This window comes from Mixophyes fleayi, chromosome 2 (assembly GCF_038048845.1).
Source record: "Mixophyes fleayi isolate aMixFle1 chromosome 2, aMixFle1.hap1, whole genome shotgun sequence".
Classification (NCBI taxonomy): Eukaryota; Metazoa; Chordata; class Amphibia; order Anura; family Limnodynastidae; genus Mixophyes; species Mixophyes fleayi.
In genome coordinates this window covers 189,537,769-189,655,836 of record NC_134403.1, presented here as the reverse complement: position 1 = coordinate 189,655,836, position 118,068 = coordinate 189,537,769, and the positions used below count along the sequence as shown (strand labels likewise).

General features: G+C 42.5%; 2 protein-coding genes across 4 annotated transcripts; both read left to right on the top strand.

Annotated features, from left to right (window-relative positions):
• The first annotated feature begins 48,004 nt into the window (after positions 1-48,004).
• On the top strand, positions 48,005-73,207 carry LOC142140272 (uncharacterized). 3 transcript variants are annotated; one of them, XM_075198089.1, is made up of 10 exons: positions 48,005-48,111; positions 51,918-51,979; positions 53,852-53,915; positions 55,630-55,807; positions 56,455-56,517; positions 57,764-57,835; positions 57,915-57,971; positions 69,649-69,708; positions 70,507-70,559; positions 72,581-73,207. In XM_075198089.1, exons 2-10 carry the CDS (start codon positions 51,946-51,948, stop codon positions 72,666-72,668), a joined length of 669 nt encoding a protein of 222 aa, XP_075054190.1. In that variant the 5' UTR covers positions 48,005-48,111; positions 51,918-51,945; the 3' UTR covers positions 72,669-73,207. The 3 variants fall into 3 exon arrangements, with proteins under 3 accessions (XP_075054190.1, XP_075054188.1, XP_075054189.1); XM_075198087.1 differs by having other exon boundaries at positions 48,006-48,111; positions 70,504-70,559; XM_075198088.1 differs by lacking the exon at positions 48,005-48,111 and adding an exon at positions 48,498-48,877 and having other exon boundaries at positions 70,504-70,559.
• An 11,329-nt stretch (positions 73,208-84,536) lies between these two features.
• On the top strand, positions 84,537-108,692 carry UNC45B (unc-45 myosin chaperone B). Its single transcript, XM_075195155.1, has 20 exons — positions 84,537-84,624; positions 86,821-86,982; positions 89,833-89,869; positions 91,187-91,362; positions 92,397-92,486; positions 93,767-93,934; positions 94,160-94,325; positions 95,687-95,857; positions 97,380-97,551; positions 98,067-98,367; positions 100,102-100,196; positions 101,370-101,511; positions 101,614-101,754; positions 102,100-102,227; positions 102,671-102,737; positions 103,533-103,646; positions 104,380-104,495; positions 105,799-105,916; positions 106,734-106,892; positions 107,138-108,692. The coding sequence occupies exons 1-20, from the start codon at positions 84,613-84,615 to the stop codon at positions 107,396-107,398; spliced, it is 2,796 nt and encodes a 931-aa protein (XP_075051256.1). The 5' UTR covers positions 84,537-84,612; the 3' UTR covers positions 107,399-108,692.
• The last annotated feature ends 9,376 nt before the right edge of the window (positions 108,693-118,068 follow it).

Sequence of the window (118,068 nt, the reverse complement as noted above, 5' to 3'; positions counted from 1 at the left end):
AAGATCTTCAGCTTTGATCCATGAACGCTCTTCAGGACCAAAGCCCTTCCAATGAACGAGGAAACGGAGGACTCCTCGCGAAATTTTTGCATCCAATACCTCAGTAATCTCGAAATCCTCCTCCTGATGAACTTGAACTGGCTGCGGTGCTGAGGGAGGAGTCGAGAAACGGTTGATGATGAGAGGTTTGAGCAAGGACACATGGAAGGCATTGGAAATCCGAAGATTCTTAGGAAGAAGAAGTTTAACACATACTGGATTGATAACTTGAATGATCCTATATGGACCAATAAAACGAGGGGCGAATTTCATAGATGGAACCTTCAAACGAATATTTTTGGTAGATAACCAGACACGATCTCCAATTTTTAGTGGTGGAATAGCCCGCCTCTTCTTATCTGCGAAAGACTTATATTTATTAGATGTCTTCTTTAAACAGGTTTTGACCTGAGACCAGATATTTTTGAAGGTTTGACAAGCAGTCTCCACAGCAGGAACTTGGGTGGGCGGGAGGGCAGGAAATTCCGGAAAAGACGGATGGTGACCGTAGACCACAAAGAATGGAGTTTTGGATGATGACTCATGGTACATGTTGTTATGGGCGAATTCAGCCCAAGGGAGCAATTCTACCCAGTTGTCTTGGTTGGCTGAAGAGAACATCCTAATAAAAGTCTCAAGATCTTGATTGACTCGTTCCGTTTGTCCGTTAGATTGCGGATGGTAAGACGATGAGAGTGCTAATCGTATGCCCAAGGTTTTACAAAGGGCCCGCCAGAATCTGGAAACGAATTGTACTCCTCTATCCGACACAATCTCAGACGGACATCCATGGATGCGGAAGATTTCTTTAATGAAATGTTCAGCCAGAGTAGACGAGGAAGGTAAACCGGACAGAGGGACGAAATGGGCCATCTTCGAAAATCTGTCTACCACTACCCAAATAGTATTGTGATTCTTACTTGGTGGCAAATCAGTAACGAAATCCATACTAATATGGGTCCAAGGCTTGGACGGAATGGGTAGTGGTCGCAGCAACCCTGCTGGAGTTCTGCGGGAGGATTTGAACTGAGAACATAAATCACAGGAAGCAATAAACTCTTTGACGTCTCTCCTCATTGAAGGCCACCAGTAACTACGAGAGAGAATCTCAAAGGTCTTGTGTTCACCGGCGTGTCCAGAAAAACGAGAGGCATGGAACCACGAAAGGATTTTCCTCCTCAGAGTAGGAGGCACAAGGGTCTTCCCAAATGGTAGCATTTTGGTGGATGAAGCAGCCAGAGAAATACATTTGGGGTCTAGAATAGCATGGTTGGGAACCTCTTCTACATCAGAGGACGTCACAAAAGCTCGAGATAGAGCGTCAGCTTTCTTGTTCTTAGCGGCTGGTTTGAAGGTTATAATTAATTCAAAACGGGAAAAGAAAAGATACCATCTTGCTTGACGAGGGTTCAAGCATTGAGCAGATTGCAAATATGACAAGTTCTTATGATCCGTGAAGATCGTCACCGGATGGCGAGCTCCTTCCAACAAGTATCTCCATTCCTCTAATGCAGCTTTGATGGCCAGCAACTCCTTGTCCCCGATAGTATAATTTTTCTCTGCGGGCAGAAGACCCCGAGAGTAGAAGGCACAAGGATGTAATTTTTGTTGCTCCGAGCGTTGGGAGAGAATAGCTCCTAAGCCCACATTAGAGGCATCTACTTCTAGGAAGAAGGGGAGTGTCACATCAGGCTGTCGCAGAATGGGAGCAGATGAGAAGGCCTCTTTGAGGATTTGAAAGGCTTGGAGAGCCTCAGATGACCATTGCTTAGTATTAGCCCCTTTCCGAGTTAGGGCCACAATGGGAGATGCAATGGATGAAAAGTCTTGAATGAAGCGTCTATAGTAATTGGCAAAACCTAAAAAACGCTGGATGGCACGAAGAGTAGTTGGCTGAGGCCAATGTAGTACAGCATTTACTTTGTCTGGATCCATCTTCAGGCCAACTCCGGAAACTATATACCCCAAGAATGGAATCTGGGGTAACTCGAATGAACATTTTTCCAATTTACAGAACAACGAGTTTTTCCGTAGTCTGGAGAGGACCTCTGCCACATGTTGGTGATGAGAAGGCAGGTCCTGTGAGAAGATCAATATGTCGTCTAGGTAGACAACGACACATACATATAATAAGTCCCGAAAGATCTCATTGATGAAACCCTGGAAAACAGCGGGGGCATTACACAGCCCGAAGGGCATTACTAAATATTCGTAATGCCCATCTCTGGTGTTAAACGCGGTCTTCCATTCGTCACCGGAACGGATTCTAATTAAATTGTAAGCACCACGAAGATCCAACTTAGTAAATATCCGAGCTCCCTTGATGCGATCAAATAGCTCAGTGATCAGCGGAATGGGATACCGATTCTTGATAGTAATGGCGTTGAGTCCACGAAAATCTATACAAGGGCGTAATGATCCATCCTTCTTTTTGACGAAGAAGAACCCAGCTCCAGCGGGAGAGGTGGAAGGTCGAATGAACCCACGCTGGAGATTCTCCTGTATGTACTCAGATGTGGCTTGAGTTTCAGGTAACGAGAGAGGATAGACCCGACCCCTGGGAGGAGTCTTGCCAGGTAGAAGGTCGATCGGACAATCCCAAGAACGATGAGGAGGAAGACGTTCAGACTGAGCTTTATCAAACACATCGGCAAATGAAGCATACTGAGGAGGGAGTCCCGGGGAGGAAGATGAGATGGAAGATCGCTGTACTTTAAGAGGAATAACTTGAGAGAGACAACGATGGTGACATTCAGACCCCCAAGACGTAACTTGAGGGGTGCGCCAGTCAATCTGGGGAGAGTGACACTGAAGCCATGGAAGGCCTAAGACAATCGGACTTGTCGTAACTGGAAGAATTAAAAACGAAATTTCTTCATGGTGTAGTACACCAATCTGAAGGGTTACTGGAGACGTACTCTGGGTGATGAGACCATTGATGAGGCGTGATCCATCTATAGCCGTCACAGTAATGGGTGTTTTTAAAGTGATCACTGGTAGGGACCATTGATTCACTAGTGATTTAGAAATGAAATTTCCTGCTGCTCCGGAATCAATCAATGCCTGTGACTCAAAGGATTTGGTAGCAAAGGAAATCGTAACATCAAAAGCGCAGACTTTAGATTTCATAGACAATGGAGAGGACTCCAGGGACCCTAACTTCACCTCTCCAGAACTAGTTAGGGCCTGGCATTTCCCGATCTCTTAGGGCAAGAGCTGAGCATATGCGTGGAATCAGCACAATAGATACAGAGTCTATTCTTTACTCTTCGTTTCCTTTCCTCTGAAGATAATTTGGAACGTCCTATCTCCATGGGAATCACAGAGGATGGAGCTGGACGAAATTGAGGGTTTAAACGAAGAGGTGCTTTGACAGCTGTTGTTTTCTCAGACTCTCTCTCACGAAATCTCATATCTACACGATGGCAAAGAGAGATCAAATCTTCTAGTGACGAAGGAAGCTCTTGGGTAGTCAGTGCATCTTTAATTTTATCGGAGAGCCCCTGCCAGAAGGCGGCAACTAATGCTTCAGTGTTCCACTGAAGTTCAGAGGCTAAGATCCTAAATTGAATGACATACTGTCCTACTGTATGGGAGCCTTGTCGCAAACGAAGAATGCTGGAAGCAGCGGAGGTCACACGACCTGGTTCATCGAACACACTTCGGAACGTGGAAATGAATTTGGCACTATCTTGTAGAATTGGATCGTTTCTTTCCCACAGGGGGGAGGCCCAAGCCAGGGCTTGTCCCGAAAACAATGAGATAAGATAGGCCACTCTGGAACGATGGGTAGAAAAATTTTGAGGTTGGAGTTCAAAATGGACTGAACATTGGTTAAGGAAACCTCTACAAGTTTTGGGGTCCCCGTCATATTTTGACGGAGTAGGCAGGTGAAGCGTAGGAGCTGTAGACACCTGGGATGGCACTGGGGAAACGGAGGAAAGCACAGGAGCTTCAATATTAGCTGTAACAGTCTGTCCAGATGTTCCTTGGGAGGTTAATGATTGGTAACATTGAAGTAACAGCTGTTGGCGAGCATCCTGTTGCTCCACACGGCTGACCAGATGCTGCAGCATCTCTTTAGCGGTAGGTTCCGTATCTGGGTCTGTCATGGCCTGATCTTACTGTCACGGGCACTAGGAGTCTTTACCCAGGGATCACCAGGTGATAGGCTTACCAGAGCAGTATAGGTGGTAATATGGTACTCTGGTAGCAGGGTGATCACGGAACAGGAAATAGCAGATGATGAGATGCTCAGGAAAGTCTATGACTAGCAGCACTGGCAATATGGAGGTAGTAATACACGAGGAACTGTATGGACAAAGGACACGTGAAGGTAGTCAGTGGTCTGCGGTAGCAAGTTGTACCACTGCTATAGTGAGGAGGAATGTCCAACAGAAACGAGGAGGTGATGAGAGTCAGCGGTCTGCGGATAGCAAGTTGTACCGCTGTCTGAGTGAAGGAATGGAATCCAAGTGGAGGTATCCGGGGAGTCAGTGGTCTGCGTTAGCAAGTTGTACCACTGCTATGTGAGAGGATACTGGAGCAGGTGAAACTGGAAACAGGGGTCAGTGGTCTGCCACTAGCAAGTTGTACCACTGAATATATATGTGAGGAGGTGCACGGGGAGAGACTGCAACACAATATATACACGGGCACCTTGACTTTGATCCACAGTAATATGCACAATATAAATGTATAAATGACTGAACAACACTGCCAATATAGAAAGTCTCTTGAAGTAATCCAGCATGAGATAACACAGTCAATGATGGCAATAGACTCAGCGGATAGTACACTCCAGAGGAGAACCAACACAGTCCAGCAAGGTATGCAATACACAGCACAGTCAATGGGAAGTATGCATACCGTGGTTCAGGAGAAGGCAGTCAGACAGAAGTGCAGAGATACCTGAACGGCAGGAGGCCGGCAGGATGCAAAGTCCCTGGATGGGTGAAGCGGTGGTCTAGCAGGTGCAGCGCACAGGTAGGTAGACCAGCAGGGAACCCAGGAAGGCGTGGAGAGCGGATCAGCAGTAGATGGATGCGTAGCGCTGAGAAGTAACAGCAGCGGGTCTCTGCGGGAACACGGAGGTGGCCAATAGCAACCAGCAGGTGCAGTAACGATGGGACACCAGAGCAGAGTTGAACTGGAACAGTTGATCACGGAGAGTAGCGGGTAGCAATAGTGGCAGCAGACTCAAGGAAACACGGGAGAGTTGACAAGGACTGAAGACTGAAGCGCACAGAGGCAGCGGATAGGAATCAGCTAAACAGTCACAATGAAACACAGACGGGTTGCAGGTTGAAGACTGTAGTGCACGGAGGCAGCGGATAGGAATCAGCTAGCAGTCACGATGATGAAACACAGACGAGTTGCAGGTTGAAGACTGTAGTGCACGGAGGCAGCGGATAGGAATCAGCCAAACAGTCACGATGATGAAACACAGACGAGTTGCAGGTTGAAGCCTGTAGTGCACGGAGGCAGCGGATAGGAATCAGCCAAACAGTCACGATGATGAAACACAGACGAGTTGCAGGTTGAAGCCTGTAGTGCACGGAGGCAGCGGATAGGAATCAGCTGGCAGTCACAATCATGAACAGGTGAGTGGATGTGGATGAAGGACTGTAGTGCACGGAGGCAGCGGATAGGCATCAGCTAACAGTCCCAATGATACATGGTAGAGTTGAAGTGATTAGAAGACTGTAGTGCACGGAGGCAGCGGATAGGAATCAGCTCACAGTCACGATGATACAGTAGATGGTAGAAGTGGTATGGGAACCACAGTAGTAGAAGTGGTTTGGAAACCACAGAGGTAGAAGTGGTTTGGAAACCACAGGAATCAGCTGGGCTGAATAAACGAGGAAACACAGGAACACCTTCAGAGACTCATGGGGAATGAGACTCCAAGATCAGGCCATGTGGTGATGACCACAGGTGCTTAATATAGGGAGGTTGCCTGATCTGCCAATTAAGTTAAAGGAACATACACTGGAGGTATAGAAAGGGCTGCGCATGCGCAGTCCCTCAGGATGGAGGACGGCCACGGTTCCTAAATGTCCGGGAAGAAGCACTCACAGTCCGGTGAGTGACACAAATTTAATCAAAATATTCCTAAATTGCGCCCCCCCCCCTTCAGCATTGCGCCCTGGGCGGTCGCCCCGGTCACACAGCACTAGTTCACACTTGCCAACTCTCTCTGAATGTCAGGGAGACTCCCTGAAATAGGGGTAATCTCCCTCACTCCCTGAAGAGTCTGGCATTCTCCCTGATGCTGAGCCAGTACAAGACGTGGTTGGCTTCACCATCTGTGGCATGATGACACTGTTCAGAAATTGTGTCCTATGTCCCTGTATTGATGCCTATGGAGGTGGCCATTTTCATGAAGAACAAGATTCAATCAATGACTCAGAGGTAAGACAACATGACTTCAGTAATGGAGACAGAAATGTAAAAGACTCTTCAGTCTCTAGAGATTCATTAGCTGCTTTTCTTTAACGCATAGTTGCCTACTCTCCTGCAATGTCCAAGAGACTCCCGCATTTCTGGGAGACCATATTTCATCATCTTTACCTATCACTGCAAGTTCCGTTCCTTTCCGGACAAGCACCGATACAGAAATCGCTGTGGGTCTGGGGACTTCTTTATCATCTTCCTTATTTATTCCAGTGGCCACGAGTCATATATCAGTCTTGACACCATCTACTCAGTGTCTCACCGGACTCCCTCCTGCACTTCCTACTCTACGGCCTCGATAACTCTATTCCTGGGTTCTCCACAGCCAGTACACATCTCACAACCCTTTGTTTGTCTGCAGCCAAGTCTGTCCCTACCACTAGGGGCAACAGTGAACACCAGACTTTCGGAGCAGACTGCGGGTTTTGCTGAACTGGCTGGAGGGGTTCCTAACATGCTCCGTCCAGTACACAGATCTCTGGCCTGTCCCTACTCAGTGTATTACCTTCTGTACCTGTGCGCTGTTGTGTGAACATAAACTTGTACTACACTGAGTGTAAGACCTGGGGGCATCCGAGTACCTGTGAGCATAACGAGTCTCTATGGGAAAGGCGGCTGCTATAGGTGAAGACCTCTTCTGCTAAAGTTCTACAAGCCACACTGGTAGCCATAACGCTTACGTTCTTTTGGGACTTAATATTGCACATAAATATGTGCTTCTCCTGCAATTTGTTATTTCTGTCTACATACGGCAAGTAACGTATAGTTAGAGTGTAGTCAGATTCAAATGGAAGCGTTTCATGAGATCGTCTTGTATTGAATATGGGCATACGTGCTTGCAAGCTACGTGTGGTTTGCTATGAACAAGCCATAACTTCAACACAGATGTCAATTTCAGCTGTTCTATAATGAAAATGGAGGCACCACTGGAATGTGTGAAGGGTTTTGTACATAAGACAGGGGCGCACGCAGGACCCGAGAGAGCTGCGCATGCGCAGCAGCTTAGTTTCGGCAGCACTGTACTATACAGCAGCCGCGGCGCTGTCAAAGAAGCATCCGCGGCGGTGACGCTTCTTTGACAGAGCCGCGGCTGCTGTATAGTACAGTGCCGCTATGTGGGGCACTTCTTTAGCGGAGGGGTTTGTGGATACCCAGAAACCCCCCATGCATGTGCCCCTGTAAGATAAAATGAAGATCGAATGTGACTCCTGTACAACAGAATTTGTGCTAACTGCCATTCGCCACCAGATTCAGTTGAGCACATTACTTTTCTGAATGGGTTTCTCCAATTGCTGTTACAATGAAAAAAAGGAGGTATTTGTCTGTGTATGGAATTAATAGAGCCTAGCACAGCGGTTGTGATTAACAGCCATCCACCTCCACATGTGGAAGATATGGTAACTGAACTTAGAGGGGCAACACTATTTTCTATACTAGATCTGCAGGAGCTACCCCTGTATTTATTTCGCACAGTGGACTGTTTCGTTACAAACATGTGCCGTACAGACAGGCTTCTGCACTTAGATGATGTATTTCAGCAGATGATGTCTTTTATTGTCATTAACCAGGCTGGAGTACACTGCTATCTGGACAATGTGATTATTTTTGGAAACACTCCTGAAGCCTACAATGCACATCTCAATGCAGTACTACAAGGTACCGACAGTGCAGGGCCGAAAGTGAACTTTTCTAAATATCACTTCATACTAGAGATGGGCGGGTCCGGTTCTCCGAGAACCGAACCCACCCGAACTTTGGGTATCCGAGTACCGAGCTGAGCAGCTCGGTACTCTCCCGCCCATTCCGAATCCAAATCGAGGCCGAACGTCATTGTGACGTCGTCGGATCTCGGGGCTCGGTTCTCGCGATACTTCAACTTTATAAATACACGCCTCCACAGCAATCCATCGCCATTTGACAGAGGGAGAGAGCAGGGTGTAGTCATAGGCTAATTAGAGCAGGGACAGAGAATACAATATTGTTCTTGCAATTGCTCTAACCAAAATCGCTAGTGCAGAGAGGAGGATAGAGGTTTATTATTTTTTCTTCATATTTGGCACTCCCCAGCGCTTTTGGGGTGTCCCCCATAATTGTGCATAAATATTTCTGGCTGTCAAAAGTCATATCTGTCAGCAGTATCTACTAAATAATTTTTAGCACTCCTCAGTGCTTTTGGGGTGTCCTCCCTAATTGTGCATTAATATTTCTGGCTGTCAAAAGTCATATCTGTCAGCAGTATCTACTAAATAATTTTTAGCACTCCTCAGTGCTTTTGGGGTGTCCTCCCTAATTGTGCATTAATATTTCTGGCTGTCAAAAGTCATAACTGTCAGCAGTATCTACTAAATAATTTTTAGCACTCCTCAGTGCTTTTGGGGTGTCCTCCCTAATTGTGCATTAATATTTCTGGCTGTCAAAAGTCATATCTGTCAGCAGTATCTACTAAATAATTTTTAGCACTCCTCAGTGCTTTTGGGGTGTCCTCCCTAATTGTGCATTAATATTTCTGGCTGTCAAAAGTCATATCTGTCAGCAGTATCTACTAAATAATTTTTAGCACTCCTCATTGCTTTTGGGGTGTCCTCCCTAATTGTGCATTAATATTTCTGGCTGTCAAAAGTCATATCTGTCAGCAGTATCTACTAAATAATTTTTAGCACTCCTCAGTGCTTTTGGGGTGTCCTCCCTAATTGTGCATTAATATTTCTGGCTGTCAAAAGTCATATCTGTCAGCAGTATCTACTAAATAATTTTTAGCACTCCTCAGTGCTTTTGGGGTGTCCTCCCTAATTGTGCATTAATATTTCTGGCTGTCAAAAGTCATAACTGTCAGCAGTATCTACTAAATAATTTTTAGCACTCCTCAGTGCTTTTGGGGTGTCCTCCATAATTGTGCATTAATATTTCTGGCTGTCAAAAGTCATATCTGTCAGCAGTATCTACTAAATAATTTTTAGCACTCCTCAGTGCTTTTGGGGTGTCCTCCCTAATTGTGCATTAATATTTCTGGCTGTCAAAAGTCATAACTGTCAGCAGTATCTACTAAATAATTTTTAGCACTCCTTAGTGCTTTTGGGGTGTCCTCCTTAATTGTGCATTAATATTTCTGGCTGTCAAAAGTCATATCTGTCAGCAGTATCTACTAAATAATTTTTAGCACTCCTCAGTGCTTTTGGGGTGTCCTCCCTAATTGTGCATTAATATTTCTGGCTGTCAAAAGTCATATCTGTCAGCAGTATCTACGAAATAATTTTTAGCACTCCTCAGTGCTTTTGGGGTGTCCTCCCTAATTGTGCATTAATATTTCTGTCTGTCAAAAGTCATAACTGTCAGCAGTATCTACTAAATAATTTTTAGCACTCCTCAGTGCTTTTGGGGTGTCCTCCCTAATTGTGCATTAATATTTCTGGCTGTCAAAAGTCATATCTGTCAGCAGTATCTACTAAATAATTTTTAGCACTCCTCAGTGCTTTTGGGGTGTCCTCCCTAATTGTGCATTAATATTTCTGGCTGTCAAAAGTCATAACTGTCAGCAGTATCTACTAAATAATTTTTAGCACTCCTCAGTGCTTTTGGGGTGTCCTCCTTAATTGTGCATTAATATTTCTGGCTGTCAAAAGTCATATCTGTCAGCAGCATCTACTAAATAATTTTTAGCACTCCCCAGTGGTTTGCGCTCAGAATGGATTCAAAGCAGTCCACATATGATCTGAATGAGCAACCAGGTTCTGTCACCAGTCCTGATGTTAGTGTTCCCAGTACGTCATCTGGCCAAGGCGATGTCAAACAACAGAGTGTTTTCAAATTAGTGCAAAAAACAAAAACCAAAAAAAAATTTACTGTTTTGAAGCGAAAAAGAAGTGTAACTGAGCAAAAGTTAAGTGACGATAAAAAAAAAATTGCAAGCATGCCATTCTACACACGCAGTGGCAAAGAGAGAATGAGGCCTTCACCTTTGGCTATTAGTGGCAGATCCCAAAAAGTTACCCAGCCTACAATTGGTGCACAACTACTGTTACGCGTCAAAGCCGAGCTGCAAGATAACAGTGAGGCATTACAGGAGAATATTTGCTCTGATTCACAAATGACAACAATCCCTGTGGAGAGTCCATCCAACAGTGGGATGTCTAATCGTGAGCATTCTGCTGATGTGTGCCTTAATAGCCCGAGTGTAGCCGGTGATACCCAAATTGAGGATGCCACTTTGGAATTAGAAGAGGATGAGGGGGAGATTTGTGTAGGCGACGAGGGCGCTAATGATGATGTTGTTGATGATTATGATGCAGACAGATACCAAATTGCCTTTCTCAATTTCTATTTATATTCTAGATTATATAACGGCTGAATAGTTTTCTATTTTACTCCTAGTGGAGAGAGGATCTGATGCAGACAGATACCAAACTGCCTTTGTCCATTTCAATTTATATTGTACAGTATATAACGGCTGAATTTATTAGTATTTTATACAAGTGGAGGGGGGCCTAGAGAGACAGAAACCAAACTGACTTTCTCCATGTCAATTAATATTGTACAGTCTATAACGGCTGGATTTTTTTGTATTTTATACAAGTGGAGGGGGGCCTAGAGAGACAGAAACCAAACTGTCTTTCTCCATGTCAATTAATATTGTACAGTCTATAATGGCTGAATTTTTTGGTATTTTATACAAGTGGAGGGGGGCCTAGAGAGACAGAAACCAAACTGTCTTTCTCCATGTCAATTAATATTGTACAGTCTATAATGGCTGAATTTTTTGGTATTTTATACAAGTGGAGGGGGTCCTTGAGAGACAGAAACCAAACTGGCTTTTTCCATTTCTTTACATATTTAACTATAAGTGTAGGGTGTAATACATTCAAAGACGATGGCTGCATTGCCAATATGCATAGATGGAGAGGAAGACAATCTGTTTTGTGTGTAGAATAGGCCTACCAACGAAGAATTAAACTGTTTTTTTGGATGATTTATTACCTCAACAATTAGATTACTTGTCTCTAAAACAGTTGGAGCACTAAATTGGGTTAATTTAGGCCCAAAAACATGGATTTTCCAAAAAAATAGCAAAACAAAACCAAACAAAACCAAAACCAAAACACGCAATGGCAGTTTTGCAAAACCAAAACCAAAACCAAAACACGACGGTAATCCAGATCCAAAACCGAATCCAAAACCAAAACACGGGGGTCAGTGACCATCTCTACCTTATACACACAATGTTGTCATTACTCCTAGGTTTGAAGGGAGCCTTCTCTCATTTGTTGTTTTCAGATCTCTCTATGTGTGTTTGGGATTTAGATCTGGGGGTAAATGTATTAATCTCCGGATTCTTGAACTCCCGCGAGTTCGGCGTCTTCAGCGCTTAAATTTAAAGCGGCGCTGCCTTGTAAAGGGAAGTTTCCCTTTAAAAGGCAGAGCCGCTTTAAATTTAAGCGCTGAAGACGCCGAACTCGCAGGAGTTCAAGAATCCGGAGATTAATACATTTACCCCCTGGACTCATTTCTGGCCACTTCAGAACAGACCAGAACAGTTTTCTCTTTCCAGGGAGGTTGACTACAGTGCCATGGGCCTTAAACGTCCTCATCATATTATAAATAAAGGAAACAGTGACATCAAAGTGTCTGAAAATTGATTTGTAACCTTGAGATTGTCCATGCTTGGCTACAATCTTCTGTCTGACCTCCTCAGACAGTTCTCTGGCTTTCTTTTTCTCTATGTCAATTGCAGGAGTACACACAGTGACACAAAACAGGAGAATGAGTCCTCCTCTCTTTTCAAGCTAGTTTAATGAGTGATTTTTATATTGCAGACACCTGCTACTCACCAGAAGTGAGTTTGATTCCAAAGTGAAGGAGAAACATCTGCTTCAAATTTAATTATTTCTAACTTCTAAAAGGAGACAATAGTTTTGTCCGGGCCCTTTAAGGATTTCTTTATGGAATAAGCTATGACTTATTACATTTTTCTTAATTTTCTTATACATACTTTACTTATTCTATGGCAAACCAAAGAAATGCATATGTGGATACCAAAATATTTTTTAATTTCAACAATTTTCTAGAAAAAACGGTGCATTATTAGGAAAAACCGCAAGGGTCCCAATATTTTTGACCACAACTGTATATATAGGACTAAACCTTTTGCACTAAACAGGAACTCCATGTAAATGTTTTCTTTCTGTAATAATAATAATCCGTTCACAATCTGCAGAAAGTCACTTCCAGCAACATTTGATGTCCTCTGTGTAATGCTCCGGTCCTACAGATAGTACCTGTCTTGTTACCTGCATTCCATTCATCTGGAAACTGCCATGTCCCAGCATCAGACATTCTCCAGTTCATTCATTCAGCTATATTCAGATCTGTGCAGGTGCAAGCCTATTGCACTTCAGGACCTACTCCCTCTTTTTCATTGGCTAAGCACTTCTGGAGCACTATTTAAACCTCCTGGATTCACCTGTCTGATGCCTGTTCTTCAAGCTCACTTTCTGCAGCCTGTGGTTCTGGTGCCTGTTCGCCTTGTAGTTTGCCTGTGTTCCAGTCTGCTCTCAGTTTGTGGTCTGTGCTAAATCATCGCTGTTCCAGTACCTCTATTACCATCTCCAGTGTACTCTATTGTGACAGCTCCAGTTCTCTCATCACTACCGTTCAGAGCTGCTATTTCATCTGTGACTCATCAGCTGTTACTACGAGTTACATCCACCACTCCAGTCAGCCTTCAGCCTCTGGCTGTGTTGAACATTTGCTGCTCCAGTACTTCCATTACCATCTCCAGAGTACTTCATACTGACAGCCTCTGTCCTCTTGTTGTATACCACAGAGCACCTATTCTCCAAGTGACTCAATGGCTGCTGACCATCAGCCTATATTATTGTTGTGCCTGTATTTATACCACTCATCTGTGGACTACATCATCTCCATCCACCTCACCTGGCTCCCCCACATTGTTCTGCTGTACACTCACTCACGGGACCATGACCTGCAGACTTGGTGCAGCTAAGACCATACCTCCTTGCGGGGGTTCCTGGTGAAAACCACCTGCCTGTTAGACTCTGCGCCCGTGGGTGGGCTTAGCCATGTTCAGCAGAGCCTAGGGATCAATTTCTTGTAAGCCAACCGTGACACTCTGTTTAAGGGATCGGACTCTTGATCATGACACTACTGTAGATGGAGGATGGTGTCGAAGTCAGCAAATTGGATAAAGTCATTTCAATTAAAGTCGAGCAAACTTGGTTGTCTTTGTCTGAAAAGATGCGTACGGTACGCTACGACGTACAAGGGCACGCTACGGCGTGAAAGGGCGTACGCATCCACTACATGTGGCAGCAACAGTAATTGGTCTTTTACCATACATTCGCACAAACATGCATACTTATAAAATAGTACACATTAATGGTAGTTGCAACACATAGTTAGTTATGTTGAAATATAGTAGTATTTATGTTATATTAGAGTTACATGCATATTAGTGAAATACACGGAACAGGTTGAAGGAATCATATCATGAGTGGTATCATAATAAACCTCTTTACATATCCTACTGTTTGGTTCACTCTGCGAGGGAATCGCAGAGTGCATACACAAGTTATGAATGATAGGGAATTATGAACTACTTAAGACTAAGGAATCTTGGTGGGAAGAGCAGAGCATACCCCCTGGAGAGGTGACCCCCTCCTTTGGATTCCTTAGGATGAACTAGCCAATGATTGACAACCCCTTGGACCTTCCTGAGACCCGGACCAATAGATGCAAGCTATACCATCTTCATTGTGTTACTGTATTTTTGTGTGTATATAAGCAGCAGCTTCACATCTAGTGTTCAGACATCTTGTCCCCAGACTTCAGGATTGAATTTTGCACACTGGATCCAGAGCGCCTGCAATAAGTAACGGCTGTATTTATTATCACTTCGCTTGAGCATATTATTCTACTATTTGCGAATAAATCTTTGTGCGTTGGAAACACAAATCGAGGTTCCACAATCGTTATTGGTTAGCGACAATACGCACATAACAATTTGGGGGCTCGTGAGCTTTGGAGGTTTCGTTGCCGATGATACGCAAGACCAACGGATTTCGGTTCCGCAACAAAGGGTGGAGACGCGTCATATACGGGTAAGAACGCAATGTGTTCAAAACCTGAATTTTACTCTGTGTTGTGAAACCGAATGTCCGTTTTGCATTATCTAGGGCACTCTAACTAGAACCTAGGGACAAAAGAGAAACTGTTTCTTTTTTCTGTCATTGTGCGTTTTAACTGTATTGCATTGCTTAGCGTAAGTGTATTTCCTGCTGTGCGTACGCGAACTTCCGGTAGATTTGCCACGTGGTTAAACAATCATCTTGATAGTTATTATAAATGCATAATATAATTACTTGTGAAAGCCTCTGAGATATTATTACTGTTGTTGGGAACTTTTGATTTTCTGCGCAGAAGAGGTGTATAGTGTGTGATTTTGTAACGTAGATACAATGTTTATTATTCATTGTGCTCAGTTGCTGTCTGACGAGGCGGAGTGCCCAACTGAAGGACGGTATACAGGGCAGGTATACCGAATGCGAAAACCGGGTTTTCGCAAAAGCGCTACCAATAGATCGCAAGGTTTGCTAATAATTAGTATTGGTAGGCAGTGCGATCTAACCGCACCGTTAGTGCGAATTGGTGAAGCAGCTAGGAGGAATTATATTGGAAAGGCTGGTTGATTGTATCGACTTTGTTCTCCCAGTTATAATAAACTCAACATATTTTGTGGTTTAGCCAGGGTATCGAGGAGCTGATAGCCCTTGGGTCCCACAGTGATATTTCTTAGTTAGGGATTCTTGTTCAGAACAAGAGAAAGCGAGTGAACGCGCCTAAAGGAAATACGTTCTTCACCGAGCATTAGAGATCTCTAGCGGTGATTGTAGCAACAGGTTTGAAATTGTTGGCCGGAAGGAACAGAGCATTGCGGTGTGTCTGTGTTCCGTGTAGAGTGGTGTTGTTCAACATGGGTGCTAAGCATACGCTAGAGATGGTCAGTGTACTGCCTAAGGAAGGTCCTATTGGTTCAACGAGGTTTCTCATGTGTAAAAAATATGGTGCGTATTGCGACACGTGGGTCAAGATGACCAAAGATTGTGATAGGCCTTTCCCAACAATAGGAAGTTTTAATGCAGAGGTACTAAATGCTGTAAAGGATAAAGTATGGTTGATCAAGTCAACGAAAAAGAGAAATAGACATAATGATTGTTTAAAATTGTGGAAAATGGAAGGTAACACGTGGCAGAGCAGCGAATGCAAAGCGGAAGTAGGCGTGGCTAAAAGCGCGCGCACAAAGGACGTGGCCGTTGAGAAGCGTGGCGAACCCACCTTATGTGGCGGGAGCGGTAAGTACAGCCGGTATTAAAACTGAAAAAAGAAAAATTGCTAAGTTGTATCCTGTTTTAAGCCAGTTTAAAACAAGTGTATCAGAAGATGAAGATGAACCCACTGTGATTTCGGCCATTGCCCATGCTGTTAGTGTACTAGAGGCACAGCGCAAGTATGAGAAAATGGCTGAGATAGGTGAGAGTGGCGTGATCACTAGGAGTGAAAGCGTTCTAAATCTTGAACCAGCAAATCCTGTAGTGTCCCCTGAAGTCAGTGAACCAGAGGGTGCGTACCAAGTCCGCACAATATCAGTTCCCAATGGGAAACCGGATAAGGATGGTGTAGTTCCTTTAAGAAATGTTACAATGCATTGTCCCTGGACTAGATCAGAATTACGTTCCATTATGACTGAATTCCCAGATCCTAGAAAAGAGTTAGCTAAATGTCAGAAATTTGTTAAAGACTTAGGAAATGCCCACGAATCAACCAATAAGGATTGGCGTGTAGTGTTGAGGGCGTGTCTTCCTCCCAATACTAACATACAAAAATTTATTGAAGATTGTTTGTTGGAGGAAGATGACACCTTGACTGATGAGATTAACCAAAAGAATATAGAACAAATTGTCAAACACTTAGCCATCTATTTTCCAGTAGTAGTAAATTGGAGTAAGATTTTCACCATTAAACAAATTGATAGTGAAATAGTAGCAGATTACTTCATTAGAGCTATAGCAGCGATAACACGGTTTACTGGGATATCCAACATAGGGGAGGACCCACATCGTAGTGAAGTAGCTGTAGGAGTATTAATGGATGGCCTTAGAGAAAATTTAAAAACCAGAGTACAAACCACATTACCTAATTGGAGAGGCATCGCAGTAGATTCTCTCAGGGAGTCTGCTGTGGAGCATGACAAAAACCTTTTTAGGAAGAAGGAAGAGAAAAGTGATAGGTTAATGACGGTAAGTATACAGGCTCTAGAGGGGATGCATACACGACCACCAGCATACAACCCATATAACAAGAAACCTAAAGTGATCAGGTGTTTCAACTGTAAAGAGGAAGGACATTACATGAGAGATTGTAAAAAAGGAAAGACTCAATACACAGAGTGGTGGGTCACATAGATATCCTCCAAGGAGGGATTCACATAGACTAGAAGACTCACATCTACCCGCGCTTATTACAGCAGCAAATTTTGTGCGGGAAATCAATAGTCAGCGCTAGGGTCAGGTCATACCTGTAGTCTACAGCCAGTGAGGTTAACTGAGAGTCAGAGAGAAGAACCAACAATGATAGTTGACATAGCTGGTAGGAAACAAACTTTTCTTGTAGATACAGGGGCGGCCCGATCTGTGATAACCTCTCCTTTCAATCTACAGGTGACCAGTAAAACTATTCCAGCTATGGGGGTAACGGGAAAAGTGTTACATTATCCTCTAACTAAACCCGCTGAAGTTACTATCGGGCCTCTGCATACTAAGCATTCGTTTCTCTTGGCTGCAGCGGCTCCTACTAACTTGCTAGGGAGAGACTTGCTATGTAAAATGGGATGTGTCATATACTGTACTTCAGATGGTGTGTTCCTAGATATACCCGAGAAGGTCGCACATGAGGTACAGGATATATTGGACACTCCTCAAAAGTTAATGTTACACTCTACTGTTATAGAACAAAGTCCATCTCAAGTAAAGGGGATGTTGCTGGAAATACCAGGTTCACTATGGACCAGAGATGGACAGGACACTGGACTGATGGCAAACGTAGCCCCTGTCATGGTCAATCTAAAAAGTGGTAGGATAGCTCCAAAAATCCCACAGTATCCATTAAAACCGGAGGTGGAACTAGGGGTATATCCTGTTATTGAGAGGCTGTTACAACAAGGGATTTTAATTCGTACAGCCAGTACAGCAAATAGTCCCATTTTCCCTGTGAAGAAGAATGGGGGGAGGGGCTATAGATTAGTCCAGGACTTAAGGGGAATTAACAAAGTTGTTGAGAGCCAATTCCCCGTAGTGCCGAATCCAGCTGTCATCCTCATGCAGATTCCACCGTCTGCCAGTCATTTTACTGTCATTGATCTATGTTCTGCTTTCTTCTCAGTCCCTCTTCACCCTGACTGCCAATACCTTTTTGCATTCTCCTACAGGGGAGTGCAATACACATGGACCAGACTACCCCAGGGGTTCATTGACAGCCCCAAGCCTTACATGACTGTTTGCAATCCTTTCAACCCCACAATGGGTCTGTTCTAATTCAATATGTGGACGATTTGTTGTTGTGCTCTGATTCTTTTATGTCATGTTTACATGATACTAAATTGTTGTTGCTTCATCTTTCCCAAACAGGGCACAAGGTGGCAAAGGATAAATTACAGCCATGTCAGACTAAGGTCAAATACTTAGGACACTGCCTCACTAAGGGGCTAAGACACCTGACAACCGACAGAATTGAGGCCATACAACACATGACTCTGCCGCAGAGCCAGAAGCAGATTCGTACTTTCCTAGGGATGTGTGGATACTGTAGATCCTGGATCCCAGGTTTTTCTATTCTGGCATTACCATTGCAGGAGCTAGTCTCTTCCTCAAAACCAGAACGTGTTGTACACACAGAAGAGTCAGAGCAAGCATTCTTTAATCTTAAAGATAGTCTGACTAGAACACCTGCTTTGGGAATACCTGATTATGAAAAGCCTTTTGAGCTATTCTGTACAGAAGCTGATGGTTGTGCAGCAGGTGTCCTCGCACAGAAACATGGAGACGCTAGCAGACCAGTAGCATACTACAGTGCACAATTAGACAATGTGGCAAGATCACTCCCAACATGTCTCAGAAGTGTAGCAGCTACGGCTCTTCTGGTAAGTAAGAGCGAGGACGTAGTATTAGGACATAATTCAACTATCTATACACCCCATGCTGTATCAGCTCTGTTAAATTCAGCCCAAACCAGACATGTTTCTTCAGCTAGATTCACAAAGTGGGAACTAGCCTTGATGGCACCCTCAAACATCACCATCAAATGATGTAGCACCTTAAATCCAGCTACATACCTTCCGTATGTGTCTCTAGAGACACAAAGGGTGGGAGGTGAGGAGACCCTGGTTGATGATGAGTTAGGCAAAAATACTGACACGCATGATTGTATGGAACACCTGAATCAGACCTTTACTGCAAGGCCCGACATACGTGACACCCCTTTAGAAAATGTAGATTTTACGTTTTATACAGACGGAAGTTGTCATAGACAGACAGAGACGGGAGAGCTATGTACTGGTTACGCTGTTGTAGACGATCGGGATGTGGTAGAAGCTGAACCCCTTGGCCCACCTCACTCAGCCCAGGTGGCGGAAATAGTAGCACTAAGGAGAGCGTGTGAATTGGCAGAGGGCAAATCAGCCAATATATATACTGACTCTAGGTACGCCTTCGGGGTAGTGCACGATTTTGGGGCCCTTTGGCGTCTTAGAAACTTTACGACAGCAGCAGGTACACCAGTGGCACACTCACAACACATAAAAGGACTTCTGACAGCGATACAGTTACCCAGAACAGTAGCCATCATAAAGTGCAAAGCCCATACCTTTGAAGAAGACCCAGTGTCATTGGGCAACAACAGGGCAGACGAAGCTGCTAAATGGGCAGCAGGGCAACCTATAACTGTATCGACCGAGACTATGATGGTTTTTCAGACATTAGACATGCAGAAATTAATTGAAATGCAAGATTTGTGTTCCCTGCAGGAAAAGGCGGTCTGGAAGGCGAAGGGATGTGGTCAAGAGTCCTCAGGACTCTGGAGGGATGGACAAGGTAAGCCTGTAGCTCCCCGAACATACTATCCAAGCCTGGCTGAAGCAGCACACGGCCTGACTCACCTGGGTAAAGAAGGTATGTGCAAACTGGTGAGAGCATACTGGTGTGCTCCTGGATTTTCCTCTCAGGCTGGTAAGAAGGCAATGTCATGTCTTACTTGTTTGAGGAAAAATGTTGGGAAAACTATTCCAACTGAGCCATCCCACATCCCTCCTACACATAATCATCCCCACTTACCACCACACATAGTCCTTAAAACGCCATTTTTAATACCCACATTGCATCACAATACATAACTAGAGGCCATCACACAACATACTGCCTCTTATTTCTGCTCTAGCCATATAAGAGCTCTTTAAAACCCCCCATTCACATATAGCCACACCCCTCACAGGAGGTACCTAACCCCAACAATATACAGTGCCAATAGGGCCGACAACAGGGCTTATAGACGTACACCGGCAAAAGAGCTATAAACCACTAAAAGCCCTATAAGTATATTGAAAGGTACCAGCCCAATCTGTGTTCTCCACACACAATCTCCAACCCCCCCACATCCTCCCCCATCTCTCTCTCCCCCCCCCTCTCTCTCTTCTTCTCTCTCCCCCTCCCTCTTCTCTACCCACAGGTTGCGCCACGGCAAAACCAAAAAGAGAAACAAAGAGATCGGCAAACGGAACATCCGAGGAATCCGTAACGACAGCACCAATCCCTAATAAACCCCTCACAAGCGCAGACGTCCAAGGTAAGCTCACCAACGAGAGCCCCCCCCCACCCGATTAATATCCCTCCTACAGACGGACCTTTTCAGGTAATACAAATTGACTATATCCAATTACCACCGTGCAGGAATTTAAAGTATGTGTTAGTTTGTATTGATATGTTTTCCGGTTGGGTAGAAGCATATCCGGTGTTATGTGCCTAATGTCGCTAACCAATAACGATTGTCGAACCTCGATTTGTGTTTCCAAAGCACAAAGATTTATTCGCAATAAGTGGAATAATATGCTCAAGCGAAGTAATAGTAAATACAGCCGTTACTTATCGCAGGCGCTCTGGATCCAGTGCAGTCATTCAATCCTGAAGTCTGGGGACAAGATGTCTGCCCTCTGGATCACAAGCTGCTGCTTATATACACAATCAAATACAGTAATACAATGAAGATGGTATAGCTTGCATCTATTGGTCCGGGTCTCAGGAATGTCCAAGGGGTCGTCAATCATTGGCTGCTTCATCCTAAGGAATCCAAAGGAGGGGGCCATCTCTGCAGGGGGTATGCTCTGCTCTTCCTGCCCGGATTCCTTAGTCTTAAGTAGTTCATAATTCCCTATCATTCATAACGTGCGTATGCACTCTGCGATTCCCTTGCAGAGTGAACCAAACAGTAGGATATGTAATAAGGTTCATTATGATACCACTCATGATGTTATTCCTTTAACCCATTCCGTGTATTTCACTAATATGCATGTAACTCTGATATAACATATAAATACTACTATATTTCGACATAACTGACTATGTGTTGCAATTACCATTAATGTGTACTATTTTATAAGTATGCGTGTTTGTGCGAATGTATGGTAAAAGACCGATTACTGTTGCTGCCACGTGTAGTGGATGCGTACGCCCTTTCACGCCGTAGCGTGCCCTTGTACGTCATAGCGTACCGTACGCATCTTTTCAGACAAAGACAACCAAGTTTGCTAGACTTTAATTGAAATTACTTTATCCAATTTGCTGACTTCGACAGTTCCACCCTTTGATAGTGTAATAAACTATCACCCAATCACCGTTTCAAGTTCAGGATTATACAATACTTCTTCACAGACCATGATCTCAGTATCTGGTACCACCCTTTCAGTCTCTTTCTCAGTGTTACTCCCATGAGACCGTTTTCCACACTTCAACACAGTAGGAACACATTTGACAACTAAACCAATTGCTAAGATGACACCCAGTATAAGGAGAAGGAGCTTACCTACACTTGCAATCATTTCCTGTACCCACTCCCCCAGACCGGAGAACCATTTTGCTGGGTTCAACCATGAAAACCAACCCGCCACCTTTTCCCCGACCTCATATAACGAAGAATTATGGCTCTTTCGAAATTCCCATTTCAGCTGCAAAATTTCATCCATCTTCCGGTCTATAACCTCTTTAGGGTCTTCAGTATTATTAGTAATGTACGTGCAACATTTGACACCGAACTGGGTGGCCAGTGTTACACAGTACCCACCAGTAATAGAGGTGAGATAATTTAGTACCAGTCTATGTTGCACCAACTCCTTTTTGTACGCTTGTAGCTCCCTTCCAGTATACCTTAAAGTGTCATCATACATCTCGGTGATATTATCTATTAATTTAGCTAGGTCTTGGATATATTTAAAGTTTAATGTTCCCCGAGCAGTCCTGGTGAGATCTAGAGCAACCATAACTTGGAAACCAGCAGTTTCACTAATCAATTTTGTAGCTATGGGTTCCTCACCAGGAATCATATTTCTCTTGCCACGGTGTTCATACTCTGTGTGTATGTATGGTGGTGATGTAGTCTTGTGAATATCTACCATTTTTTCATGAGTAATAGTCATGATTTCAGGAACCAGTTTAGCTAGGAAACACAAGCCCTTGGAACTCGGAGTCACCCAGGAATAAGCTTTCCTTCCACAAACAAAATACACATCATCAGGGAGAACATAAGGAACAGTATGCCCATGAATTATATCACACAGAGTTTTGATAAAACTACCCATGCCTAGTGTCTCCATCTGCTCTAGACACGTGTCGGCATTAATGATATTTTCACATTTATCTGTAGAGACTTTTCCAATAGATACCTTCTTATGTTTGGTTATACGCCCTAACTTGTGACTTCCATCAACATTCCTGCCTAGTAGTGACCTTGTGAGTCTCTCTCTAAAAGGAGTGTGGCGAGCCATTATCTGATCTGATAGGTCAGCCTCCCAATTCTCCAGGCGCTTTGCATGAGATATGTTTAGGCACAGCAAAGATCTGCCTATGGAGTATTGTCGAAGCGTCAGACTAGGGGACCTAGTGTTATTGTACCTCCCTTCTATGGGCCTCCCACCCCTCAATTTGAGTACTTCGGATATGTTTAGAGGGAATGGCACTAGTCCTATGTTATGCTGCCCTTGAGGCACGTGAGAGCACACCCAACACTCGATTTGGTTTAGCACCTTACCCACCAGGGAGTGATAATCCTCCAAAGGATGCCCGCCTATATTCAGAGTACTGGGGGACTGGCATCGTTGGATGCATCTCTCTTCAACTAGGGAGTTGCAGAACTTGCAGATACAATACTCATCAGACAATAGCCCCTCACACTGCCTCCGAGTTCCTGAGCTAGCAGACCTTTTCATAACCCCTGGACCAAGTTTGATAATGGGCTGCTCAGGATATCCTATTAACTTTTCTTCGGCCTCCATTTCATCCGTATCACTCCCAGAACTCTCCTCCGTCCTCCATCCTCCTTCACAAAAATAGAATGTCCTAGAAAAAGTAAAAACAAGGAAAATCCTGGAACAAAAGAAAAACAAAAACTGCCACTCCATCGCTGGAAAGATAGTTCTGAGGCAACGTCTCTGGTTCAGGTGTCTCAACTGCAGGCTTTAGGTCTCCCGGAACAGGCTCACAAGTGACAGCTCTATGTCGTCGGTCTGAGTCTTGTCTTGCACTTTCCCTGGATTATGGACTCTCCTGCAGTGGGTGGAATGGACCCAAGTGTCTCTCTCTGCAACCTTCAGTGATGTAGTACTGGTCAGCAGCACTTGGTATGGGCCTTCCCAACGGTCTGTTAAACAACCTGAACGTAAGAAATTGCGGATCATAACATAGTCTCCAGGTTCAACATCATGACAGTTCGTCTCTGGCATACCAGGTGACAGCATTTTTAGTTTTTGTTGTTGTTGTTTCAGCTGTCTACTCATTCTTATAAGATATTGTACAGTCACTTCATTATTACACTTTAAGTCGTCTTGTGGACTCACGATCAAATGAGGTTGTCGTCCGAACAGTATCTCAAAGGGGGACAGATTAAGAGGAGGTCTAGGAGTGGTTCGAATGCTGTGGAGGACCAACGGCAAAGCCTCAGGCCATGCCAACCCAGTTTCAGCCATTATCTTACCTAGTTTGTTCTTGATAGTACCGTTTACTCTCTCCACCTTACCACTGGCTTGTGGTCGGTAAGGGGTGTGAAGTCTGCTACTGATTCCCATGAGTTTACACATATTTTGGAAGATATCACCAGTAAAATGGGTACCCCTATCACTTTCAATGATTCTAGGGATACCGAACCTACACACAAAGTCTTGTACAATTTTCTTTGCAGTGAACACAGCAGTATTAGTGGCTGCCGGATATGCTTCTACCCAACCGGAAAACACATCAATACACACTAACACATACTTTAGATTCCTGCACGGTGGTAATTGGATATAGTCAATTTGTATTACCTGAAAAGGTCCGTCTGTAGGAGGGATGTGGGATGGCTCAGTTGGAATAGTTTTCCCAACATTTTTCCTCAAACAAGTAAGACATGACATTTCTTACCAGCTTGAGAGGAAAATCCGGGAGCACACCAGTATGCTCTCACCAGTTTGCACATACCTTCTTTACCCAGGTGAGTCAGGCCGTGTGCTGCTTCAGCCAGGCTTGGATAGTATGTTCGGGGAGCTACAGGCTACCTTGTCCATCCCTCCAGAGTCCTGAGGACTCTTGACCACATCCCTTCGCCTTCCAGACCGCCTTCTCCTGCAGGGAACACAAATCTTGCATTTCAATTAATTTCTGCGTGTCTAATGTCTGAAAAACCATCATAGTCTCGGTCGATACAGTCATAGGTTGCCCTGCTGCCCATTTAGCAGCTTCGTCTGCCCTGTTGTTGCCCAATGACACTGGGTCTTCTTCAAAGATATGGGCTTTGCACTTTATGACGGCTACTGTTCTGGGTAACTGTATCGCTGTCAGAAGTCCTTTTATGTGTTGTGAGTGTGCTACTGGTGTACCTGCTGCTGTCGTAAAGTTTCTAAGACGCCAAAGGGCCCCAAAATCGTGCACTACCCCGAAGGCGTACCTAGAGTCAGTATATATATTGGCTGATTTACCCTCTGCCAATTCACAAGCTCTCCTTAGTGCTACTAGTTCCGCCACCTGGGCTGAGTGAGGTGGACCAAGGGGTTCAGCTTCTACCACATCCTGATCGTCTACAACAGCGTAACCAGTACATAGCTCTCCTGTCTCTGTCTGTCTATGGCAACTTCCATCTGTATAAAACGTAAAATCTACTTTTTCTAAGGGGGTGTCACGTATGTCGGGCCTTGCAGTAAAGGTCTGATTCAGGTGTTCCATACAGTCATGCGTGTCAGTATTCTTGCCTAACTCATCATCAACCAGGGTCTCCTCACCTCCCACCCTTTGTGTCTCTTGAGACACATACGGAAGGTATGTAGCTGGATTTAAGGTGTTACATCGTTTGATGGTGATGTTTGAGAGTGCCATCAGGGCTAGTTCCCATTTTGTGAACCTAGCTGAAGAAACATGTCTGGTTTGGGCTGAATTTAACAGAGCTGATACAGCATGGGGTGTATAGATGGTTGAATTATGACCTAATACTACATCTTCGCTCTTACTTACTAAAAGGGCCGTTGCTGCTACACTTCTGAGACATGTTGGGAGTGACCTTGCCACATTGTCTAATTGTGCACTGTAGTATGCTACCGGTCTGCTAGCGTCACCATGTTTCTGTGCGAGGACACCTGCTGCACAGCCATCAGCTTCTGTACAAAATAGCTCAAAAGGCTTTTCATAATCAGGTATTCCCAATGCAGGTGCTCTTGTCAGACTATCTTTAAGGTTAAAGAACGCTTGCTCTGACTCTTCTGTGTGTACAACACGCTCTGGTTTTGAAGAAGAGACTAGCTCCTGCAATGGTAATGCTAGAATAGAAAAACCTGGGATCCAGGACCTACAGTATCCACACATCCCCAAGAAAGTACGAATCTGCTTCTGGCTCTGCGGCAGGGTCATGTGTTGTATGGCCTCAATTCTGTCGCTTGTCAGGTGTCTTAGCCCCTTAGTGAGGCAGTGTCCTAAGTATTTGACCTTAGTCTGACATGGCTGTAATTTATCCTTTGCCACCTTGTGCCCTGTTTGTGAAAGATGAAGCAACAACAATTTAGTATCATGCAAACATGACATAAAAGAATCAGAGCACAACAACAAATCGTCCACATATTGAATTAGAACAGACCCATTGTGGGGTTGAAAGGATTGCAAACAGTCATGTAAGGCTTTGGAGAAAATACTGGGGCTGTCAATGAACCCCTGGGGTAGTCTGGTCCATGTGTATTGCACTCCCCTGTAGGAGAATGCAAAAAGGTATTGGCAGTCAGGGTGAAGAGGGACTGAAAAGAAAGCAGAACATAGATCAATGACAGTAAAATGACTGGCAGACGGTGGAATCTGCATGAGGATGACAGCTGGATTCGGCACTACGGGGAATTGGCTCTCAACAACTTTGTTAATTCCCCTTAAGTCCTGGACTAATCTATAGCCCCTCCCCCCACTCTTCTTCACAGGGAAAATGGGACTATTTGCTGTACTGGCTGTACGAATTAAAATCCCTTGTTGTAACAGCCTCTCAATAACAGGATATACCCCTAGTTCCACCTCCGGTTTTAATGGATACTGTGGGATTTTTGGAGCTATCCTACCACTTTTTAGATTGACCATGACAGGGGCTACGTTTGCCATCAGTCCAGTGTCCTGTCCATCTCTGGTCCATAGGGAACCTGGTATTCCCAGCAACATCCCCTTTACTTGAGATGGACTTTGTTCTATAACAGTAGAGTGTAACATTAACCTTTGAGGGGTGTCCAATATATCCTGTACCTCATGTGCGACCTTCTCCGGCATATCTAAGAACACACCATCAGAAGTACAGTATATGACACATCCCATTTTACATAACAAGTCTCCCCCTAGCAAGTTAGTAGGAGCCGCTGCAGCCAAGAGAAATGAATGCTTAGTATGCAGAGGCCCGATAGTAACTTCGGCGGGTTTAGTTAGAGGATAATGTAACACTTTTCCCGTTACCCCCATAGCTGGAATAGTTTTACTGGTCACCTGTAGGTTGAAAGGAGAGGTTATCACAGATCGGGCCGCCCCTGTATCTACAAGAAAAGTTTGTTTCCTACCAGCTATGTCAACTATCATTGTTGGTTCTTCACTCTGACTCTCAGTTAACCTCACTGGCTGTAGACTACAGGTATGACCTGACCCCTACCGCTGACTATTGATTTCCCGCGCAGCATTTGCTGCCGTAATATGCGCGGGTAGATGTGAGTCTTCTAGTCTATGTGAATCCCTCCTTGGAGGATATCTATATGACCCACCTTTCTGTGTATTGAGTCTTTCCTTTTTACACTCTCTAGCGTAATGTCCTTCCTCGTTACAGTTGAAACACCTGATCACTTTAGGTTTCCTGTTATATGGGTTGTATGCTGGTGGTCGTGTATGCACCCCTTCTAGAGCCTGTATACTTACCGTCATTAACCTATCACTTTTCTCTTCCCTTTTTCTAAAAAGGTTCTTGTCATGCTCCACAGCAGACTCCCTAAGAGAGTCTACCGTGACGCCTCTCCAATTAGGTAATGTGGTTTGTACTCTCGTCTTTAAATTTTCTCTAAGGCCATCCATCAGTACCCCTACAGCTACCTCTCTGTGATGTGGATCCTCACTTATGTTGGATATCCCAGTGAATCATGCGATCGCTGTTATAGCTCTAGCAAAGTAATCTGAGGCAGTTTCACTATCCTTTTGTTTAATGGTGAAAATCTTACTCCAATTTACTACTACTGGAAAACAGATGGCTAAGTGTTTGACAATTTGTTCTATATTCCGTTGGTTAATCTCATCAGTCAAGGTGTCATCTTCCTCCAACAAACAATCTTCAATAAATTTTTGTATGTTAGTATTGGGAGGAAGACACGCCCTCAACACTACCCGCCAATCCTTACTGGTTGGTTCGTGAGCATTTCCTAAGTCTTTAACAAATTTCTGACATTTAGCTAACTCTTTTCTAGGATCTGGGAATTCAGTCATAATGGAACGTAATTCTGATCTAGTCCAGGGACAATGCATTGTAACATTTCTTAAAGGGACTACACCATCCTTATCCGGTTTCCCATTGGGAACTGATATTGTGCGGACCGGGAACGCACCCTCTGGTATACTGACTTCAGGAGACACTACAGGATTTACTGGTCCTAGATTTGGAACGCTTTCACTCCTAGTGATCACGCTACTCTCACCTATCTCAGCCATTTTCTCATACTTGCGCTGAGCCTCTAGTACACTAACGGCATGGGCAATGGCCGAAATCACAGTGGGTTCATCTTCACTTTCAGATACACTTGATTTAAACTGGTTTAAAACAGGATACAACTTAGCAATTTTTCTATTTTCAGTTTTAACAACGGCTGTACTTACCCCTCCCGCCACATAAGGTGGCGGGGGCGCGCTTGCGCTGAGTTCGCCACGCTTCGCAACGGTTACATCCGCCTTGCGCGCGCTTTTCGTCACGCCTACTTCCGGTTTGCATTCGCTGCTCTGCCACGTGTTACTTTCCATTTGCCACAATTTTAAACAATCATTATGTTTATTCCTCACTTTCGTTGAGGTAATCAACCATACTTTATCTTTTACGGTATTTAGTACCTCTGCATTAAAACTTCCTATTGTTGGGAAAGGCCTATCACAAGTTTTGGTCATCTTGACCCACGTGTCACAATACACAGTTGCGTATGCACCATATTTCTTACACATGAGAAATTTCGCTGAACCAATAGGGCCTTCCTTAGGCAGTACACTGACCATCTCTAGCGTATGCTTAGCACCCATGTTGAACAATATACCTTCTACCCGGAACACAGACACACCGCAATGCTCTGTTCCTTCCGGCCAAATGTGAAATACAGACACACCGCAATGCTCTGTTCTTTCCACCTAATAATTTCAACTCTGTTGCTATACTCACCGCTAGAGATCTATAATGCTCGGTGAACGTATTTCCTTTAGCCGCGTTCACTCGCTTTTCTCGCCCCTGGCGAGGATCCCTAATACAGAAATATCACTGTGGGCCCCAAGGGCTATCAGCTCCTCGATACCTTGGCTCAACCACAAAAATCTGCTGAGTTTATTATCGCTGGGAGCGCAAGTTAATACAATCAACCTGCCTTTAAAGTATAATTCCTCCTAGCTGCTTCACCAATTCGCACTAACGGTGCGATCGGATCGCACTGCCTACCAATACTAATTATTAGCAAACCTTGCGATCTATTGGTAGCGCTTTGCGAAAACCCGGTTTTTGCATTCGGTATACCTGCCCTGTATACCGTCCTTCAGTTGGGCAATCCGCCTCGTCAGACAGCAACTGAGCACAATCCACAATAAAACAGTGTATCTACGTTACAACATCACACACTATACACCTTTTCTGCGCAGAAAATCAAAAGTTCCCAACAGTAATAATATCTCAGAGGCTTTCACAAGTAATTATACTATACATGTACAATAACTATCAAAACGATTGTTTAACCACGTGGCAAGTCTACCGGAAGTTCGCGTGCGCACAGCAGGAAATACACATACGCTAAGCAATGCAATACAGTTAAAACGCACAATGACAGAAAAAAGAAACAGTTTTCTCTTTTGTCCCTAAGTTCTAGTTAGCGTGCCCTAGATAATGCAAAACGGACATTCGGTTTCGCAACACAGAGTAAAATTCAGGTTTTGAACACCATGCGTTCTTACCCGTTTATGACGCGTCTCCACCCTTTGTTGAGGAACCGAAATCCGTTGGTCTTGCGTATCATCGGCAACGAAACCTCCAAAGCTCGCGAGCCCCCAAATTGTTATGTGCGTAATGTCGCTAACCAATAAAGATTGTCGAACCTCGATATGTGTTTCCAAAGCACAAAGATTTATTCGCAATAAGTGGAATAATATGCTCAAGCGAAGTAATAGTAAATACAGCCGTTACTTATCGCAGGCGCTCTGGATCCAGTGCAGTCATTCAATCCTGAAGTCTGGGGACAAGATGTCTGCCCTCTGGATCACAAGCTGCTGCTTATATACACAATCAAATACAGTAATACAATGAAGATGGTATAGCTTGCATCTATTGGTCCGGGTCTCAGGAATGTCCAAGGGGTCGTCAATCATTGGCTGGTTCATCCTAAGGAATCCAAAGGAGGGGGTCATCTCTGCAGGGGGTATGCTCTGCTCTTCCTGCCCGGATTCCTTAGTCTTAAGTAGTTCATAATTCCCTATCATTCATAACTTGCGTATGCACTCTGCGATTCCCTCGCAGAGTGAACCAAACAGTAGGATATGTAATAAGGTTCATTATGATACCACTCATGATGTTATTCCTTTAACCCATTCCGTGTATTTCACTAATATGCATGTAACTCTGATATAACATATAAATACTACTATATTTCGACATAACTGACTATGTGTTGCAATTACCATTAATGTGTACTATTTTATAAGTATGCGTGTTTGTGCGAATGTATGGTAAAAGACCGATTACTGTTGCTGCCACGTGTAGTGGATGCGTACGCCCTTTCACGCCGTAGCGTGCCCTTGTACGTCATAGCGTACCGTACGCATCTTTTCAGACAAAGACAACCAAGTTTGCTAGACTTTAATTGAAATTACTTTATCCAATTTGCTGACTTCGACACCGGCAGCCACTAATACTGCTGTGTTCACTGCAAAGAAAATTGTACAAGACTTTGTGTGTAGGTTCGGTATCCCTAGAATCCTTGAAAGTGATAAGGGTACCCATTTTACTGGTGATATCTTCCAAAATATGTGTAAATTCATGGGAATCGGTAGCAGACTTCACACCCCTTACCGACCACAAGCCAGTGGTAAGGTGGAGAGAGTAAACGGTACTGTAAAGAACAAGCTTGGTAAGATAATGGCTGAAACTGGGTTGGCATGGCCTGAGGCTTTGCCATTGGTCCTCCATAGCATTCGAACCACTCCTAGACCTCCTCTTAATCTGTCCCCCTTTGAGAAACTGTTCGGACGACAGCCTCATTTGATCGTGAGTCCACAAGACGACTTGAAGTGACTGTACAATATCTTATAAGAATGAGTAGACATCTAAAACAACAACAACAACAAAAACTAAAAATGTAGTCACCTGGTATGCCAGAAACGAACTGTCATGATGTTGAACCTGGAGACTATGTTATGATCCGCAATTTCTTACGTTCAGGTTGTTTAACAGACCGTTGGGAAGGCCTGTACCAAGTGCTGCTGACCAGTACTACATCACTGAAGGTTGCAGAGAGAGACACTTGGGTCCATTCCACCCACTGCAGGAGAGTCCATAATCCGGAGAAAGTGCAAGATAAAGCTAAGACCAACGACATAGATCTGTCACTCGTGAGTCTGTTCCGGGAGACCTAAAGCCTGCAGTCGAGACGCCTGAACCAGAGACGTTGCCCCAGAACTATCTTTCCAGCGATGGAGTGGCAGTTTTTGTTTTTCTTTTGTTCCAGGATTTTCCTTGTTTTTATTTTTTTTAGGACATTCTATTTTTGTGAAGGAGGATGGAGGACGGAGCAGAGTTCTGGGAGTGATACGGATGAAATGGAGGCAGAAGAAAAGTTATTAGGATACTCAGAGCAGCCCATTATCAAACTTGGTCCGGGGGTTATGAAAAGGTCTGCTAACTCAGGAACTCGGAGGCAGTGTGAGGGGCTATTGTCTGATGAGTATTGTATCTGCAAGTTCTGCGACTCCCTAGTTGAAGAGAGATGCATCCAACGATGCCAGTCCCCCAGTACTCTGAATATAGGCGGGCATCCTTTGGAGGATTATCACTCCCTGGTGGGTAAGGTGCTAAACCAAACCGAGTGTTGGGTGTGCTCTCACGTGCCGCAAGGGCAGCATAATATAGGACTAGTGCCATTCCCTCTAAACATATCTGAAGTACTCAAATTGAGGGGTGGGAGGCCTATAGACGGGAGGTACAATAACACTAGGTCCCCTAGTCTGACGCTTCGACAATACTCCAGAGGCAGATCTTTGCTGTGCCTAAATATATCTCATGCAAAGCGCCTGGAGAATTGGGGGGCTGACCTATCAGATCAGACAATGGCTCGCCACACTCATTTTAGAGGGAGACTCACAAGGTCACTACTAGGCAGAAATGTTGATGGAAGTCACAAATTAGGGCGTATAACCAAACATAAGAAGGTATCCATTGGAAAAGTCTCTGCAGATAAATGTAAAAATGTCATTAATGCCGACACGTGTCTAGAGAAAATGGAGACACTAGGCATGGGTAGTTTTATCAAAACTCTGTGTGATATAATTCATGGGCATACTGTTCCTTATGTTCTCCCTGATGATGTGTATTTTGTTTGTGGGAGGAAAGCTTATTCCTGGGTGACTCCGAGTTCCAAAGGCTTGTGTTTCTTAGCTAAACTGGTTCCTGAAATCATGACTATTACTCATGAAGAAATGGTTGGTATTCACAAGACTACATCACCACCATACATACACACACAGTATGAACACCGTGGCAAGAGAAATATGATTCCTGGTGAGGAACCCATAGCTACAAAATTGATTAGTGAAACTGCTGGTTTTCAAGATATGGTTGCTCTAGACCTCACCAGGACCGCTCGGGGAACATTAAACTTTAAATATATCCAAGACCTAGCTAAATTAATAGATATCAGCGAGATGTATGATGACACTTTAAGGTATACTGGAAGGGAGCTACAAGCGTACAAGAAGGAGTTGGTGCAACATAGACTGGTACTAAATTATCTCACCTCTATTACTGGTGGGTACTGTGTGACACTGGCCACCCAGTTCGGTGTCAAATGTTGCACGTACATCACTAATAATACGGACGACCCTAAAGAGGTTATAGACCGGAAGATGGATGAAATTTTGCAGCTGAAATGGGAATTTCGAAAGAGCCATAATTCTTCGTTATATGAGGTCGGGGAAAAGGTGGCGGGTTGGTTCTCGTGGTTGAACCCTGTGAAAGGGTTCTCCGGTCTGGGGGAGTGGGTACAGGAAATGGTTGCTAGTGTAGGTAAGCTCCTTCTCCTTATACTGGGTGTAATCTTAGCAATTGGTTTAGTTGTCAAATGTGTTCCTACTGTGTTGAAGTGTGGAAAATGGTCTCATAGGAGTAACACTGAGAAAGAGACTGAAAGGGTGGTACCAGATACCGAGAAGTATTGTATAATCCTGAACTTGAAACGGTGATTGGGTGATAGTTTATTACATTATCAAAGGGTGGAGCTGTCGAAGTCAGCAAATTGGATAAATTCATTTCAATTAAAGTCGAGCAAACTTGGTTGTCTTTGAAAAGATGCGTACGGTACGCTACGACGTACAAGGGCACGCTACGGCGTGAAAGGGCGTACGCATCCACTACACGTGGCAGCAACAGTAATTGGTCTTTTACCATACATTCGCACAAACACGCATACTTATAAAATAGTACACATTAATGGTAGTTGCAACACATAGTCAGTTATGTCGAAATATAGTAGTGTTTATGTGTTATAATATAAGTTATATGCACATTAGTGAAATATATGGAACAGGTTGAAGGAATCATATCATGTGTGGTATCATAATAAACCTCTTAACATTTGCTACTGTTTGGTTCACGCTGCGAAGGAATCGCAGAGTGCATACACAAGTTATGAATGATAGGGAATTATGAACTACTTAAGACTAAGGAATCTTGGCGGGAAGAGCAGAGCATACCCCCTGGAGAGGTGACCCCCTCCTTTGGATTCCTTAGGATGAACTAGCCAATGATTGACATCCCTTTGGACCTTCCTGAGACCTGGACCAATAGATGCAAGCTATACCATCTTCATTGTGTTACTGTATTTTTGTGTGTATATAAGCAGCAGCTTCACATCTAGTGTTCAGACATCTTGTCCCCAGACTTCAGGATTGAATTTTGCACACTGGATCCAGAGCGCCTGCAATAAGTAACGGCTGTATTTATTATCACTTCGCTTGAGCATATTATTCTACTATTTGCGAATAAATCTTTGTGAGTTGGAAACACAAATCGAGGTTCGACAATCGTTATTGGTTAGCGACAATATGCACATAACAATGGTCATGTGACTTTTTAATTATTTTTTTTATGATATGTTGAATATAAAATGCAATAAAATAGTCATTAAACATTGAAATGTTTGTGAAAATTAATTTGGCTAAATGCTGTGTTTGAGTTACTACATATCGGGTGTGGGATGCAAATTTTAGCCCAGGGAACGAGACTCCACTCAACAGTATCTTAGGAACATTGTAAAGGGAAAAAAAAATGCAGGTAGTCCTGTGACCGGCCAAGGGGGGGACAGAGGGCCCTCTGTCCCCCAGCCCAGCCAGCCTCTGATAATGTACATTTCTAGGGGAATATTAAAAAAAAGAAAATCAGAAATCAGTTTCTTACTAAGACGGCAAAAGTTTTAAACTTTATAAACATCTAGTCGCTATGTCCACCTTCGCCATCCACGTTAATGATATTGTTTTATCTTTCTTATTACACTTTTGTTTGTTTGTTACTACAATGCAGATTTACTGCAAACATCACATGGTATGAATCAGAGATAATAAAAAGTCATGTAAATGTGTACACAGGTGTTATCTCATATTAACTCAAATCCTTGTAAAATAATGATTCACTACCATCCAGTTATGTAGACACAATGCTGTTGAAATCCAGGAATCATAAATGGTATAACTTCCAAGTATGTTGGGACAATTTATTTCTCATCAAGAGAGTAGTTGCAATTGAAATAACTTACAACAGTTTTTAAAATAAATGTTATTTCTTTAATAGAATAGCATAGATCTAACACCAGGGGGTAAATGTATCAAGCTGGGAGTTTCTGCGGTTTTGAAAAGTGAAGATGTTGCCTATAGAAACCAATCAGATTTTAGCTGTCATTTTGTAGAATGTACTAAATAAATGCTAACTAGAATCTGATTGATTGCTATAGGCAACATTTCCACTTTTCAAACTCCCCGGAAACTCGCAGCTGGATGTATTTACACGCAGCAGTCCTTTGCTTTTGATATGCTAACGGGGTGTACCTGCTTACTGATAGATACTCTCCAGTTGAGTGTCCTCAGTATCGATTTTCAAGTAAAGTCACTGTTGGTTGCTAAGGGGGAACTCAGTTCTCCGCCATGTGCCACGTAGTGCTTTCAGAATGCACTATTAACAGTGCTATCTTCATAAAATGTATAACTTCTAATATAACTGGCTAATAGAAGAAACGGATTGAATAATCTGAAGAACAATATATAGTTCCCCCTACTGTGTAAATAAGTAGATGGAGGACACACTGCCCAGCTTTCATAATTATATTATTAATACTTTGATTATAATAGGTGTTGTGTGCAGTGGTCCATTCATTGGGAATACAATGAAAAACAATGATTTTAACTTGTGCTGGCTTGACTGACTCTGTTGCTAACTCACATTTTGCTGCACTTTTTCCATTGCTGTTGTTAAAATATATATTGGAGAGGTCAGTCTGCAATCAGAAGTAGCTAGATAGTGCTTGTGTTAGTCCTATGTACTTTGTTTACACATTGTTTATAAGGTGTTTAAGGTAGCCCCTAGAGATGTATATATATATCCTTTTTATCTTGGTCTGAGTTTATTGGTTTGTGGGTGACAAACCCAATTTCCATTTCAGGCTGCTACCTTTCAGGAGCGCTCCACGGTTACACTATCTTTGTTCTTCCTAGAAAAGTTTAGTTTTGGCCCTGCGCTTGTCGATACCTTGTAGTACAAGTGTACATGTGTCTGGTCCAGGTCTACCTCAGACACAATTATGTACTTACTGTCCTGGGTCAAGGTTTATTTCACTGAACCATTGATTTTTAGTCAGGTAGGGAATAGATGGTGACACCTGAAGAATATTGAGTTCTGCTCCTTTGCTGGACTGAGATATAATAACAAGGGTGAAGTGCAGGGACAGTCAGGGCCAGATTAAGGGAATGGAGGCCCCTGGGCTAAGGGGGCCTCCATTCGCTCGTGAGGTTTCCCCCCCCCCCGTGATCGGAGCTTATTGCGGGTACCCCCCATGATCGAAGCTGCCCGCGCCCCCGCCCCCCCCCCCCTCCCGGCACTTACCTCCTTCTCCGGCGCGCTGTGCTCTCTTTACTGAGGAGATCTCGTGAGAGTGAGACTCACGAGATCTCCTCAGTAAGGAGACTACATCGCGCCGGAGAAGGACTGCAGGGAAAGTGCTCAGCAACACTGATCGCGCCGGGGGTGCCCCCGCCCCCGACCGATCAATACTGCTGCTGGCCACTTTCAAGGGCCCCTAGATGCCATAGGCCCCTGGGCTGTAGCCCTGTTAGCCCTATGGTTAATCCGGCCCTGGGGACAGTCAGCTAGGGGAAAGAGACTGAGTTATATTGGTGAGAGGCTGCGTAAATTGCTTTTGTACTATCTACTGCATGTGAAAAGGTCCATATATCTGCATGGAGATGAACATGTGCTATCAAAGTCACTACATGTCATGTACAGGGGAGAGAGGATGTAGCAAAAGTATAAAGTATAAGCCGACTTTATTGTGGAGTAAGGACAGTCTACAGGAACCAAGGACTAGATTTACTAAACTGCGGGTTTGTAAAAGTGGAGATGTTGCCTATAGCAACCAATCAGAGTCTAGCTTTAATTTATTTAGTGCATTCTTCAAAATAACAACTAGAATCTGATTGGTTGCTATAGGCAACATCTCCACTTTTCAAACCCGCAGTTTAGTAAATATGCCCCCAAGTGTTGTCTGAGGAGAGAGACATAATGAGGAGCTTAAGGGGACTGGAACAGTGCAGGAGGAGCATCTCTCTCTCTCTCTCTCTCTCTCTCTCAATAGATACTAAACAGTGTTTTTCATAAATTATAAGTGAAAGACATCTAATTTTGATATAAAACTTACAAAATTCCTTTACAAGCTTGTGCCCATTAATAAACGTGCCAGTGTGGCGTCTAAAGGCTGCCTGGTGTGGTAATATTTTATTTGTGTGTCTGTGGCCTTAAGTAAGGGAGCAGCAGATTCCTTAGTCTCCTTCTGGTGTTGCTTATTCCAACAACATTACCCCATGAAGAACCTACTGAACCCTGACTAAGGTGAAGGCACTGCGCAAGAAGATATCAAGGTAAAGGTTAATATTATATGAAAAAGCACACATCTGTACACACTCCCATGACAGAAAAAGGGGGTATTATATGTACATTGACTACATGCATACACCCATTCCCTTGTCCATTCTGCTCTTGAAATCATAAGCTGTAGTAAGTGTCCTTTGCGTTCAAAGATGAATTGGATGTTGCTGCGTTTACTGACATATGGTCTGGTTCTGGGCATGGGCAGAGCGATTTTACACGAAAAACAGAATGTACCTGCGCTTACGTTCCATAATGAATCAGGCCCCATATATCTAATAGCCTCATATTTAAATTAAAAAGCCCCAGTTTGACAGCTATATCCAGGGGCCCCTTAAAATTTTGAAAGACAACCTGATATATTAATATTGGATATTATAACAAAATAAATGGGAAAAATGTCAAGGCTTGCTGTTGTCATGTATGGGTAAATGACCTCATGAAAACATTAAAAAAAAGCGTTGAAAGACCAGGATTCACAAATGCAACCAGGGGTCTTTGAGCACATGACCTCACGGTTAACATGTGTATTGTGTGTCTACAAGCATAATACTGATGGTCTGCCTCAACACCAGACATCAACTTTGACCATACTCATTGCGTCTAAATGAAGAGATCCAGTAGACCAGATCCTAACCAGCGCAGTTGGCCAGTAGGCGGGGCCTGATGAAGCATTTGGCATCATTGTATAGAGGCGGGTGAGGCGTGATGATGCAAAAGTAGCCAAAGTAAAAAGCAAAATGAAACCTGTAAGAACACATAGAAGTAGCTGCTATATTATATGGAAGTAGTATGCTATATTGTAAGTGTTTGGCTAGGCAATCAAAGTGAGTACTCCACAGAAATTCTGGTTTCACTGTAATCTGCTTTATGTGTAAACTGCAAGGTGACAATGGTGTTAGAAAATCCAAGGCCATGGTGTGTTTGTTTGCAAATAGAATGGTATGAAAAAACCTTTTGCAAATTAAACTGTGCAGTTCTCTTTATACATGAATGACAAGTCACTGTCCAGTTATCAGTGCAATCATGATCTACTCCTATACTTTTAATGCAATTTACTCTTTAAACTAACCTTGGTTTAATACAATAAGGTAAAAACAAATTAAGGACTAAATGCCTTCTGGCCTGTGACCTTAAGGTTAGTTGAAATGTCTGATTTATTGCAGCACAGCATACAAGAAAATACACACAGGGTCTGATTCATGTAAGTACGTATCTGATGATTTTGAGCGTATCATGTGCAAAATCACCCTGCGTATGCCCAGAACCATCAGATACAGTGGTGAATGCAGGCTCTTTCCATGTGCTGATGAGCGCAAGGGACAGTTGCTACTGTCTGCTACATTGAGGAGTGACCTGGGTGGGGAGGGGGCATTCTGCCATAGTCAATGTACAGTAGGGGCATGCCAAATTCAAGTGCACGCAGCCACGGCCGTAGCAAGCTCTACGGCCATTAGAGTAACTTGATTTTCTGCTGTATTTCTTGCTCCAGCTCTGGGGCTAGTCTAAATTGCAGGATTATTTGCCGCCCGACCCGCCGGCTCTATACAGTGTAAAAGATAGATTTTAAAAAAAAAGTGTGGTGTCCCCCCCTCCTAATGTTATTAACCCTAGTGCTGCCAGCCTATTGCTGGTTGCCGCAAATTCGGAGGAAAAAAAGCATGGTGTTCCCCCCGATTTTATGAACTCCAGCACAAGGCAAACTAGTCTGGGTTGTTGACACTATAGCAGGGGGTTCCCCTGCCATAATGACAAACCAACCCCAGGATGTTCAGCACCAGGTTGGATTCCTTATGAAGTGGATCCTGCAAAAAATTGTGCAGTTCCCCCCTACAGGGACACCCATCCCCGTGCTGAAACCACAAGGGCTCTTCCCACACCCCTGGGGGGTGGGTGTGGGGTAATAAAATATGTAAAAATAGTGAAAACACCATTTTACTTTATGGAACTACAAGTCCCAGCCAGCCTGGGCTGCCATTAACAGTCTAGGCATAGTGGTGCTTATAGAACTACAAGCACCAGCATACCCATGGTGCTTTACCCACAAAGTAAAATTAAAAAAAAAACCACAAATCATTAAAACCACATTAGTCTAGTAAAAATAATAAAACCCCTAAAATAAGTCACCTTGTTAAAACCAAGTAATCTGGATTAAAAGTTTACAAGATTGGATCGATTACAGATGAAGGCATCAATTGGTGGACATTTGGACATCAGGGGGTAAATGTATTATAGTGCAATTTTTTCAACTCGCCGGAAATCGGCGACTTGGCAGCTAAAATTTAAAGCGGCGATGGCTTGTAAAGGCAAGTTTGCCTTTACAAGCCATCGCCGCTTTAAATTTTTTCTATATTAATTGTAAATTCAGACACTGACCTGTGTTGCTTAAATTTCTCAAAAAGTGGTTGAAGACATTGTCTTGTATTAGACATATACAGAAGTAGATCATCAGCAAAGGACGTGAGTTTAATGGTGGTATTGCCAACTCATATGCCTTGAAAAGTATGCCAGTTTTGAAGGGATCAATAGCTAAATTAAAAAGTAATGGTGATAAAGGGCACCCCTCTCTATTTTCTCTGGACCTATAAACTGGGCTGCTTTTCTTAATCTTAATAATGAGCTCTGTACAGGGATAATGTTCAAAGACCCTACGCAGAACCGACCAGGAATCTTTATCAAAGGCCTTCTCCGCGTCGAAACTCAGAGCAATGTTCTGTGTGTTTTTTATATTAAAAGATGATATCACAGCAGCAACAGCTGTTCGTATACCTTTAACTGCATGTCTACCATGGGTAAAGCCCAAATGATATTCTGTTAATAAAGAGGACATAATAGATTACAATAATCGATTTGACATGATTTTAGCTAAAAGCTACAAATCCTGATCGAGTAATGTACAAGAAGAAACAGATTCTGGATCTTTATCTGGCTTGGGTAGCAAAATAGAATATGCTTCATTAAAGGTAGGCACTGGGGTCCGATGTTTGTGAATTCATCGGAAAAGTTTAGTGAGAACTTTAGTGATATCTAATTTAAGTGATAACATACATTCTTGGGGTCATATTCAATTGGCCGCCTTATGGGCATATTCAATTAGCTTTTGGATTCGCGGTAACGCGCCGGAACAGCCGCGAAACGTAATACACGGTACCGCAATAACGTGGATTTTCGTTCGCAGCCCATAGGGTTGCGAACGAAAATCCGCGTTAATGCGGTACCGTAATACCCGCAAGAACGCGCACTTTTCGCGGCAACGCGCGTTACCGCGAATCAAAAAGCTAATTGAATATGCCCCTTACTGTCTAAAATAACGCGGCCTGTGCACTATTACCGTTACTAATAATAAAAATAATGCCCATAATTACCATTAGTACGGTAATTTCAATGCCGGCTTTTTGCTTGCGGCTCCATATGAGGGGATGAGATATGAGGGGATGAGATATGAGGGGATGAGATATGAGGGGATGAGATATGTGGGGATGAGATATGAGTGGATAAGATATGAGAGGATGAGATATGAGGGGATGCGATATGTGGGGATGAGATATGAGTGGATACGATATGAGAGGATGAGATATGAGAGGATGAGATATGAGGGGATGAGATATGTGAGCATAAGATATGAGAGGATGAGATATGAGGGGATGCGATATGTGGGGATGAGATATGAGAGGATGAGATATGAGGTGATGAGATATGTGGGGATGAGATATGAGTGGATAAGATATGAGGGGATGAGATATGAGGGGATGAGATATGTGGGGATGAGATATGAGTGGATGAGATATGAGAGGATGAGATATGAGGGGATGAGATATGAGGGGATGAGATATGAGGGGATGAGATATGTGAGGATGAGATATGAGGGAATGAGATATAAGGGGATGAGATATGAGGGGATGAGATATAAGGGGATGAGATATGTGGGGATGAGATATAAGGGGATGAGATATGTGGGGATAAGATATGTGGGGATAAGATATGTGGGCATGAGATATGTGGGGATGAGATATAATGGAATGAGATATGTGAGGATGAGATATGTGGGGATGAGATATGAGGGGATGAGATATGTGGGGATGAGATATGAGGGGATGAGATATGTGGGGATGAGATATGAGGGAATGAGATATGAGGGGATGAGATATGAGGGGATGAGATATGTGGGGATGAGATATGAGTGGATAAGATATGAGAGGATGAGATATGAGGGGATGAGATATGAGTGGATACGATATGAGAGGATGAGATATGAGAGGATGAGATATGAGGGGATGAGATATGTGAGCATAAGATATGAGAGGATGAGATATGAGGGGATGCGATATGTGGGGATGAGATATGAGAGGATGAGATATGAGGTGATGAGATATGTGGGGATGAGATATGAGTGGATAAGATATGAGGGGATGAGATATGAGGGGATGAGATATGAGGGGATGAGATATGTGGGGTTGAGATATGAGTGGATGAGATATGAGAGGATGAGATATGAGGGGATGAGATATGAGGGGATGAGATATGTGAGGATGAGATATGAGGGAATGAGATATAAGGGGATGAGATATGAGGGGATGAGATATAAGGGGATGAGATATGTGGGGATGAGATATAAGGGGATGAGATATGTGGGGATAAGATATGTGGGGATAAGATATGTGGGCATGAGATATGTGGGGATGAGATATAATGGAATGAGATATGCGAGGATGAGATATGTGGGGATGAGATATAGGGATGAGATATGTGGGGATAAGATATGGGGGGATGAGATAGCAGATGATGAGAGGTGAGGCAAATTAGAAGTCATAATCCTATCCCATTCAAAAAAAGTGGTAAAGTAAATGAGTATCTAAAGTTCAAACAGGAGAATTCGGCCCAGCCCTGAGAATTCTCTTTTTTGGGGGCAAAACATTGTAAAAGGGAAACCACGCTGGAGCCTGAACTCTGAAAATAACAATAAAAATAGTACGGAAAAAAACCATAAAATCTTAGGGCCTGAGTCATTAAGGAGAGCAAAGCATAAATGTGAGGACAGATTTATAGATGGGGTAGAGCATGTTCTAGATCAGGGTTGTCCAACCCGCGGCCCGCAGGCCGCATGCGGCCCAGCACGCCTGAAAATGTGGCCCAGAAGGAGTTTTGGTTGTGGCAAGGGGGCAGCACTGTTAATGGAAAAAAAAAATCCTGCAAAAAAAAGAAAAGAAAAGAAAATACTTACCTTGCGGTCACGTCAGCTGGTACTCCGGCTCCCTCCCTTGTCTCCGCCTCCGTGCGGTGCTCGCAGTGAATGTCGGGCATGATGTCATCACGCCCAACATCCATTGCGGAGCGCAGCACAGAGGAGACACCCGCACGAGAAGAACAATCAGCAGCAGAGAATTGGAGAAAAGAAGAGAAGAGGACAGGAGAACAAGCCGATTTAAAGGTAAGTTAAGGGGGATTTTTTTTATTATTTCAAGGGACGCTGACAAGTGAATAAAAGTCACCTGGTCCTGGAGCATCATGGACCTTATCTCCCTGCTACATACTTCTACTTGTAATACTAATGGGGCATTATATATTATTCTCTTTGGCCCATTAGAAGTTGTTATCCCTTAACTAACATAGTGGTGTAATTATCAAAACAGGTCACAATTTGGGGTCACAGTGGTGTATATGTCAGGTACCGCAGGCCTTGTCAGGGCACCCTGATATACAATGCCTGCCTTAAATGCACTTTATTGATATTTCATCGAAACAATACAAAAAGTGAATATAGTATAATAACTAGAGAGGATTTTTCGAACAGTGCGATTGAAAGGTAAGTATAGGGGGATTTGAAAAAAAAGTGATTATATATATATATATATATATATATATATATATATGTGTACTATGTTTTCTATGGTTTTTTGGATGATCAGCTATCGTTATTGTTAGTGTATCTTATGTACGGCCCAAACCAACTCGTCGTCTTCCAATGTGGCCCAGGGAAGCTAAAAGGTTGGACACCCCTGTTCTAGATCAACTATAAATTTCAGAGTAAAAATAAAGTTCTCAAGTATTTGTGCGCTACATGAAAAAACAGCCAGTATTTTACTTATGTGCAAAATAATAAACTAATTTGCACCCTTTGCATTGTAACATGGTTTGCCCCGAAGAATATTTACTCCCAGTTTTGTCTTACTTTCCCTCTTTAGCCTTACTTAGGCCCATAAACACAAGCATCACTATAAAAAGATTAAATCCACTTAAAATCATAAAACATAGTATGTAGATGAATGAAAAATAAAAATATATTATTATCGGATATTCTAACAAAAGAAATGTGAAAAATGTCAAGACTTGCTGTTGCCATGTATGTGTAAATGACCTCTTGAATACATAAAAAAAGTGTTGTAAGACCAGGATTCACAAATGCAATCAGGGGTCTTTGAGAACATGTCCTCACGGTTAACATGTGTATTGTGCCTGCCTCATCATCAGATATCAACTTTGACTATACTCATTGTGTCTAAATTGAAATGATCAAGTAGACCAGATAATAATCAGCGCAGTTGGCCACACACACACACACACACACACACACACACACACACACACACGTACAGTGCTCATCACCCAACCAAGTTTACCAAAATATCTAATTTCATTGAATTTTTACCCATACTTGCCTACTCTCCTGGAATATCCAGGGCCCAGGGGTCCTCCCAACCCCCCTTTCCCAGAGAATTTGCTATCATGCCAGAACCTGCTTTTCTTTTTTGTAAAGTAGACGGGATCTTGTAGAAGCGATTGGCATCATTGTATAGCGGAGGTTGAGGCGTGATGATGCATAATGCATGATCACGGTCTGCCCCCTGAACATACTTGTCCCAGCGACTCGGGGGAAGTTGGCAAGTATGTTTTTATCAGGTTTACTTTGTTCCCATACATTAGCCAAAGTAAACGTAAAATGGAACATAATAGAGCACATAGAAGTAGCTTCTATAAATATTATAAGTGTTTGGCTAGGCAATCAAAATAAGTACTCCACAGAAATTCTGGTTTCACTGCAATCTGCTTTATATGTAAACTGCTTTACATGTAAACTGCAAAATAACAATGGTGTTATAAAATCAAGCCATGGTTGAAGATTAATTTAATTAATTTAATTGACGTGTGTTTGTTTGCAAATAGAATGGACACCCCTTTGCAATTCAAACTATGCAGATAAATTCAAACATGAAGGAAAAGTCACTATCCAGTTATCAGTGCAATCATGATCTACTCCTGTAGTTTTAATGCAATTTACTCTTTAAACTAACCTTGGTTTAATACAATAGGGTATCAATAAATTAAGGACTAAATGTTATCTGGCCTGTGACCCTAAGGTTAGTTGAAACATCTGATTTATTGTAGTATATTTCACCCAAGCACAGCATGCTAGAAAATACACACTGGCTCCATAGTTGCCAATTCCGCTTATAAAAAGCGGAATCAAGCTAGTTTTATTTTCAAGTTGCGTGGGGTTTTTTTGCTAGTCGCGGGTTGTGGGTTTTTGGGCTTTACAAGAACACGTGTGTCAAGCTCAAGTCTCTCGAGCCCTTGCTTATCTTCTCTCTTTGTTTTTGTTGTTATTTGTTTTCTGTTTTCTTTGTTGGACTTTTTGATTGGTGGACGTCGTGCTGTACATTTCGGGCGGGATTGGTGCTTGAAGTCTACCAATGAAGCAGCGCTTTGCTGGTGGATGGGTAGAGTTATAGGAGGTTAGAGTGAGGGGCACACTCAGTTGGTAGAGAAACACACATTCCAGCCAGGCAACAGGAGAAGTCAGGGACCCATCACAGCTTCAACAAACCACCAGTGATTCTGACTGTGAAACCACTACAGGCCTCAGGACACTAGACTCCAGGAGAAGCTCTTCCCACACAGTCCAGCGCTGCACACTGACCTTGCAAAGCGGTGTCAGGCCACCCTCTCTCCTCTTCTCTGCAGGGTCCACGCTTTATTGACGGTATAGAGCTTCAGGGAAGGTAAGTGTCCAAGCCACCTTGGAGAGTGGGTATATGAGATAACCTTCACACCTAAACCCCTTTACCCGCCACTGTAGGCCCGAAGGGGCATGTGCTGGTATTACAGCATAATAGCTGAGAGTGGATGCTAGTGTGTGTTTAATTGCTCATTATTTCTCATTGTCCTCCTAACACGCAGGCCTAGACTGTGCCCTATAAACAAGTCTATGAACAGTCCCCAGGTGCGGGCACAGAGAAGATGGTTATATTACTGGCAGCTACTTGTGCTCATGTGCTAGACAGATATTACATTTTTATTGTATGTCAGTTTATGTCTGCTTACCTCAGATATCCAGTCCTTTGTAATGACGTTGAAACTCATAGGGAGCTTAAATATGTGGTAAAACAAATGGTGATGATGATAATGATGTGCTGCAACCCATAATAACAACCAATCAGAAGTATGAAGCTGAGTTGCTTGTTAGTTTCTTATTGACCGTCCTGCAGACTGACTCAGGAACAAGACACCATTTAGTTAAAAAACAAACAAAAAACATTCATATTACTCAACATTATTGGTAGGGTAGTGTTTCTGTGGACCCCAATGAGTAACTTGAGCTATGTGTACTATGGGATTTGTCATCTGGATTACTTTGGATTTGGAGTCTTCCAGACAAGGAGGTTTTAATCATCTTTATCATACAAAAAATTATCTTGAGTATATTTGAAACTTCTAGTAAACTTTAAAAGCCAATGTGTGCTGAGTAATATCATTATAGAGACATTGAAGACAGATTGTAGAAATCTTTATATGTATTTATTTAATAATGAACAATAAACTTGGTGGTTTTCACTAAAATAACACCCCTGTACCCTGTAAATTGGGCGTTTTAGGATTGATTTGGCTTGTTTTCCACTTAGCGGTTGCCCTGACTGGCTCCCACAGTCACAGCCGTCAGCGCACACACTGCCCAGTAGTGCTATAAAAGCTTCTAACTCCTGCAGGAATTAGGCAGTTTGTTTCAAATTATATATGCTGTGAAGAATAAAAAAAATGAAGCCAATCTGACCCAATGTAGCCAACAGGGAAAAGCTATTTTTGCTGTATAACACAGCATGTAATCATCATCATCATCAGCTATTTATATAGCGCCACTAATTCTGCAACGCTGTACAGAGAAATCATTCACATCAGTCCCTGCCCCATTGGAACAGGGACCCCCCACTGCTCCAAAACATACTAGTAGGTTAATTGGCAGCTAACAAATTGACCCTAGTCTGTGTGTGTCTTTGTGTCTGTGTGTGTGTTAGGGAATTTAGACTGTAAGCCCCAATGGGGCAGAGACTGATGTGAGTGAGTTCTCTGTACAGCGCTGCAGAATTAGTGGCGCTATATAAATAAATGATGATGATGATTGGAGCTTACAGTCTAAATTCCCTAACATACATACACACATAGACAGAGAAAGAGAGAGAGACTAGGGTCAATTTTGATACCAGCCAATTAACCTATCAGTGTGTTTTTTGAGTGTGGGAGGAAACCGGAGCACCTGGAGGAAACCCACGCAAACACAGGGAGAACATACAAACTCCACACAGATAAGGCCATGTCGGGAATTGAACTCATGACCCCAGTGCTGTGAGGCAGAACTGCTAACCACTGAGTCACCGTGCTGCCACAATGTAATATCTTCTTTCATTGCATAAGGAAGGTGGCAAGTGTGGGAGGGAGGGCTCCGTAGTTCCACCTCCTGCCACGATGCAAAGCATTGCACAGTGTGGGAGGGGCTTAATGGCGTACTTTGCGTCAAGAATTCTAGAGCAAGTATGCATTATTCACTCCTCTTCAATGGCATAAATCATATGTTTATATATATAGCATTGAGTAATTCACTTTTGTCAAACACTTTTAAAATAATACTATTACTTGTGCTTTATGTTTTAAGTTTAACATTACCCTTTAAACTATAATTATTTTTAACGGCATATGTAAAAAAAATGTTTTGGCTTGGGTGGTAAACATGTAGGTAAAATTTTTATTAACGTTTGTTAAACTCCTTTTCTATTGCTGTAAACAAGACCTTTTATGCGTGTGTGTGTTTACAATTTTGTAATGAGAGCATTGTATTGCTTAAATATTCATCTACAACTGGGGTGTCCAGACCTTTGAAACATGTAATCTATTTTTTGAACAGTCTGTGTATGTTGATCTACCAACTCCTGTATTGGGCCTACAGCCCCAAATCATTCCTGATATAATCCATTTATTGCAGAGAAATACACTCATATTGCAAACTACGTAGTGTAGAGAAATACCTCCCCTCCCATCCCACATTGCAAACCACATGTACTAGAGAAATTCTCCCACACATTGCAAGACCAGATTGATCAGATAGCCTCAACTGCTAACTACCTTGCACAGAGACCCCCCCACTTGTCAGACACATGTCATACAGAGACCCCTTCACCCGCAAGTCGCATGCATTCTTCTGGTGCTTCCACTTGCTCCTTCAATTTTCAATTTTCTGGAGTCATTCAGAACTGAGTGAGTTCGGTCCCGTTTGACCCTGGAAGACACTGGGGGAGACGTGTCATTATTGGGATCATGCGGGCCTACGGGAGCTTAGTGCTTACAGGTCCTGATGATTGCAATGTAGTTCAGTGACAGCAGAGGTGATGGAAAGTGTGGCCATCACCTATACTTTCCAGAGAAACATTAGTATTGATACATCAACACTGATGACTCCCTCCACGCAAATATTAGATCATGATGAATTGTTTTTGTTCCACTGAGCTACAATAACTTTCCTTCCTTTTAATTGACTTTTAGAAATGACAGTAGACAGGGTTAATGCCTTCTTTCACATCTGAAATAGATAATATTAGTAAAAGTGTGTTCAATAATAGCTGTTTTTAACCAACAAGGATCAAAGTCTGCAAAAACTGTGTACCTCTGGTTAAAGTGTTCCTCACAGCTGTAAGCATTCAAGGTGATTTAAGACAAAGGGTAAAGATCACAATGGGTCTTAGCAGAAAAACTATTGGGCAGCAAAGCAATTAATAGTCCAGTGATTTGTATTTAATTGGTCAGTTACTGATAAGGAAATGTAGCATATTTGCTAACTCCAAAACTACTGGAAATAGTTGTAGCATCTCATCTACTACTCTAAATTGTTTATTCTCCACCAACTGGTACTAACTACATTCAAGAGAGGTGATGTATGATTATAAACATGCTTTCAGTAGTTATTTGCACATTCTACATTTTGTTTGCAATTGTGCAATTAATATAGCACTGTAGTACTTTCTACCATCAGTTGTTTTGAAGCAAAGAAAATATTTTAAAAAAGCAGTACATATATATTTATTTTTCTCTCCATAGATTGCAGGAAAAGGTGTGGGCTGTTAACCCTTAAAAGTTGTAATTTACTAACACTGCATTTACTTGTGCTGGACAGCAAACACTAATTGGGGATCCTTGCACCTTTTTGAGTTGAGCAATGTTAGATAATAACCACCCTGCAAGCTTTTGTGAAGCAAATACTATTCATGAATAGTAGATGCAGAGGGGAGTGTTTAACACTGACCATTTAGCCCATGAAAAGCAATGAGACACCAAAAACATCTAGTCAGTAGATGCATGCAAATAGTTTCCTGCCACATTAGTCTGATTTTAAATGACCGTTTACTTCTGGGACATACATGTAGTATTAAGTCTTTTGGAACATTGTTAGCTTTGAAAATTTGTGTCCATGCTGTGTTTTTTTTGTTTGTTTGTTTTACAATGTAGTGGGACATTTCTTTGCTTGTTACTTATGGGACATCCATTCTGTAGCTGGGCTGTGGATAGGGAGTGGGGGCAGGTCTCACACCCCTTATATTTACATGTTAATCAACCTGGTTTTGTAGGTTAACTGATAACAATCACATTTCAGGTTTAGATGTGTGTAGGAGACAGTTGCTGAGTCTGCTGAGCTATTGTAAGTAACAAATATATCAAATGCATATAGTAGTTTTGTAATGCTATATACATTGACTCTGCTGAGTCCTGACCACTCTGAACTAAGTTATTGCCTGACCAGATAAAGATATATCAAGGAGAATAGTTGTAAATGTTTCCTGTATTTTGGGACAGCCGGCTCCCTATGGAAAGGGGATCAGCTTGGAAGCATTACATGTGAATTTAATCCATTGTATAAATTGTGTTGGTGTTTTACCTGATTTTGCTTCCTGTTTAATTTTGGTATTTTTTATTATAGTTCATGTTGGAGGTCAATGAAGAGGCTAATTTGTGACCACACACATTTTATGACTTTTGATATATTCTAGTAAAACAACCATAATTTTTTTTTTAGGTAATAACTATAGTCTATGTTTTTAGAGGTATAAAAGCACATGCTTTGATTATTTTCAAGCAATCAAAGTATGTCTTTACAAATATGTCCTTAAATGTTTTCCTATATTTCTCACATGTGTTTTCATACCCAATATGTATAACCTTCTCTAGTTTATGGAAAGTTATACGGACTAGAAATGTGTTTTTGTTTTAATTGTTTTTTATTATTTAATTTTTTTATTTTTTTTTAAAACCTTTTATTCATATTTTTATTTTCTATTTATTTTTATTAGAATGTTCTTAAGTTGGTTAAAATATACCCTGGGTTACACTACAAGGGAGTTTACAAGCCAGCTGTAATTAGATTTGAAACACAACTTTTTTTTAACTACACTTTATCTGGGTCTACTTAGACTCATCTACAGGGGGGAGGGAGTGGGGGAGGATACAGTATGTGGACACACTGTATGCTTGCTGTATACTCTTGCTGTTCTTTTTCCTTAAGTTGTGTCCCAGTGGGTGGCGGCACATAGCAACATGCAGCTGCCATTCCCAAGCACTGGAAAAACATGGCAGATTTCAAGTCTATTTCTGCCTGCCACACAAAGGGTGTAGGCAATTATTAACAGTTACTGTGATGGCATAGGTCTGCTATTATGTATTTGTGTGTGTATATATAAATAAACCATAATCTGTACAAAACAAAAGGGTATCCTACCTGCAGACTTACAATAGTAAATATAAGGCAGGGTTTTTAATGACTACTGATAAATTAAGATATTAGATTTCTTAGTTATTTTTTTCTTCAGTTATTATGCCTATAAACGAAGAACTTTGATAAGCCAGTGCCTGATTTAGAGTCGGATGCAATTTACACTGAAATCGTAGGTTTAAATTGCATCCCGTAATTTACACAGGGCTTGATTTAGAGTCGGATGCAAGTCCTTCTGATCAGTGCAAAAAGCACTTTTGGCCAAAGATCCGTCTCAGTTTGCATTTTGACTGAGGCGGATCTCCCCGTTTCACCTCTCTGTGCTTAGAGAGGTGGAACGGGGAAGGTAGTGGGCAAGCCCAGCATTGTAAAAGCGTGTTCACGCTCTTTACATGTCATTCTGAGTTGAAAGCAACCGCAGATCGGTCTCTTGGAGACTTATCTTTTGCGGGTGTTTTCAGCTGGTGCAAGAGACCTTGATGTATTAAAAATCAAAGTAATTTGTGGCGGAATTAGTGGCGCTATATAAGTAGCTGATTATGATGATATTTGTATTATCAGTAAATGTTTCAGCTTCACTGGTTGAGTTTATCTTGCACATTCATGAAACTCAACCATGGGCTAGCTGGCAAATTTTAGCCCGAGGGGTTGTTAGGTGGGTCTGAGGGTCTGGGTGAGACTCTGCTCAGCAGTCTATTAGGAAAAAATGCAGGTAGCCAAATGACCCAGGCCAAGGAAGCCCGCTATTGGTCCGGCCCACTATATCAAGCTGCCAAGCTTTAGTTCATTAATGGTACTCCTAGCACCACCAGCTAAGGTATTTATGATAAAGGAAGGGGGTTCAGTTTTAGTGTGGAATTTTATCAACATGTTTTTGTTTCAGTATCTGTAGATTTTGAGGCATTTTAAGAAATTAATGCTTGGGTCCCATTCCCCCACCCCCATATGTATACCATCCACCATTTTTGAAAGAAGAATCTGGACAGTGTGCTTACTGCCACTTCATGAAAAAAGGCTGTTGTCATGCTACGTTGGTCATGACCACGTCACGTTAGGGGTGTGACCAGCACTGGGTCGCTCTCAGAACAGTTCCAGTTCCCTAGAAACACCCCTTCAGCGCAGTAACAAGGGAACACTCTAGGCCAGTGTTGGCTAACCTGTGACACTCCAGGTGTTGTGAAACTACAAGTCCCAGCATACCCTTCCAGCAATAAGCTGCTATATATTAGCAAAGCATGCTGGAACTTGTAGTTTCACAACACCTGGAGGGTCACAGGTTAGCCAACACTACTCTAGGCCTTCTTCCCACAACATTAAGTCAGTAGCACACATGTTTAAAAATAGCCCCCTCCCCCAATTAGTCCCACCATTAAATTGTTAGACTCTCACATTTATTACAGAGAACCCACATTCACATTGCATTGCATTATAAGACCCTACGCTATATTAATAGCTCCAAGTCTAATTAAAAGAGCCCCCATATTATACTATTAGCCCTCACCAACTGCTACGTTACATGAATAGCCCTTCACATTCAGGGGTGGGCCGCATCACAATATACGTGATACGGCCACCTCCGCGCACAGGTGGCCGCATCACATGACAAGCGATGGGGCCGCGTCATCAATGATGCGGGCGCATTGCGTGTCACATGATGCGGCCGACTGTGCGCCCCCCCCGGGCTGAAATCTGCCAGCCCGCGCCTGCTCACATTACATTGTCAAAACAATAAATACATTTGAGAACATGATCAAATATCACAAAGTGTCTGGCTGTGCTGGCCACCTAATAAACTCCATGGAAGGTGTGGCTCTACTTTCTGGGGGCATGACTATTGACTTTGAATTGCTAAGCCACCCCCATTTCTACTACTTAAAAAGTGTTTTTAAAAAATAACTTGAACATTCTAATAACATCAGGTAATGTCTCTGTTTGACTTTAGTGTATTTACTGTTTTGCTTGTTTGTTACAGAACTTTGGTTCCTGCCATCCGGTTCACCATGTCTGTAGATGTCACCGACTGTACACCAACCGGTAAGCGCTTTTATGATTAGTATGTATAGTTCAGTCGGATCCGTGGACAATTTAGCTACACATGTGCAGGGTAGAATTTGACACAGAATTTGACACGGTAATGTCACAGTAATGCTGACCTTTTCTGGGGTTTTGTTTTTTTTAATAGATGAACTTTCAAAAGTGCCAAATGTTGTTATCGGTGGATCAGGGTTACATTCTGGATCAGATCAATAGTTGAAAATGAGTAGAGATGGGCCAAACACTGTGCATTGTCAGACTAATTTAGCCAGAAACTATGGCATGTCCAGGTGCATAATGTATGTGGGAAATATAGTCAAGACTTGCATTCACCGTAGATGTCCATGGCATACTGTATATACAGTTTAAGGGCCCCAGATCATATTTTTCCACCACTGCCATGTTGCTCCTAACCTCAGGAATACCCAAGTCCTCAACAAATGCCCATAATTTACCCTCACTGCTTTCAACACCTTGTCAAGTCAAGCAGTGCAAGCAAGTTGTAAATGCTGGGTAATAGTTGTGTGTCTCTAGTATTCATGGTGTCCATCTCTAGGTCACATTTCTATTTGGTGACCTGGTGATCAGGATTTTTCCAGCAATTCCATTCCATGCTGGATATTGACTGGTTCGTTTCCATCATGGATATGGAATCCTAGTCCATATACACTAAGTGGCCACTTTATTAGGTACACCTGTTCTGTAATCTAAACATCTATGGAACCAATTATGTGGCAGCAACTCAAAGCATGCAGGGATGGTTTAGAGGTTCTGTCTTTTGTTCAGACCAAACCCCAGAATGGGGAACAAATGTGATATAAGTGACTTTGACCATGGAATGATTGTTGGTACTAGATGGGGTGGTTTGAGTATCTCAAAAACTGATGACCTCCTGACTAGTCCAAACGGGAAGGTATCTTAAATATGTTACAACAGTGGTATGCAACAGAGCACTCGCCATGTCTAACCTTGAAGTGGATGTGCTACAGCAGTAGAAGACCATACTGGATTCCACTTCTTCCAGCTAAGAACCACGAACAGAGGCTACAGTGGACACAAGCTCATCAAAACTGCACAGTTGAAGATTGGAAAAGAGTTCCCTGGTCTGACTAAACTCTTTCTGCTGCAACATGGCATGGTCAGAGTTTGGCATAAACAGCATGAATTCATTAATCCATCCTGTCTTGTGTAAGGTGGTGTAATGGTGTGGGGAATGGCTTCTTGGCAAACATTAGGCCCCTTAATACCAACTGAGCTTTGTTTAAATGCCACAGTCCACTCGAGTATTGTTGCTGACCATGTACCTCCCTTTATGGCTACAGTATACCCATCTGTTAATGGCTACGGCAAGCAGGATGTCGCAGAGCACACGTCCTCTTAAGCTGGTTCAATGAACATGACAATGAGTTCAGTGTACTCCAATAACCTCCACAGTCGTCAGATCTCAATCCAATAGAGTATCTTAGGATGTAGTGGAATGGGAGATTCCCAGCATTAGTGTAGCTGATAGCATCATGGACTTGCTGCAGATTGATCATGTCAACACGGACCAGAATCTTTAATGAATGTTTGCAGCACCTTGTTGAATGTGCATACTATATTTTGATAAAATATAAACTGGAAATATTACCTTACTATGCTTTATTTCCTGTGTAATATTCTGTGTGGAGGCATAGGGTTTATTCTTTTCTGTGCTAAGGTGAAATTAATTATCTACAGACTACAACAAAACTAAATATTTATTGATATTTGAAGATAGAAGGCCTCTATGATTATTGTATTTTTCAGAGTAATGTCCATTAAACAGTGATGCATTTTACTTCTGTTTAAATAGAGTTGTCATTTTCTATATCACCTTTTGTTTCATCACAGTGTATTTCTACATTGGAACAAACGACAGTGACGAGGAAGATGAAGGCTTTGGAAATGACTGCGAGTGAGTATTATAGTGTGTGTGTGTGGGGTATATCTACTAAACCAGGGGTAGGCAACCTGCGGCTCTCCAGGTGTTGTGAAACTACAAATCCCAGCATGCCTTGCCACCTATCTGCTGGTTATCTACTGGCAAAGCATGCTGGGACTTGTAGTTTCACAACACCTGGAGAGCCGCAGGTTGCCTACCCCTGTACTAAACTATAGTTTTGAAAAAGTGGAGATGTTGCCTATAGCAACCTATCAGATTTTAGCTGTCATTTATTTAGTACATTCTACAAAATGACAGCTAGAATCCGATTGGTTGCTATAGCCAACATCTCCACTTAATATACCCCCTATTGTTTAATAATCATCTTTAGTCATTCTGGTAGATGGCAATCTTAATAATAGACATGTTAATTCACTATATTTATATTTGTCCTTGGGAAAAGTAATACATATACAGTTGTGTTACACATGATTTTAAAAATTATATAAATTTGTCTCTTCACTGTTGCGTTGTCCCTCGTCCAAGTAGCAACATATTACTCTGCATATTTATTCTCTCCGAGGCTCCACCAGTGCAGACATGGCCATCCCATGTAGTGTGTGGTTATGTCCCATTGGGATCGAGCCATGCCTTTCCATTTGGCCTCCCCTAAAACATTCCTAACCCCTCTATAGTAACACATTCCCCCACATGTAAGGACACATTCGCTATATGGGTAGTGGAAGGAGCATCCGCCTGCCCTAGCAGGTGAAAATAAGGTGCAAAGAGTCACTGCAGGTTTGGAGAGACCAGGCCATGGGTAGGAAGAACCGTCGGGAGAAGGCCAGAGCCAAGAGCTTGGCTGCAGGATTACGGTGAAAGGCATTCTTCAGTATAGACCATGAGCAGGTGGGATAAGTGCCATTATGTCATACTGCACTATATCTGATCACTTCGACCACTGCCAACCACCCTTTCCAATAAAATAATGTGGGTGTTTTGTTTTTTGGTTTTTTTTGTTTGTCTGTTTTTTTCACCTTCAAAAGTACTGCTACCTCTAGCCTGATCTATAGCTTTTTAATTATGAGTGTGGGGACAGGCTGCCCTAATTAAATTTAGCACTGATGTGTGTTTGAAGCTTTGTTTTAAATTGCGCAAAGTGCATGTAGACATGCTTTTCTCAGTTGGAGTGAAACTGGAAAGCACAAACCGTGTCTATCAAAAATAGGTGGAACACCCCCCCAATCTCTGCCAACTCAGAGATGGTGCGAAAATCAAGTCCTTATGAACCTCATGAAAAAATATGTTGTCTATGAAATCTTGTTTATGTACCATTCCACAAAACGAAGCACATGAGTTTCCACCCATCAAATACCACCATCTTGCTCCAAGAACCTATGCACTTTGGTAGAAAGCTATCTGAAGCAAGGCACAGAACAGAAATATTGTGTACTTTGTAAATGTGTTGCCAAAATCAAAGCAAATGAGGAGTTTCAAGGTAAAAAAGAATTTACATTTAAGTAAAAGAAAAAAAGCCAAAAAAAAAACAAAGGCATTATTACTATTTTTTATACTTTTTAATATGTTCAGTTACTATTAATTACTTGAGTTTCTTGATTTCCGTTCACATTCTTTGATACCCATTTACTTTGAACCAAGCTATGAATCATGGTCAGATTCAATGTTTCCAGTTGTGATCTTTGTTTGCTTAGATTTAGTGTTTTCTTATTTTTTTTTTTACTGCCAGGTCCTTTTCTGCATCGTGCATCCCTCTATTCACCCAGGTTTGGAATGATATAAGCACTTGGGAGAAGGAGAACAATCCACCTCTTGAAACTGCAATTAAAATATTAAGAATCCTGCAAGGACTGAAAATGACTCCACGTGAACATAAACAAAACATTGCTTCCTACAATGGTCATTTGGTAAGTGAGTATATTCATTATGCACCTGACCAAGATGTTTGAGGCAACAATTTTGTTATGGCACAAAATATTGTTCAACTGAGGACATTTCTGTCACAAGATAGGTGAAAGCATTGCCTTAGTTGGCAAGGGGAGGACTTTACAACATTTGTTGTCATCATGGGCCCGCCCCTGCTGCTCAGTGATGCAACTCTCATTATTGCACAACAGGAAGCAGGTCCATGATAAGATGATTCACCTAAAAGCCCCATCCTCCTGCAAAGGAAGTGACAGTGTCCGAGAGGATTGACAACTCTCCCGAAGTCCAGAAGAACTCTCCAGAATTCAGGAGTCTCTTTGATATTCCAGGAGAATAGGCAATTATGATCTAATAGTGACTGCAGTAGGAGCTACTATTCGATCCATATCAGCATGGCTCTATTAGTAATTCCTTGCATGGGACAGCTGACTCTGCTATCCATTGCAAGATCTCAGGCCTGTCTATCAGGAGGAAAGTCAGTCTGAAAATCAGGACTGATGTGGGTATGCAGATGTGACATTTAAAAATTTCAACTTGAGGGAAAGGGTTAAGTATTGTCTGTTTGCAAGTTTCTCAATACTTCAACTATTTACATTACTCTCAATATTTTTTGTCTTTCCAATTTCAGAATAGAAGGGTTGCTACGGTCTCAGCAGCAATGCAAGAATACAAAGAGCTTTTATGTGCAAAGGTAAATCCAAAACCAAAATGATGTAAAAGTTTAGAAAATGTATTTAATTGTTGATGACCGATTAATCTAGTCTCGCTTACTGCGGATGGCTCTGCTTTTGGAAACTACCCCTGTAAAAACGCGCTGTACAACTAGTTGTGGTATTGTGGGTCCAAATGAAAATGTACTTGCTAAAGAATAATATAATCAAGTCCATCCCAGTGGCCAAATGGACAACTCCTTTCATTGTATTCAACTTGTACAGTATTAATAAAGAACACTGTAAAAACTCATTATAGGCTAAAGGAGAGAGGCTAAAAATAAACTTCCTGTATCAAACATATTTATCTTCTACATAAGTGGTCGGAAAGAGGTTAACCTCCCATAATCTGCTGATATGAGCTGAGTTTTGCAAGCACCAACACTTCCACCTCATGTAGACATGCATATCTTGCTGTTCTCCAGTCTACTGGCTGCACTGATTGAGTGCTCTGATCCAGAAAGGCACCAGACTTGTATCCTCTGCCCAGTATGTTGTGGCTGCTGTCCTTGTAAAATGGTATTGGTCAATTGAGCCAATGGCTGGTTTAGGGGACGAAGTGTGCGCCTCGAAAGGACATCTGGACCGCCTTTACTGGAAGTGTCATTATCCATACAGTAACAATGGTTATTTATTATAAGCTTATTACGAGAGGTGGAACAATAACCATACGGCCTAGTGCCTAGGGAACTCTGTGCTTTCCTGCACATAGTCGTCAACATGAGAGCTAAGTATTAACACATAAGCGCTGGCGACAGCTTTCACACAACAAATCTGTGTCCATGTGCTAAGAACTTGCACTGTCTTTAATGTGCAGATAAACAAAGTTGCCTATTGTAATAAATGTGGCTGTCACAGGCTGGTGTTGTGAAAAGGGCATATAGCCCATTCATTATGTTACTTTGGAGCCCCTTTATTCCTAGATCCATTACTGCTTATTATGCAAGTAGTTGTTTTTCTTATCTGGTATTTGCCTTCTCTGCAATCCTGCTTACTAAAATGCTGAAAAATAAACTCTAAATATCACGCTTTATTAAATTAATGTTTTTTTTTTCCTGGGCAGGGAAATTGTGTTGGTGATGATTTATTTGGTATTTTACTGGATGCACATGTTGCATTAGCTGTCAGCTGTCTTTCAATATGCCATATTTTACAATGCTATTTATATTCTTTGGACCATGCTGTAAATTAATGTTCCATAACATTCTCTTACTGCTGTTATTAAAGGTATTTTCTATTCTTGAGGAAAAAGGAGCCCATGACCTCTCTGAGCTAAAGGATGAAATACGGAAAATGAAGGTAAAACAGAAAATACAGGTGTGCGACTACCTTGACTATAAATGCATCTACGATGTTTGACAGTAAGTTTATCTTGCAGAAGCAGATTCAACATGCAAAGTTATCGTCTCATCAAAACGAGAAAAGTGTACGCAAGGTGAGTGCAAAATTTACTTTTGTGTTGCATTAAGTTATAAAATATGTCCTATGTGACTACTTGCCCGTTTCAGATTATTAACGCAGCCAAATGCTTGGTAGTCACCCACTGGAAACATCCAGACACACTCTCCATTGCAATTGATCATCGGAAAAATTTAGCAGTTGGCTGCAATGGATACAATTACAGCCGACCCCTAAAATAAACCCCTCAAATCCTCCCAAAAGTGGTGCCTATGGTGTGTGTGTGTGTGTGTGTGTGTGTCCCAGTGAAGTGTCTGACATTGATAGAACACATAACTCACTCATTAAATTGTTTCATATAGTTATGCTATATTTGTTATAAATTCTTCTGTTATATACTCATTAAATACCATTGTGCTGGTACTTGATATGTATTGTTACTTTAGAAATGAACAATAAAGAGATTAGAAAGTAACTTTCAAGCAATTGGTGTAACCTCAAAAAATTACCCCAAATTGTAGTCTTGTGAGTCAGAAGATACCAAACATGCTTATATTATACAAGGTATAACAACTTTAAGGTCTGGGAATAGCTGTCTATATTTTAGTTTCCTTTATGTTCCTTAGAATAGAATCGAGCTCACTTTGCTGCTGTAACAGCCTTCTCTCTTCTGGGAAGGCTTACTACTATATTTTGGAACATTGCTGCAGGAATTCACATCCATTCAGCTACATGAGCATTAGTGAGGTCAAGCACTGATGTTGACGATAAGGCCTGGCTTGCAGTCTGTGCTACAATTTATTCCAAAGGTGTTCGATGGGGTTGAGGTCAGAGCGCTGTGTATCCTGTCAAGCTCTTCCTCTGCAAACTCGGGAAACCATTTTTTGATGGACCTCCCTTTGGTCCCAGGGCATTGCTAAAACAAGAAAAGCGTGATCCCCAAACTGTTGTCTCAAAACTGGAAGCACACAATTCTCTATAATGTCATTGCATCAAGATTTCAGTGCATTTAAACCTTTTAAAAATGTACCTACTGATTAGATACTAGTATATTAGAGTCATTTTGAGTGATATTTAACAGACCAAACTAACCTTAAATCTGTCCAATGTTTGCCTTGGGATAAATATACTACAGGTTGAGAGCTTTATTCCAACCAAGAAAACCATATTACGTGCACAATAATTTAGATTTGGGACATGTTCTTGATATCTCTGTACATCTACAACTGACACCCTGAGGGTCTCTATAGGGTGGATCTAGTGACTGTTGCTTATTGCAAAGCAAATACTACATTTTTCATAAACTAAACTTTTTGTGGCAAATTCAGAATGATGAGGCACCAACATGTAAAATCCAAGCACAATGGTTAGAAATGCTTTGTAGCAGCATGTAATGTATTCATAATCTACTCTTAATGTATGGGGTTCTCAGTTTTTCTCTTTCATCCATCTGGGGGACACTGCTTAACCATGGGGGTTGAGTAGGGAGGGGAGGAGTCTGGCACCTAAACTTTCTTCCTGCTGACAGCATATTCCCCCCCCCCCCCCCCAATTCCCCACATACCTCAGTTTGAATTGGGTGCCCTAGGAGAAGGGCTGCGCATAAGAAGAGCTCTACAGTGAACACTGTTAATAGGTTTTTCCTTTGCTTTTTCAGAGGTTTTTTTTGTTGATAGCAGTGAGAGGCTCTGTTTGCAACAGAGCTGACTCGTGGGAGAAGCGCCTGTCAGCTGGGGGCGGCCCCGCAGACAGAGGAGGTAAAACGCTTCTCACAGCGGGAAGCAGTCGGCAAGAGAATCTCCCTGCTGATAGCAGGACAGGCGCTGCCATTAGGCAGAAAGCGCCATTACTGCTGCCGTTCCCCGGAAGCCAGCTGGAGCATACCAAGTCCCCTCCTCCTATAGGATGGTAGGGGGTACTTGAAGGATGGCGCGCTAGTGATAGCGCTGTGCGGGAACCACATTCTAACAGGATTTCCCCTAAATACAGAAAGGGGAAATCGCTGTTAATGAAAAACACAGAAGGAGATTCCAGTGGTAGGGGAATGTGTTTGAGAAACACCTCTCCGCCATCCCTCTCCCCTCCCCCTCCCTCTCCCTGCTGAGTGAGCACGTGGAAGATCCCTTTTGGCGCCAAAGTTCAAAAGGAGGACAGATGCAGCAGTCATTTGGAGAGAAGTGCACTGTTTACACATATCTTCCCCGCTAAGTATCACTTTGTTTCTTCTGTGTATGCATGTGTATTATAAGACAATGATGTGTTGAGAGAATTGTTGTTTAAGGAAAACTATAAAGCTCTCCAAACCTGTCTATTTAATCAGAAATACTATGATATGTTAAATAACCTAATCTGTATTTTCTGATAAATGTTGTGGAAGTGTTTGGGCGTGCCAAACATATTGTCTGTTCCAAATGTAATGCTAAATTGGCTTGTGAGCATTGGCCCAGGTGCTCTGTGCTAATTGCAGTCATTCTGGAAAACCTGCTGCAGCCTTTCCTTGGCTAATTATACCTTATACTCTCTATATAGGATTGATAGAGAAGTATAGATTCTGACCACATTTTTTAGAGAAGAGCATAATGTTTATAAAAGATTATTGCTCTCTCAGGAACAGAAATACTATCTTTGACTGGTTCATAGATGAATATGTACCTGTATTTTGCGGTGTGGTAGCTTTGTTCTCTACTAAAAATGTGAACAAAATAAAGCAACAGGATTTCACCTAAGTAGAAAGGGGAAATCGCTGTTAGCAGAGACACAGAAGGAGATGCCAGCGGTAGGGGAATGTGTTGAGAAGCACCTCTTCCCCCTCCCCCGCCGAGTGAGCAGGTGGTAGATCCCTTTTGGAGCCAAAATACGAAAGGAGGACAGATGCAGCAGTCATTTGGAGACAAGTGTACTGCTGACACATATCTTCCCCGCTAAATATCACTAGATTTGTTCTGTGTAGGCATATGTATTGTAAGACTATAATGTATTGAGAGAGCTTTAGGTTAAAGAAAACTATAAGCTCCCCAACCTAGGTTATTTAACATATTATAGTATTTCTGATTAAATAAGACAGTCAGTATTTTCTGATAAACATTGTGGAAGTGTTTGTGCGTATGAAACGTGATATTTTGTTTTTTCCTTATCTTGTCATGACTGATAAAGGTAAAACAACTCGTGCCAGACATATGATCTGTTCAAGTATTCTGGGCAGAGAGCCAGCAGAGGGGAGTTGTGTAAAAAAGCCACCCCTCCCCCTCTGCTGAGAGAGCACGTGGAGATTCCCTCTGGTGGGAAAGGATACAGCAGCTATTCGGAAGGAAGTACAGCTGCTGACACACATCTCCAAACTGCTAAGTATCATTATTCTCTCTATATATGCTGAATAGAGAAGTATAAATATTGTGGGCACATATACTAGGGAGAGCTTGATGTTAAAAAGATTACAGCTCTCCCTTCTGAAAAGTATCTTGTGTGTTTATGCCTATTCTGTCTATACGTGACTTTATTTTTATTTCTCTTATGAGGGCTGATAAAGAGTAAAGCAACACGTGCCAAATAGATGGTCTGTTCAAAATGTAATGTTAAATTGGCTTGTGAGCACTGACCCAGGTGCTCTGTGCTAATTGCAGTCATTCTGGAAAATCTGCTGCAGCTGTCAGCCTTGCTTTGGCTAATTATATCTTATACTCTCTATAGACTGATAGAGAAGTATGGATTCTGACCACAATTTGAGAGAAGAGCATAATGTTTATAATAGATTATTGTTCTCTCAGGAACAGCAATACTATCTTTTCACTGGTTCATAGATGATGTTTGGGTGTGGTAGCTTTGTTTTCTACTAAAAATGTGAGGAAAACAGAGCAACATGTTCCAAGTGTTTTTCTCCCTGTTCCAAAGACAATGCTAAATCAGCTGGTGAGCATTTGGAATCAGGGATGCTGTGAGGATTGCAGCCAGTCTGGAAGGTCTGCAGCTGCTCACAGCCGTCCCTGGGCTAAGTATATTCTATACTCTCTATGTAGTGGGTCTACTGATAGGGAAGTATAGATTTTGACTACATTTTGAGGGTAGAGCATAATATTTATAAAAGATTATCGCTCTCTCATGTACGGAAATACTATCTTTTGACTTTTTCATAGATTAATTAGTATTTTCTGGGTAGATATCTTTGGTATGTACCTCTATTTTACTATGTGGTGGCTTTGTTTTCTACTAACAATATGAGAAAAATAAAGCAACATGTGCCAAGTGTTTTTCCCTGTTCCAAATATAAGGCCAGGTTACCTGGTGAGCATTAGGATCCAGGGATGCTCTGGGCTGATTGCAGCCAATCTGAAGAAGAACCAGCTGCTTGCAGCCTTCCCTTGGCTAAATAGATTTTATACTCTCTATAGGAGATAGGGAGGTATAAGATTCTGAGTACATTCCGGGGGGAATAGCATAATAATTATAAAAATTATTATTGCACTCTCATTGACAGAAATACTATCTTTATTTGACCTGTTCATAGATTAGTTAGTATTTTCTGTGTAATATCTGGTGGTAGTTGAAGTTCAGACAGCCCTTTCGCGGAGGCCGGTCTGGCAGAGGCCAGACTACCAGTTCAAGGGCCGGGGAAAGCAGGAGACAGTCCCTTCCCTCTGCTTAACCAGATGGTTCATTCAGACCAGTGCTGAACCTCAAGCAGTTACTGCATCTGAGAGTAGACTCCTTTCGGATGGAATCCCTGAGAACGGGCATAAATGGCCTGGAGACAGGCCAATTCATGGCATCTGGAAGGTGCTACAGAGAGCTCTGAGTGTTCTTCAGGGAAGGCCGATCCGCATCCATTCCGACAATGCCACGGCAGTGTCATACATAAACAAGCAAGGCGGCACCAGGAGTGCAGGAGCCTCCCTTTGAACCTCTACTCTCAGCAGAGTGGCGGTTCTTGACCTGGAAGACAGTCTTCCTGCTTGCCATTGCCTCGGCTAGAAGGGTCTCCAAGCTGGGAGCTCTATCTTGCAAAAAACCTTGTGAAGATACCGGGTTTATCTGGCCCAGTGCTACCCAGTACCTTCTAGGATTCGTATGGTCACTCAGGCAAAATGCAGTTATAAACATACAACAGTATATTTATTGTCATACAAACAACACTAGAATATTATATACACACAGTAAATAAATGCCAGGCAGATTTACCACATTATCTGTCCCTTACCCCAATAACTTAAGGAGATATAGTCACTTGCTGTCCAGACTTCATGACCCATGGATCCCTCTCAGCTGCATATATAGACTCGAGTTAGAAAACGACAATTCAAAACTCCATCTTGCACCTTCCTGAATGAAATCCAAGCATGAACACCCCTCCCCCCTGGAGTTGTTCCTTATATATCACAGGTCTAATTTCCACAGCCTTTCCCCTCCCTGGGCAAACCCCTGCGTCTATTCTACTTAACCATTGGTCAGTGCTGAACTGGGGGGGGGGTTGGACAGGGGAGTGAAGATGAGCTGCCCTTTCAGAGAACCTCCCCTGTTAGATGGCCTGTCTGGACTAGCCTGGTGAGAACAATGGACACTAATTAGTTTTCCTACTCAGGCACATGGCAACCTGATCCCTACCCATAATCCCCCTGGCTTCACTTTAAAGACAATGAATAGCAACCTTACTTCAAGTTATCAATATACAATATACATATGTACACTGAACTACAATATATACATATGTACACTGAACTCCTGGAATGCGGGCGGCAGTTGGAGAAGGCTGCACGTTAGATCAGCTCTGTGTCTTTCCTCCCACACAATTATCTGTCCACAATTATAAAACATCTAAAAACTTGTGAAGACAGTGGGAAATTATTGTGGGGGTACAAAGGAGTGTCATCATCACTCCAAAGACAAGGCCATACCATCTATCCCTGGCTTATCTGCATCAACTGATCTACTGTGTACCGACCCGGCTTGTCAGTTAACCCTTCTCCTGCTGAATCCCTGGCTTATCTGTATCAACTGATCTACTGTGTACCGACCCGGCTTTTCAGTTAACCCTTCTCCTGCTGAATCCCTGGCTTATCTACAACAACTGATCTACTGTGTACCGACCCGGCTTGTCAATTAACCCTTCTCCTGCTGAGTCCCTGGCTTATCTGTATCAACTGATCTACTGTGTACCGACCCGGCTTGTCAATTAACCCTTCTCCTGCTGAATCCCTGGCTTATCTGCACCAACTGATCTATTGTGTACCGACCCGGCTTGTCAATTAACCCTTCTCCTGCTGAATCCCTGGCTTATCTGCATCAACTGATCTACTGTGTACCGACCCGGCTTGTCAATTAACCCTTCTCATGCTCAATCTCTGGCTTATCTGCATCAACTGATCTACTGTGTACCGACCCGGCTTGTCAATTAACCCTTCTCCTGCTGAATCCCTGGCTTATCTGCATCAACTGCATTTAAAACATTATTTTATATGCCATTATTTTGTTTTTCCTGATTGTACATTTACAAGTTTCTACTTTTTACCTGTTATTATTCTACTATTTATATGCCTTTATCTTGTTTTTCCTGATTTTATATTTACCAGCAACTAGTTTTACCTGTTATTATTCTTGCCTATTTCCATTGTCCTTATTACCTCTCCTTCTATTATTCTTTGCCTTCCATGCCCTAATTGGTTATTGTCCTCCGTCTTGCTATTGTCTCCCTGCTTATTCTTACCTGTTATCCGCTGTCCTTACTATCTTACTGTTCTGCTATCATTCTTACCTGTCTTCATTGTCCTTATTATCTCACTGTACTGTTGTTCCATGCCCTCCACGCCCTAATTCGTTATTATCTTCCACCTTTTCATTGTCTTTCTGCCTTTGTTCTTACCTGTTTTTCACTGTCCCCACTATCTCACTGTTCTGTTACTCTCTCTCCCTACTATGCCTCCCTGCTCTCACTCCATACCCATACTCTCCCCCCGCCCTACCTCTCCCGTTCCTCCCCGCCATCCCCCGCGCGCTGCTCATCTTGCTAAACTCATCCCCATTTCCCCCCTCTCCTCTCCCCCTTTCTTCTGTGCCCTCTGGAATGCCAGATCCGTCCGCAACAAGCTGACTGCTATCCACGACCTCTTTCTATCCAACTCCTTTAACCTTCTTGCCGTTACTGAAACCTGGCTCTCCGATTCTGATACTACTTACCCCGCTGCCCTCTCCTATGGTGGCCTCTCCTTCACCCACTCCGCCAGGCCTGGTGCCCGCCCTGGCGGTGGAGTTGGCCTCCTCCTCTCCTCCACCTGTACTTTTCGTGTCATTCCCCCTGAACCCTCCCTCTCCTTCTCCTCTTTTGAAGCTCACTCCATCCGCCTCTTCTACCCCATCCATCTCCGCGTCACTGTCATCTACCGCCCCCCTGGCCCCACCTCCCTCTTCCTTGACAACTTTGCTAGCTGGTTTCCTCACTACCTCTCCTCCGATCTCCCCTCGATCATTCTCGGTGACTTTAATATCCCCATCGACAACCCCACCTACCCTGCTTCCAGCAAACTGCTCACCCTCTCTTCCTCCCTTGGTCTCACCCAATGGACCTCCTCCTCTACCCACTGCCTTTGTCACTCCCTTGATCTTGTCTTCTGCTACCTATGTAATCTCTCCGACTTCTCCATCTCTCCCTTTCCTCTATCCGACCACCATCTCCTCTCCTTCTCTCTCTCCTCTTCTCCTGTTCCCCTCCCCCTGCCCAAACCTACTCTGTCCATACGCAACCTCGACGCTCTTGACCCTGCCTCTCTGTCCTCCTCTCTCGATACCCTCCTTTCTCCCCTTTCCTCCCAGGCCTGCCCCAACCAGGCAGTCTCCCTCTACAATCACACCCTCACCTCCGCTCTGGACGCGATCGCCCCTGCCCACTCCGTCCACCCCCGCTGCTCCAAACCCCAACCCTGGCACTCCAAATTTACCCGCTTCCTACAAAAATGCTCCCGTTCCGCCGAACGTCACTGGAGAAAATCCCGCTCCCTGGCTGACTTCCTCCACTTTAAATTCATCCTTTCATCCTACAGCTCTGCCCTCTCACTCGCTAAACAATCTTTCTTTAAATCCCTCATCTCTTCCCAGTCCTCTAACCCCCGCCGCCTCTTTGTCACCTTCAGCACTCTCTTGGCCCCCTCCCCTCCCCCCACCCCCTCCTCCCTGACTGCCTCTGATTTCGCCTCCTTCTTCTCCTAAAATCGAGGCCATCCGACTTGAAATCTCCTCCTCCACTCTCTCTTCCACCCCTCCCACTCTTCTGTCCTCCCCCCCAACCACCTTCCCCTCCACTCCTTCCGTCCCACCACCGGCGAGGAAGTCCACTCTCTCATTTTATCCTCCCCCCCCCCCCCCCCCCCCACTACCTGCCCCCTGGATCCCATCCCCTCCCACCTTCTTCGCTCCCTTTCCCCCACCACCTGCTCCCACCTCGCTCACCTCTTTAATCTCTCCCTCTCCACTGGCATCTTCCCCTCCTCCTTCAAACATGCTCTCGTATCCCCCATTCTTAAGAAACCTAATCTCGACCCCACTTCTCTCTCGAACTATCGCCCCATACCTCTTCTCCCTTTTTGCCTCCAAAATTCTCGAGAGGCTCGTCTGCAGCCGTCTCACCTCCTACCTTTCTGAATACTCCCTCCTTGATCCTCTCCAGTCTGGTTTCCGCCCCCTCCACTCCACTGAAACTGCCCTGGCTAAAGTCACCAATGACCTCCTCTCTGCAAAAGCCAGGGGCCACTTCTCCCTTCTCATCCTCCTTGACCTCTCTGCAGCCTTTGACACCGTTGACCACCCCCTCCTCCTTCACACCCTCCAGTCTTTCGGCCTCTCCGGCCCAGTCCTGTCCTGGTTCACCTCTTACCTTACTCACCGTTCCTTCTCTGTCACCACCTCTGGGTCTCTCTCCCCCCCCCATCCACCCTTCCAGTCGGGGTCCTTCAGGGCTCTGTTCTGGGACCCTTACTCTTCTCTCTATACACCTCCTCCCTGGGTGAACTCATCAGCTCCTTCGGCTTCAGCTACCACCTTTACGCTGACGACACTCAACTATACCTCTCCTCTCCTGATCTCTCTCCCTCCCTCCTCTCTAGGGTGTCCGCCTGCCTCTCTGCCATCTCCTCCTGGATGTCCTCTCGATTCCTCAAACTTAACCTTGCCAAAACTGAGCTCATAGTTTTTCCTCCCTCTCATACCCCATCCCCTTCTGACCTCTCCATCACTGTCGACAACACCTCTATCTCCCCTGTCCCCCAACTTCGCTGCCTTGGTGTCATCCTCGACTCCTCTCTCTCCTTTGGCCCCCACATCCTCTCTCTTGCTAAATCCTGCTGCTTCCAGCTGCGCAACATCGCTCGCATCCGGCCCTTCCTCTCCCAAGATGCCACCAAATGCCTTATCCACTCTCTGATCATCTCCCGCCTGGACTACTGCAACCTCCTCACTGGCCTCCCCCACTCTCATCTCGATCCCCTTCGATCCGTTCTTAACGCTGCAGCTAGGCTTATTTTCCTCTCTCGCCGCTCCTCTTTTGTCTCCCCCCTCTACCTAGCCCTTCACTGGCTCCCATTCCCCTTCAGAATCCTCTTTAAGCTCCTCACACTCACCTACAAGGCCCTCGCCAACTCCACTGCGCCCTACATCTCCACCCTCCTCTCTATTCATGCTCCATCCCGCCCTCTCCGTTCTGCCTCTGACCGTCGCCTCTCTTCCCCCCTTATAACCTCCTCCCACGCGCGTATCCAAAACTTCGCCCGCGCTGCCCCCCTCCACTGGAACAAGCTCCCTCCCTCCATCAGAACTTCCCCTAATCTGTCCAGCTTCAAACGGGTCCTAAAAACCCACCTTTTTCTTAAAGCCTTTCTGTCTCCCACTTAACTTCCTACCTTATCTTCTGCCTCTGTCCCCCTACTCTCCCTCTCTCCCCTGCGTCTCTCTGTCTGTCCACCCCTCCCCTTAGATTGTACGCTCCTCTGAGCAGGGCCATCTCTCCTCCTGTTTCCACCACTTCTAACTCTGCTCTCAAGCTACTTAGCCCTCCTCCTCGAGGGTCCTCCACCCCACGTCCACTCTCGCTCCCTCCTCCCCCTGGGGGTCTCCCTGTCTTCCGCGCCCTCCTTCTTGGGCCCCGTCGTTTGCGGATCCTCCCTCCCCCTTCCCCGCCCTCTCTAGCTGTGCATTGAGCATACTGAGTTGCTGTGTTTACTGTACTGTGCTGTCTCCCATTGTATTGTGATTTTGTTTGTCTCTGTACGGCGCTGCGGATGCCTTGTGGCGCCTTATAAATAAATATTAATAATAATAATAATACAATGTCCCCTTAGCCACCTGTTATTGGACAATGCAGTTGTAGTCTGGTGAGCTGGGGAACAAACAGCATGGGCTATAAAAAGTACTATAATCCACATTATGTGAGAAATGAGACATGCTCACAGGGTTATCAAACTCATTTCATCACAAACCTTATCTGGTCTTTTATGAGGACAGAGCAGTTTTAAGGACTATTCCGTCCTTTCTCCCTAAGGTGGTCTCAGGTTTCCATGTCAATCAGGAAATAGTTGTTCCGGTGTTCAGAGAGGAACCTCTGACTCCAGGAACAAAAACAAATAAGTATTGGGACGTAGTGAGGGCATTACGTATATATGTTGAGATCTGCAAAAATACGTAAGACAGATTCTCTATTTGTATTATTTGTTTTTTCTAGGAGGGGATGGCCAGCATCTAAGCAAACTATTGCCAGATGGCTTACCCTGACAATTAAGGAGGATTATATTGTATTAATCTCCCGAAGGGGCGGCACGTTATGGAGCCACGGTGGACCAGCTGTGCAGGGCAGCCACCTGTTCCTCGGTCCATACCTTTACGAAATTCTACCAAATTAATGTATTTGCGTCTGGGGACTCCTCCTTTGGCTGTAGTGTTCTACGTGCAGGGAGATCAGAGCGGTCCCACCCTTCAGAGGGATTGCTCTGGTAAGTCCCCGTGGTTAAGCAGTGTCCCCCAGATGGATGAAAGAGAAAACAGGATTTATACTTACGATAAATCTTTCTGAGTCCATCTGGGGGACACTGCGGTCCCCCCCTTTTTCGTTGTTTTTCTTTTCTCTCCACTCCCCCCTCTGTTGAGTGGTGCATCTTGGTTGATTGGCCTCTCGTCCTAGGGCTTTGCTAATCAAACTGAGGTATGTGGTGACTTGGTGGGGGGGATATGCTGTCAGCAGGAAAAAGTTAACTCTTTAGGTGCCAGACTCCTCCCCTCCCTACTCAACCCCCATGGCTAAGCAGTGTCCCCCAGATGGACTCAGAGAAAGAGATTTATCGTAAGTATAAATCCTGTTTTTTCAATAATGGACGTTGGTTTGACCAGTCATTTGTCGGTCATTCCTTTGTAATTAGGAAAAATATTTTTGCGAACTCCAGAATTAAGTGTACATTTTTAGACATTCATTTTTTTTTTTATTTTTTTTTTTCCCCTGTATAAATTAAAATGTCATTTTTCATCAATTTACAGATCCTTTTTTTTCTAGTGTATACCTTTGCCTACAGTGTTTAAATTTCTTAATTTTCAAATTACATGACACACAGGCAACATATTGCTTTAGTTAAAAATTTACCTATGCAAACTCATTCCAGTTTTTTATTTGTAAGTATCTTAATGTACTGCCGTTGAGGAAAGATTGTTGTATGTTCAACGAGTTGACTTAATTACTGCCTTTTCAATTTCAGAAGCGTTCCTTATTAAGAAACATTAAAGAGGCATTGGTTGGATCACCCCAGCTGAGAACAGTAAGCACAGTGATTGGGCTTTTATTAAAAGTAAACCTGGATAAATCATGAGCATTTTATTATATACAGTGTGTTTGAATTCTAAAACCTCAATTCATGGTGACAGGTGCAATTTTAAAGCTCCGCTTATAAGGATAGTACTATGACTACTGATGAAGAATAATAGGCTTAAACAGTTTTTCCAGTAACTTGCTTGTGGTATGAACACACAGCTGTCATAGATTGGTTTTTAGACTAGTCTTACATGTTCAGATACCATTATAGTCTTAAAGAGTGTTTCACATGTGCACATTTGCTAACTTGTATTTATTTCTCTTTACTTACAATCATGACAGTTCACACAGCTTATACAAAAATGATTGGCATATATTGCATTCATTTGTGGTGTTTTTCCTTATTCCATTTTTTTCCCTTTTATGTCTTTTTATAGTAAGAGATTTTTTTTTCACGTTTAGGCCAAGTGAACTTTTTATTATATGTGCAAAATATACACAAGGGGCCTGTTTTACAAATATAACCCTTTTTTGTCATATGTAAGTGTTAATAATTAGATACTCTGTGTATCTAATTATCACTTCTGCAGGATTATAATTTTGTAAGCTTTTTTTTGGGGGGGGGGGGGGGCATAGGCAGCGGCAGCCATCAGAATACATCAGGGCCCCACATCTGTATTACATACCCAATTGTATCAGGAATAAAATGACTGGCTAACATATAAAGTTACACTAATATGGTTTGTGTGTGCAATGATGTCAATGTTTTTTGCAAAGGTTGATACAAATACATTATTTATAGCAGTATCTAAATTTGGAAACCGAGACTCATCATACTATCATCTCAGAACAAAAACCGTGAGTATCTAGCCATGTTTGTTATATGAGAGAGAAATCCCCCAGCAACACTACTGTGAGCCAGTAAAAGAGTTGTTTTTCTACTTGTACATAAAAATGCAGAATTGTTAGTTACACACATTTGCAAATGTATGCTAAGCCACCCGCCACATCACGGCGCTTCTACTAATAGTGTGGTCCTATCTCTCCACAATCAGATTCCCTATATACTGGATCATACATTCATGTGTTTTTAAATTGAGAGTTAACTTACCAAGAGGTAGCCCAAGAGCCTCCAAATGGCAATAGAGGACCAGCACTCCCCATCAGCTACTGATACCAGCCATGCCTCTCAAAGAACAATTCAGAATAATATTTATTATTTAAAACCCTTTTTTGTTTCTTAAAGAGTCAAGTACTTCATTAATGATCAGTTGGGCCCCCAATCTAGTGTTCCCATGCTATTCTGCTTTCTCCTCTTATTGCTCTGCCTCTTGGAAACAGGTTGAGAATGTGGTGATGCCCCTCTTCAACAAGTTTCTCCCCCTGTTTGAAACAGGTTTAGTGATTAGAGGATAAAAGTGTGGTTTGTATATTAATTCATAGAATTATTTTTAAATGGCTTTGAGAGCAATTCATTCATTTTTGAACCTGTTAAGCTTCACAACATATTTAATATGTCTGATACTCTTATAATATAAAGCCTGAAGTTAGAAGCTGCATAAAAACAAATATGAAGTGAACAAATGTACATGCAGGACAAACAAGTGTTCATTTGCGCCTCAAAAGCTCCTAAAGTTAAAATAGTAGTTAGCTGCTAAATTCTCAACAATTCCTATTGGTTTGCACAGTCGACTCATGCTTGCCAACTGTACCCAGAGGGGAGGTCAGCTGGCGAAATGCATCATTAAGCTCCTCCTTCTCCTGGGATCCAGGAGAGTGACTGGAAGGCTTTCCGGAAATTCTACAGCATCCCAGACATTCCGGCAGAGTAGCTAAGTATGAGTCTACTCTCCTCACTCCTCCCCGTCCATAATCCAGCTTGCTTGGGACTGGTAATAGGTGGAGATGGCACCAGAGCTGTGGATTGTTGCCTGTTCTAGTTTGCCACTACCAGTCCCAATTTTGTACTCACAACTGTCAGTGATGATACAAGCCTAGGGTGCTTCCCCCCCCCCCCCACCAGAAAGTTGACCCCCCCCCCCCCCACCCTCGCCCTCCCTCCAACCCCAGCTGCTTACCTGAACAGACAGGAGTTGGCTGCAACATCCTATCCTCCTGAAACTGGGGGTGTGGCATTTGGCTGTGTACTACACTCCCAGTGTAAGACTGACATTGACAAGCAGCAGCCAATGTAAGCGTGGGGAGAGTGCAGGAGCATTAAAAACACTGAATGAGTAATTGTCACTCATTCAGTAATTTAAGCACCTCCAAACCATTGGCTCCCTAGGCAACCGCTTGGGTTCGCTTAAAGGCAACTCTGGCCCAGCAACCTGTGCAACATGAAAAGTATGGTAAAATGCTGCGGTATATAGTGACGTAGAATAATATATGGAATTACAGAAATGTGTATTGTTACACATGTTATCACAGGGCCGGATATGGGAGTATAAAATAAATATCTACTTTTAAAGAGTTTAGAGGTCATCTGGATCTTATCCAGTATGGGGCTCTTCTTTCTGCTAGTTGGCCGTAGTGATGGCATCTGGAAGTACAAATGTGATGCCTCCTGCGTCACCAGCGTATGTTCTGGGGCAGGCTGGGCTGGGAGGCAGGGGGGCATTTGCCCCTCGGTCTGGTCCCATAGTGTTCTACCTTGGGCTGGGGCACTGGGCCATCTGCATTTTTTTCCCATTAAAATAAGATGCTGAGTCAAGTCTTGCCCCCCTGGGCTAACATTTGCCAGCCCTCCCCTGCGTATGTTACAAATATGACCACAATTTCATCTCTCTAATGTTGTTTAGTGAGACCATGTGGTATAGCCCACAGCAGACTTCATTATATTTCTCATCCTTTCTGTTTTTTTTTTTTTTTTCTTTCAGACTGGACCAAAGAGCATCTAGCGGGGAAGACGACGATGAGTCCACTGTAAAATGTTCCTACTTCTGTAAAACCATTTGCAGAAAATAAACATTCTATATTTAATATAATGCTACCAATATTTCACATGCCATTGCTTATCATTATATAGTAATAATAGGAGAGAACAGGAGCTGGGGGGAATCTGTCCCCTGAGCCAGTCTTATAGTGTCTACCTTGGGCTGGATTGCTAGGCTATCTGCATTTTTTTTGTTTCTATTAAAGTGTTCCCAATAGGTTTTTGCGTCAAGTCTCACCCGCAGGGCTAAAATTTGCCAGCCAGCCCCTGGAATAGAAGATCACCAACACCATTAAAACTTTATCAGTAACTTATTAACATATGTAGAGTTAGCTGGCCATGCTAGGTCTGATCTTCCCCCACCCTTCTCCTTTCTCCCTCCTCCTCCCCTCCAATAGCTACAAATACTGTAACATTCCTGTATCTCCTGACCAGTTGTCTGTCTGTGTAATTTACCTACCTCCTTACACTGCACGACTGCCCTATATGGGGTATTTTCTCTATTAGAAATATGTGATCTCAAACCTTTTAAACCCCATTGTCCATATTGGGTCTTTGTATGATGTGTGATGAAAATGATAAATAAAATTATTTAAAAAAAAATATATGTATAGTTACTATACTCTTAGGAGGTTTCTGAAATCATTATGGCTTAAAGATGGAAAAGAGTCCAAAAACTGAAACACAGAATAAGAGTGACTTTCATTTAGAAAGGTAACAAAGTTGATCCAGTCCAAAAGTGCTTGCAACATTCACCATTGTAAAAGCTTAAATAACATAGTAGGAGTAAAGGTACTTTGGTTTTTTTATTTTGTTTTTTGGTTGTTGTTTTAATTGAAAAATGCAATTTTATTTTGCATAAAGATACAAAAAAATAGACATAAGAAATGACATTCAAGCGTACTGCGTCACAGCGCAGTTAAAGCACAATACACCATGAAATCTAATATATATATATATAATAGTACAAGATATAACATTCTACACTATACATCAAGAACTGCACTATTTAAGCATCACGTCAACAAGAAAACTGTTTCAATGAATGTGAAGGGGGAAGGGGGGGGGGATTACAGGCCCAAAGCTTTATTGAAAAACAGACGTAGAGAAAGAAGGAGAATAATCTAGTCGTCTTCTTTCTCAAATCAGTCCATGATGTTAGTCTTTTAGCAGGCTGTGGATCAGCCTGCGACAGTCCTGAATAGAAATCTCCCATTTCAAAATGAAGTGATTCCTGACAAGCCATAAAGCGTCCTTAAAGCAGTTCATAAGGTGCCAGCCTTCCTGTATTGCCCCTTAGGTGTGGGTCCCAGGAAGTAATTGATAAATTATCGGATGGTATGAAAGATAAGGCCTGGGCATGCAGTCTCTGAGTTCATGTTCCAGGGCATCCAACGGTGCCTATGTCCCAAAAGATATGCTGAGAGGTTTCCCTGCTGACATTACACCAGCGGCGGTGAACATATATGCACAGGTTCTGGGAATGCATGAACGTCCTGAGAGGCAAACTCCCATGTATAGCCATCCATGTTATGTCTGTGTCCATTAGTCAACCTCTTATAGGCCACATTTTACCAAACATGTTTTGCAGTTGTAGCAGGGAGCCCTGGAACAGACTCCAGGACGTCCTCGGCTCTGATGAGCTTGTGGATAGTTTTGGGCTTCCACAAGGCTGATTTAACGCTTTCAAGGTGGTGCTCCCTCACAAATTGCCCAACATCCAGGTAGAACCGAGGAGTAGTCCAGTTGTAAGGGAAGGGACTGTCCCACTTGTCCCATGTATTGTTACACATGTTATCACAGGGCTGGATATGGGAGTATAAAATAAATATCTACTTTTAAAGAGTTTAGAGGTCATCTGGATCTTATCCAGTATGGGGCTCTTCTTTCTGCTAGTTGGCCCTAGTGATGGCATCTGAAAGTACAAATGTGATACCTCCTGCGTCACTACCGTATGTTCAGGGGCAGAAGGGAAAAAACAAGACATGGAGTTCCCAGCAGAGTCCTGTGGATGCAGCTACAAACAAAGAAGGCTCACAGCATGGTGGGTTATCGGGTTTCCCTTTCCCATGTTTGAAAGGCTCCTTGTAAATAACTGACTCCTTTACTCTGTCTATTTTGGAGCCCCAGATGAAGTGGGAAAACTGTCTTTGTGATGCAGACCGTAGGGTGGCCGAGCTTGAGCCTTGTACTGCAGAATGGGAATGATCTCGGCACCAGTGCTTTTCCTTTGACGATGAGGTCTCTGAGGCTCCACAGTCCACTTTTCTGTCTTACTATCGCAATTATCTCCTCCCAACACTTCAGGGCCACCTCCTCTCCACCAAACTAGACTCGCAGCTCTGAAAGGTTAATAGGGCTACTGGCTGCCATCATGATTACGACCTTATCCGTAGTATTTCTGCTTTTTATAACATTATCAATTCTCTTTTGCATAAAGGTATGTGCACTTTAAGTTTTAAAGTCCTTTACATGTTTGACATGTTATCTACCTCTTTACAAACGATTGTATTCTATAGTCTTAAAGGTTCTAAACAGGCCATTCCAAGCAATTCTGGGTACTTCATAAGCACTAAGTAGTAACATCCTGGCTTCATGTAAAAAGTGTGTTGAGGGGCTAGACTTCTTAATATCCTGTCATGTGGAAAATTGCTTTGCTACACCCTGAAATACAGCTTAAGTTACGCTACTGACAAACAATTCTGAAAAAAACAAACCTCTGTGATCAAAGTATTATTTGTTTAGTTATGAAAAGTTTGTCTAACATTTACATCTTTACTTGTGAATGTTATTAATAAAACTTGCAAATCCTGATCATATAATCAGTGTTGTGACTTTCTTCTGGAAAACCCTAGGAATTTAGGGGTCTATTTAGGACTCCTCACATTTTCTCTATGTTATTATTGTAGTAATAAGAAATTAATTAACTGATCTATTTATTAAATTTCTTCAGCTGTGACAGTGGCTGTGATAGGAGCCTGTCCCAGCGTATAGTGTATATTAAAGTGATCGAACTCACAATTACTTTACCTACAGGGGGCATTTTACACTTTGCAATAGGAAGGAGAGGAGAAGCATGCTGGAGAGGGAAACCACACTCGCAGCTTGATACATTTACCCCCAGGACTAAAGTTTTTATTTTAATGACATTGAGTGCAGGAAATAATCGGGAAGGACAGCCAACCCCAACACTCCCTTCACTTTCCTTATGTCTTTTCTCAACCCCCTTCTTTTTGCTGACTCCTCCACTGACAGCATCACCTGTGGCATTATTAGTTCTCGTTAGCGATGCTTCAGGGAGCTGGTTGCCTTTATTCATTGTATGATGGGTGCTGCCCTGTGGCAGAATTGCACATTTGCCTGGGGGAGGGATGTTCTTGAGGCAATACAGGAGGCCGTGCACCGCCGGCATTGTGGCCCAGGCAGTCGGTATACACTTAACTCATTCACATGCATTTGCAAATGTGTTTACAACGCAAGCAGTACAGAGATGTTCCCATTCATTTTAATAATAATATTGTTTCCAACATGTGTGCTACATATAATAAAGAACAGTGAAATTAATGGCCCATTGAAATGAACGGCAATGCTCTAGTAATAATGTAAAAAATTAGCAGCTGCTCCCCCCTCCCTCCACCTCCAAAAATAAAAAAATCCTCGACAAGTTCCATCCGTGATTGGCCTCTGATTGCTCCCACTAAAACGGACAGACCACACCCCCTACTGCAGTGAAAATCAGCACTAGGAGACTGACAACACTGCATTGAGGCAGTTCTCGGCCAGACTACACTGTTGTCCCAGTATAACATCCCTAGCACACTTGTCCATTAAGCTAAAATAGTATTTTAAATAAAAAAAGTAAATTCCTCCCCATACCCTCATTTACCACTGTTTTCTCCTTTCTTGAGTCTCCAGTGGGATATACAATACCTTTCTTCTTACTTTGTTCATGATCTGCCAATGGCAAATAAAAACCTTCCTTTTGTCTACATCAGTGTAAGGAACTTACCTGCTCCATGCTCCTGATCACAGCACTCTCTCCTTTACTTCCTGCTGAGATCATGACAGGGAGTTTGAAAATCCCTGCACTATATAAGATCCCCTCTGACACACTGTCTGTGTCAGAGCAAGAGGTTGCTAACCCCTGCTTCTGGCTCCCGCTGTGAATTTAGGTTCTCAGCTCCTAGTGAATTTCTCCTGGCTTGTCTGACTACGTTTCCTGGATTATCCCTTGTGCTGCTGTCTTCAGTGTGTAGCCAACTTGTTTACTGACCTTCGCTTTTTGGATTGTCCTCGGCTCCGTGTCCCTCAGATTGGATCTGACCCGCTTGGTATATTGACCACGACCTCTTTACCTCTATCACGAGTGGGCTACCCTGAGGGCCGTGACCTGCGGACTCCCATCAGCAAAATACATCTTGCCTTGCGCCGGTTCTTGGTGAACTTTGGGTGTCTGTTAGACACTGCGCCTCAGGAAGGCCTATCCTGATTGATCGTTGCTCTCGGTGACTGTAACAATCAGAAAAAAAAACAACACATCTGCACCTGAACACTATTCAAAGCATGGAGTTTCTGGGACTCTCGTTCCCTGCCAGGAACGAGGAAGAATGGCAGATTCTTTGAAGAATTTATTGAAGACCAGAGGTTTCAGCAAAGAGATATGAAAGGAGTTATGGATCTTGAGGGAAGGGAGTAAGGAAATCTTGTAAGAAACGGCACTAATGACTTAGGAGATAGAAAAGGGACCAATAAAGCGTGGAGCTAACTTCATTGAGGGAACACAGAGTCTGAGGTGGCGAGTGGATAACCATACCCAATCTCCAACTTTCAGTACAGGGAGGTTCCTACAATGGCAGTCAGCAGCGCCCTTATAATGCAGGGAGGCTTCTGAAAGTCTTGCCTGAGTCTGAGACCAGATTTGAGAAAAATCACATACTAGGGAGTCCACTGCTGGAACAGACGAAACAGGAGCTTCTTGCAAGGAAGGAGGTAAAGGATGCTTGCCAAAGACTGTAAAAAATGGAGAGAAACCTGTAGAATAATGGACTTGATTATTATGTGCAAACTCCGCCCACCAGAGAAGGTCACTCCAAGTAGATTGATGTGCAGATGAGAAGCATCGCAGAAAGCACTCCAGGTCCTGATTAACACGTTCGGTCTGTCCATTAGTCTGGGGGTGATACCCGGAGGAGAATTTGAGATTGACTTCAAGGTTTTCACAGAAGGCCCTCCAAAACTTTGCAAAGAATTGAACTCCACGATCAGATATTATTTCATGTGGCAGCTGTGGAGAAGGAAAATATTCTTCAAAAATAGTTGTGCAAGTTCTTAAGCCGAAGGCAGTCCTTTACAAGGAGCAAAATGAGCCATTTTAGAGAATCTATCTACAACAACCCAGATAATGTTGTAGTCATGACGTCGGGGTAATTAAGTAACAAAGTCCATACTGACACTGGTTCAGGGGGAGTCTGGAATCAGGAGAGCGAGAAGAAGACCAAGAGGACATTGTCTGGGGACCTCGTGACGACCACATATGCTGCAGGCTTGCACATATTTGCGGACATCAGAACGAAGAGAAGGCCACCAATAGTATCTGGAGAGGAAAGCAATGGTCTTCTTATAACCCGCGTGCCCCACAAATTTGGAATTGTGAGCCCATCTTAAGAGTTAGAAACAGAGATGAGGACTTACGAACGAGCGTCCAGGAGGAGGAGACTTCACAGAGGAATTGATTAGACTTACTACTTGGACGGAACTGAGGATGGGCTTACAAAAAACGTGAGTCGGAATTATCAAAGGATCTAGACAATGGATCAGCTCTGAGATTTTTGGAGCCAGGGCGGAAGGTGAGTATTAACTGAAAACGGGAAAATAAAATAGAGACCAGTGGACAGGGTTTGAAGCTTTGTGCATCTTGTAGGTAAGTTAAGTTCTTGTGGTCAGTCATCACCGTCACAGGATGTTGGGCCCCTCCAAGAGGTAACTCCATTCCTCCAGAGCGATCTTGATAGCAAGGAGCTCTTTATCGCATTTACCATAATTCTTCTCACAAGCAGATTTTTTTAGAGAGAGGAACCCACAAGGTTCAAAGGATCCAGAAGAGTATTTTTGAGATAAGACAGCCCCTATCCCAACAGATGAGGTGTCTACCTCCAGAAAAATGGGTCTCCCTTGATCAGGTTGTTTGAGTACCGGAGCAGAAATCAAGACTTCCATAAGGGACTTGAAAGCAGAGACTTGTGAGGAGGCCAGGACTTACAAAAAGCTCACTTATGAGTCAAAGGCGTGATAGGAGCAATGAGGGACGAAAACCCATTGATGAACTGACGGTAGTAGTTTTCAAATCCGATGAACCGCTTAGTGGCTTTAAGACAACAGGGTTGTGGCAAGTGGAGAATGGATACCACCTTCATGGGGTTCATTTGGAGACTGGTCCCCGAGATAAGGTAGCCAAGGAAGGGGACTTGAGAACATTCAAAAATACATTTGTTGAGCTTGCAATACAGGGACTGAACCACTTTAACATGACTGCGATGAGAGAGCAAGTCCGAAGAAAAAACGAGAATGTCATTGAGATAAACAATCACTGATTGATATAGAAGGTCTCTGAAGATCTCCTTGACAAATTCTTGAAACACAGCAGGGGCTTTGTAGAGCCCGAAAGGCATTACTAGGTACTCATAGTGCCCGTTACGAGTATTGAAGGCAGTCTTCTACTCATCACCTCTACAAATGCGTACCAATTTGTAGGCTCCTCTGAGGTCTAATTTGGGGAAACACTGGAATAAGAGTAAATGGATATACGATTTTTGATTGTTATAGCATTCAGGTGGCAGTAGTCAATACATGATCTTAAGGAGCCATCCTTCTTTTTAACGAAGAAGAATCCAGCCCCCGAGGGAGAGGAAGACTTTCAAATGAAGTCCCGCTGAAGATTTTTGGAAATATACTGGGAGATGGTTTGCGTTTCCGGTAAAGATAAAGGATAAACCCTGCCCATATGAATGGTTTTACCAGGAACGAGCTCAATGGGACAGTCCCATGGACGATGTGGAGGCAGTTTCTCAGAGGCAGATTTACTGAACACAATGAGGAAGTCCAGGTATGGTTTAGGGTGAGTCACTTAGGAAGAGAGAGAGATATAAAGGCAACTGAACCACAGGACGAGGAATCTTGGACAGACAGTCTTGAAAACAGGAGGGACCCTAGGATGTGACCTGAGCCCGGTGCCAATCAAATTGAGGAGAATGCGTCCTTAGCCAGGGTAAACCCAAGATGATGGAACTCACGGATTGCGGAATATTCTGGAACTTGATTCACTCATGATGAAAAACTCTTACCTGCAACTGAACCGGACTAGTAATACAGGTGATGGAACCGGTCCTGACGCAATTGCATCCACTGCAGTCAATACCAGAGATTGCGGCAAAGAATGGAACAAAATATGGTGTTTTGAAAAAGGGTGGCAGATATGAAGTTCCCCGTGAATCCAGAATCCACAAAGGCGGAACATACGAAAGAACCATTCGAAGTATTGAGGGTGACTAGCATTAGAAAGTTGTCATTCTTGAGGTAACAGGGGGTGTGGGAACTGGATCCTAGGACGACCCCCCTCTCATCGCTTAGAAGGTAGCGTTTCCTGGCCTCTTGGTGCAAGCAGACAACAGGTGACCGGCTTCTCAGCAGTATAAACAAAGGTGATTTTTTTATGCGAAGCTCACATTCATCCCAGGAAAAACGGGAGCGTCCAATCTGCATCGGCTCCTCAACCGAAGAAGCAGGAAACTGAACGCGAGGGGCCAAGCGAGAGGAAAGACGTCAGTTTTGGTCCCTCTCCAGGGACCAATGGCGAATGTCCACCTTGATACTAAGAGAAATGAGGTCATCCAGATTAGGAGGAAGGTCACAAGAGGCTAGAACATCCTTAATCTGGTCAGAAAGTCCTTGCCAGAAAGTAGCAACTAATGCCTCATTATTTCACTTTAGCTCAGAAGCTAATGTCCGGAATTGGACAGCATACTGCCCAGCTGAGAGCGAAACCTGATGCAGAGCATTAAGACTTGAGGCGGCAGATGAAACTTGACCAGGCTCATGAAAAACCCAGCGAAAATTTTTAATGAAGACCGAGGAATTAAGTAGAGAAACATCATCACGTTCCTATAGAGGGGAGGCCTATGCCAGAGCCTGCCCGATAAGGAGGGAAATGATATATGCCACCTTGGCTCTTTCTGAAGAAAAATTCTCCGGGGTGAGTTCAACCTGGATAGAGCATTGGTTTAAAAAGTGTCTTTGGATTGCTATTTGTCTGGAGCTGGTATGCTGGTAGGACTGGCACTGGCGGAGGGCACAGCAGCAGGTGCTGGTTGCAACGGATTCAGGGATCCCTGAAGAGAATCTAATTGAGACACTACCCCCCTGGAAACACTGGAGAAGTTGTGCCAGATTAGTTTCCTGTTGTTCCCCACGCCGAGCCAGGTGGAGGAGAAGTTCACGAGCAGAAGGTTCCCCAGTTCCGTCTGACATGGCCAGAGTATACTGTCAGACTCAGAAAGCGCTGTAGACTCAAGATGTACTGAAAACCATTTATGCCACTGAACTAGGAGATGCGGAGTCTAACGTACCCCTGGTGTTCACCAGGGACCCCCGCAAGGAGGTTTGGGCTTAGCTGTAAAGGTTACGCAGGTCGCGGTCTTCCTTGACAGTTACCAGTGTAGTGATAGAGAACAGTCAGGACGGTCCGGTACAAACCAATCAGAAGAAGACGATACTGAAGGGAGATCCACAGAGAAGTCAGACAGGCTGAAGTCACGATGATAAGGCAGATAGCAAAATCCAGGAGAATGGTCGACAAGCCGGGGTCACAATACAAGGCAAAAACGGGCACAAACCAGAATAGTAGACAGGGGAAGCTGGGTGAAACCAAACAGGAGCAGGTACATACAAACAAAGCTGGAGACAGGAGACCTGAAACTCTAGAGTAGAGTGTGGAGGATGTGGTCGGACAGACACGCAGACTGCCAAAGCCCAAAAGCGTCCCGCTGCCTAGCAACGGGATGCGCTACCACGCATGCGCTTGATGCCCCCGGCCGGAACTGCAAGGCGACCGTCCCTGCTCCACAGAAGAACAGTGGGGAAACCACCACTATTCACTAGCACATCCAAGAGGTGATTCCATTATGTTTGCATCACATGTAAATGGGATCCATATATCAAAGCAAATATGTAGGAAAGAGAAGCACATTCCCAGTCTTTCGTCCATACTTGCCTTTGGATGGCCACTTTGTGAGGCCAACAATCAGGGGGGTGCAGTCTGCACGGGAATCCGAGCAGCACAAGGGCACGCAGGCATGCTGAGGATTGTAATCATTACTATGCGGCTTTTTGTACTGCTCCTTCCTCTCCTTGCTGCGCCAAAGTCCTCAGTCACCGCTGAGGTTGCACAAGTCAGCTCTACTCTGTTTTTGAGCGGAGTTGAATTATATGTAATAGCTTAATGCACTCTGAGCCAAAAATGTAGAACATGTTTTGTGTCATTGCATTTGCTGTGTGCCTCTTTATAATTTACAAGCCCCACATACTCAAAAACCTCAACGTGACCATGCAGCCAAAACAGAAGCTTGTTTTCAGCTGTGGAAACTAAAACCATCATTCTATCACCTGACTGGTAGGACTGTGCCTCAGCTTAGATAACCTGTTGGCTGATTTGTGGTTCTTTGATGTTCTGTCTGATTGTGTGTTTATCTTGTACTACAGGGTATTACAAGTTATTTCATTTGCACAGGATATCGTATCACATTTTTCCCTAGCACACTTGCTCCTCCTACTTTGTAACAGGAGAGTCAAGCTTTTGCACAAAAATTAGTCAGCCCAGCAGTCAAAAATTGCTCTAATAATGTGATTTATTATATGCACAGACAAAGGTCATCTGAATATATGGGGCACCAAAATGACTGATTCTTGCATCAAGTTACATAACAGCTAGGGGTTGGTTTGTCATTATGGAAGGTGGAACCCCTGTTGTGTGTCTCCCTGCTATAGTGCTACCAACCCGAGATGGTTTGCCTAATGCTGGTATATGTGAAATCGGGAGGACCCCATGCTTTTTTCCCCCCGATTTTGCAGAAACCAGCAGTCAACTGGCAGCACTAGGATTAATAGCATTAGTAGGTGGGGTATGCTTTTTTAAAAAAAATATACTGTATATATATATTTTTCACTCTTTATAGAGCTGGCGGGTGGGCCGACTCTAATGCTGGCCCACCCGTCGGCTAACTTAGACTAGCCCATAGCTGGAGCAAAAGATACTGCATAAGTGGAAGGTAACTTCCATGGCCGTAGAACTTGCTATGGCTGTGGCTGCGTGTGCTTGAGTTTGGCATGCTCCTACTGTACATTGACTACCTGGGAACGCCCCCTTCCCTGCCCTGTACACCCCCCTAAGCCGTAGGCTGCAGTATGTGCCGTTTTCATGCGCTGTCACACAGAAAAGTGGTTGATTTACCATCTGTATCTGCTGGTTCTGAGCAAGTGCAGAGTGATTTTGTGTATGATACACTCAAAATCAGTAGATTCGTGCCCTAAAGAATCAGTAGACAACAATGATATCCAGCGCTGACACAGGACCATAATTTATATATATATAGTGGGAAAAAATGATTGTTGCTGACAATGTACAATAAGTAGACTCACAATTTATAAACAGTCTAATAGCAAACGTCTTAGCTGTTACAGTCGATTTTACTTTTATAGTTCTATTTGCCATGAATTTGCATGTTAGACAGGTTGGCTTATTACAGTTGAAACAGCCTAGTGGTTTTGATGGGAACCAGATCTCTTTTTTGTTAGGTGGAATAGAATTACAATTTGGACCATAGAAATTGAGTGCTAAAATGCTTTTCAGATTCCTATTCTTCCGAAAGACTACTCTCTGGTTCTTATCCAAAAATGGTTCCAACAGTGGGTCTTGTTTTAGAATTTCGACATTTTTAGTGTTCACTTTTCTAATTTGTAAGGATACAAAAACGAGGGATTCTTTTCCAGAGTATCCATTCACTTCCTTACTGCTCTTAGACTTTATGTTGTTCAATTCTTCAATATCAAAAAATTGAGGTAGGTATCTTTTTTTGGTTCAAACCTATCATGGACATACAGTCTTTTTGTCTTGCAGAATTCACTGCTTCTTGTACTAAATTATCTGGATTTGTTCAGAAAAAGCCTGAGCCATCTTAGTGGCTTGTCTCATGAACTCTTCATCTAAGGTGCAATTGCGCCTAAGGCGGTTCATCTGGCTTTTTGGAATGTTCCTAATCCATGGTCGGTGATCACTACTTGTGTAGTGTAGAAAATGATTGACATTGACTGGTAATGATTCAGTACCCAGGGGTACAAAGCACTGCACAGCAGACAATTCACCCTTGGAAAATGACCTCCAGAAATATTACTTTTTAGTAACGGTGTAAAAATTAAGTGTCACAACAGGAAAAGAAACAGCTATGGGTGAATCAGTCGGACTTAGTGATATAAGCACACTTCATTTTCTAGAAGCTGCTAGCCACTTCCAAAACTGACAGCTGCTCTAGATCATCTCCCACTATATCAACTTCATTCTTGCAGTTGTCCCAGTGGTCAGCTTTCAGTCACCTCCTTAAATGGCAGGACAGGTTGTCTTACTTACTGCAATAGGGGGGCATCTGCTACTACTTTAATAACCTTACAAGCTTTGAATATCCTTTAAGGTAGTGACATATGTAACAAGGAGTAACTTGTAATTTGTTTAGCTATGGTTTAATATTTTAATTCTGTGTGTCTTACCACTAACAGTTTGAATATTTATTTGCCAGAGGATCCCCCCTGTGCCTGTTTGGTGAGCCAGCATTCCACAGGACTGGACCATTTCATTCACATCTATATATAACACAGAGGGCACAAGCTGTATGTCTGAGAAGTACTGAGGAAAGCAGAAGTCCAGGACTTCATATGCCAGCCAAGGTATGTTTGTATGCTCAAATCACAAAACAAAGGTTTCTGTTGTTTGTGGTGACTATAAGTTTATGCAGTTCACTAGAGTGTGTGTGTGTGTATATATATATATATATATATATATATATATATATATATATATATATATATATATATATATATATATATATATATATATATATATGGTATTCTGGTATTACACACCATATATCTGATATAAGAAACATAGGTTCTCATCTTGTCATGTAGGGAATGGAAAATATGACGCGTAAGTAAATGAATGAACCACTTTTTGAGGAAGATATCCACAAGTCTTCCTTAGAAACCTTTAATGTTGCAACAACTTTTTTATGTAATCATTGTTTTGTATCTCTATTTTTCTCGAATTTCTGATAAAAATGTGTTCATTCACATTATTGGGAGACATAATTGAATCATGCATCCCAGCACTATATTTTCTTTGTTGGAATTTAGGACTCTATTATAGCCTTCATTTTAGTCGCTGATGAGAAGGTGTTATACTGCACGGCAACAAAACAGTAGATGTAATCACAACTATACATTTTAATTTAATGTTGCAATTAATTTAATATTACAGTTACATCTAAAACGTGAATGTAATGTAACCAGTGAGTTGTTTCCAACTGTATTAGCCTGTACAGGCCTAAAGCTACACTCCACATGGGGAGAAATTATATTAGATGAATTGTTTCTTTAGTTTGTGTCTGTTTGTGTGTGCTGGCCAAATACTGCTGCAGTACAGGCTGTGTTGGATTGAATGGCATAGCATGAAAATGGGACGTATGTGTGGTGCCCAGGAAATAAGTTAGGACATCCCCATTTTCTGTATATAAATACCTAACAATTAATTGATACATACAACTGTACTTTGCTTCTTTTTACAATTGTCAACGCAAACAATAATTGTATCAGCTCAAGTAACTATTTTTTCCTGGTATAAATAGCTGCAAATTACTAATTTCTATAACATTGTGCTAGTGATCCGGCAACACTTGTAGCTATTTATAGAAGGCATGCCAGCTATTGCATTAGGCCACTGTGCTTTATGTATGACCCATGCTAGCACAATGATGTCTGATACAGAATCCTGCAAGCATACAAGAAGGTATGATAGTAAAGTCATAGATGCATTTTGTTTGGAAAATGATCTGATTTGTAGGTGATGGACACATTGTGTGTATACACTTCAAGCAACTGAAAGCAATTAGAAAAGTAAGTTTGCCACAGACAGGTGGCAGTGACACATGGCCCAACCTGACCAGCTCACTTTCCATATATGGTCAACAGCCAGTCAGCTGGACAGAGACAAATGAATAGTGTGAAGAACAAATACCAGACCCCACCTCACAGCTTCTGCTTCCTGATATCAGCATAGTGTGTTCTATTGTTCACATTCATGGAATATGTCAATTTCCACAAAGTCTGAAAGGGACAATTTCATCATCCGTTCAGTAGAGCTGTGGTGCATAATTTGGGCTGTCAGTAGGGATCTATAATCTCTTTGTGACACAATGTAAAACAATGTTGTGATAAATCTTGCAGATTGTAAAATGTCTTTGCATAGTATGTAATTTGACTGTAAAATAATTTCCCTCGATCTACAATATTATGCAAAATAATGACACATTATATGCAAATAATATTAATCATATTTATAATAATAAAATTAAACATTCACTAACTTTGTTTTATAAAAACAGATTTGATGACCACTTTAGGACAACCACTTTTTTTTTATTATTAATTACGTCCTCCCCTCAGTGTAGCAGATTGGAACCAACACTGGTATCTCATACCAACCATCAGACAGAGCTGAATTTACAGGAGAGGAACAGTCTTCTTTCTTCTGTAGACTGCACTGGGATGGTTATTTTAACTCCTACATGAATGTGGCACCTGATTGCACAGGGGCCATGGTCATGCAACCAGCTGCTGCATTTAATGCGCACCTCCTACGCTGCACTGAGTGTAGCAATGGTTTGTGTCATGGTAGACAACCCCTTGCAAATGCATGTTGCTTAAAATCATTACAATAATAGAATTATATATTAAACATTTGCAATGGCATAAATATAGGTTTACATTTAAAAAAAAGAAAAATGTGATTTTATTTAGTAAATTGTAGCCATTGTCAATGTTATTATTACTGTGACATTATTGTGATTTAATATTTTCTTTCCGCAGATGGAAGACTCAGTTCAACTTAAAGAAGATGGGAATAAATACTTCAAGGCAAATGATTATGATCAGGCTATTGATTGCTACAGCAAAGCCATGAAGCTTATAAATGATAAGAAGATGTTGGCTGTTCTGTACCGTAATAGGTCAGCCTGCTACCTTAAAAAGGTGTGTTAATTGGATCTTAGACATCAAAGACTTGGGCTATTATTTACTAAGCTGCGGGTTTGAAAAAGTGGAGATGTTGCCTATAGCAACCAATCAGGTTCTAGCTGTCATTTTGTAGAAGGTACTAAATAAATGAAAGCTAGAATCTGATTGGTTGCTATAGGCAACATCCCCACTTTTTCAAACCCGCAGCTTAGTAAATCTAGCCCTTGTTGTCTAAGCATGCAATTATTTTGATTATGTTTAATGTGCATGAATAAAATATTTTTGATCATAAATTAATTTTCAGGTTAAGATGAGGAGAACTCAGCTCAATGTAAAATTACATTGCCTATTATTTAAATCATACTTGCCAACTCTGCCGGAATGTTCGGGAGTCTCCCGAAATTCGGGTCGGGTCGATCTCACGGACACCCGGGAGAGCTGGCAAATTTCCCGCATCCCGCAATTGCGGGGCTAAAATGACGCGATTCACAGTGTCCCGTCCCCTCCCGCCCTCTAGACACGCCCCTCTCCCGGATACAACTTGCCAAAGGTAGGCAAGTATGATTTAAACTTATCAATTTATTTGTTTATTAAATACAAAAAGGAAAACTATAGGTAAATGCAATGTTCAGTTTTTGTTGATATAGTATAAAAAAAGTTGTTGGCATCGCTTTTCCTGCATTAGTGTAATATTTAGGCAAAAACATGTGAGCTGACAAAAGCCAAGACAAAGGCTCCTGAATATTGTGAGTTGTAAGCAAAAGTGGAAGCTGCTCAAATCAATTTATAGGCCATAACAGGTGCTTGAAAGGGTGGGGTTATCCTGCAAGGAACATACACACAACATTTTTTCCCCCAGCACACTGCTATAGCCAGCAACAGATCTGCCATTTCTACTGTAGATAAAAATGCAAAAGTCTTTGTTGCACACATTTGCAAATGTATGTTTAAGCCATCCGCCACGCCAAGGCGCTTTTTCTAATAGGATGGTCCTACTCTAAACAATGAGAGTCCTATATATTTGGGCCATACATATGTATTTTTAAATTGAGAGCCAACTTACCAAAGAGGTACCCCAGAAGCCTCCAAACAGCAATTCAGTGCCAGTACCCCCTCTCAGCTACTGACACCAACATGCCTCTCAGACAAATACAGAAGTGGAAGCTGCTCAAGTCAATTTATAGGCCATAACAGGTGCTTGAAAGGGTGGGGTTATCCTGCAAGGAACATACACACAACATTTTTTCCCCCAGCACATTGCTATAGCCAGCAACAGATCTGCCATTTCTACTGTAGATAAAAATGCAAAAGTCTTTATTGCACACATTTGCAAATGTATGTTTAAGCCATCCGCCACGCCATTGTGAGTTGTACACTAATATCTGTGCACTAAATAACACAAAAATGCTGTTAAAATCATGTATACTGACATTCATTTTTATGGAGGCTACTTTGTAGGTTTGTCTAGATGGCAATATTTACAAGCTAAGGGGAAGAAATATGGTGATGTGCAGCCTCACCTATATTTTTAAGGGTGCCAGCTGTTCAGCATCATAAATGCAATATAGTGTAAATCTGTATATATTGAGCCTGATGCTGAGTTGGACGTATGAAAAGTTGCACTGTGCATGCCCACAGAGGGCTCAGGTATATGCATGCATGCAGAGTTGCATGACACTTGCAACTGGTAATGTAGGCAGACATGGTTGACAGTAATGGCGTGTTCATGCAAATGTGGTTGAGACAGACTAGCACGGAGACACATATATGCCTGCATTGATCATGCTTATATTATAGATTTTGTAGGCATTTTTTCTTTAAATTTCTATTTTCATTCGAGAAGCAGTATTATATCTGCTGAATTATATCAAGCCCCATAGCAAATGTGTTTTTTGCTTTCAAAACTCACATTGAACACTGGTATATACAGACCAGTTTTTCTTCCTAGGAAACAACATTTACTGTTTTGTGATGTGTTCTACTCCCATGTGTTAGTACCCTCAAAGACAACCATTACAATGTCTACTTTATGACCATATTTCTCTTTCTGTTTCAGTACAGTTGTGTCTGTCAGTACAAGTTACTGGCTACACTTGTGATGAGTTTTAAAACTAGAGATGTTCCCTGACCCCCTGTGTTTTTGTTTTGATTTTGGATCTGGATTAACTTTGTGTTTTGGTTTTGGCAATACCGCCCTCGCGTGTTTTGCTTTTTGGATCCCTATTTTTTTTTGTTAAAATCACATAATTTGGCTCTTTTTTTGTTGATACATTATTATTAACCTCAATAACATTAATTCCCAGTCAGTTTTTTCAAAGTGACAAGAACACTGCTACCCCTTCTGTTTCTCTGTGAGCAATGTCACTGGGAATGGAGAGTGACAAGAACACTGCTACCCCTATTTCTGTGTGAGCAATGGGGCTGAATATCTTGGGGACGGAGGTACTTCGGGAATCCAAAACCCACAAGATCCGACAATGCAACAATGACGTTTTGCCTTGATTCAGATACGAGGACGCGCAAACGTACTGAGCGGGCTCGCAAGCCTACTCGGATCCCCTAAGTTCGGGTGGTCTCGGTTTTCAGAAAACCGAGCACGAGCATCTCTACCTAAAACAGAAGTTGCATTATAGTAAGAAGCTTTGTATGTGAAACGGCTCCATGTGGTGAAAATGTGAATGTGATGCCCAGAGTGGATGGAGTTGAGAGTTTGTGTGGGACAAGAACAAGGACCTCAGATTTATTATAAAGATCAATATCTACAAAGTTTTGCACTCAAATAGAACCATCCTTAACACTGTCTCATTTGGTCTTATTGCCTCATTATGCCTCTACTAATTTTTCCTCTCTCTTCTGCTTGCATAGGAAAACTATATACAAGCAGCCACAGATGCAACAAAAGGTAGGTTGACAGTACAGAAGAATATTGTTTACCGTAATGACTTTTAGAGATACTATGCTAGCTCAGCCTCTCTCATCTTAGGTTCTCATGGATGGATAGATAGACTTACAGGACCCCCTGAACATGCAGCTTTCACAGTTTATGTATCGCAGAAGCAAAAACAGCAGTGGTGTACATGTGCAAGTCTAAATAATAATGCAAGTGTATTGATGAATACAAACATGGTAGTGGTCACAGAACCTGTTTTACTGGGTGCTGATAAACTCGTCTCTGTCCCTGGCCACACTCGATAACAAACAGGTCTTACTCTTCGCAATCTCCGTTCCAGGTCATACCAAAGGTCTTCGATGGGGTTGAGGGCAGGGATCTGTGCTGGCCAGTCAAGTTCTTCCACTTCGAACTCATCAAACCATGTCTTTGTTGTCCTTGCTTTGTGCACTGGGGCACAGTCATGTTGGAATAGAAAAGGGACTTCCCAAAACTGTTGCCACAAAGTTGAAAGCATAACATTGTCCAAAATGACTTGGTATGCTGAATCATTAAGATTGCCCTTACAGGAGATGAGGGGCCTAGCCAAAACCCTGAAAAACAGCCCCATACCATTATCCCTCCTTCACCAAACTTCACAGTTGGCATAATGCAGTCAGGCACATAAAGTTCCCCTGGCATCCGCCAAACCCTGACTCGCCCATCTTACTGCCAAACAGAGAAGCGTGATTTGTCACTCCACAGAAAACTTTTCCACTGCTTCACAATCCAGTGTCGGTGTACTTCACACCACTCCATCCGACGCTTGGCATTGGTTTTGGTGAGGTTTGCATGCAGCTGCTCAGCAATGGAAATCTATTCCATTAAGCTCCCGCTGCACAATTTTTGTGCTTACATTAATGCCAGTGGAAGTTCGGATCTCTTCAGCTATGGAATCAGCAGAGCATTGGCGACTTTTACGCACCATGCTTCTTAGCAGTCGCTGACCCCGCTTTGTGATTTTACGTGGTCTTCCGTGGCTGAGTTGCTGTTGTTCCTAAACGCTTCCACTTTCTAATAATATCACTTACAGCTAACCATGGAATGTCCAGCAGGGATGAAATTTCACAAACCATCTTATTGCAAAGGTGGCATCCTACCACAGTAACATGCCTGAAGTCAGTGAGCTCTTCAGAACGACCCATTTTATATCATAAATGTTTGCAAATGGAGACTGCATGGCTAGGCGTTTGATTTTATACATCTATGGATCTGTAACATATTTATTTCACCTTTACTTGATGCAGTTAATAGATCAGTTGAAAGACAGGTGTTTTGCTTAAATTTCAGCTATTGATGTGGATGCATCAGACATAAAAGCCCTGTTCAGACGCTGTCAGGCACTGGAGAAACTGGGGAAAATGGACCAAGCATATAAGGATGTTCAGAGATGTGCAACGCTGGAGCCAAAGAACCGAACATTCCTAGAGACTCTCCACCGCCTGGGCACTGATATTCAGGAGAAGGTAAGACCGAGTGGTGACTACACAATAACATTATACTGTTTTAAATTTTAATAGATTGAAAATAGAGTATTTTTGATAACTAGTTTTATTCACCGCAACCCCAAAGCGCTCCGTACTTTGACATCGGCTAAGTGGGTTTTGGTGCTATTAGAGATAGAGCTTCTGTGACAATGGCTCCTACATGAGTCCTTCAATTAGAGGCAACAGGGATTGTCTTTCTATTATGAAGGCACCATTCAATGCAGGAGTGCTGTCATATAACTACATTTATAATAGAGTTAGGTATAAAATAGAACACAACATGTCATTTTAAATTATATCAAAATTAGACATTTTAACTAAACCATCAAAGACAAGCTTTGAATGAGGTGCAGTCATAATGTTGCCGTCCATCTCATCAAGCCACATTTCCTTCAGAGACTTGAAGCACAGCTTTTATGGAGGCCACCTACTGCTGTCCTCATGGAGTGAGCAGATGAGCACCTTGTTACTTAGGGCTTTGACATGGTTGTGAATGCACTGTAATGTTGTGATTGTGTTCTTGAAAGCCTCTAAAAACACAATTTCATCACTGGTATGAGGAGCAGAATGAGGAATGGAACATTTTGCAGCATAGTTGGCAAATATGATGTAAAAGTAAGAAAATCTAAATAGTAGGAACGTGATTCTACTTTTTGCAGTTCACACCTTTAATATTTTCGAATTGTCATAATTATTTTACTTTATTACTGTACAAGGCTCATGCTGGGATTTAAATGTTTTGCCCCCCCCCCCTTCCTCACAGTCTAGAATTGCTATGCCAGACCTGTCTCAGCAGAAACTCTGAATAAATAAAGAAAATGTAGCTTAACAATAATTACCAATTATGATGGCATTTTCATACTGACAGGCATGTGTCTCCAGCATTATATATTATTACCTGTAGTATTTATTATAATGCATAATATGCACAGGGTCACAGTATTATTGTATTTTATTAGTAAGCCTAGTGACCTTGCCTAATCACATCTTCCTCTCTGTTTTACTTGTCACAGCTTCGTGTTCAGTTCTCCACTGATTCTCGGGTTCAAAAGATGTTTGAAATCCTGCTGGATCCAAACAGTGAAAAAGAAAAGCGCGACAAGGTAAAAATAAAACATTTCTACATTCCAACCATTTCTGAGACTCATTGATGTTAATTCCTACAGTACAGACAATATATTATATACAATACAACTACATATAAATGTTATCTAGAGGATACAAGTGATGAGGAGGTTCCAGAAACATTTTAATTATGTATTTATATGCAATAAAGAAATATTTTCCACAATAAAAGAAACAATCCAAATAAAATCTAGAAGAGAAGGTCAACTGGTCCATATACTGTTTCAAAAAATTTGTTGCATGTAGAAACTACTGTCTTGCTTGACTTTAGAATTAAATTATTGTGTTTTATGGGTTAATTCAAACCACTGCTAAGTTTAAGTGAAGCCATAAGCTGAGGGCAAATAAAATATTGTGTTATACTTCATCAGCACTGACCATTAGGGGTTAAACAGTTATTGGCAGCCAGCCAATCACTTTGTGGGGAGTGGTTTGGAGGAGGTTATATATTATCCTGGCATAGTGGGCTGGCTCTCTTGGTTCCTGGATATTCAGATACCTCCCTCCCGCCCTGCATAAGTTAGTTATGTTACGATTTCATTTTCTTGTCTCAAGAAAAGGCACAGTAGGTAGGAGAGCAATGCAGTCAGCGACTAATCGAAGGTGCTACTGTTGAATTGGCCGCACGTCACTGCCCCTTTTGCAGTAACGCGACTCTTGGTCCTCTTGGGTGGAGGGTCCCTTGTCGTGTCTTTGTGAGTCCAGAAGGGGGCAGTTGCGATGGCTCCAAGTTTAGTACCGGCCAATGGTAAAGACTTGGGATTTGTAAAGTCTTGGGACAGTGGTATTGAGATTCACCTTACGCTGCATTGGTTTCAAGATTGGTTGTTAGCTGACTGCTTAGCTCTCGCCGCCATCAGAGTCTTAAATAAAATTTCCTACTAAATAAACGGCAACCTTTTTGCCAAAAATTATATCTTGTGTCCGTGTGGTTATATTTAGTTAAGTATGTTATCAAGGTTAACTCAAAGTGTAATGATAAAAGGTATTAACACTTAGGGGTATATTTACTAAACTGCGTGTTGAAAAAGTGGAGATGTTGCCTATAGCAACCAATCAGATTCTAGCTGTCATTTTGTAGAATGCACTAAATAAATGATAGCTAGAATCTGATTGGTTGCTATAGGTAACATCTCCACTTTTTCAAACCCGCAGTTTAGTAAATGTAGCCCTTAGTATTTTATTTGATATTTGTTAAGTGGAGTTATCTAAGGTCCACATAACACTATTTCATTTTGAATCTGCCTCTTTATTTTAGGCTGTCAACAATCTAATAGTTCTGGGCAGGGAGGATGCCGGTGCCGAAAGGATCTTTCAGAGCAATGGTGTAAATCTTCTGTTGCAGTTAGTAGAAACCAAAGACCCAGAGCTGATCATTTCTGCAGTGAGGACACTTTCTGGCATGTGCACTGGGCATAGGGCACGAGTAAGTCTTCCCATGTGTTATTTTTTTTTAGAAGAAGAAGAGTTGTTTCCATTTTCTTTTGTTTCCTTTATGTTCTTGAAATGTCAACAATAAAAAAAAATATTCCTTATTTTGATAGAGATTATATCAACAATTAACAGAATGTATAGTGTCCCGAAAACTGTTCAATATAATGAATGAAATGTGTTGCTATGTATTAAACACATAATGTTTTATGCCACATAGGCACAAGCTATACTACATCTTGTGGGTTTTAATCGGATCTGTAGCATTATGGCTGTGGACAATGAGGAAATTGCTCTGGCAACATGTAACCTTGTGCAGAACATTGTGGACTCGCTGACCGGTGATGATCGGAAAGAACATGGCAAAGAGGAGGCTCTGGTACTAGGTGAGAGCTCAGGACCCAATAAGTATGTATGTATGTTAAAAATGGTCATTCATGCTTCAGAAATAGTTAGAATCTCAGAATATAATGCAAACAATAGTCTTTAAATACAGAGTACCCAATGAAAGAGTTTGGTGCATGCTCTTAAATATACTCCCTAGTTGTAAATTCCTAAAAAGACTCCAGAGGGTAAATGTCTCAAGCTGAGAGTTTTCCGGCGGGTTTGAAAAGTGGAGATGTTGCCCTTAGCAACCAATCAGATTCTAGCTATCATTTTGTACAATGTACTAAATAAATGATAGCTAGAATCTGATTGGTTTTTCAAACCCGCCGGAAAACTCTCAGCTTGATACATTTACCTCCAGGGGGTAAATGGAGTCTTTTTAATTTTACAACTGGGGAGTATATTTAAGTTCTACCTTGAAACACATTGCTGTTTTAAATTTGCCCGGCAAAGTTGCCGAATATTGTCTGTTTGCTAGAATAGCAGATTAATACATTTACCCCAGGTTTCAGGAGCAAATACCTCTATCCCCTTAGTTATTATTACTATCATCTTTTATTTATATAGCACAAACCTACTCTGCAGCTCTGTACAGTCAGATAATTCAGTCCCTGCTCCAGTGAAGCTTACAATCTAATTTCCACAGGCACACAAGAATACACTCACATTAAGGTTAACTTAGCCAGAAGCTGATAATCTACCAGTAGGGCTTTGAACTGAGGAAAGAGAAGCACCCGGAGGAAACCCCAGGAAAACACAAGAAGAACATTCGGTTTTGTCCCTCTAATGTCTATTCACATTTTTATGGCTAAAGATCTTGGTGCATATTACAACCTGTTTCTGTTTATTGTTATTTGCTGTGGCCACAGCGGTCTAGTTTTTTTTTTATTGTGTTGTATCCTTTTTTTTTTTGTTTATTTTATAATAATAATAAATTACATAGAATGGTCATAGTAGCACAGTAGCACAATAGTTATCATTACTGCCTCACAGTGCTGGAGTAAAGAGTTCTATCCCAACCAGGATACTAATTGTGGAATTTGTATGTTGTCTTCCTCTGGGTGCTCATGTTTTCTCCCACAGTCACACTACTTACTTGGAAGTTAATTGTCTTCTGATGAAATTAACCCTGGGGTGTTTGTGTTGTAGAGTAATTAGACTGTACGCACCTCTGGGGCAGGGACTAATGTGAATGATTATAAAAATAAACATTACCTGTAAGGTGCAACATTATATGTTGGCACCATATAAATAAGGGTTATTAATAATAATAATAATAATAATAATAATAGTAATAATAATAGTACAAAAAGGAGTTAGTCCACGGTAATTGATACATCTTTGGCAATTTTTTTCACAGACACGAAGAAGGATCTTCGGATGATCACCACCAGCTTGTTGGACATGCTTGTTAGTAAGAAAATCTCTGGACATGGCAGGGACCAGGCACTGAATCTGCTCAATAAAAACATCCCACGCAAAGACCAGAAGAATAAAGACCACTCCAAATCTCTTTTTGTGATTGACACAGGTGAATATGTTTTTTAGGATATGCACACAGAGTTGACATACTATGGTCATTTACATAAGGTATTGTGTTCACCAAAACTTAGTTGTCCCCAGGACTTGACCAGTTGTAATAGAGGATTCTCAGCTTAGGGTATTTGTGGGTGTGGAAGGAGACCATCATTGAGCAGGATAAAGACAGGGAAACTGAGCATCCTGCAGAGTACAGAGGTCCAAAGGCAGGGATAATAGGCAGAGAACAGAGTCTGGCAGTAATCTGAGATAGTGCATAGTGTTGTGAAACAGGCTAGGGTCAGTACTGATAGATCCAAAACAAAGAACAGGCTAAAGTCAGGGCTGGCAGCAGACTATGGGAAAACCAGAAAACAGGCTATGGTCAAAAGCTGTCAATAGCAGGGTCAGTAAACGGTCCAGGTCAAACACAGGGGGGGAGATTCAATTCAACGCAATGTGCTTCCAAAACAGTCTGCGAAGCCACTCTGAGCCAATGTTTGGCAAGAAAACCCCTTGCTCATTATTCCTCGAACCCCATACAGGTGCGCAGAAAAATGGTGGAGACAACTTACCGTAATAGGCGGCAATGTACACAGCCGGACATCTTGCGCTGAACTGAATCTCCTATGAGTAGTCATTAGCATTCAGTGTAGGATATGCAGGAACAAGCACACTGGGTCAGACAAAGTTATAACCAGCACGGGTGGTAGGGAGAGAGGTGTACAAAGGTTGAACAACCAATAGGAATCAGACACTTCCATAGATTTAATTAGCCTGCACCTGTGCGGAATAGAAAGGTTAAGCAGCTGCTGCTTAGCAACCAGATAGGCACAGAGTAATCGGTGAACAGAGAAGGGACACTGGTTGCCATTGTCTAAGCAACCAGCTGAGAGCGAAGTGGAACCTGTGGGCACTTGTTAGACTCTATATGGCGGTTACCATTACTGGGCAAAAGCAAGAGCCACTGTTTCTAACATACTGGCAGAGTTCTTTTTGTCATTGCCCCCAAATCCCCTAATCTTACTCCTTCTGTCAATCTTATTCTCACAATACACTGTATTATAGATGTGGACTAGTGGCAGGAACAGGTCTAATATAAATGGAGGCAAAGCGGGAAAGTAATGGTGGTGTGGACATTTTTTCAGGAAAAATGACAAAGAGAAGGCAACGTGGAGGAATTCACAAACTTCTACATTTTATGTCAGCCTGTACATGGATGCAACTGTGTATTTGTATTGTACTCTATATGCATTTCCCTATACTAAGCACATTTAAGTGAAGACATTTTTCAAGGTTAGGGTGACTTTTATTACCCGATGCTTTTGCTGTGTTTTACAATTACTGGCTTCTGATGGACTCTCATTGTTGGTGGGTTTATGCATGAAAGCTGAAAGGGAACCTATTATTCTGATTTTAGGATCACAAATTTACAAAACGATTGTCATTTTTCTAAAGATATGATTTTGTTTTTGTTAGATTGTTCAGAAAGTTCTAAGCTAAGTATATTAATCAATATTATTTTTTCCTGCCAGGACTGAAGAAAATTCTAAAGGTTTTAGGTCAGATCCCAGAATTACCAAATAGCCTCCCCTTGACTGTGAACACCCGGTTAAACGCTTCTATCTTTGTGAATAAGCTATATGATGACCTGCGCTGCGATCCAGAAAGAGATAACTTCAGAATAATCTGTGAGGAGTATATAACGTAAGTAAGCCATCCAGTCTATAAACTGCTACAAAAAGGATATGTGTTGTAACACATTCATTTATTAGTTATGCATAATAGCAATAACTTCAATGTATTATTTTTTGTAGTTTAAGCATAATTCATGGCAGGTGCTAGCTGGCAAAGTTTAGCCCGGGGGCGAGAATCTGCTCAGCAGCCAATTGGCACCATTTTTGAAAGGGAAAAAATGCAGGTAGCCCACTAAGGGGATGGGCCCGGTGGGTATTTGCTCCCATGCCCCCCAGCCCATGCCCCCCATGCCCGATTTGTGGGATATCAATAGTCAATCAACAGAAATATTTTATGTGGATAACTGATGCTCAAAATAAGAAATTTTAATGTAATAATACTTGAATGTAACTTTTTTCCTTTGAAAACTGTATTAATACAAGTGAAATTATTTCACTTTCGCACCCTATCAGTTCTCAGGCTGTTGTAGATCAATCTGTCTCTGTTTGCTGCCATGTAACAAACATTTGTTGATTTTCTCACAGTGGAAGTTTTGACCCCAAAAATATGGAAAAAAACCTGCACGCCATACAAACTGTGTCAGGCATCTTGCAGGGGCCTTTTGATTTGGGTAACAAACTCTTAGGACTGCAAGGGGTTATGGAAATGATGGTAGCACTGACTGCATCGGAGGATGAGATACACCAGCTGGTTGCAGTGGAAGCTCTCATTCACGCCTCTACAAAGCTCAGCCGTGCCACCTTCATCATCACTAATGGAGTATCCCTATTGAAAGACATCTACAAGAAAACAAAGAATGAGAAGATAAAGATTCGTGCCTTGGTGGTGAGTTTGGACATCCTGCTTTTTGCACAAACCTGCTATATACCTTTGAGGAAAAATGCTGTACAACATACAAAGGGATATAGACATTTGTTTCTGTACTCTGGGTTATGTGTCAGTCTATTATAGTTAATTTCCATAAGCAAGGAATTACTTTAAAGATCTATAGTGCTGGAACTTGCTATAGAAAAGGTGTATTGGATGTGCCCTATAAATGCACCTCTAAGCATTCATGGACTACCAGTAGTGTAGAAAAAAAGACACTTGGCCATAATGTAAAATCTGAGCTGGGGCTCCTTTCCTCATCACCACTCTTAGTAACTTAGTAACATCATGTTATTCAAATTATACAGCTCCAATGACCTGTTATTTACCCCATAAGTGCATACAATAGCCCTTTTTATGCAGCAAATAACATATATTCAAACGCGGTATATAAAACAGCCATGTGTCCAGTGTATAGTACAGTCTCAATTTGAGTATTGCTGGTCATTCATTTCTCTATATGAAAAAGTGTTTTGGTGTGTACTTGCAGCCCTACCAGTGAGTTTGTTAAACCCGAGGTCAGGCTGTGGTACAGGAGGTGAACTCCGGGCCATTAAGGGCCTGGTGCAGTGATTAATAGGGTCACTTCTAACATGCATACAACTGGTTTATAGAGCTCCAACTATTTACAGACTGGCTGATATAGTTCACTCAGTAAGAAGCTGCTCTACTTGCCTTCTGCACATATATTGACTGGTCTTAGCAGGAGAGAATTCAATCTTTAGATTTAGACAAGAATGGGAATCAAACCAAAAACAACCAGCAAGATGGGACACTCAAGCACAGATGAACCTAAGAAGTGAAATAGTTAGACTATTCTTACTGTTATCAGCCAGTAGCGCCGGGTAAGCTGCTCCAGCAATAGATTTCTTGGTAAATTGCAGCACTAACTGATTTTCTATCACTGCGATAACTGGGGTTAAAACATCTTTGTTATTGCTGCATAATAATAAATAGGGACCTCAAAAAGCATTGCTTACTACAATAAGAATATCTTATTTTCTGTTACTCAAATTTGTTTAACATTAAAAGGCAGTGTTTACTCAATGAGAAATTCTCTCAACTTGATTAATTTAACCTCCTTTTATTCAACCTTCCCATTCTTTCACTTACAGCTCTCAACATTTTTTCCAAGCCATCCGTTACTCTGGTATTAAGTACATAATTATGCCTTGCAACCTTGCCTCCTCTTCATATCGGGACAGGAGGCGTGATCATGCCACATTGGGGGGGTATGGTCACACCCCTTGGAGGCATGTCTAGCATTTTTGAAGTGCTAGCTGTCCTGTATTCTCTACCCCGCCCCTCCAAACACCATTCATAGCCGTATGCGTGTGGCACCAGTTCACAGCAGCTCTGCTATGCAAAACAGCAGTGAATGAGGCATATGTCCCAAATTTCTCACCTGCGGAACAAAGCTGTCCTGTGCAGCATAGTGGGACAGAGCCCTCAAATTGGCACTGTCCTGCCTAATTTGGACAGTTGGGAGGAATGCATAAATGATCTTGTATTTAATAATTATTTACTACAATTATGCAACTTCGTAATATGTAGGCACTATATAAAGGTAATAAACTTCTAAAAACGACTTTACGTCCAATTTCTTACATCCAACTCCTCCACACCATGTATTACACTATTTTATTATGGTACTGAGGACTATGAATGATATGTGTGACTATTGAATTGCAGGGTCTCTGCAAACTGGGATCTGCTGGAGGTACAGACTATGCTTTAAGGCAGTTTGCTGAGGGATCTACTGATAAACTTGCCAAGCAATGCAGGAAGTAAGTATTTCTAGAATACAAAATGTCCTTGTCATGATCATCGCCTAAACAGAAGAATTAGGAAAATAATATGCAAATGTTGTTATGAGCTATCCTAGAATCAGAAGTTACTTTAGTCAAAATGATTACTAGTAACTTGACGTGTTAAGCAAACAAGGGGTTAATTTATTTTTATGAAAGAAACAAACATACGTCAGAGGCCTGCTTTATGTGACCTTGATTGCTTAGGCTGGGTACACACTACTAGGTTTTCAGTCGATTATCGGGCCAATCACAGGATAAACAACCATTCGGCCTGATATTGCATTAGTGTGTATACTCCAACAACAAATGATTATCTTTCCAAAGCACATCACATCAATTCATTTGATTTTTAAACTGAACTAAAAATCTCTTTCAATGATGGAACAATGTTGTTCCACTCCTGCAGTGTGTATGCACTCACGACCAGCAGTGTACATAGATCTCTATGGAGTGTGCAGATTCACAATCTTTTCAGCTAATGTTTATGGCAGATGAAGAGCACAGATCTCAAGGTAAATCCTGTAAAACATGTTTAGTGTGTACATATGAATCGGCATACTGATCGGGAGCAATCAACTAATTTTTTTTACCCAGTTAAGAGTTCAAAGCACTAGAATCCCTTGGGCAATGAAGAAACATATGGGGGAAATCCAAATTCAACATATATTCATTATAGGAAACAGAACTGACCAAAGAACTACATTTCATAAAACATGATTATGCAGAGTACTATATAAGTTTGTAATCTCTAAAAGTGGCAAAAACATGTGTCAATGATATATACTGATGCTATAAGGAATCTATAGACATGATATATGTATCTATATATGTATAGCTGTATCTATCCAGAGAATCAATATAAATAAATCATATTTCATATGTATATGTGAAAAATCATTTGCATCCATTCAAGTCTACCTTGAAACTTTGGATTTCTCCTATACATTATTGGCTCCACTAGCTCTCATAATATCACCTGAACTTGAGAGGCTTGTTCATTGCATAAATATGAGCAAGTATTGAGTATGTGAACCCAAAATATGTTCTGAAATCAAGTTTAGTAGGTTTAGATGTTTTGGTCTTTGTTTATCTATCCTTCTGTTTGATAATAATTGTTTAATCTGGAAAGTGATTGGTGTCTCTTAAAAGGTGGTTGTGTAACCCGAACATTGACATGCAGACTAGGAAGTGGGCAGTGGAAGGTCTGGCTTATCTGACATTAGATGCAGATGTCAAGGATGACTTTGTTGAAGATGACCAAGCTCTGAAAGCCATGTTTGAGCTGTCTAAGGTGTGTAAGGCCATTCAGGCACCTGTCGTTCATTTCTGATAACAAGAATGACTGTTACATTCAGATATGCTGATTGTGCTATTTCAATTATATCTCATACAGACAAGCGATAAGACTGTTCTGTACTCTGTAGCTTCCACTCTGGTCAACTGTACAAACAGCTATGACGTAAAGGAGGTCATACCTGAGCTGGTACAGCTGGCTAAGTTCTCCAAGCAGCATGTTCCTGAACAGCACCCAAAGGTAAGTGGAGGACCAGTCATGTGCTGATACTTTACAAAAACAGAAAATCTGGCACTCACCAATAGTTTCCAAATTACATTACAATCCTATATTGTTTAAATTATTCACATTTTACTTGTTGAATATTTTATTTCACTTTTATAGTTCCAATAAAATAAAAAATGTAAAGTTCCAAAAAATATTATATTGTAACCTGAAAATATATTTTAGCTATGAATACAGACCGTAATAGGCATTTCTAAAAAATATCTTTTAAAATCTTCCATTTATCAGCATATAACTACATCTAAATTTGCTGTATATTACTGCAACAATCAACATTGTCCATATTTGTTTTCTTGTTAGGATAAGAAAGACTTTGTGACAAAACGTGTGAAGAAGCTGCTTAAGGCTGATGTGATCTCAACTCTAGCTTGTATGTTGAAAGCAGACAGTGCCATCCTTACAGACCAAACCAAAGAGCAGCTGGCCAGGTAAGGTCATAAGACAAGCAGTTATTTGCAGGCAGACACACCACCAGATGACATCAACCTTCACAGTTCATTCTAACTGGTAACCTTACTGCATAAATTAATATATAACATAAACCTTACTTGTAAAATATACATCACTCACATTTCAATTGGTGAGTTAGCAGAAGGATATTCATGTGCAATGGAGAAGTAAGGTTTACTTTGTGTGCATATATATATATATATGTCATCAAACCTTAATTTACCAGATACTGCTAGCAAAATTCTGAACATTTTTTTCTACATTTATACATTAAACACGGAGCTTCTGCTTTAGTTGCCCCAACCATTTAAGACTTTGCTCAATATGACAATATGGAAACTTTTTAAAAACATTAGGTATTAATGCTTCTTGCAGTGATCCCGTGATAACATTGGGCAATGCATATATCTTACGCTTTTAGGGTTTTCCTGGCATTGTGTGAGGATCCAAAGGACAGAGGAATAATTGTTGCACAAGGTGGAGGCAAGGTAAACGCTGCTTTATACATCCCTTTTTACTTTTTCTGCTGAAACACTTCATTGGTAAATTTATAATAGCTAGCTTTGTAGCTATGGCATACTTGCCAACTTTTATAAACTATCCTCCGGGAGATAGCGGAGGACAGGTCATGTGACAGGGGGTAGGAGGAGGCATGGTGAAATTGTCATTTCACCATAGCCCCACCCCCTACTAGAAAATGCAGAAATTTGCGGCACTTAATAGCGGGGGCTTAATGACGCAATCACGCCATTAAGCCCTGCCCCCACTATTCAATGTCATGAAATTTGCCATTTTATTGTAGGGGCAGGGCTATGGTCAGGGGCGCACAGAGGATTTTTAAGGAGGGGTTTCCCCTCCACCGGGAAAAAAAAAAGCGAGAGACCTGCTGCGCATGCAGCTCCGTTTAGGCAGCACTGTACTATACAGCAGCCGCGGCGCTGTCAAAGAAGCGTCTGCGGCGGTGCTGTATACAATACAGCACTGCCGCGGACGCTACTTTGACAGCGCCGCAGCTGCTATATAGTACAGTGCCAATATGTAGGGCACTTCTTTAACGGAGGGGAGGGGTTTCTGGAGACCCAGAAACCCCCCCCTGCGTGCGCCCCTGATGGTGACGCAATGACATCACCATGCCCCCCCTCCACATGGATCAGGGAAATTGTCTGCTGGTGCAGGAGGACTCCCCAAAATTCTGGAGCCTCCCGGAAATTCTGAAAGAGTAGGCAAGTATGAGCTATTGCATAAAATGTATAACATTATCACATGTTGTTTGTCTTGGACAGGCCATGATCCCTTTGGCTCTGGAAGGTACTGAAGTAGGCAAAACAAAGGCCTCTCATGGTCTGGCTAAGATTGCAGCTGTATCCAACCCTGACATTGCATTCCCTGGAGAGAGGGTACGTATATCCATGGGACCACGCACAGCCTATGTAAATATCAAATGTTGCAGGAATGTGTAAAGCCAATATTTAGTTAATAGCAATTATGTTTCTGCTTATTGAGCTTTACTGGGCACTGATGCGCCTACAGGGTTTGCCCAGAGCACATCAAGGTACACACTATTTTTTTGGGAAGATACCTTATAAGCTGCCTAGGTGTGCAGAGGAGCAGGTAGATCTGAAGCAGCACACTGTATAAATGTTACATCACAGACCAACCTGCTACTTTAGAACCACCCCTTTCATTAAAATAATCCTTTCTGTATTTCTAAATACAGTGCTTAGTAGCTATGCCTTGGAATAGCATGCGAGTAAGTGAAACTTGGTTCCTCCATTTATTATGTGTCATTCTTTTTGTGTGAAGCTTTCCATTCCTTGGAGCAACCAAAATGCATGCCAATAAAAGTATAGGTTGAGACCCAAAGACTATCAGCTCTGATCTGGTGCAAAATGAAAGACACAGCAAAGAATGCCCTCACTCTGCCCAAATCCTCCCTTCCGCCTGGGTAAACTTCTGCTCCTCTGCAAACGCTGTGAGTTTGCTCCATAAACCTATGCACCCACGCAGACATGTAAGCACATGATTAGACCAAAGATGGTTTGGTGCTACAGCCATTTTGCACGTCATAAATGATTTCCCCTGGGATATGTCTTGAGTGCACTCTTCATCTTGATATTGGTATTGTTATAGGTATATGAGGTAGTGCGTCCTCTGGTCAGTCTCCTGAACACAGAGAAAGATGGTATGCAGAACTTTGAAGCACTTCTGGGTCTGACCAACTTCTCAGGGAAGAGCGACAAATTGAGGTTTGTATTCCACTTCGTAGAGCAGCTTGACACATCATCATACCATTCACTTTTATTTACAATGCAGTAATCACTCAAACATTAGTAACTGAAAAATGAGTGGAAAAAATGATCATATACAAAGCTGCATAAACACAAACCTCCAATACAAATGGCTCTTGGCGATGTCTTTTGACTATTTTGGATCATTCAAACAGGTAAGCCCCTGTCTAAGTCTGTGAGGATGGTGACGATTGTAAAGGAGGGTCTGGGTGATCAGGGCTTCCTTTATGATTGTAGTCTAGCCACAGTCACGGACTAAGGAGTATCCATTTTGTTTTGTGGAATGAGATGTTTGAATTAGTTCCATGGGGTGGAAAATGGACATTAGTGGGCTGTTCCTGGTTTATGATATAAATTAACTGCAGAGGAGCAGGATTTTTGGAGAAAGACAGGACTTAGAAGTGACTTCTTTTTCTGATATGTTCATGACCCTCAATTTTATTGTGTAGTGTCAAATTATAGAACAACAGTATTGAGGGAAATATATAAATTTATCATGGCTAAGCCCTATTTTTGTCTTTTTTAATATAATATGATAGCAATGATTTTATTGCTGACTAGTCTGTAAAGATGGCCCCATTCTTTGACAATTTTCCTACCCAATCTGGCAAAGGTCTGGTAGAGCTGAGGGACTTAATAAGGTTACATACAGGTGAGATAAATTGTTTGACTTGACCTTTTCGCTGAAGGGCTGATTGCACAGAAGTCCAGGTGAGGTGACTAGCTAGAGCTAGTGATGTGAATCCTCACAGTAATTGTATTCTAATAGCTGTCATCTAGAGCTAGAAATGTGAATCCTCACAGTAATTGTATTCTGACAGCTGTTATCTGGAGTTTCGTCACCCTGTTCTTCCTGCTGATTTTCATGATCTGAGTGGTGCAGCAGAAGACACATATTGGAACATAAGCTTTTCCATCTTATTTTATTACAATTGATAAGTAAAGAGTCTATGTAAGTTTTTATATGTGGAAATATACGTTACTCAGTAACTCGGTTAAACAAGCTGTTAACGCAAAGTATGATTTACTGTTATAAACCGTATGAAGCTGTTTTTTATGATTATGGTTTTGTAGCTAGCATGTTATTTATATTAAACATTTTATTTCTGTTATTATGCAATATAAAACACTTGAAAAGTTATATATATTCATCTCAAAACATTTAATTACCCAATTTATTTATTTTTAAATAAAGCCATGGATAGATATGACTTCCATACAGATAATTAATGCTCTCACTCTCCATTCTTTATTGCAAAAGGCAAAAAATTATTAAGGAGAAGGCTCTTCCTGAAATTGAAAATTACATGTTTGAGAACCACGAGCAAATTCGTCAAGCTGCCACCGAATGTATGTGCAATCTGGTGGGCAATAAAGAGGTGAGTGGGTAAGATTATTTGCACACAACTCTGTTGATCTAGGTTAGATGTTTGCTCTTTGTATTTATCTAGGAATGAACTATAAGCTCAAATCAATAATTATTATGTTACATTTTTATTACTAAGAGGTTGTTCATTAAAAATTACTGAGCAATTGCCCACCCTGTTTATACTTATTGGTCAATTTATTTTACTGTATTTAAATCAGTATTCCTAGAAAAATATTTGTTCAACAGATAATATCTGCACATAAAGCTACACAAAAAATCTGGAACAGAGATTCCTATATGCTCAAAATAATAGTTTTAATGTAAAACAACAAAAGAAGTAACAAATGTAGCACAATAAAATAGCTCTTCTGAACATATAAGACTCATTGTTCCAGCGTTTGGTGTGTAGACTTATTCGGAGATATTCTCCTCTTGAAAATGATGATGAATTACCACAGCAGTAGGGGAAGCCGCTTGAATAGGAACACCAGCCCCTGGAGTGGCACAGGCGATCTAAACCTCATATCATTAGCTAAAAATTGTTGTGGCATTTTCTGCTATTATTATTCACTGTGATATTTGCACTGTCCTGTACATATTTTGCTTCCAGTGGAATAAAAAAAGAACATTATTTTTAAACAACAGTGTTTTTTGGAGTTCGTTAGCAATTTGTCATAGAATTCCCAAATATCTGGTGAATGTTCTGTAACCTGACTTTTGACCTGTGTGAAAGCATCCCGCAACCTCTGAAATTGGTTTTCAGTTCATTTGACAGCCAAAAGACCCAGAGCACTGTCAAATTTCTCCGCTATATTTTATTCTCACAGGTTCAGGAGAGGTTTATAGCAGAGGGAAACGATCGTTTGAAATTGATGATATTGCTGTGTGGAGAGGAGGATGAGATAAAACTGCAAAGAGCGGCAGCAGGAGCTCTGGCTACACTTACTGCCGCCCACAAGAGCCTGTGTCATAAAATGACTGAAGTGGTAAGTAACACCCACTATCAGATTATCACAGTAATGGTTTATTTATAAATAGCAAAATAGATTATGGGCATTAACAACATTGATTCACTGAGGTATATAGACTAAAGGGACAGATCTGTCAAATTACTTTTAGTATTACAAAATGGTGGATTTTGCATTTAGTAGACTAAACTGTACATTTTTAGCCAGTAGTCTATGACCTCTATAACTGTACATTAATCATACCTGTATTTACCTGCCCCCAGAGTACACAGTGGATGGAAATCCTGCAGAGACTTTGCCTGAATGAGGACCTGCACATTCAGCACCGAGGACTTGTAATCACCTACAACCTCATTTGTGCAGAAAAAGAACTGGCAAAGAAACTAGTGGAGTCTGAGATGCTGGAGATCTTAACTGTAATTGGGAAACAAGAGGACAATCCCAGCAAGCAGCATATTATAGCTGTGGCCAGAGAAGCCTTGGTTAAATGTTTAGACTATGCTTTAATTAAGCCTGTCTCCTGAGTGCTGACATACTCATGTGACATGATAAAATCCCACGTGTGAACGGTTCATTCCCCTTGTATAAAAGGGGCATAAAGAAGTGAGTTTTTTTTAATACACACAAGTAACGGTGCTCAGATATGTACATAGTTACTCTACTGCCTGAAACAGCAACTAAATTGGCACCTTTCTAATCCTTCACAAAAACAATTACAAACATTTGTATACGTGCAGTGCATACTATAAAACACAAATCATTAACCTAGTAACAAGTTAGAAATGAGTAATATTAGCTTATGCAGCAAGAATATTTGCTTTTTTGCTTCTTAAATCCTTCCATTTTTCTGCCCCCATAAGCCTGTTTCTTGAGTCATTATAGGAACACCCTTGATGGGTGTTTGCAGGAATGTCAATCCATACATGTAGGAGGTAGGCATTTGTAGACGTCACCTGTGATAAATATACTTTCTAAAACCATGTTCATTGTGAAATGTTAAAATTAACTGTTTTCAGCATTCCCCGCTAACATCATGGGTAATAAAAAGCTGTGGATCCATCATGGGTAATAAAAAAGCTGTGGATGAGCACACTTTTTAAATACACTGTACAGAGAAAGTAAGAATCATTATTATTGAAATACACAATTTATATTAACAAAATGCTTCACATAACCATCTACGAGATATGGACATGATTTTACAAAAACAACAAAAAAACTGCTGTGAACTGACATTTTTGGAAAGATCACAGATGTATTCCATAAATAATATAAATATTCAAATATTTTTGATCCAGGTGCACTATTATTAATTGCTTCTGTAATTGATTTTCGCCTCAGGATGTGTCAGTTCAATGTCCTTATATTTACTGGGAAGGAATAATAGCACTTTTTAAAATGTAGAGCCAATTTATAATCTGCCACGTCAGTTTTGATTTTTGACCAATGGGGAGACTTCCTTTTCCTTCGTTGTCTAAATGTGCATCCTACCGAAGTAGGAGCACGTGCATCTTAGTATATGGAGAATATAATTGGACCCACAGGTAATTCAAACTCTTATACAGGATTTTGGTTTATTTTATCATTTCACATAGAACACATGAGCTGCATGGATGGTAACCAGTTTTTATTCCTAATGTTTATTATATGTAAGCAAATGTCCAATATTTTGTCCTGTCCTGTATGTTATTTTAGGTTAGGATGAAACATAATTTTAGTGGTTTTGGTTCATGTTTTAAAATGTACCAATGTTTTCTCATTTTCTGTAGTACAAAGGAATTTATAGCATAATGTTTAATAAAATTAACTTTATATTTATTCTGATTATTCTCTTGTTTATTAAGAACTATTTTTGTAGGTTTTTTTTTCTTCATAAAGGTGAGCAAACTTTTTAAACCTGTTCCATGAAACATTCACCTTAATCTGCATTTGGCTGTAGAATGTTCTAATGTTTCTTTAGTGGAATTTGCCTTAAGTGTTCTGCATGGAACTCCCCCCATTATTGCTCCACTCACAACTCTCCCTTATTAAATATAAACACACCATCGAACAAAATGACTTGACAATATATAGAGGAGTCATGTAGCAAAAGCAGAACTCTAAGATTATTTTGCCAGAGTTTCAAATATCTGTGAAACTGCCTGTTCTGCAGCAGAATTTTATTTACTCAATTTTTCAGCAAATTCGCTCATCTCTATTCATAAATCTGCTGTGGGAATAGTGATGGTGGAATAAAGAGCTTATTTTCTTGCAAATCGTGGAAATAGTTTTACATATACAGGTATAGGACCTATTTTTTAGAGACTTGTTTTTTGGGATGCTCTGAAACTGACAAATAAGGTTGTGGTAGGTCCATTTACATAATGTAAGTGCCACGACTGAGCAGTGCTTTTTAGCCATGTCTAACTATGGAGATGTTATATTATTCTTAAGAAGACCCTTAATGCACTCCACTGACCCACAGTGATTCCCCCTGCTGCTCCCACACTAAATGTTACCTCTGGCAAAGTAATGGTGGTACCTAGTACCTTCCAGTTGCTGATCCTCAGGAGATTCACTGTGTGCCACTCTCTTGTGTAATAGAGCTGTGTAAACTCAATTCTTTCAATCAGTAGGTTTTATATAGATGTCTGTGTGAATCATGACATTAAAGCGCTTTCCTGAGGTATACAAAAGCAAGCACATCATCTGTATACCACCACTAGATCATCTGTATACCACCACTAGATCATCTGTATACCACCACTAGATCATCTGTATACCACCACTAGATCATCTGTATACCACCACTAGATCATCTGTATACCACCACTAGATCATCTGTATACCACCACTAGATCATCTGTATACCGAAAACAGATAGCGGAGATGTTTTCCTTCATTAAATGCAAAGTAAAGATGAATTAATCAGAGAGCAATCCTAAATAGAGATTCCATGCTGTTTAAATTAGAATGTCACATTAGATGATAGATCAAGTGTTGCCGCCGTATAGCCAAAAGGACGATACACAAGAATAATAAATGCAGTGGTTATATAACTTTACAAGAGAAATGTTATAGGGGCAGTATATAGAAAATATAAAGAGACATTCTCAAGAGGAGAGAAACAGAAAGACATAGCACACTGACTGGTGCTAGCAGAGAATTCAGTATAGAAAACATTTCCTTCATGAGACTGAAGGCTAAACTCTAAAATGAAATAAGCAAATTATATTTAGGGTTAATATCTTTTCCTTGAAGGACTACTTGGTAGCCGTAACAAATGAGCAGAGACAGGAAAAGGAAACACTTTCAAAGGGTATATAGTGTAACGCTCCTTCCTTAGGTGTCTCTGAATAACTACCCAAGCTGTCCCTCAGAAAATTGGAAGGGACTATTGGAGTTGTTATAAAGTACTTCAAGGAAAATAAATTAACAGTAAATATAATTTTCTTATTTCCACTTCAGACTCCATGGCAAACCCAGTCAATGGGATGCACCCAAGCAGTGCCAACATAGGGTGGGCTCATGAAGTAAATCAACAGTGATATTATAATGCAAATTAAATTCTATTGCTCCGTTGCCAGAAGGATCTTCCTTCCAAGCTAAGTACTAGCAGATGATGTGACATCAGACAGAGTCTGGTAACGGTGCAGCAGTTTTCCACTGAGGCCTGAGATTTGCGCGCCCAGGAGGTTTCCAATGCATTTGTAGACTGAACCCTCGAATTTCAGACACGCCTCAGCCATTCCCCTTTACAACCCTGTGTAATGACTTCTTGGATACATCTTACAAGAGTATCTTTGAACTGAGCATAAACTTGATGTGCCCCCATAAGAACAAAAAGCGTATCTGTCTTAATTGCTTTGTATTAGAGAGATAAATAGAACTTGCCAAGGCAAGATCCAGAGTATGCAATTGTTTTTCCTTTTCATTGTTTCTTTGTGGGCAAAGAGATGGAAGTATAATCTGATTAATATGAAAGGCGGAAAAAACCTTATATAATAAGACAAACTTTTTCGCAGAACTACCTTATCAGGAAAGATATTGTGGGAATTTTGTTTGACTGGTAGATATACACCCAGGTATCAGCTGGAATATTATCATTTGGACACTGAAGGGCTGGTATACAAATTGTCATCTCTGGCAGATGAATGGATAATTGGTACCAAAACTAGCAACCTGCCTGGGGCCCTATCGTAACTTGATGTGGCTATGAGTACTGAAGTGTAAATATCTTCTGACATCACAGGACATGCTAGTATACAATGATATCTATGATCACCCCGAACAGCTGCCCAATGTTAGCAGGTTTGAAATCCGAAGCTGTAAAGCTGCACTACCCGTCTAGTGAAAGATTTAAAAGCTTTCACTAAGGTGCCTGTCCCCCTAGCCAGAGCCTGCGGTATCCAGCTACTTTTTCTGGTGCCCCTTTGTTCCTGTTATAGCTCCAGATGAATACTAAGGGTGAATTAACAGACCTTAGTAGAAGGACCAATCACAAGCCTCAATCATAACTCTCCTTCCTCCTCCATATACATTTAAAGATGATTAGTTTAATTTGTCAGGTCTGTTACAGAAATGGAAGAGCCCCAGAGGACTCCGGTTAGGCGGAGGGACACTTTGTAAAATTTGTGTATATATTCTCATGTCTCCCCCAGCAGGGCCGGACTGGGACTAAAAATCAGCCCTGGCATTTAAAGCACACAGGCCCACGTGTTGTGGGCTCCATGCACTATATTGTTGCACACTGATGCTGGCGCAGTGCGCGTTGCTGGTGCAGTACAACATGATGTAGTATGAGTGTGTGTGTGTGGGGGGGTAATTTATTTCTCCTAATGACCCTCAACATTGCATTGTTAGCACCCCAATTACATCAATTAATACCATGACAATACATTGTTAGTGCCCAAATTACAGCAATAACTAACCCCCACACACACTCATACTACATCAATCACCCCCACATTACAGCAACCGGCATTACCCCCCACATTACAGCAACCGGCATCACCCCCCACATTACAGCGTCCAGCATGACCCCCCACATTACAGCGTCCACCATGACCCCCCACATTGCAGCAACCAGCATTACCCCCCACATTATAAAAATACCCTCTCCTACTTATTAACAATACTAAGCCCCAAACACACTATAACATTGCCACCAGCACGCCACCCCATACTACAGCAATACCACCAATTATACAGGCGCCACTGTAGGAAACCAATGTTTTGCTTTTTTCAAATCTCCCACAAAATAGCAACAACGAACAGAATACTTACACACATATAGGTAACAGGTACCCTTTTCCCTCAATTAAATAGTAATGGCAGAATTTTCATGAATCATTACGCATGAAATAAAACTCTAACATATATCTAAAAAAAACCATAACTTTTGAATGAGCATTTGAACCCACACGGCCGCATTAAAAGTATTTCAATCTACAGCAAAATGTCAGAGAAAATTTTTTTTTTTTACTACAGTAACTGGATATGCGTCTTTTCTATTCATTTTAAATATCACAGTATATAAATTAAGGGGATAGAGGAGGTGGGTGAGAGATAATTGGATGTGATCTATCAGTTTGATTAGATAGGAAACATTTAGATTATTTACCTGGAGACGTCTACCCCCTTGACTCACAGGCAGGGCCGACACGAGGAATTTTGGGCTCCGATACAGCAACTTCTTTGGGCTCCCATCATATTAAACAATGAAAGGCTTGCATTTGGCAGAAGTTCATATGATGCCACATCATAGTGCCCCAAGGTCATATTATGCCACATAGTATTACCCTCAATTCATATTTGGTGATGCAGAAGTTCCCACAAATAACATTATGCCATAGTAGTGCCCCCAAATCCTTAGTAGTGCCCAGACAAAAACTCATTCACAAATAAAAATTGGTACAGCATATCAGATACTGAGTGTGAGTCCCAAGAGCAGCTTAATACACGATTTACAATGCAAACAAAAATAGATATATTGACACAATCACAGATAAAATTTATGACAAGCAATGTTTTTTCCTCTTAATTAAAAATCTCTGCTGTACAGTTAAATATGCAACAAACATTACAGCGAAATAATAAGCAAGATATCGGTTTGGACCCCACCCCCCCCTTCACACACACAGTGGCCCCTCACACACACACATAATACACGCACGCAGTGGCCCCTCATACACACACATAATAGACGCAGTGGCCCCTCACACACACACACACACACACACACACATAATACATGCACGCAGAGGCCCCTCACACACACACACACACACACACACACACACACACACACACATAATACACGCACGCAGTGGCCCCTCACACACACACACACATAATACACGCACACAGTGGCCCCTCACACACACATAATACACGCACGCAGTGGCCCCTCACACACACATAATACACGCACGCAGTGGCCCCTCGCACATACACACACACATAAAACATGCACGCAGTGGCCCCACAAACACACATAATACACGCACGCAGTGGCCCCTCATGCACTCACACATAATACATGCACGCAGTGGCCCCTCATACACACACACATAATACACGCAGTGGCCCCTCACACACACACACACACACACACACACACATAATACACGCACACAGTGGCCCCTCACACACACATAATACACGCACGCAGTGGCCCCTCACACACACACATAATACACGCACGCAGTGGCCCCTCATACACACACATAATACACGCAGTGGCCCCTCACACAAACACACACACACACACACATAATACACGCATGCAGAGGCCCCTCACACACACACACACACATAATACACGCACGCAGTGGCCCCTCACACACACACACACACACATAATACACGCACACAGTGGCCCCTCACACACACATAATACACGCACGCAGTGGCCCCTCACACACACATAATACACGCACGCAGTGGCCCCTCACACACACACATAATATACACACGCAGTGGCCCCTCGCATATACACACACAGATAAAACATGCACGCAGTGGCCCCACAAACACACATAATACACGCACGCAGTGGCCCCTCATGCACACACACATAATACACGCACGCAGTGGCCCCTCATACACACACACATAATACACGCAGTGGCCCCTCACACACACACACACACACACACATAATACACGAACGCAGAGGCCCCTCACACACACACACACACACATAATACACGCACGCAGTGGCCCCTCACACACAAACACATAATACATGCACGCAGTGGCCCCACAAACACACATAATACATGCACGCAGTGGCCCCTCATGCACACACACACATAATACACGCACGCAGTGGCCCCTCACACACACACACACACACACACACATAATACACGCACGCAGTGGCCCCTCACACACACACACATAATACACGCACGCAGTGGCCCCTAACACACACACACACATAATACACGCACACAGTGGCCCCTCGCGCACACAAACATAATACACGCACGCAGTGGCCCCTTGCACATACACACACACATAAAACATGCACGCAGTGGCCCCACAAACACACATAATACACACACGCAGTGGCCCCTAATACACACACACACACATAATACACGAACGCAGTGGCCCCTCACACACACATAATACACGCACGCAGTGGCCCCTCACACACACACATAATACACGCACGCAGTGGCCCCTCACACACACACATAATACACGCACGCAGTGGCTCCTCGCACACACACACATAATACACGCACGCAGAGGCCCCTCACACACACACACATAATACACGCACACAGTGGCCCCTCACACACACATAATACACACACGCAGTGGCCCCTCACACACACATAATACACGCACGCAGTGGCCCCTCACACACACATAATACACGCACGCAGTGGCCCCTCGCACATAAACACACACATAAAACATGCACGCAGTGGCCCCACAAACACATATAATATACGCAAGCAGAGGCCCCTCACACACACACACACATAATACACGCACGCAGTGGCCCCTCACACACACACACACACACACACACACATAATACACGCACACAGTGGCCCCTCACACACACATAATACACGCACGCAGTGGCCCCTCGCACATACACACACACATAAAACATGCACGCAGTGGCCCCAGAAACACATATAATACATGCACGCAGTGGCCCCTCATGCACACACACATAATACACGCACGCAGTGGTCCCTCACACAAACACACACATAATACACGCACGCAGTGGCCCCTCACACACACACATAATACACGCATGCAGTGGCCCCTCACACACACACACATAATACACGCACGCAGAGGCCCCTCACACACACACACATAATACACGCACGCAGAGGCCCCTCACACACACACACACACACACACACACACATAAAACACGCACGCAGTGGCCCCTCACACACACACACATAATACACGCACGCAGAGGCCCTCGCACATACACACACACATAAAACATGCACGCAGTGGCCCCACAAACACACATAATACACGCACGCAGTGGCCCCTCATGCACACACACACATAATACACGCACGCAGTGGCCCCTCACACACACACACACACACACATAATACACGCACGCAGTGGCCCCTCACACACACACACGCATAATACACGCACACAGTGGCCCCTCACACACACACACATAATACACGCATGCAGTGGCCCCTCACACACACATAATACACGCACGCAGAGGCCCCTCACACACACATAAAACATGCACGCAGTGGCCCCACAAACACACATAATACACACACGCAGTGGCCCCTTATACACACACACACACATAATACACGAACGCAGTGGCCCCTCACACACACATAATACACGCACGCAGTGGCCCCTCACACACACACATAATACACGCACGCAGTGGCCCCTCACACACACACATAATACACGCACGCAGTGGCTCCTCGCACACACACACATAATACACGCACGCAGAGGCCCCTCACACACACACACATAATACACGCACACAGTGGCCCCTCACACACACATAATACACACACGCAGTGGCCCCTCACACACACATAATACACGCACGCAGTGGCCCCTCACACACACATAATACACGCACGCAGTGGCCCCTCGCACATAAACACACACATAAAACATGCACGCAGTGGCCCCACAAACACATATAATATACGCAAGCAGAGGCCCCTCACACACACACACACATAATACACGCACGCAGTGGCCCCTCACACACACACACACACACACACACACACACACATAATACACGCACACAGTGGCCCCTCACACACACATAATACACGCACGCAGTGGCCCCTCGCACATACACACACACATAAAACATGCACGCAGTGGCCCCAGAAACACATATAATACATGCACGCAGTGGCCCCTCATGCACACACACATAATACACGCACGCAGTGGCCCCTCACACAAACACACACATAATACACGCACGCAGTGGCCCCTCACACACACACATAATACACGCATGCAGTGGCCCCTCATACACACACACATAATACACGTAGTGACCCCACACACACACACACACACATAATACACGCACGCACGCAGTGGCCCCTCATACACACACACATAATACACGTAGTGGCCCCACACACACACACACACACATAATACACGCACGCAGTGGCCCCTCGCACACACACACATAATACACGCACGCAGAGGCCCCTCACACACACACACATAATACACGCACACAGTGGCCCCTCACACACACATAATACACACACGCAGTGGCCCCTCACACACACATAATACACGCACGCAGTGGCCCCTCACACACACATAATACACGCACGCAGTGGCCCCTCGCACATACACACACACATAAAACATGCACGCAGTGGCCCCACAAACACATATAATACACGCACGCAGTGGCCCCTCATGCACACACACATAATACACGCACGCAGTGGCCCCTCACACACACACACACGCATAATACACGCACACAGTGGCCCCTCACACACACACACATAATACACGCATGCAGTGGCCCCTCACACACACATAATACACGCACGCAGAGGCCCCTCACACACACACACATAATACACGCACGCAGAGGCCCCTCACACACAAACACACACACACACACAAAAAACATGCACGCAGTGGCCCCTCACACACACACACACACATAATACACGCACGCATTGGCCCCTCACACACACATAATACACGCACGCAGTGGCCCCTCATGCACACACACATAATACACGCACGCAGTGGCCCCTCATACACACACACATAATACACGCAGTGGCCCCTCACACACACACACACACACACACATAATACACGCACGCAGTGGCCCCTCACACACACACACACACATAATACATGCACACAGTGGCCCCTCACACACACACATAATTCACACATGGGACGGCACCTGTCATGTGGTGCACGTCCCATGTGACACAGAGGGAGGAGACCAGCCACCACACTAGCCCCGTGTGGCCCCTCCCCCTACAAATTGCTCCTGTCCCCCCTAGCTGGCCCCCCCGAGAGCCGCTAGGCCCTAGGCAGGTGCCTAGATTGCCTAGCAGTAAATCCGGCCCTGGTTCCCAGTTCAAGAAAGGATGGTTAAAAACACATTGCACACGAGAAAATATATGAACCTACCTGTTTATGGCATTCTGTGTTCTGTTCTCCTACTGGGCACGCTGGGTAAGGGAGGGATCAGCAGCTGTTGGCTCACACAGGCAGTCGGGAGCAGGAACAGAGGGCAGTGGTCGAACCAGAAATTTAGAAGTGGGGGTATGTAAAATATAAGTGAATAGAGTATAAAGGCTTGATTTTAATTTTTTTAACACTTGTCCCCTCTGTGCATTCCCATTCTTCATTACTACTTGTGTTTTATGATGGCTGCATCCCTGACATTCCCATTCTTAAGATGTCTCTCCCTTTACACTTTCTTTTACCTATGCCCCTGCACCATCTTCTAGTTTGTCCCTCTCACTTAACCCATGCACCACCTTCTCCGCTGGCTCTCACACATCATCCTGCACCACCTACTCCCCTGGCTCTCTCACACGTCTTCCTGCACCATCTACCCCCCTGGCACTCACACGTTTTCCTGCACCCTTTACCCCCCTGGCTCTCTCATCCCTCTTCCTGCACCCCTTCCCCTCTGGCTCTCTCTTCCTGC

Coding starts and splice junctions, on each gene's coding strand:
- LOC142140272 (XM_075198087.1), top strand. CDS start 51,946: ATGTCTGTAGATGTCACCGACTGTACACCAACCG. Junction 57,972..69,648: donor ACGAGAAAAGTGTACGCAAG/GTGAGTGCAAAA, acceptor TTTCAATTTCAG/AAGCGTTCCTTATTAAGAAA. Junction 70,560..72,580: donor ATCATCTCAGAACAAAAACC/GTGAGTATCTAG, acceptor TTTTTCTTTCAG/ACTGGACCAAAGAGCATCTA.
- UNC45B (XM_075195155.1), top strand. Junction 101,512..101,613: donor CCATGTTTGAGCTGTCTAAG/GTGTGTAAGGCC, acceptor TATCTCATACAG/ACAAGCGATAAGACTGTTCT. Junction 106,893..107,137: donor GTCATAAAATGACTGAAGTG/GTAAGTAACACC, acceptor ACCTGCCCCCAG/AGTACACAGTGGATGGAAAT.